Here is a 123,465-nt window from a genome sequence, read left to right on the forward strand (position 1 = left end):
GAGTACTGGCGTGGGTTGCTGTTTCCTTCTCCAGGGGATCTTCCCAACCCAGGGACTGAACCCAGGTCTCCCGCATTGCAGGCAGACGCTTTACCGCCTGAGCCATCAGCGAAGCCCTAGCCCTAAAAGCAAATCTCCACAAATACTTAACATTCAACGACATAAAGATCACACACTCTGCTTGTGGTGTGTTACGTGTGTGTGCGCACGTGCTCAGTCATGTCTGAGTCTTTGTGACCCCAGGGACTGCGGCCCACCAGGATCCCTGGGATTTCCCAGCAAGAATACTGGAGTGGGTTGCCATTTCCTTCTCCAGGGGATCCTCCCAACCCAGGGATACACCCCTCCTCTCCTACACTGGCAGGCGATTCTTCACCACTGAGCCACCATATAGGATGTCGCTAAAGGAGTACTGTAAGAGATGATTATGTCCCCTGATGTTGAGTCTGTAGAGACAGGAAGTTAATCAGCAAGGGGCCCTTCCATGGGAAGAGACACAGGTAAAGGCAGGTCTCCAGTCCTGACGTTTTCTCCCCTGGCGTGAATCCTCTTGTGCACGCTGAGTGAAGAGCTGTGTCGGAAGGCTTTGTCACACTGAGTGCATTCGTAGGGTCTCCCTGTGGTGTGGGTTCTCACGTGGACGATGAGGTGCGAGGACTGGCCGAAGGCTCGCCCGCACTGCGGGCAGACGTAGGGCTTCTTGCCGGTGTGGGTCCTCGCGTGTTTCCTGAGGGAGGAGGGCTCCCCGAAGGCTCGCCCGCACTCCGGGCACGGGTAGGGCTTCTCCCCGGTGTGGATCCGCATGTGACTCTTGAGGGTGGAGAGCCGACTCAGGACCTGCCCGCAGGTGGCGCACTCGTACAGCTTCTCACCAGTGTGGATCCTCTTGTGCACGTTCAGGTTGGTGCTCGTGCGGAAGGGCTTGCCGCAGTGGTTGCACTGGTAGGGCTTCTCTCTGGTGTGGGTCCGCACGTGCGTCTTCAGCGACGAATGCTCCCGGAAGGTCTTCCCACAGTGGCAGCATTCGAAGGGCTTCTCTCCGGTGTGGGTCCTCATGTGGCTCCGCAGGGAGGATGGCTGGGTGAAAGCCTTCCCACAGTCCTTGCATGAGTAGGGCTTCTCGCCCATGTGGTTCCTCTGGTGCAGGATCAGGTTGAAGTTCCTCGTGAAGGTCTTCCCGCACTGGCTGCACTCGAAGGGCTTCTCGCCGCCGTGGGTCTTCAGGTGGCGCCGCAAGTTGGAGAAGTACTTGAAGGCCTGGCGGCACTCCTGACACTCGAAGCACTTCTCCGCCGTGTGCGTCTTCTCGTGACGGATGAGCTCAGAGCTGTACCTGAAGGATCTTGCACATTTGTCGCACGTGTAGGTTTTATCCCCGCTCGGGACTTTCTCAGGCACGATGAGGCGGGTGGTCCGGAGGAAGGATTTTCGGCTCTCTCGACCTTCAAATGGGTTTCCCTCAGTAGGAAATTCCGGGTACTGAAAAAGCGGTTTGATGCTGTCAAAGGGCTTCCCAAGCTCATCATATTTATAGAGGTTTTCTCCGACCTGAGGTGGCTCCTGTCAATTGAGGAAAATGGGAAGAACAGAGGCTTTACTTCAGTCACAGGTATTCTCCCACAAGCAAACTGTGTGTAGGAGAGAGGTGGTCCTATAGCTCAAACTTTTACGGCCTAGTGTATCTCTGCCATTGCTACCCTGAGTTCCTTCAAGAGGATACTCTGCCACAAAGAGCTACCATTTTCATTACCTTCATGGGACTTCTTAGAAAAAGATTTTTTTTTTAATTGTTAAAGGCTAAATTAAGTCTTGAATGTTCTACATCTATGTCAGATTTACAAAAATGGTAAACTTTGCACTGTTTACAACAGCCAAGACATGGAAGCAACCTAAATGTCCATCGATAGAGGGGTGGATAAAGAAGATAAAGTAATGGTCTACTATTCAGCCATTAAAACGAATGAAATAATGCCATTTGCAGCAACACAGATGGACCTAGAGATTGTCACATGGAGTGAAGTAAGTCAGAGAAGAACTATCCTATGACGTCCCTTATACAAGGAATCTAAAAAGAAATGATATAAATGACCTCACTTGCAAAACAGAAACAGACTCATAGACTTAACAGTGCAAACTTATGGCTGCTGGCTGGCAGGGGGGTGGGGGGGACATGAAGGGACAATTAGGGAGTTTGGGTTGGGATGGACATGTACACACTGCTATATCTAAAATGGATAACAACAAGGACCTGCTGTATAGCACAGGAAACTCTGCTCAGGGTTATGTGGCAGCCTGGATGGGAGGGAGTGTGGGAGAGAATGCAGACATGTCTCTGTATGGCTGAGTCCCTTCACTGTTCACCTGAAACTGAACATTCACCTGAAACACAGCACTGTTAATCAGCTATACCCCAATACAACATACAAACGTTTTAAAAACGGCTAGCTTTGGGGACTCTGTGAAGATACATCTTGATCTACATTTAGAGTTTTTTTCCCCCAATTCATGACATTCACAGACTCTCTCCCAACAAACTGCTTTCTCCTAGGTGAGTGCCACTTGCCTTGAATCTCTCTCTGAGCTTCTTGAGTTTCTAGCCTACAGCAATCCCAGGCTTTTCCTACTGCAGAGGACCAAGAATAATCCCTTTATGTCTTACCCTTTTCATGCCAATGGATGGAATTGCCGCCAAAATATCTTGATTAGGAATTGAGTCTTGGTATTGAAGGTGAGGACCTGGAATGAATTAAGGGGGAGGAAATATCAAGTGCACAGGGAAGGAAACTCTGGGATCAAAAGGACCAGTAAGCTAGCTACATGTAGATTTTTTTTAATATTGATCCTAAATATGTGAAGAAACTGAATAAGAGGAACATATCAGGACTTCCCTGGTCCAGTGGTTAAGAAACCACACTTCCAATGCAGGGGGTCAAGGTTCGATCTCTGGTTGGGGAACTAAGATCTCACATGCCACATGATGTAGCCAAAAAATAAAATTTTTTTTAAAAAAAGGAACATATTAAGGAGCAAAAAAAATTTTTAAGGTGTTTGGCTATGTGAAGAGTTAAGTAATCACAGAAATAAGGAGTGGAAATAGTAGATAATTTTCTAAGAAAAGATTCCATGAAGACTGAGCCTGATGTTGAGAGAAAGTATTATTTAAAAACAGAGTGGGGAGGAACTGGATGAAATATACACATGAAAGTGCTAAATGTAAAAAGGAGGTAGGATAATTTAGTCTATGCTCTATGAAGCCAGAGTAAAGTATTAGAGGTAAAAAGGCAAGGGAAAGAGGAACGAAAGTGAAATTTACTGAGGAAGCTCAACCCAACAGCCTTCCCCATCAAGGATACTGAAAGTGCTTCTAAATCTAACACACTCATCTTAGCGACCAGAGCTGGTGCTCCCCTCGCCTGCCTGGTGCTCACCTAAGTGGGCTCCTGGGAAGATCCCTCTCTCGGTGACGCACAGCTCTTCTCTTTGCTCCAAACGGGAAGACATCCTGGTTTTGCAGAGTTGATCACCTGCTCATGGGAAAAGATTCAGGGTGTGAGCAGACTGTGCCTGCCACGGAACAGGGGCTGATACTCTGAAGTCTTCAGGGTCATTGGAGATGGGAACAGCAAAAAGGGCATGCCTACATTCTGATGTAGGCTTCCTTCACAAAGAATCTAAAGTACAAGCTCCCTCAATGGATCCCGAAGAACAGTAGGACTCTCTAACGCCCGCAATCCAGGGCCTGGCTCAAGAAGGCACTTAAGAAGCCCAGGAAGGGCAGACAGGCCTTTCATTTCCATGAGGAAGCCACAAGACTATAACAAGCACCATGAGGGCAGGACCTGTCTGTCTCTTCACCTCTGAATTCTGGGAACCCACAGTGGCTGCAAGAATGTGTGCATGAAGCAGCAAGGCTGGCCTTACCCACAGAGGCCACGTTCCTGTAGTTCTCCAGCATCACATCTCTGTAGAGGCTTTTCTGGGAAGAGTCTAGAAACAGCCATTCTTCCGGTGTGAACAGCACGGCCACATCTGCGAAGGTGACTGGCTCCTAAAATGCACATCCAGGGGCTCAGCCAGAGGCCAGCTCCCCCTCAGGACTTGAGAGGACAGTGAGGAGTTTGCAGGCCTGGGGAAGGGAGACTCCTGTGCACAGGATGTTCAGATATGGTTCTAAGGTCCCTCAGCTCAGGCCTCAGAACTGGAACTTTTCTCCATCTATTCTTCCCTCCAAAAATGAAAGCATCCCGAAGTGTGGCAGCCAAGGACCTCAACTTCATGACAGGACTTAGCTATTAACAACTAGCCAGGACTTCCCCGGTGGCATCTGCCTGCCAATGCAGGAGACACAGGTTCGATTCCTGATCCAGGAAGATCCCACATGCCACAGGGTGACTAAGCCCACGTACCACAACTACTGAACTCAAGTGCCACAACTACTGAAGCCCTTGCACCCAGAGCCCATGCGCCACAAGAAGAGACGCCACTGCAATGAGAAGCCCGTGCACTGCAACGAACAGTGGCCCTTGCTCGCTGCAGCTAGAGAAAGCCTGAGCGCAGCTACAATGACCCAGTGCAGCCAGAAGAAAATAAATGATTTAAAATAAAACAACTACTAGCCTGGAAATCCTTGCCCCTAACCCCAGGGTCCAGCAAGTGAGGTCACTGCTCACCCACCACTAGAGGCCCAGTGCCTGGAAGCCTGGACACCAGCCCTGTGGGGTTGAGAAGCTCCCAGACAGGGGGAGGGGACAAGGAGGCAAAGCAGGAAGAAGAGCAAGGAGTTCTTGCTTACCTGTGGACAGGTGGTCAGTCCCCCAGGAGTCATGGCTTCTTCTTCTGTGCTCCGCTTCTGGAGCCAGGCAGGGCCCTGAGCGGACAGAGCTGCAGGAGAATAGGAGAGCCATGAGGGTCTCAGCAGCAGGGCTGAGGCTGCACACCTTGACTGTGAGTGACCACAGGTGTACACACTCCCTTGGACAAACACACACACACACACACACACATACTGCACACTGAGACGTGCATGCACATATGCTTGCACACACCCACAGCTACTTGGGCACGTGGGCACACTCACTCACACCAGTACACACACATGCATACACTACGTGCAGAGACACATACACAAGAGATGCACCACACATACACAAGCACACACACAAACACACAGAAATATACAAAAACACACACAGCTCTTTCGTCTCAGCAGCCAGTATGCCATCCAGACTAAGGAAGACACGAAAACTTAGGGGCCACATGAGCCACGGCCACATCATGGGAAACACCCAGGAAGCTGAGCTAACACTGCTGGCCTGTTTCACCACAGGATCAACTTGAACGAATATCATGCAGGAGACTTTGGGAAAGTCAGTACAAGGCATTACCACTTAAAGAGGAACTAGAGCCTCTGTCCAACTGTCAAACTTGATAAACAGTTAACCTTGGTCAGTGAGAAGATCCAGATAAGAGCTGTTGAGAACAAGACTGAAGCTGTCCCTATCACTGATGTGATGTGATCAGAAAGATCTGGGGAACAAAAAGCTCCCAAAGCAGCCTGTCATCATGAAGGCCAAATTCTACAGAAGAGTTGAGAAGAAGACTAAGGGTGTGGGAAGGGCTTGCAGAGAAGGTAATGGCAACCCACTTCAGTATTCTTGCCTGGGAAATCCCAGGGACAGAGGAGCCTGGCAGGCTACAGTCCATGAGGGCAAGAGGGGTTGGACACGACTTAGCAACTGAACAGCACCACACCAGCTTGAAGCCACATGGTGGGAAATTCATTAAATGGCATCAAGTACTTCCGCATGGAACTCTGTTCAATGTTATGTGGCAGCACGGATGGGAGGGGAGTTTGGAGGAGAATGGATACATGTATACATACAGCTGAGTCCTATATATATATGACTCAGCTTCACTGTTCACCTGAAACTATCATTAACTGTCTATACCCCAATAAAAACTAAAACGTTTTTATTTTTAACATTAACAAGTGCTTTAAAAAAAAAAGAAAAGAAACACACACACATTTCCTCCATTCCAAATCTCTGGAGCCACAGTCTTGATTCACCAACAGACTCTGAGGTTTCTACAGTGCTCCTTTCTCCCTCTTGACTCAGCCCTGGGTCAGTTGTTCCTCCCTGATTGCAGGGCCCCTTCCTCTGCCCTGACTCTGTAGGGTTGGTACCACCCAGGACTTACCACAAGCCAAGCACAGAGAAACCACCACTTCCCTGGGAGCCTGCCTGAGAAGGAAGTGTCCTTCCTTTTCTGTCTTCAGATTGATAACATTCCTCCCCCACACCAGGCTCCTCACTCTGGCCTGTTACAGAAGAGAAGTGATGCCCCGCCATCCCATCTCTCTATACCCCCACTTCCTCTCTCAGTGGGACATTTCCCTCGGTCATTAAATCTGAACCATGTCCAATCCTGATCCCATGTTATTAGTTTCCCAGGGCAGCTATTAAAAAAATAATAATAATACCACAATTGGGTGGCTTAAAACAACAGAATTGTATTCTCTCAGAGTTCTGGCAGCCAGAAGTCCAGGATCAAGCCATCAGCGGAGCCACACTCCCTCTGAAACTCCAGCTGAGTCATTCCTTGCCTTTTCTTGGCTTATGGTTGTTGTTGTGATTCAGTCCTTAAGTCGTATCTGACTCTTTGCAACCCCATGGACTGCAGCACACCAAGTTCCCCTGTCCTTCACTACCTCCCGGAGTTTGCTCAGATTCATGTCCATTGAGTCGGTGATGCCATCCAACCATCTCATCCTCTGTCATCCCCTTCTCCTCCTGCCCTCAATCTTTCCCAGCATCAGGGTCTTTTCCAGTGAGTCAGCTCTTCACATCAGGTGGCCAAAGTATTGGAGCATCAGCTTCAGCATCAGTCCTTCCAATGAATATTCAAGACTGATTTCCTTTAGGGTTGACTGGTTTGATCTCCGTGCAGTTGAAGGGACTCTCAAGAGTCTCCTCCAGCACAATTCAAAAGCATCAATTCTTTGGCACTCAACTTTCTTTATGGTCCAACTCTCACATCCATACATGACTACTGGAAAAACTTTGGCTTCTGATGATGAAGGTCAATCCTGGGCTTGTAACTGCGTCCCTCAAATCGCTGCCTCTGTTGTCATATGACCTTCGCCCCCACGTGTCCCTGTCTTCACAAGGCATCTTCCCCTTCTTAAAATGGCACAATTCATATGGGATTAGGGTCCACTGTCATGACCTCATCTTAACCTGATGTCATCTGCGAAGACCCTATTTCCAAACAAGGTCACGTTCACAGGTACCAAGGGTTAGAACTTCAATATAGATAGTCTGGTGGGAGGGGGGCTCACAATACAGCTCTAATACTCCACCTTTCCCTCTGGCTACTGTTTTATCTCTTTGTTCCCCATCATGGGCAATCTCTGTATTCATTCCCTCACCTTGTATTCAGTTCCAAAACACTACCATTCAACAACCAGCACCTCACTAGGGTCCCCTGTGACCTCCATCTACAGGGAGGATCTAGTAGAAATGTTCAGTTATCCAATCCCTCTATCTTAAAACCCACCGCCCCAGGCTTCGGAGGGCTTCCTTGGTGGCTCAGTTGGTAAAGAATATGCCTGCAATGCGGGAGACCTGGGTCAGGAAGATCTCCCTAGAGAAGAGAATGGCAACCCACTCTAGTATTCTTGCCTGAAAAATCCCATGGACAGAGGAGCCTGGCAGGCTACACTCCTTGGGGTCACAAAGAGTCGGACATGAATGAGTAACTAAACACTTCCACTTTGCTGGGCTTCGGCACCCACCCCCCAGCCTCCTCCTCCACTCCTGTTCAAGTTCTGGCCCCGTCACTTGCTGGTGTCCCATAGGGATGCCAGCATGCTTCTCCTGCATTGGCAGGTGGGTTCTTTAATGTTGAGCCACCAGGGAAGCCCCCAGTCCCCCTCCCATAAGTGCCCCCAATTTTCTGGTAAATGAATGTGTACATGACCCACCAAACTATCTCAACTTGACCTCCTGAATACATTTTACATAGTTCCATGCTTCCCTCCTGTGCAGACAAAAGTTAACATAGCCCTCCTGACTGCTCTCCTTAGCAAGGCCAGCTGGCAAGGCTGGCCCTTAGCTGGCCACACAGCATGTGGGATCTTAGTTCCCCAACCAGGGATTGAACCCATGCCCCCTCCATTGGAAGCATGGGGTCTCAACCACTTGATCGCCAGGGAAGTCCCAGAACTTGGATTTCGAGACAGCTCCCTTGACCCTAACTGATAAGAGGGGCTCACTCTGCTTAAACTGTCTGTTCAAACAATGCGGTCCATGTTGGATGGCTGCTTTCTTTCCAGAAGCCTGGAGTTTAGGTATGTGCTGGGCAGATGGTGCCTACATGACCAGCCACCAGGGAAAACCCTGGGCTCTGAGTCTATAATGAACCTCCCTGTAAATTTCACTGTGCACGTGTTGTCACAGCTTGCTGCTGAAGGAATGAAGCATGTCCTGTGTGACTCCACTGGGAGAGGACTCCGAAAGCTTGTGCCTGGGTTCCTCCAGGCATCACCCCAAAAGCCTTTTCCCTTGGCTGGTTTTGCTTTGCATTCCTTTTCTGGACGAAATCAGAGCCATGAGTACAACTGTAAGCTGAGTTTGGGGTGTGGCTTTAGGGACCCCTGACACGCCTACTCCATACACATTCCCCAGTCAGACTGCGAGCCCCCAGTGGGAGGGTGTCAGGGGTTTGTCTGCAATTGCTTCCCAGTGCCCTTCTCACCACAAGATGACAGTCTAGAGCGCTTCCAGGGTACTTTAAGAGCCAAGAGTACTCCAAGTACTCCATGAGTACTTTATAGCACAGATGGCCAAAAAGCACTTGAAAAGATGCTCAACATCGCTAGTCATTAGAGACGGACAGATCAAAACTGCAGTGAAGTATCACCTCGCCCCTGCCAGAATGGCCATCATCGAAAAATCTACAAACAAGAAATGCTGGAGAAGGTGTGGGGAAAAGGGGACCCTCCTTCACGGTTGGTGGGAACGCAAATTGGTACAGTCACTATGGAGAACAGTATGGAGGTGCCTTAAGAAACTAAAAATAGAACTACCATATGACTCAGCAGTCCCTCTCCTGGACATATACATGCAGAAAATCATAACTGAAAAAGATACATGCACTCCAGTGTTCACTGCAGCACTATTTACAACAGCCAGGATACCGAACCAACCTAAATGTCCACTGAGAGAGAAATGGACAAAGAAGACATGGTACATATATACGATGGAATACTGTATGTGCTACATCTTCAGTTGTGTCCAACTTTTGCGACTCCACAGCCTGTGGCATGCCAGGCTCCTCTGTCCATGGGATTCTCCAGGCAAGAATACTGGAGTGGGTCGCCATGCCCTCCTCCAGGGGATCGTCCCGACCCAGGGATCAAACCCACATCTCTTTTGTCTCCTGCACTGGCAGGCAGGCTCTTTACCACGAGCACCACCTGAGGAGCCCACAAAACATAAGATGACGTTATATATTCTCTCCCTAAGACAACGACTGCAGTCAGAAGGAAGGAAGCTGGATCCAAGTTCCCAGACACAACAGAACACATCACAGCAGGGCCCTCAGGCTGTAATCCCACCGGGCGCTCACTCACCAGCACCCCCAGCCCTCCACAGTCTGGGGAGGCCCAGCGCAGGCGCCGGCGCGGCCACCCTCTGCATCTGCACAGCCACCTTCAGCCCCTGGACAGAGTGACAGGCACAGATTATAGAGTCACAGCGTGGGTGGGATCCGCTCACACCTGCTCACCCAGACTGAACTGGTGTGACTGGCCCTGCTTTGGGAAACATGCTAAGAGGAGGGACAAGGCTCATTCACCATGTCCAGGTTTACAACTCCTCAACACAAAGCTACTCAGTGTCATGGAATTTCAAGTCCAAGACGGGACAGAGAGAGGGGGCCTGGGTAAGGAAGGGCTCATATAAGCAGCCTCTGGGAGGGGGGCATATCCTGGGGCACAGAGGAGCAGTGGATGGCCGGTAGACTGAGGAGTGAGGCAGGAGGCATGGGTGGAGCCCTGCAAATGAGAGGGTGTTAGTAAACTATTCCCAAGGGGACAATCCCTGCTGTGGGAGAAGGGACGGGAACCCTCCTACACCAACGGCCACTCCCTCAGGAAAGGTGTTTAAACCAACTTGTGTATTTTTTTTTTTAATTTCTATTTACGTTTGGCTGTGCTGGGTCTTCATTGCTGCGCCTGGGCTTTCTCTAGTTCTGGTGTGCAGCACTCTCTAGTTGTGGGGAGGGGATCCTCACTACAGTGGCTTCTCTTTTTGCAGAAAACAGGCTCAATAGCTGTGGCTCTTAGGCTCTAGAGCTCGGGCTCAGTAGTTGTGGTGCACGGTCTTAGTGGCCCCGTGGCACATGGAATCTTCCTGGACCACGGATCGAACCCGTGTGCCCTGCATTGGCAGGTGGATTCTTAAACCACTGGACCACCAGGAAAGCCCCTGACTTGCTTACTACAGGATGTCTCTGGCCTCCATGCCCAGCAGGAGGCTGGGTCCAGGAGAACTAACAGTGGCTCTGGGCAAGGTGCTGGCACTAGGGCCAGGAGGAGCAGGCAGAGGCAGGTTTATATTTTGGAGGAAAAGATGGCAGGACTTGGTGGAGGATGGGAAGCTAATGTGGCTGGTCCCTCAGGGCCGGTGATGGGTGGGAGACAGGGGAGAATAGGCCCCTTCTCCTCAGGGCAGGGCTCCAAGCACACCTTAAAGTGTCCTTCTCTGTAACTCTCTCCACCTCAGAACCAAAACACAAGGCCCCAAGCCCAGAGCATGGTTACCACCCTGGACACTCTCCACACAGCCCTTGGGTCACAGGACCTGCTCATTCCTGCAGGTTTCCGGCCGTGGAAAGGATGGAAGGACTGAAGAAGGAAATCTGGACCCAGAGAGGCAAGACCTGGACCCTGGGTGCAACCCCCTCCCCTAGGACTGCCCTGGGCCTGACACCACACTGGGGATAATTACACTCAATGCAGAAACACCAAGGCCTGGTCAGTAGTTCTCACCAGGAGCTAAGCCTGGGCCTCCAGCATGTTCCCCATTTCCAATCTAGTTGGTCTTCCATTCCTCCCTCCCTCCTGCCTCCCCACTTACAGACATATCCTGAACCGTGGGCCTTCTTGGCAGGGGCTGGGGCCCTCCTAGCAGACCACCTCCCAGACTTACTGCATATTCAGAAGACTGCTGGAGAGCTGACCAGTCCTCTGGAGCCGGAGGCATCACCTCCTCTTCCATCTCAGACTTGATCTCTATCTTCAGGTCCAGCTCTGGCCCCTGGGAAAAGGAATGGAGGGTGCTAAGCAGGAAGAGGTGGTATGGAGGCCATCCTCACCGTAAGAGACCCAAAGTTTGGGGGTAGTGCCATCAGAATTTGGGGTCCGTGGGACTTCCCTGGTGGTCCAGTGGCTAAGACTCTGCACTCCCAATGCAGTAGGCCTGGATTCTATCCCTGGTCAGGGAACTAGATCCCACTTGTCACAACTAAAGTGTTAATTGCTCAGTCATGTCTGACTCTTTGCGACCCCACGGACTGTACTCGCCAGGTTCCTCTACCCATGATTCTCTAGGCAAGAATACTGGAGTAGGGTGCCATTCTCTGCTCCAAGGGGATCTTCCCGACCCAGGGATTGAACCTAGGTCAGTCCCACATTGCAGGCAGATTCTTTACTGTCTGAGCCACCAGGGAAGCGCATGTTGCAACTAAGACCCAGCCAAATTAATTAATTAAGAAAAGAATTTGGGCAACGTGGGTCTGGCAGTTTCAGACCTGGCAACTCCCCTACTTCACTGTGGGCACCAGCCAACGAGGGTCTCTGAGGACCAATTGCACCAAGGACTTGGACGCACACACCTGACCCTTTTCTGGTTTTGGGGGACCCGTGGCTGGAGGGTAGACCACCAACCCTCAGAGGCACTGTGAGATATTTTACTAGAAAGGTTTTTGCTTTGTTCCGGGCAGCACTGCACAGCTTGTGAGATCTTTGTTCACCAACCAGGGATTAAACTTGAGACCCTGGCAGTAAAACTGCAGAGTCCTAACCACTAGACTGCCAGGGGAGTCCCTAAAAAGGCTTTTACAGAAAAGTTGGGAGCACTTCGTTCTGAATATGAACACTGTTCTGTGTTTTCCTAGGTTCTGTATCTGCCTACCTGGCATCTGTCAATCACAGGGCCACAGTCAGTTATCCACATCTCCCGTGACCCACAGCCCACACTCTGAACCAGCTCCTTTATGCAGTTCTCACACACCCAGCCAATATTCCCTCCACCCTAAATCACCCAAGACGGGCGCTCCCTCCAGATACTTCATGTCCTGGAGGAAACACCTTGGCTCAAGTGTCTGCCTGGCCCTGGTGTGCACATCCAACTCAGCTACTCCTCACCTTCTCCTATGACAGGGAATGAAGAATCGTCCCCCATGAATCTTACCATTTGGAAATCATAGGATGAGTTTTCCTCTGAAATATCCTGCAGAGGAGTAGGCTCTTTGGGTGTAAATTGAGATTCCCAGTCTAAAATGAATGGGGAAAAAAAAAAAAAACTACCTTATTTCAGAAAGAAGTCATGGTATGAAACTGACACACACCTTTTTTTTTTTTTAATATTGACCCTAAACTTGGGACAATACTGAAAGGTAGAAGGTATCAGTGAGCAAGCTTGTGTTGAGCTGTGTGCTCAGTCATGTCCAACTCTTTGTGACCCCATGGACTGTAGCCCGCCAAGCTTCCCTGTCCATGGGATTCTTCAGGCAAGAATACTGGAGGGGGTTGCCATTTCCTCCTCCAGGGGACCTTCCCGATCCTGGGGATAGTCTCTTGTGTCTCCTGCATTGGCAGGTGGATTCTTTACTGCTGCAGTGAGCAAAGGGAGATTCTAAAGAGTAGGGCTGTGCGTAGAGCTGGGCAGTGACGGGATGAGGTGGAAACCAGAGGCTTTTCCTGGTAAAAGAATTCATGGAGACTTTTTTAATATTTATTTATTTTTGGCTGTGCTGGGTCTTCACTGTGGCCCGTGGGATCTTCACTGCAGCATGCAGGATCTTTCGCTGCCGTGCGTGCACCTCTCTAGTTGTGGTCCACAGGCACATGGGCTCTGCAGCTCAAGGGCTCTCCAGTTGTGGCACTGGGGCTTAGTTGCCCCTCGCTATGTGGGATCTCAGTTCCCTGACCATGTATGGAGCCCATGTCCCATACACTGGAACGTGGATTCTTAACCACTGGACTACCAAGGAAGTCCCCACCATGGAGATTTAGACTGATATTGCCAGAAAGTGTGTTATCAGAGAAACAAGATGTAATCAAACAAGAAGTATATATAGAAATGTTCAATATAAAGATGAACCTGGTATACCCCAATACAAAATAAAAAGTTTGAAGAAGAAAAAGATATTTTTTTTAAAAAGACAAACTTGTGACTTCCCTGGTGGTCCATTGGTTAAGGCTCCACAATCCCAATGCAGGGGACCTGGGTTCAATCCCAGGTCAGAGAACTAAGATCCCATATGCCACTGCAAGTAAAGACCCTTTGTGCTGCAACTAAGACCTGCCACCATAATAAATAAATAAATAAATATTTTCAAATTTAAAAAAAGAACTAAACAAAAAGTGTGTGTATGACATGCAGAAATCAGAATCCTCACCCACCACTGGGGGAAAGGTAAATTAGTGTCCTTAATCTCAAAAGAGGGCAACAAAGGATCAGAGGTTGGATGGCATCACCAAAACAATAGACATGGACTTAGGCAAACTCAGGAATATCGTGAATGACAGGGAAGCCTGGCGTGCTACAGTCCATTGGGTCACAAAGAGTTGGACATGACTTGGCGACTGAACAAGAACAACAAATCTCAAAAGCAGTTTGACTGAATTGAAGCTGTGATCAAAAATCTCCCAAGAAACAAAAGCCCATGACCAGATGGTTTCACAGGAGAATTCTATCAAACATTTAGAGATGAGATAATGCTTGTCCTTCTAGAACTCTTTCAAAAAACTGCAGAGGAAGGAACATTTCCAAACTCATTCTACGAGGCGACCATCACTCTGATACCAAAACCAGACAAAAACAACACACAAAAAAAGAAAACTACAGGCCAATGTCACCGATGAACATAGATGCAAAAACCCTCAACAAAATTTTAGCAAACGGAATTCAGCAACACATCATAAAGACAAACTTGTGACTTCCCTGGTCAAGTTGGGTTTATTCCAGGAATGCAAGGATTCTTCAATATACACAAATCAATCAATGTGATATACCATATTAACAAATTGAAAGATAAAACCATATTATCATCTCAATAGATGCAAAAAAAGCCTTTGACAAAATTCAGCACCAGTTTATGATTAAAACTCTTCAAAAAATGGGCATAGAAGGAACTTACCTCAACATAGTAAAGGTCATATATGATAAGCCTACAGCAAACATTATTCTCAATGGTGAAAAACTGAAAGCATTCCCCCTAAGATCAGGAACAAGAAAAGGGTGTCCACTTTCATCACTATTATTCAACACAGTTCTGGAAGTCCTAGCTACAGCAATCAGAAAAGAAAAAGAAATGAGGAATCCAGATCAGAAAAGAAGAAGTAAAGCTCTCACTGTTTGCAGATGACATGATACTGTACATGGAAAACCCTAAAGATAGTGTCAGAAAATTACTAGAGCTAGTCAGTGAATTTAGCAAAGTTGGAAGATATAAAATCAATATACAGAAATCACTTGCATTTCTATATACTAACAATGAAAAATCAGAAAGAGAAATTAAGGAATCAATCTCATTCACCATTGCAACAAAAAGAATTTAAAATCTAGGAATAAACTTACCTAAGGAAACAAAAGAACTGTACAAAGAAAATTATAAGACACTAATGAAAGAAATCAAAGACAACATAAACAGATGGAGAGATAGTCTATGTTCCTGGGTAGGAAGAATCAATATTGTAAAAATGACTAGACTACCACATGCAATCTACAGATTCAATGTGATCCCTATCAAACTACCAATGGCCTTTTTCACAGAACTAGAACAAAAAAATTTCACAATTCATATGGAAACACAAAAGACCCCAAGCAGCCAAAGCAGTCTTGAGAAAGAAGAATGGAGCTGGAGAAATCAACCTTCCTGGCTTCAGATTATACTACAAAGCTACAGTCATCAAGACAGTATGGTATTGGCACAAAAACAGAAATATAGACCAATGGAACAAGATGGAAAGCCCAGAAATAAACCCACTTATGGGTACCTTATTTTTGACAAAGGAGGCAAGAATATACAATGGGGAAAAGACAGACTCTTCAATAAATGGTTCTCGGAAAACTGGACAGCTACATGTAAAAGAATGAAATTAGAACACTTCCTAACACTATACACAAAGATTAAACTCAAAATGGACTAAAGACCTAAGTAAGACCAGAAATTATAAAACTCTTAGAGGAAAACATAGACAGAACACTCTCTGACATAAAGCAAGATCTTCTATGACCCACCTCCGAGAGTAACGGAAATAAAAACAAGAGTAAACAAGTGGGACTTGATTAAACGTAAAAGCTTTTGCACAGCAAAGGAAACTATAAGCAAGGTGAAAAGACAACCCTCAGAATGGGGAAAATAATAGCAAATGGAAGAACTGACAAAGAGTTAATTTCCAAAATATATAAGCAGCTCATACAACTCAATGCCAGAAAAACAAACAATCCAATCAAAAAGTGGGAAAAAGACCTAAACAGACATTTCTCCGAAGAAGACATACAGATGGCTAACAAACACATGAAAAGATGCTCAACACTGCTCATTATTAGAGAAATGCAAACCAAACCACAATGAGATATCACCTCACACCAGGCAGAATGGCCATCAAAAAGTCTACAAACAATAAATGCTGGAGAGGGGGTAGAGAAAAGGGAACACCCTTGCACTGTTGGTGGGAATGTAAATTGATACAGACACTATGAAAGACAATATGGAGAGTCCTTAAAAACTAAGAATAAAACCACCATATGACACAGTAATCCCACTCCTAGGCATATACCCTGAGGAAACCAAAATCGAAAAAGACACATGCATCCCACTGTTTGTTGCAGCACTATTTACAATAGCTAGAACATAAAGCAACCTAGATGCCCATTGACAGATGAACGGATAAAGAAATTGTGGTACATATACACAATGGAATATTAGCCATAAAAAGGAACTCATTTGAGTCAGTTCTGATGAGGTGGATGGACCTAGAATCTATTATACAGAGTGAAGTAGGTCAGAAAGAGAAAGAGAAATATCGTATTCTAACGCACATATACAGAATCTAGAAAAACAGTACTGAAGAATTTATTTACAGGGCAGCAATGGAGAAACAGACATAGAGAACAGACTTATGGAGATGGGGAGAGGGGAGGAGAGGGTGAGATGCATGGAAAGAGTAACATGGAAACTTACACTACCACCTGTAAAATAGATAGCCAACAGGAATTTGCTGTATGGCTCAGGAGACTCAAACAGGGGCTCTGCATCAACCTGGAGCGATGGGTTGGGGAGGGAGACGGGAGGGAGGTTCAAAAGGGAGGGGATATACGTATACCTACGGCTGATTCATGTTGAGGTTTGACAGAAAACAGCAAAATTCTGTAAAGCAATTATCCTTCAATAAAAAAATAAATTAAAAAGAAAAAAAAAGTTTTAAAAACGATTTGGCAGTTCTTCAGAAAGTTTAACAAAATGACCCAGCAATTCCACACCTAAGTGGAATTCTCACACTCAAGGGAAACGAAAACACATCCACAAAACTTCTTGCTCACAAATGTTCAGAGTAGCACTACTCACAATCACCAAAAGTGAAAACAAACCTCCACCACCTGATGAATGGATCAACAGAATGTGGTCCTTCCACAAGGAGGACTGCCATTTGGCCTTAAAAAGCAATGAAGCCTCTCATGCTATGACATGAAGGAGCCTCAAAAAACACAATGCTGCGTGAAAGACAGATACGGATGTATGAGTCCATCTGTGTGAAATGTCCAGGACAGGCAAATCCACAGAGACAGAAGGTGGATTAGCAGTTGCTGGGGGCTGCGGGAGGAGGGATGGGAAGTGACCGCTAATCAGTACAGGGTTTCTTTTTGAGGTGATGGAAGTGTTCCAGAGCTGGATAGTGGTGATGGTTGCACAACTTTGTGAATATACTAAAAACCTGTGAACTGTACACTTTAAAAGGGTGAAGTTTACAGTGTGTGAATATCTCAATTTTAAAAAAAAAAGACAAGTTGATTTGCAGGGCAGGAATAGAGACACAGACATAGAGAACAGACTTGTGTACACAGCGGGGGAAGGAGAGGGTGGGACGAATTGAGAGAGGAGCACTGAAACATATACATCACGTATGCAAAACAGATAGCAAGTGGGAAGCTGCTGTGTAACACACGGAGCTCAACCAGTGCTCTGACAACCTAGAGTGGTAGCATGGGGTCGGGGGGGTGGGAGGGAGCTTCAAGAGAGAGCGGATGTGTGTCTACTTGTGGCTGATTTGCATTGTGGAATAGCAGAAGCCAACACAACACTAAAGCAATTATCCTCCGATTTTAAAAACAGTATACACTTAAAAAAAAAAAAAACCTTAAAAAATAGAAATTGAAACAGATCTTTTTTTCAACTCTTTTATTTATTTTTAATTGGAGGATAACGGCTTTACAACGTTGTGCTGGTTTTTGCCATACATCAACATGAATCTGAAACCAACAATTAGAGGAGAGTTAGAAAGCGAAAAAAGGAAGAGTTAGAGGAACTCACCCCAAACAGTCTTATTTCCCCTCAGAATAAAGAATCTTACAAATACTCTCAAACTGACACTTCCCAGCAGCACCCACCCCTCAACCCCAGTCTGGGTGGGTCACGACACCCTATGCCCCCGGGGAACTTACCCACACCCGTGGCATACAGAACACCGTGCTCTGCTGCTTTCAGCTCTTCTCTTGGCTCCACCTGGGAGACGAGACTGGCTTTGCATGGTGGAGTCCCTGCTGCTGGAGAAGGACATATGGGCCAAGGGAGGAAGGGCTTGCAGAGGAAAATAAATGCTTCCCCAGCCTGCCCACTCTCCACCTGGGCCTTAGCTCCTGAAGCCAAGCAAGTAGGCGGGGACCTAAGCAATCACATTCAATTTTTTTTTTTTAATGAATTCAATGAGGTTCCTTTACAAGGGCCCAAACCACAAACACTCTCCTCTCCGCCCTTCCGAACTGAGGTTCTCTAAGTTCCAAGGCCAAACTCAAGGAGACCTATGCAGGTCCTGACCCCATGGAGAAAGTATTAGTCGCTCAGTCATGTCCAACTCGTTGCAACCGCTATGAACTGTAGCCCGCTAGTATCCTCTGTAGTTCCTCTGTCCATGGAATTCTCCAGGCAAGAATACTTGAGTGGGTAGCCATTCCCTCCTCCAGAGGATCTTCCTGACCCAGTGACTGACCCTGAGTCTCCCGCAATGCAGGCAGATTTTTTACCATCTGAGCTCCAGGGAAGCCCTAACTATAGAGAGAATGAAGTCCACTCGGTGCATGCAGCTGTTATCCTGTGAAAGCCCATGAATGACGAACCTTATGAAATCCACATCGCATCACTGTGGCCATATGGCAGGCACTTAAAGGGCATTTGCAGGGCTTCCCCGCCTACCAATGCAGGGGACGTGGTGGGTTCAGTGTCCGGTCCAGGAAGACCGCTCATGCTGTGGGGCCACTAACCCCATGCACCACAACTACTGAGCCAGTGCTCTGGAGCCAGGGAGCCACAACTACTGAAGCCTGCGCGTCCCAGAGCTTGTACTCCACAATAAGAGAAGTCGCTGCAGTGAGAAACCCACGCACCACAACCAGAGTAGGTCCCCCTCGCCCCAAGTAAAGAAAGACCTAGCACAGCCATAAATAATAAATAATTTTTAAAAACAAAAAGAGCCTCTGCATACAGGAAGAACCAGAGTAGCGAAAGCCTTACCCCTGGCCGCCGGGGTCCTGCAGTTGTCCTGCAGCACGTGTCTGCACAGGTTCCTCCCAGCATCGTCCAGCAACGTCCACTCCTGGATCAGCTCCATCGCCACATCCTCTAAGGTGACTGATTCCTAAGGCAGCGCATGTATTGTGGCTCAGCAAGGACCACCCCCACCATTCTACAGAATGAGGGTTTATCCCTTGGGGAAGGCAGACCCAGTGCGAGAATATTCAGTGTTCTCTGCAAAGCTGGGCTCAGCAAACCTGGCCTGCCTCCTGTTTGTCTAAATAAAGTTTTATTGGCACATGGCCACGCCCATCTGTTCATCTCTGTGGTTGTCACTGTGCTACTAGGGCAAAACTGAAGAGTTGCTGGGACAGAGCTCATATGGCGTACCCAACCAAAAATAATTACTTTCTTTTAACATTTGGACAAATCTGAAAGTATAAGCGTTGGCTCTCTGCTGCTGCACTATCCAGCGATGACAGAGCCTGTTCTTCTCAGCTTTACTGAGGTTTTCCTGAACTCCTTATTCAAGGCATCAGAAGTTTGAGCTTGCTCTTTTCATTTTCATGAAGTCCCTAGGATGAGTCATTGTTTTATCCCTGTTAAAACCGGACTTCCATTGCATCTGGGAAACGTGATGGCCTTTTAATCTCGGAATTCTCTAGAACAGCACTGACTGGTAAAGCTCTCTGTCATGAATGGAATGTTCTATGCCTGCACTTTCCAAAAAAAGGCAGCCACCAGCACGTGTGGCTCCTGAGCACTTGAGAAATGTGGTTTGGTAACTGAGAAGCTAAGGTTTAAATTTTGTTGGATTTTAATTAACCTTAATTTTTAGAGCCATGTGTGTTTTCGGTAGGTCTCACAAGCGATGGCAGGGATGGCCATGGAGGAGTTCTGTGGCTGCCGGCTCAATCTGAGCCCCCTCACTGCCATTAGACTCCAGAATTAGGTACCAAACCCCAGGATTGCTTTGGGAACCCTCCATCCAAGCCAGTTCCCTCTGGAACTGCAGGTCATGCACTGAAAGAGGCTAAAACATCCCGGGGATGGGGCTAAAGATGCTCCACACTTCCCTCCCCTTAACGAGAGAGCAGACAGGGCCCCCAGTACAAGATTATCCCACCCCCACAACTATCCAGACTCAATCTTCCCCCTCACCATGATACCAGCGCCAGGGTATAAAGTTTCAGTGTGTGTCCTTCCTGCAATAAGAAACATGGAGGTAAGAGGAGAAACGAGAGGAAGCAGAACACCAAGCAGGGGTTTGGCCCGGGTGATTAATTCCCTTTCTGTGGACCACGAGCAGGGCGCCAAGCCAAACAGCCAAATTACTCAGAAATTTACTTCAATACGCAACATATTGGGCCCCTCATCATCTTTCACACCACAGGCCCTGACCATTTCTACTGACTCCTCTCACGTAATAAAAGGACCACCTCTCCTCTTTGTTGTTGTTGTGCGGTCACTAAGTTGTGTCCGACTCTTTGCAGCACCATGGACTGTAGCCCACCAGGCTGCTCTTGTCCATGCGATTTCCCAAGCAAGAATACTGGAGTGCGTTACCATTTCCTTTGAACTTGAGTCTCCTGCATTAGCAGGCAGATTCTTTACCACTGAGCCACCTGGGAAGCTCCCTTAAAACACCTCAAGGGACTCCCCTGACAGTCTGGTAATTAAGACTTCGCCTTTCAATGCAGGGGGTTCGAGTTCTATCCCTGGTCAGGCAGCTAAGATCCCACACGCCTCATGGCCAAGAAACCAAAACAAAACAGAAACATCATTTTAACAGATTAAATGATTATAAAAAGTCCACATCAACAACAACAAAAGAATTTTTTTTAACAAAAAAACCTCTAACACCTTCTTCTTTTCCTCCACTACCCTTATCAAGTTGGGATTTTTATATGTATTTGTTTAGGTGAGTTTGCCTCTCTCTCCAACAATAACGTAAATCCTCCAAGTACAGAACTGTGTCCTTAAAATTAAAAGACGCTTGCTCCTTGAAAGAAAAGCTGTTACAAACCTAGACAGTGACCTAAAAAGCACAGAAATCACTTTGCTGACAAAGGTCCGTGCAGTCAAAGCTACAGTTTTTCCAGTAGTCATGTACAGATGTGAGAGTGGGACCATAAAGAAGGCTGAGTGCCAAAGAATGGATGCTTTTGAGCTGTGGTGTTGTAGAAGACTCTTGAGAATCCCTTGGACAGCAGAGAGATCAAACCAGTCAATCCTAAAAAAATTCAACTCTGAATAATCATTCGAAGGACTGATACTGAAGCTGATGCTCTAATACTTTGGCCACCTGATGTGAAGAGCTGAGTCACTGGAAAAGACCCTGATCCTGGGGAAGATTGAGGGCAGGAGGAGAAGGGGGTGACAGAGAATGAGATGATGCATGGCATCACTGACTCAATGGACATGAGTTTGAACTAACTCCGGGATATGGTGAAGGACAGGGACGCCTGGGGTGCTGCAGTGCACGGGGTCACAAAGAGTCGGTCACAACTTAGTGACTAAACAACAACAACCAGTTTCTTCAGGACTCCAAATCCTGCCACCAGCACAGCACTTGATGCGTACTTTACATATTAGAGGTTGGCAAACTTTTTCTATAGATGGCTAGATAGTAAATAGCTTAGGATTTGTGGGCCACAGGACTTCCCTGGTGGTCCAGTGGCTAAGACTCTGCACTCCCAATGCAGGGGGCCCAGGTTTGATCCCTGGACAGGGAACTATATCCTACATGCCACAACTAAGAGTTCACATGGTGGGCTTCCCTGGGGGCTCATGGTAAAGAATACACCTGCCAATGCAGGAGACACGGGTTCGATCCATGATCAGGGAAGATCCCACTTGGCTCACAGCAACTAAGCCTGTGCACCACAGCTACTGAGCCTATGCTCTGGAGCCTGGGAACTGCAACTACTAAGCCCACGTGCTACAACTCTGAAGCTCACATGCCTAGAGCCTGTGCTCCGCAACAAGAGAAGCCACCACAATGAGAAGCCCGTGCACCACAACTAGAGAATAGCCCCTACTTGCCACAACTAGAGGAAAGTCTGTGCAGCAACAAAGACCCAGCACAGTTAAAAATAATAAATAAATAATGAAATTAGGAAATTGAGGAAAAAAAGTCTGTGAGCCACATGTATGGCAACTATTTAATTGTGACTGTAGCACAGAAACAGCCATAGGGAGCATGTAAACATATGTGTTCCAGTGAGTGAATGAGTGAGTCACTCAGTCGTGTCCAATTCTTTGTGACCCCATGGACTGTAGCTTGCCAGGCTCCTCTGTCCATGGAATTCTCCAGGCAAGAATATTGTGTTTTATCGTGTTCAAATGAAACTTTATTAATAGAAACTAGCACTGGAGCAGTTTTGGCCCACAGGTCACAGTTTGCCAACCCCTACTCTGTATCATGGGCTTCCCTGGTGGTTCAGATGGTAAAGAATCTGCCTGCAATGCGGGAGACCCGGGTTCAAAACCTGAGTTGGCAAGATCCCCTGGAGAAGGGAATGGCAACCCACTCCAGTATTCTTGCCTGAAGAATTCCATGGACAGAGGAGCCTGGCGGGCCCCAGTCCATGGGGTCACAAACAGTCAGACACGACTGAGCGACTAACTTATACACTTACTCTATATCATGTGGTAGAGAGAAAACATCAAACACCAAATACTCTAATTCTACCTCCTACACATCTTAAACATGCCAGCTTTTCCAATTTCACCATCATCACCAAACCCCAACTTTTTCAGCTCCAAAATCATCTGAGTTCTGAACTTACAAAAGCTTCTATACATGTGGACTCTGCATTTATTCTTATCCATCCTAAACTCCATGCTGAATCCAGAAGCTAGTGTTTTGTTTAAATCATCAACAAAATCATATTACTCCGTATTTAAAACTCTGATTCAATGGCTTCCAAATGGCCTTAGAACAAGGTCCAAAGCTTACCATCATCTTCCATGCCCTCCCTCCTCTCCACTCAACACTTTCACTCCACACTTGGCTTTCTGTCTTAACTTTCTCCATCTTTTCTCAGCTCCTGGAACACACCAGGCTTAGTACTGCCTGAGAGATTATGCTTCTGTGGTTCTTTCAAATCTCCTCCCTACTCTGATTCCACAGCCTCTTTGTCTAGCTATATACAACGCATCTTTCAGGTTCAAACGTTTGTCCATTTTAAGATACTTTTCCTGACTTTCTTAAGTTCTCCTGATTTGTGTTTTCTATTGGTTTGGCCAAAAAGTTCAAATGGAATTTTGTGTAACATCTTACGGGTGTGTCAACTACAACTGGCACTTGTCAAGGGCATCAGCCATCTGCCTCTCCTGGGACTGTATCCTGTGATGCTGCTGGGGCTGCCACTGACTTTTGACATGCCCTGAAGAGAGTTCAGGGTGGAGAATACATGAGGTAATATGCCTCAGGAAAACTGGTGGGACAGGTCTTCAGATAGATATTTTTAGGAACTGGTTTTATGAACCCAATCTTTTCATCTCCTCATATCTAGTAAAGCACTAACTCCCTTCATGGTGACATCAGCGCCTCATGACTAGCAGAAAACTTTCTGTAAAGTAAGTACCTGGTTGCACTGAACTCTCCCTTCACCAAAATCTTATATATTGACCTTCCTCCCCTACCTCTTGGGAACAGTTTCTCAGAACTATCTGAGGTGCTATCTCCTGGGCTGCAGTCCTCAATTTTCCCCCAAATAAAACAACACACAACTCTCAAGTTGTGCAATTTTTCACATTATGCAATATTTTTAAGTCGCCACACACATCACCCTTATTGTTAATTTAAAATCTCCGCAGGGGCAAGTGCTAAATCTATTTGGGTCACATTGTTTCCCCTGTTCAGGGTCCAGTTCATCAGCCCCCCTCCAATGAAAATGTGCCCAAAAAATCAACTCAAGAATAAATCAGTATAGCTAAATTAAAAAGGCACGTGCCTACATACACACACACACAAACCCACCACCACCACCACCACCACAAAAATAAAAATAATTTTAAATGCCTGATACAAAATCACACCACCAAATTTCAGGTATCTTTAAGAAACATTGATTCTTTCTAAAAAGACACAGTGGGACATGAATTCTCTGAAAAGAAATACCTCACTCATTAAATCAAAATCTGACATTTAATTTTCCTCCAGAATTAATTTCTTCCTCATTTCTTATTAGAAGTGAGTCTTAAATGCAAATCAAAACCACAATGAGGTACCATCTCATGCAGGTCAGAACGACTGCCATCTACAAACAGAAGTCTACAAATAATAAATGCTGGAGAGGGTGTGGAGAAAAACAGAACCCTGTTACACTGTTGGTGGGAATGCAAACTAGTACAGCCAGTATGGAGAACAGTGTGGATTCTCTAAAAAACTGAAAATAGAACTGCCATACAACCCAGCAACCCCACTGCTGGGCACACACACCAAGGAAACTAGAATTGAAAGAGACACGTGTACTCCAATGTTCATCGCAGCACTGTTTACAATAGCCAGGACATGGAAGCAACCTAGATGTCCATCAGCAGATGAATGGATAAGAAAGCTGTGGTACATATACAAAATGGATTATCCATTTAAAAAACGCACTTGAGTCAGTTCTAATGAGGTGGATGAAACTGGAGCCTATTATACAGAGTGAAGTAAGTCAGAAAGAAAAACACCAATACAGTATATTAAAACATATATATGGAATTTAGAAAGATGGTAACGATGATCCTATGTGTAAGACATCAAAAGAGACATGGACATAAAGAACAGACTTTAGGACTTTGTGGGAGAAGACGAGGGTGGGATGATTTGAGAGAATGGCATTGAAACATATATATTACCATATGTGAAACAGATGACCAGTCCAAGTTCAATGCATGAAACAGGGCACTCAAAACTGGTGCACTGGGACAACCCAGAGGGATGGAATGGGGAGGGAAGTGGGGGGGGGGGTGGTTTGGGACAGGGGACACGTGTACACCTGTGGCTGATTCATGTCAATGTAGGGCAGTATTGTAAAGTGATTAGCCTCCATTTAAAATAAATTAATTTAAAAAAAGAAGTGAGTCTTAACCTATTATTTAAAAAAGACATTCAATTTACTGCCAACTCAACTTCAGTTCACAGTACTAACAAACCTTATGTTCTTTTTCCTGGCATCGCAAGTTTTGAAGCCTTCTGCTGATTTACAGGCTGGAGCCAACTTGAAAAGAACTAAATAACCTTACTTTTCATTGATGTTAGTAAGATTTGTGACATAAGTGAAAATTGCTTTTATTAAGACTCGCTTCCTTTGCAGTAAGTAAAACTGCTACAAAGTAAAAGTCACAAATTTAAAGCGCTTTTGAAGGAAAGAAAGGAAAGAAGGAAGGAGAAAGAAAACCAAAGGGAAAGGAAAATTAACAGGTCCTAAGCTAAAGAACTGCAAATTGTCAGTCGCAAAAAAAAAAAAAAAAATCATCTAATTCATCCTTCGATAGAAAGTATATTCCATTTTTCAAATCCACATGCCAAGTCACTCAAACGAATTTGCACAGGTAGACTCAGCCCTAAATTTCCTTGGGCAGAGCTGGATAATCTGAAACGCAATATGCAACAAAACGTGATTTATTAATAAAAAAATTCTCCTGCATAAAAGAGATACAGTAGGCCTACAAATCCGGAAGGACAAGTGAATGCTGGAGCCAGCTGGTGCACCACTCCTTCGCTGCGGGACCTGGACTATACTTCGTGATTTCCCGCGCAATAAGTGGATGACAGTCCTGTCTCCCCAAACAAGGAGTACCTGAGCGCGACAGACGGGAGAGGGGAAGCTCAGCTGCACAGCCAAGCTATGCGGTAGCCGCCCCAGCCCCAGGCGGACCGCGGGGAGGAAGTCCCTTGGCCAGCTAGTCCGTTCTAGACTCTGAGACCCCTCCCCGCTCCCGCCGAGCATTCCCGAGGGGATGGGCCGCACCTGCAGACTGGCCGGAGACACTCCCACCGCAAGGCGCCGCGCGGTCCAGCACAGCCACCTCCGTCCGCGGCCGCAGTGCACTTCCGCTTCCGGTGTCAGGGCCCCCAGCAGCGGAAGTGGCCGAGGCACTGGCTCTCAGGGCCAAAGGAGCTGCGGACTGTGGCGGGGAGCTTAACTCCTCTTTTATGACCTTGGAGGAGAAATTCTAGTTTCTTTCCCCCGGTTGGGGGCAAGGTTAAGCTCTGGGGTGGGGTCTGACCGGACCTAGAGGGTGGAGTTAGGGGCGGGGCGTATGCCACATGGTCCGGGCTAATTGTTATTGTTGTTTGTTCAGTTGCTAAGTCGTGTCCGACTCTGTGACCCCATGGACTGCAGCGTGCCAGGCTTCTCTGTCCTTCACTGTTTTCCAGAGTTTGCACAAATCCATGTCCCAGTCGGTGATGCTATCTAACCATTTCATCCTCTGCCGGCCCTCCTGCTTCTTTTGCCCTCAGTCTTTTCCAGCATCGGGGTCTTTTTCCAGTGAGTCGGCTCTTCGCATCCGGTGGCCAAAGTATTGACGTTTCAGCAACAGTCCTTCCAATGACTATTCTGGGATGAGCTTAAGCCTGTGGAGTGGGGATTGGGGCGGGACCTAGGCTTGGTGGGTGGGGCGGCGCTTCGCTGGCACTTTGGGATGCTCAGTGTTTGACTTTCCTCTCCCCCTTCCTTCCGCCCCCCTCCCCTCGCCTGCCCCGCCCTGCCTTTCTCCTTTGTGTTTGGTTTGGTTTGGGGGTTTGGAGGGTTTTGTTTTCTTTTTGGCTTTCTTAGAAGAGAATAGAGTTTTTTAGAGCGGGAGAGGATGTAAGAAGGGAGAGCCGATCTTTTTCGCTGAATAGTAGCCAGTTGTTTGGAAGTGGGTTTTTTTATGTTTTGATGCTTTATACACAGGAATGATATATTTACAAACTAGTAAGTTGCAACATTAGCCTGTAAAATCAAAAACATTTCTTAATAGGTCTCAAAGGGAAAGGGAACTTTATAATGACACGCTTTCACATTAACCACTATGACAAATCATAAGAAACTTAACACCATGTTCAAAGTAAGATATACAGAACAAGCATTTTGAAGTCAGCTATTGTGTTTAACACAGTTAATATTATGTGTACACGTCTCATTATTTCCTCCAAGATTATCAACCAATGAAGAAAATATTCCTTTGATGCAGAAGCACAAACAGATATTTGTTTTTTAGTTGAGCAAGTTTTATTAAGTCTCATCACTAGAATTTGGTATCTAAATGAAACATATATTTGCCTTTTTTTCCCTCCACATTACAAAAGAAAAACAGACTGAAAAAAACCCAAACTATGTATTACAATCACTTAATACCTGTTTTGAATTGTATCATTTCTTCCAAAGCAATTTTGGCTTACTAGCAAAAATCATTTATTGGTTTTTTTAACTTTTTTATTGATCTGTAACATACATGTAGAAAATTGCTTTGCAGTGTAACTACAGAAACATACAGGAATATACAGAAATCGACATAGCTCAAAGAATTTTCACAAAGTGAACACACTCAGAATGTTCCCTCATGTCTGTTTCATTTACTGTCTTCTTCCTCAAAGGAAAATCACTATCCTGATTTCTACTACTATAGGTTGGTTTTGTCTATTTTATTATTTTATATAAATAAACACACTGTATAAATTCTTTTTTCTTTGATTTCTTTGGCTCAACATCATATTTGTAAACTTTGTTCATGTTATTGCACGTTGAATAAATAATTCCATACAGTGCAATGTGGTGAAGTCATTAAAGTTTAAGTGGTATATAGGTTACAATAGCTAATCAAAATATGTCAGTGTTATGAGTTAACTACACAACAACATCTTTATTTTAATCCCCTGGTGTTTATCTATTCCCAAATTTAATCTGCACCATCTGATTTTATTGCCTAGAATTATTTGCATGAAAAAAATATTTTTTAACAAAATCAAATTTTGTTAGTGCCATAAACATATTTCTTTCCCCTAACAAGTAAATGATTTGGCAAGATTAACCTCACTTGAAATGTGATAAAACTGAGAGTGAATAAAATCAATCACCTTGACATAAAATCACTGAGCACAGAGAAGGTATTTCTTAACCATTTGTTGGATGGATGAGAAGATGATGGGTGAATGGATGGGTGGGTGGGTAAATGATGCATGGACAGATAGGTGGGTGGGTTACAGTTGGGTGGATGATGCATGGATAGATGGATGGATGGATGATGATAGGTGGAGGGATAAATTAATGTGATGACCAGGTTCCTAAATTCCATTTTAATGCACTTGTTACAAAAATTAGTATCCTTAGACATGGATTTTCAAGGACAATAAGAATATATTATCAGATTTTAAATGATGTGAAAGTCGCTCAGTCGTGTCTGACTCTTTACGGCCCCAAGGACTGTGGCCCACCAGGCTCCTCCGTCCTTGGGATTTTCCAGGCCAGAATACTGGAGTTGGTAACCATTTCCTTCTCCAAGGGATCTTCCCAATCCAAGGATTGAACCCAGGTCTCCCGCATTGCAGGAGGATTCTTTACCATCTGCGCTACCAGGGAAACCCAAAGGAACTAGTTAATATATCTGTAGGATTTTCTTCAGTTCCTTATACCCCAAGATTTAGACCTTTCATACCTCAGTCCTGCTTCATAAACCCAGCTGCTCTGAATTTCTTATTCCTTAGTTTCCCCAGAAGATGGCAGTAGGGTGTAAAGACTAAGTGGGCTTCTCTGGTGGCTCAGCCGATAAAGAATCTTAAGTATTAACGTCCAAATAGGATTCAACCATCATTATTATCAATAAAATAATATTAATAACAAGGGAGGGTTTTCCCAGGTGGCTCAGTGGTAAATAATCTGTCTGCCAATGCAAGACACATGGGTTCAACCACTGGGTTGGGAAGATTCCTTAGAGGAGGAAATGGCAACCCACTCCAGTATTCTTGCCTGGAAAACCCCACGGACAGAGGAATCTGGCAGACTGTAGTCCATGGTGGTGGCAAAGAGTCTGATATGACTTAGCGACTGAGCACTTACACAGATAACAAGGGATCTTATTTGCACCCTGCCATAATCCAAGTACCGTATTTCTTTTTTCCAGGCATAAATGTATATTAAAATTTTTACAGTAAATAAACTGACTTCCTTTTTTGGAAGGCAGTCAAATTCTATTTTTTTAGTTCCCTGACCCCTCAGTTGGTAAAGAATCCACCTGCAATGCAGGAGACTCCAGTTCAATTCCTGGGTCGGGAAGATCCTCTGCAGAAGGGATGGGCTACCCACTCCAGTATTCTTGGGCTTCCCTTGTGGCTCAGCTGGTAAATAAACCGCCTGAGATGTGGGAGACCTGGGTTCAATCCCAGGGTTGGAAATATTCCCTGGAGAAGGGAAAGGCTACACCCTCCAGTATTCTGGCCTGGAGAATTCCATGGATTGTATAGTCCATGGAAAGTTATGACCAACCTAGATAGCATATTCAAAAACAGAGACATTACTTTGCCAACAAAGGTCCGTCTAGTCAAGGCTATGGTTTTTCCAGTAGTCATGTATGGATGTGAGAGTTGGACTGTGAAGAACGCTGAGCGCCGAAGAATTGATGCTTTTGAACTGTGGTGTTGGAGAAGATTCTTGAGAGTCCCTTGGACTGCAAGGAGATCCAGCCAGTCCATTCTGAAGGAGATCAGCCCTGGGTGTTCTTTGGAAGGAATGATGCTAAAGCTGAAACTCCAGTACTTTGGCCACCTCATGTGAAGAGTTGACTCATTGGAAAAGACTCTGGGAGGGATTGAGGGCAGGAGGAGAAGGAGATGACAGAGGATGAGATGGCTGGATGGCATCACCGACTCGATGGACGTGAGTCTGAGTGAACTCCGGGAGTTGGTGATGGACAGGAAGGCCTGGCGTGCTGCGATTCATGGGGTCGCAAAGAGTCGGACACTACTGAGCGACTGAACTGAACTGAACTGAACTGATAGTCCATGGGGTCACAAAGAGTGGGACACAACTGAGTGACTTTCACTAAATTCTATTTTATTACATTTGATCTTTTTTTCTTTTCTCTCTCTCTTTTTTTTTTTTTTTTTTTTTTTGGCCATGCTGCATGGCATGTGGGATCTCAGTTCCCCAACCAAGGATCTAACTTGCACCACCTGCACTGGAAGCATGGAGTCTTCACTGGTCCACCAAGGAAGTCCCCTGTTGGGACTTCTAAGTGAAGTCACATACTTCTTAGTGAAGTTTCCCCCATACTTCCAAAATAAGATAATGTTGAAGATACCTTATAATGAATTTCACATCTGACCTTATTTTTTTTGTAACAACAGTTGTGAAAATTGAGTTACAATCTTTTTAAAAAAAATTCCTCCTTTAACATGCATCTTTTCTGAAACTTGTCAAGACAAGTAGACACAACAGCAATATTCAGAAAGATAACCTTTTTTTCCTTGACTTTGAAATTTTAATGTCAAAATAAGTTCTTAAAATAACACTTTCACAAAAATAAGGTAGCTTTATGCTGTAAAAACATTAGTTCTTTTGTCAAAGGTTATGTTCATCTGTTTACTTGTATGTTCTGCTGTCACCACCTGTCAGGATCATCTTTAATTTTTACGTATTTATTTATTTATTTGATCACCCAGGTCTTAGTTCCAGCACATAGGGTTTGGGGTTTGTTTCTTTTTTCCCACATGTGAACTCTTGGTTGCAGCATGTGGGATCTAGTTCCCCTACCAGCGATCAAAGCCAGGCCCCCAGCACAGGAAATCTTAGCCACTGAACCACAGGGAAGTCCCTAGCATCTTCTTTAAAGATCTTTTTTTCTTTTGTATGGAGAGCTACATGGTGGCTCGTTGGCTATCCAGGTATGCTTTGCAGCCTAAATGTATAATACTGGCAGTGAAGAGGTCAACTGTGGTTTCATGAACATGCTGAGTTGGTCCCAGTGTTGTCTGCACATCTCAACAGATCTTGAAGGAACAGTACTGGTACTCCTCATCACAGTCCTTTTTAATTTTGCCACAAATCCCATAGCACATACCACATTGGTTGCAGCACTTTGTCAGGGAAGGAGAGCTAATATTGGACACAAAACAGTGAAGAGCCATACCCATTTGGTGGGGAGGATTTATCATCATAACATGGGAAAGGCTTAGATCCATCCCCTCATTTATACTTGCAAAGCTGGTGCTCACCTCCCAGGAAGTCCAAGATAGCATTCAGGCGTTTGTCTGTCTTGTGAATTCCCTTCTGGTTAATCTGCAAGGTAGCCCTCCAGTCAGTAGCCTGGGCCTGCTCCTGCCACCTGAAAGCTGTGGTCAGGAGAGGGATGAGGAGGGTGGGAGGCAAAGGTCATCAGTGCAGTGCGGAACCCCATGGGTCTCCAGCGCCCGCAAGGTGGGTGCCCCTCCCCAGAGCCCCCAGGCCACCCTCAGTAGCAGCCCCAAACCGGGTTCGATGACCTTGTGCATGCGTGCCAAGCCACTTCAGTTGTTTCTGACTCTTTGAGACCCTACAGATCATAGCCCGCCAGTTTCCTTTGTACATGAGATTCTCCAGGCATGAATGCTGGAGTGGGTTGCCATGCCCTTCTCCAGGAGATCTTCTGAACCAGGGATCAAACCCAGATCTCTTATGTCTCCTGCAGTGGCATACGGGTTCTTTGATCCATATCCATGTATCCTTCCTGGCTGGAGGCTGGTCCTCACAGCCTCCACTGGGCTTCCACCAGGGAGGCGATCTCACTGTACAGTATTTCTAAATCTTGTTTCAGAATAAAACCAGAAAGAGCTGGAAACTGAATTATGTTTTCCTGTGTTGATGACATAACCAAATAAGGGAGAGATTGTGTTAGGTCAGGTTCCTGTAGTGGGGGGCTGAGTGGTTGGGATTTGTTGGGAATGCTACCAGGAGAGGGAAAGAAGGAAAACAGGATGATGGAATGGAACAAAGATGCAGTTTCAGCCGGAGTCAAAATCACCTTGTGGCTTCCCTGGTGGCTCGGTGGTAAAGAATCCGCCTGCAAGTGCAGGAGACACAGATTTGATCCCTCTTCTTGGAAGACACCACATGCTGTGAAGCAACTAAGCTGGAGCACCCACAACTATTGAGCCTGTGCTCTGCAACAAGAGAAGTCACTGCAGTGAGAAGCCTGCGCATCACAGTTAGAGAAAGCCCATGCACAGCAATGGAGACTGAGCACAGCTAAAAATAAATAAATGAATAAATAGACCAATTTAAAAAAATAATAAAAATTTAAATGTAATGAAAGAGGAAATGGCATTCATATTCTGTGTAGCAACTTTTGAGGCAGTGGGCAAACATAACCAGACAAAGGTTTGATAAGAGTAGTGGACACCCCTGATGCTCTGCCCAGATCCCATCCATCACTTTACCTGTCAGGTTATGTCCCCACCCCACTCCAGGGGCAGCCCACGGTCAATGACTGGCACAGGGGGATAAAAGACCTCACCTCAAGACAGATCATCTCCATGATGACATACTGGAGTATGACAGTACATACTCCAGAGCTCCCCCACAGAATTAGCTGTGGTGACCCCTAGCCTCCCTAAAAAAAAAAAATGTACATCCCAACCCCTCCTCCCCCAAACAAACCATATACATCCCAAGATACCCTCAACAAATTATTTGCATGCTAACTATTACTCCCCTCAACATAGCATGTGCATTCTAATCCTTACTCAAAAACAACAAAGGAAAAGATCATTTGTATGCCAACACTTAACCGTCCAACAAATTATGTCATCCTAACCCTTACTACCTCAACAAGTCATGTGATCACAACCCTAGCACCTCTGACAAATTATGTACATCCAAGCTCTTAACCTCCCTCCCCCAACGAAGCATAGGCATCTTAATTCCTGTATCAAGATCTGCTGAAAGGCAACTGGCCAAAGATGGCCACCTTATGAAAAGATCTCTATCAATTAGCAGAGGCTACTTTGGGAGCTATTCCAAAGGCTTCGTGAGAGGAAATATTTTTCCTGGGTCTGAGAGTTGGAAGGTGAGCTGGAAGAGAGAGAAAGGGAATTTCAGATAGTGGGAATATCATGTGCAAAAAGACTCCATGAGAATGGGAGACTTTTGTCTGTTCAGTTTTATCCCTTGGGCCTGAGAATGGAGAGTGTCCTCTAGGGTGAGGCTGGAGGTTGAGCCTGGACTCTACGATGTGTAGATCCCCAGAGATCTGCATTGTTGGGAGTTACTGGCCCCTACCACCAGGAGACATCTCAGGAGCTAGACTTCTCTGAAGCAGCTGATAACTACTTTCTGCAAATCTTTATGTTCATGCATTCATTTAAATAAATATTTATTGAACACCTACTGTGTGCTAGACCCAATGGGAAGTGCAAAGATTATAGCAATGCATAAGCTAGACAAAAACCCTTGCATATAAATATCTCAATAGATGCAGAGAAAACCTTTGACAAAATTCAACATCCATTTATGATAAAAACTCTCCAGAAAGCAGGAATAGAAGGAACATACCTCAACATAATAAAAGCTATATATGACAAACCCACAGCAAACATTATCCTCAATGGTGAAAAATTGAAAGCATTTCCCCTAAAGTCAGGAAGAAGACAGGGGTGCCCACTTTCACTGCTACTATTCAACATAGTTCTGGAAGTTTTGGCCACAGCAATCAGAGCAGAAAAAGAAAGAAAAGGAATCCAAATTGGAAAAGAAGAAGTAAAATTCTCACTGTTTGCAGATGACATGATCCTCTACATAGAAAACCCTAAAGACTCCACCAGAAAATTACTAGAGCTAATCGATGAATATAGTAAAGTTGCAGGATATAAAATCAACACACAGAAATCCCCTGCATTCCTATACACTAATAATGAGAAAGTAGAAAAAGGAATTAAGGAAACAGTTCCATTCACCATTGCAATGAAAAGAATAAAATACTTAGGAATATATCTGCCTAAAGAAACTAAAGACCTATATATGCTGCTGCTGTGTCGCTTCAGTCATGTCTGACTGTGCGACCCCATAGATGGCAGCCCACCAGGCTCCCCCGTCCCTGGAATTCTCCAGGCAAGAACACTGGATTGGGTTGCCATTATATAGAAAACTATAAAACACTGGTGAAAGAAATCAAAGAGGACACTGATAGATGGAGAAATATGCCATGTTCATGGATCAAAAGAATCAGTATAGTGAAAATGAGTATACTACCCAAAGCAATCTACAGATTCAATGCAATCCCTATCAAGCTAACAACGGTATTTTTCACAGAGCTAAAACAAATAATTTCACAATTTGTATGGAAATACAAAAAAAAACCTCGAATAGCCAAAGCAATCTTGAGAAAGAAGAATGGAACTAGAGGAATCAACCTGCCTGGCTTCAGGCTCTACTACAAAGCCACAGTCATCAACACAGTATGGTACTGGCACAAAGACAGAAATATAGATCAGTAGAACAGAATAGAAAGCCCAGAGATAAATCCACACACCTATGGACACCTTATATTTAACAAAGGAGGCAAGAATATACAATGGAGTAAAGACAATCTCTTTAACATGTGGTGCTGGGGAAACTGGTCAACCACTTGTAAAAGAATGAAACTAGAACACTTTCTAACACCATACACAAAGATAAACTCAAAATGGATTAAAGATCTAAATGTAAGACCAGAAACTAGAAAACTCCTAGAGGAGAACATAGGCAAAACACTCTCTGACATAAATCACAGCAGGATCCTCTATGACCCACCTCCCAGAATACTGGAAATAAAAGCCAAAATAAACAAATGAGATCTAATTAAAATTAAAAGCTTCTGCACAACAAAGGAAACTATAAGCAAGGTGAACAGACAGCTTTCGGAATGGGAGAAAATAACAGCAAATGAAGCAACTGACAAACAACTAATCTCAAAAATATACAAGCAACTCCTGCAGCTCAATTCCAGAAAAATAAACGACCCAATCAAAAAATGGGCCAAAGAATTAAATAGACATTTCTCCAAAGAAGACATATGGATGGCTAACAAACACATGATAAGATGCTCAACATCACTCATTATCAGAGAAATGTAAATCAAAACCACAATTAGGTACCATTTCGCGCCAGTCAGAATGGCTGTGATCCAAAAATCTGCAAGCAATAAATGCTGGAGAGGGTGTGGAGAAAAGGGAACCCTCTTACACTGTTGGTGGGAATGCAAACTAGTACAGCCACTATGGAGAAAAGTGTGGAGATTCCTTTAAAAACTGGAAATAGAACTGCTTTATGACTCAGCAATCCCACTGCGGGGCATACACACCGAGGAAACCAGAATTGAAAGAGACACATGTACCCCAATGTTCATCACAGCACTGTTTATAATAGCCAGGACATGGAAGCAACCTAGATGTCCATCAGCAGATGAATGGATAAGAAAGCTGTGGTACATATACACAATGGAGTATTACTCAGCCATTGAAAAGAATACATTTGAGTCAGTTCTAATGAAGTGGATGAAACTGGAGCCGATTATACAGAGTGAAGTAAGCCAGAAAGAAAAACACCAATACAGTATACTAATGCATATATATGGAATTTAGAAAGATGGCAATGATAACCCTGTACGTGAGACAGCATAAGAGACACAGATGTATAGAACAGTCTTTTGGACTCTATGGGAGAGGGAGAGGGTGGGATGATTTGGGAGAATGGCATTGAAACATGTACAATATCATACAAGAAACGAATCGCCAGTCTAGGTTCGATACAGGATACAAGATGCTTAGGGTGGTGCACTGGCATGACCCAGAGAAATGGTATGGGGAGGAAAGTGGGAGGGGGTTTCAGGATTGGGAACACGTGTACACCCATGACGGATTCATGTTGCTGTATGGCAAAACCAATACAGTATTGTAAAGTAAAATAAAGTAAAATTTAAAAAAAAAAAAAAAACCTTGCACTGTGGAATTGGCATTCCAGTAGAGACAATAAACAAAATAAATCAAGTAAGAAACTTCCCTTGTGGTCCAGTGGCTAAGACTCTGCATTCCCAATGAAGGGAGCACTGGTTTGATTCCTGGTCAGGGAACTATATCCCACAGGCAGCAATTAAGAGTTTGCATGCTGCAACTAAAGATCGCACATGCCAGAACTTAAGACCTGGCACAGCCAAATAAATATTTACTTATTCATTCATAAATAAATAAAGTAAATAAGCAGATTGCTCTGTATATTAGGCTTTCCTGATAGCTCAGTCAGTAACAAATCCACCTGCAATGCAGGTGACCCCAGTTCAATTCCTGGGTCAGGAAGATCTGCTGGAGAAGGGATAGGCTACTCATTTTAGTATTGTTGGGCTTCCCTTGTGGCTCAGCTGGTAAAGAATCCACCTGTAAAGTGGGAGACTTAGGTTCCTTTGCATATATGCAAAAGTGATATATTATAAAACCTTATTTTCAAATAAATCTATAATAGCTTGTTCAATAAGAATAAAATGAAAACTATAAAGAATGAAAAAAACATCATGTCATAGTTTAAATATTACATTTGGTGGTATGTAAAATAATGGTGGCTTCCCTGGTGGTTCAGATGGTAAAGAATACACCTGCAATGCTAGAAACCTGGGTTCGATCCCTGGGTCAGGAAGATCCCCTGGAGAAGGGAATGGCAACCCACTCCAGTATTCTTGCCTGGAGAATTCTATGAACAGAGGAGGCTGGTGGGCTACAGTCCATGGGGTCACAAAGAGTCTGACATGACTTAGTGACCAAACAACAAAATAATGGTGCCCCTTAAAGTTGATAATGCTTTGGGTTTGCTTACATATAGAATGCATAGAGAGGGGAATTGTTAACTCTACCTTGGAGTAGAGAAGAAGGCAGAGTAGAGCTCCAGGGGATCTACTTTGGGAGTCAAGGAAGGATGTATTTTTAAAAATGCACACATGGAAGTTGTGGCCAAGGGCAGAGCAGTGGAGGGAAAAGGGAAATTCCAGGTGGAGGTGACCACATGGAGGCTGGACCACAAAAGTGTGTGCAGGGGTGCCTAAGCAAAGTTGCTCAGGAAAGGTGGACAGCCTGAGGGAGAAGAGTGGGAAATGAGGCTGGAGAGGTGAACTGGGGCCAGATTGAGTGGGACTTATATACCTATGATGCACATTTAGCCTGCAAAGTATCTGTGGGGCTGTAAGGCAGAGTTGTGATGGGCTCAGATTCATGTTTCTGAAAGCTCTCTCAGCTGCAGGACAAAGAATGGGATGAAAGAACAACCATTCTGAAGACTGTTAAAGTTATTCCAGAACAGAGATGTCTGAGGGACAGAAAAGTGGAATAATTTTCCCCAAGTCACATAGCTAGTAACTGGCCAAGCCAAGATTTGAAACTAGACCGTCTGGCTCTAGAACTACCACTCTGCAAAAACATTGGCCTGACAATTAGGTGGCACTGTCTGTCCTTCTTGATCAACTCTTGCCTCCGACTCTCACTCCACCTCCAGAGGGCCACTTGGAGAAAGAACAAGAAGGCCCACCTCATGGCTGCTGGGCCAGTGAAACGTTGAGAACCCAACAGTCTTACTGTGCAAGATTCACGGCCTTGTCGACCCCAAGTGAAAAAGTGAAAGTGTTAGTCACTCAGTCGTGTCTGACTCTTTATCACTCTAGGGACTGCCACCAGCAAGGCTCCTCCATCCATGGGATTCTTCAGGCAAGAATACTGGAGTCAATAGCCCTTCCCTTCTCCAGGGGATCTTCCTGACCCAGGGATCGGACCTAGGTCTCCTGCTTTGCAGGCAGGTTCTTTATTATCCAAGCCACCAGGGAAATCAACCCCAAGAGCTGGCTAATTCCACCAAGCTCCAACCATCCAAGGAAGCCCCCCTTCATCTTCTCTCATTCACACTCTAGTCTCCAACTCTGTCTAGTGTTGATGTTGACTGTACTTGGTGTCTTCACTTCTTCACCTCCCATTTTTTCCTCAATCTACTCCATTCTGGCCTCCATCATCACCTCCACCACCATGATCTCTGCCACAAACCTCCACTGTTATCAGTACCATCACCATCACAACCACCACCTTTATTGAAATGAAGCAGGACCCCATGGTCCTTGCCCCCCTACCAATATGTCCTCTCCCTGCCTTTTGTCTATGATAAACTTTACTCAAAGAATAAGTTTACTTAGAGAAGTGAGAAATGTGGAAACCATGGAAAACAGTCAAAGGAGACTAAATAATAATAATGTAGTCATTAAGCAGAGTCAATGACCTTTCGTTCTTTCTCAAGGGCTGTAGATAATATTCTGAGCAATATCCTGTGAGCTGTCTTATAGATACTGAAACACCAGATGGAGAAGTTAACTACATGATGACCAGACTGTACCCAGGACTTGAGCTGCCCCAATTCTGAGAACCGACTGCAAAGAAATGGGAACAAGTGTACCCTGGAACTGAAGATAACTGTATCTAAAACAACCAAGATGATGCTGGTCAGAAAAACTGATGACCAATTTAAAGATAACTGTTAGAGATGACTATGCTGTTTCTGCATGGAGCCCCGGCCACCACCCCCCACCACCCCGGACGCTATAATGTTCTCACTCCCTGCTTCTCAGCACGGGTGGGACAGGCCTTTGGAGAGATGTCGGCCATCCTCCCCCCGGCCCCAGTGGCCAGCATCTGAAATAAAGCAAACTTCCCTTTCCGCCAACCTGGCCTGTTTATTGGCTTTTGAGCAGCAAGCAGCTGGGCCCACATACTCCTTTCAGTAACATTATCACCACCAGCACCACCAATACAATTGTCCCCACTGCCACCATCGTGTCCGCCACCACCTGTACTATCTTTCTCCACCAGTATCCTCGTCACCACTATCATCCTCACCACTGGGGCTGCTCTTCCCAAGAACAGAACAGCCTCCTTACTGCTCTGTCCTGTGAATGCTTTCAGTCAATTCACTTTGGTCTCTTTCCTTGGTCCTCCATGAAACTGTACTCTACTCGTCTCTCCCCATCTATCTGGCCATGCTTGCCCTGTTTTCTCTATTAGCAGCTCCTTCACGCCCTGATTTTTGGGGGAAGGGGAGCTGTGGCTGAGCTGGATCTTCATTGCTTCTTGTAGACTTTCTCTAGTTGCAGACAGCGGTGGCTATTCTTCATTTCAGCACCCAGGATTCTCACTGCGGTGGCTTTTCTTGTTAAGGAGCACAGCCTCCAGAGCACAAGGGCTTCAGTACTTAAAACACATTGCCTTAGTTGCTCCACAGCATGTGGGATCCTCCCCAGCCAGATACTGAACCTGGGTCCCCTGCTTTGGCAGGCAGATTCTTAACCACTGGACCACCTGGGAAGTCCCTTCACTCCTTGATTTTTAAACACTTACTCAGGACTCTATTCCCAGTCTACAGTCACTGTCTCAATGATTTACTCTATTATCATGGCTATGATTGGGCTTCCCTGGTGGCTCAGTCGATAAAGAATCTGCCTGCAATGTGGGAGACCTGGGTTCAATCCCTGGATTGGGAAGATCCCCTGGAGGAGAGCCTGGCAAACCACTCCAGTATTCTTGCCTGGAGAATCCATGGACGGAGGAGCCTGGAGGGCTACAGTTCATGAGGTGGCAAAGAGTCCGATACAACTGAGCAACTAACACTTTCACCTTCATGGTTATAATTACCATCTATTGGCCAGGAGTGGAAGGGGGAAACCCTCCATTTTGTGATCTAGATTACATATACAATGTATATTGAAATCACAACACTTCAAAATCAACTTATCCAAAACTCAATTCTACCTCTCCCCCCAAAACTGCTTTTCCTCAAATGTATCCTTTCTCTATAGTTCTATATAGAAAACATTGTGCTAATTTTGTTCACTGCTATATCCCTAGAAAGTAGCACAGATCCTGTCATTCAATATATTCATCTTAGGCATTTCCTTGGTGGTCCGCTGGCTAAAACTCCACTCTCCCCCTGCAGGGAGCCAGAGTTCAATATCTCATCAGGGAACTAGATTCTCCATGCCCCAACTAAAGATCCAAGACCCGGTGCAGACAAACAAATATAAAATAATAAAAAATTTCATCTTAATAAATATTTGCTGAGAGAGGGAATGATTCCCAAATCCTACATTGGTCTAAACAGCCCCAAAAGACCAAATAATTCATCACCTTCTACTATACTTTGAGATTCCAGTCAGATTTGATGAGTGCTGTCTTCTGAGGGAAAAGAGGAATCCCCAGATTTGTTTTAAAAAAAAAGACTCTTCCACCAGATTTCCCTCTGGCACAATTTTACTTCTGTCTAAGAAACTTTCCTTCTTTAATTTTTCTTCGTGGATCTCTGTGATCAATTAATTTTCTTAGTTTTTCTTTATAAGGATACATCTTTGTTTAACCTTCATTCCTCAATGATGTTTTCACCAGATGCAAAATCTGAGTTGACAGTCTCTTCTTTCATCACTTAAAAACACTGTTCTACTCCGTTCAGTGTTATGTAGCAGCCTGGATGGGAGGGGAGGCTGGGGGGAAATGGATACATGTATATGTATCGCTGAGCCCATTTGCTGTCCACATGAAAGTATCACAACATTGTTAATCAGCTATACTCCAATATAAAGGTTTTTTAAATAATTAAAAATTTAAAAATGACTCTTGCAAATCAGTATTATGCAAATGACTACACTACCCAATCTACAGATTCAATCAATTTCTATAAAATTACCAAAGACATTTTTCACAGAACTAGAACAAAAATTTTTACAATTTGTATTGAAATCCAAAATATGCCAAATAGCTAAAGTAATCTTGAGAAAGAAGAACGTAGCTGGAAGAATCAACCTTCCTGACTTAAGACTATAGTGCAAAGCTGCAGTAATCAAGACAGTACAATACTGGCACAAAACCAGAAATATAATGGATATTTATATAATGGAATATCAATGGAACAAGACAGAAAGCACAGAGAGAAATCCACACACCTTTGGGCACTTTATCTTTGACGAAGGAGAAAAGACTATACAATGGAGAAAAGACAGCCTCTTCAATAAGTGGTGCTGGGAAATCTGGACAGCTACATGTAAAAGAATGAAATTAGAACACTTCTTAACATCATGTATAACGATAAGTTCAAATGGATTAAACACCTAAATATAAGACCGGAAACTATAAAACTCTTAGATGAAAACATAGGTAGAACATTCTTGGACGAATCACAGCAAGATCCTCTTTGACCTACTTCCTGGGTCATTTGTTTTAATGGAAGTAAAAACAAAAATAGACAAATGGGACCTAATTAAGCTTAAAAGCTTTCACACTGCAAAAAAAGAAAAAAAAAAACTGTAACAAGATGAAAAGACAACCCTCAGAATGGAAGAAAGCAACTGCAAATTAAGTAACTGACAAAAGATTCATCTGCAAAATATACAAGCAGTTCATGCAGCTCAATATCAGAAAAACAAAGAATCCAATCAAAAAAATGGGAAGAACACCTAAACAGACATTTCTCCAAAGAAAACCTACAGATGGCTAGTGAATATAAGAAAAGATGCTAAACATCAGTAATTGTTAGAGAAATGCAAATTAAAACTACAATGAAGTAACGTGACTCATCAGTCAGAACAGCCACCATCAAAAAATCTGCAAACGGAACCGACAATGACTAGTGGTGTGTCTAGGCTTCCTGGGGCCATGTTGACCACAGCAAGGAAAGCACCACAGGGACCACCAGAAATCTACAGTGATACAGCATTCCCCTCCCTGCAGTCCACTGCCAAGCACATAGAACGCAGGAAATACTGAGACTTCATAAGGGTTGACTACCTCAGATTTGCTGCACTCATTGTCGGTTTCATGTGGATCACAACTTCTGGATAAAAAGATTGCAGATATTAAGTGTCGATGTAAAACTAGAAATCAGCTCTACTGAATTCCTATCAGAAATCTTGCAGAAAGTAGGCCATTTGGGTTCTGATCTGCTATAAAAGATGAAGATTTAAATGACCTTACTTAACCTGTCCTGCGCCCCATCCATAAGAAATTCTCTGTAGTAGGTTGTGGCTGGATTAGACTTCCTGGAACATTCCACTCTCAAAAGAACTGATGTCTTTGGATAATCTGTGGAGGGTTCCGACTTATAATTTAAACATTGAGTTGTATCCTGAGGTAACCACAAATTGAATTCAACCAAACTTGGGTCACCAAGTGGCGAAAGGGGTAGGAGGGAATAATCTTATTTCTTTTAGTAATTTTTTATTTGGGTAGTGCTTTTTCTGTCTTCCATATTAAGGTGTTTTTTTGCTTTTTTGTTTGTTTGTTTTTTTGGCTATCACTTGGAATAGTTCTTTGACAGAGCATATCGCTTAGCTAAATAACCTGAAGTATGCATTGGAATTATGAAATGTCTCATGAATTTGCAGATCCCTAGAGAGGAACCAAATGGCTTTAACATAAAGGGCAGTAAATGAAGGGGGCTCTAGTTCAGGTGCTGCTAAAGCCTCCCCTAATCAGGTCTAAACTGCATAGTGAGCTGGTGGAAGGAGTTTGTATAGCTTCTGCTCAGGCCAAAGGAGTCACTGACGTGCATTCAAATTCAAAGCAGTGAGGGCAGAACCTCAACTTAAAACACCCTTAAGTTTCACAGATCTTGAATGATCTTTGACAAGAATTCCAGATGCATTTATACCCAAACATTTAAGGCATTAGGTATTCTGTAGATGCAGTGGTTGTCCCAGCCTAGCTTTGTTATCAACCTTCTGGGGTGTCTTTACATAGTTCAGTCAGAGAATCAGGGGTGAAAGACAGGTGATGTAGCACTTCTGTCTTTAATAATTACAGCTTCAACTATCCAGTAACTTTTAGTCCTGAAAAGGGACACCAGGACGCTGCCCAGGATTACTGAAAAGTCTTTCCATCTGGTAATTTCCTAGTTTTGTATAGTTTGGTAATTTCCTAGTTTTGTATCTTCAGTTCAGTAGAAACATTTCAAAGTGGCATGTGACCACTTGATGCAGAGTCTGGGTTTCTCTATAATAGAAACCCTTTGCTAAATGTAGGAGTTGCCAACTGGCTACTGGCAAGCATGAAGCAGATGGGTGAGTAAAACTATCCTGATGTGGGAGTATCTCCCTCTAGGAGTTGAGTCTTGATAAAAGTGTCAATGCAGGAATCCTACTCCTAGGAGGCTTATGGAATCCCTGATGGGACCTGCAAACTCTATCTGAGCAACAATGTTGGGGTTATTTGAGGTGGTGGGCAGATGTCTACATTCTGATGTGCTTGGGCGAGTAGAGCGTGTCAAGCCAAGGAGAAGTCGGATTATTGAGAAACAGAGGATTCTTGGTTAATCTAAAGACTTCATGTGGGAACCAGAAATCTTTTAACATATAATCTCTTGGACCTTGAGCCACATATTTCTCCTGAAAAGTGCATTTTTTTGACAGCAAAATTGTGTCAGGGATTATTTCATTTAGGAACTGAGATGAATATGTTATTTAATGGCATAAAAATCTGAAGACCTGCAGGAGACTTAAAAATTCCAACCCTTGTTATAACTTTTTTAAAGACTGTAGAATTATCAAAATGCATAAGAATCAAGTTTCAAGGTGCTGTATGATGGGTGGATGAGGCTGTTCATTGTACTATTTCTTTGAATTCTTAGGCATGGTTTGGCAGTGCAAATACTCTCTGTCATTAACAAATTCAATAAAAAGTAAATATATGGAAAAATCTGCAAACAATAAGTGCTGGAGAGGATGTAGAAAAAAAGAAAACCCTCTTGCACCATTGGTGGGATTGCATATTTATACAGCCACTATCAAGAACATGGTGATGTTCTTGGAGATTCCTTAAAAATCTAGGAATAAGGCAAGGTGAAAAGACAGCCTTCTGAATGGGAGAAAATAATAGCAAATAAAGCAACTGACAAACAACTAATCTCAAAAATATACAAGCAACACCTGCAGCTCAATTCCAGAAAAATAAACGACCCAATCAAAAAATGGGCCAAAGAACTAAATAGACATTTCTCCAAAGAAGACATACGGATGGCTAACAAACACATGAAAAGATGCTCAACATCACTCATTATTAGAGAAATGCAAATCAAAACCACAATGAGGTACCACTTCACACCAGTCAGAATGTCTGAGACCCAAAAGTCTACAAGCAATAAATGCTGGAGAGGGTGTGGAGAAAAGGGAACCCTCCTACACTGTTGGTGGGAATGCAAACTAGTACAGCCACTATGGAGAACAGTGTGGAGATTCCTTAAAAAATTGCAAATAGAACTGCCTTATGACCCAGCAATCCCCCTGCTGGGCATACACACCAAGGAAACCAGAATTGAAAGAGACATGTGTACCCCAATGTTCAGAGCAGCACTGTTTATAATAGCCAGGACATGGAAACAACCTAGATGTCCATCAGCAGGTGAATGGATAAGAAAGCTGTGGTACATATACACAATGGAATATTACTCAGCCATTAAAAAGAATACATTTGAATCAGTTCTGATGAGATGGATGAAACTGGAGCCAATTATACAGAGTGAAGTAAGCCAGAAAGAAAAACACCAATACAGTATACTAACACATATATATGGAATTTAGAAAGATGGCATTGATGACCCTGTATGCAAGACAGCAAAAGAGACACAGATGTGTATACCAGACTTTTGGACTCAGAGGGAGAGGGAGAGGGTGGGATGATTTGGGAGAATGGCATTGAAACATGTACACTATCATGTAAGAAACGACTCGCCAGTCTATGTCCGATGCAGGATACAGAATGCTTGGGGCTGGTGCATGGGGATGACCCAGAGAGATGTTATGGTGAGGGAGGTGGAAGGGGGGTTCATGTTTGGGATCACATGTACACCCGTGGTGGATTCATGTCAATGTATGGCAAAACCAATACAGTATTGTCAAGTAAAATAAAGTAAAAATTAAAATTTTTTTAAAAATCTAGGAATAAAAATACCATATGACCCAGCAATCCCGCTATTGGGTATATACCCTGAGTTAACCATAATTCAAAAAGACACATCTACCTCAGTGTTCATCGCAGCACTACTTACAATAGCAACCTAGTTGTCCATCAACAGATGAGTGGACAAAGAATTTGTGATACATATATACAATGAAATATTACTCAACCATAAAAGGAACAAATCTGAGACAGTTTAACTGAAGTAGATGAACCTAGAGCCTATTATACAGAATGAAGTAAGTCCGAAATAGAACAACAAATATGGTATATTAATGCATATACATATATATATATGAAATCTAGAAAAATGGTACTGATGAACATATTTGCAGGGCAGGAATAAAGATACAGAGAGAGAACAGAGTTGTGGACACAACGGGGGAAGAAGAGGGTGGGACAAACTGAGAGAGTAGTGTGCAAACATACTACCATATGTAAAATAGATGGCCAGTGGGAAGTTACTATATAATACAGGGAGCTCAACCTGCTGCTTTGTGATGACCTAGATGGGTGGGATCACTCCAGTACTCTTGCCTGGAAAATCCCATGGACGGAGGAGCCTGGTAGACTGCAGTCCTTGGGGTCACTTGTTGGGAGCCTGCGTGAGGAACTCCGCCCATGGCAAAGGTCATGAGGAAGGAGGCTTGGCATACGCAAAGGTGTGATCAAGCCTCAGGAAACCCCCTGTTCCTGAGCATCTACCCCCAAAACCAGAGTACTTTACAGGGGGCTCTCCCCCATAACCATTTCTCTTGGAGAAGGAGTTAACTTGCAGCTCCAAGTTAATAAAAATTCCTGGGTGTGACAGGAGTGTTTCAACTTACAAACTCTGAAGGTTCTCTGGCCTGCCTGATCAGGCTCGTCCAGCCGCATGTGATTGTTTACAGCCTCCCAACTGGGAGAGGCAAAGGATGTTTTAAAACTTTCTAAATACAGACTCTTTTGAGAAGTTAGAAGATCATTAGCATAGTATTAGGGGGTTGATTAGGAATTATATTGGTGAAGGGTTTTTTCTTCATTTGTCGTGCCAATAATTACTGCTAATTCCCTGCCCTGGGTGTGACAAGCATGTCTCAGGTCAAACCTCTCTGCTGACAGACTAGCTTGTGTGACAACCTCTCAACCATAAATAGCACAGAGAGTCTGGAGTATTAGCATAGGGCTTTTTCATTGATGAGTCAATGATTGCCATCAGGCCTCCATATCCTTAGGCACCTGGGAATATATTAATCAATGTATTTGGAATATAGAAAAGGAAATATAGTAGTTTTTTGATGTTAGCAATACTAGACTTTTTGAGTTAATGAATTTTCTCTTTTGTTATAGATCACTGAACTTTGTTATAAATCACTGTGTCCTTGCTATGCAAAAATGTAACTTTATCACTATCTTAAGACTAAATAGATCATAAAGGGAACATTGGTGAAGGGTTTACATTTGTTGAGCCAATATTTGCTGCTAAACCTCCATATTCCTGCCCTTATAATGAATATAACTAGCATATAAGAGAAATAAGTATTAACCTTTAAGATTAATCATGTTAAACCTTAGGTTAAGTAAATTCCTTTCTTGATTGTAACTCACTACACCCTCACCCTATAGGAATGCAACTTTATTTGGAGGGTGGCACCTGATATAAGAAAAAAATAACCCCTGGAAAAATAAGTTTTCTGGTTAACTGACGGGTATCAGAAAGGGCCATAAAATGTCAGCAGACCTCATGGCCAGAAGATGATGAAACTCACAAGACCTTTGTATAATTTTATATGAAGCACCTGATTGTGACAAGGGTCAGGTCTGCTGACCCCCACATGACTCTGTATTCATCCCTATGTATAACAAAAAGGTATATAAACAAACCTGAAAAATAAATAAATCGGATCAGTTTCTGGAAAGACTGATTCCCCCATGTCGTTTCTTTCTCACTCCCCATTTTCCTGGCTGAATTCCCATCTGGTACGAGGGTACGCACCAAGCCTACCGATTTTGCTGGGGCTTCTAAGATCGGACTGGGGAGGCCTCAGTTCCTCCTCTCCCTCAGGAGAACGGAAAGACGCCTGTGGCCTACGTAGGTGGTGATTAGTATTCCATGTAAACCAGTTATTCAGCCTCTTTTGTCCATTAATTCTCCTACTACACTATCTGTTTCTAATCTCCCTCTATATCTGTAATTAAATAAGTTTTTTCCAGGACGCCGATTCCGTCCCCACCTTCGAATCACCCTGGATCCACCGGGGCTGGACCCCGGCAGTCACTAAGAGTCATACATGACTGAGCAGCTTCACTTTCACTTTTCATTTTCATGCATTGGAGAAGGAAATGGCAACACTCCAGTGTTCTTGCCTGGAGAATCCCAGGGACGGGGGAGCCTGATGGCCTGCTGTCTATGGGGTCGCGCAGAGTAGGACACGACTGAAGCGACTTAGCAGCAGCAGCAGCAGCAGAAGGGTGGGATCGGGGCATGGGAGGGAATTTCAACAGGGAGGAGATATATGTATACTTTTGGCTAATTTCACATTGTTATACAGCAGAAACCAAGACAACATCGTAAAACAATTATCCTCCAACTTAAAATAAATAAATAAATAAATAAATAAAAAGAAATACACTTTAGCTGCATTAAGCTAGGAAAAAATGACTCAGAAAGTTCAGGTAACAATAGAGACACTCTAAATTCTGGTCTATCCAGCTCAAAACCACAGGGTTAAAGTTTATTTTGACACCAAAGTCACTTCCTGCTCCTCAGATGATGCTCTGTAACTAAAGGGCATTCCTTTCCTAGGATCAGTTGATTCTGTAATCCCAAAGATGATTAACAATATCTAGGAGAGTCTACCACACAGAGAGCATATGAAAATGTATATAAAGGTGAAGAAAAGGTATATAAAATAAACAGATGAAAAGCAGAACCATGAGTCTGATGGTGAAAGACAGAAGTTCACTTTTCTGATAGTGGTTTCCTAAGTCAGCTGACGTAAGATATGTGTCAGACTCATGAAATTTCCTTGAAATAGGAAAAGTGTCGAGAGCCCAATAGGGAGCTTTGAGAGCAGTGGTGAGCGTTACCTGCACACAGAAATGCGAGGGCCATCACTTCTTCCAGGTAAGTGTAACCTTGACAATGACCGTACCTTAACCTGCCCTGTCTCAGGGGCTACTTCGTTGAATAATTAGTTGTCTTTCCTTCTCCTTTCTCTTCTGTTCCCTTTGAACACTCTTCTTTCCCCCTTAGATTATGGTTTTCTTCTTCACCACCCTATTCAAACTGTACACTCAAATATCCCTAAAATTTTCCTTATGGTCCAGTCCAATGAATTGCTCATCTTCATTTTCATGGGTCTTATTTTCTAATTGATATCCTCTACTCCTTGATAAGTTAAATAAACAGGGTGACAATATACAGCCTTGACATACTGCTTTCCTAATTTGGAACCAGTCCCTTGTTCCATGTTCAGTTCTAACTGTTGCTTCTTGACCTGCATAGAGGTTTCTCAGGAGGCAGGTAAGGCGGTCTGGTATTCCCATCTCTAAGAATTTTCCACAGTTTATTGTGATCCATACAGTCAAAGGCTTTAGTATAGTCAATGATGCAGAAGTAGATGCTTTTCTGGAATTCTCTTGCTTTCTCTATGATCCAGTGAATTTTTGCAATTTGATCCTTGGTTCTGCTGCTTTTTCTAAATTCAGCTTGTACATCTGGAAGTCCTCTGTTCTTATACTATTGAAATCTAGCTTGAAGGATTTTTAACATGACCTTACTAGCATGTGAAATGAGTGCAACTGTGCGGTAGTTTGAGCATTCTTTGGCATTGCCTTTCTTTGGAATTGAAAGAAAACTGGCATTTTCCAGTCCTGTGGCCATTGCTGAGTTTTCCAAATTTGCTGGCATGTTGAGTGCAGCACTTTAACAGCATCATCTTTTAGGAGTTGAAATAGCTCAACTGGAATTCCATCACCTCCACTAGCTTTGTTCATAGTGGTGCATTCTAAGGTCCACTTGACTTCACACTCTAGGGTGTCTGGCTCTAGGTGAGTGATCACACCATTGTGGTTATCCTGGTCATTTAGAATCTTTTTTTGTGTAGTTCTTTTGTGTATTCTTGCTGCCTCTTCTTAATATCTTCTGCTTCTGTTAGGTCCATACCATTTCTGTCCTTTATTGTGCCCATCTTTGCATGAAATGTTCCATTGGTATCTCTAATTTTCTTGAAGAGATCTCTAGTCTTTCCCATTCTATTGTTTTCCTCTATTTCTTTGCACTGACCACTGAGGAAGGCTTTCTTATTTCTCCCTGCTATTCTTTGGACCTCTGTATTCAAATGGGTATATCTTTCCTTTCCTCCTTTGCCTTTTGCTTCTCTTCTTTTCTCAGCTATTTGTAATGCCTTCCCAGACAGCCATTTTGCCTTTTTGCATTTTTTTCTTGGGGATGGTTTTGATCACCACCCCCTGTACAATGTCACAAACCTCCATCCATAGTTCTTCAGGCACTCTATCAGATCTAATACCGTGAATCTATTTGTCACTTGCACTGTATAATTGTAAGGGATTTGATTTAGGTCATATCTGAAAGGCCTAGTAGTTTTCCTTACTTTCTTCAATTTGAGTCTGAATTTGGCAACAAGTTCATGACCTGAGCCACAGTCAGCTCCTGGTCTTGTTTTTGCTGACTGTATAGAGCTTCTCCACCTTCAGCTGCAAGGAATATAATCAATCTGATTTCGGTATTGACCATCTGGTGATGTTCATGTGTAGAGTTATCTCTTGTGTTGCTGGAAAACAGTGTTTCCTATGACCGGTGTGTTCGCTTGGCAAAACTCTATTAGCCTTTGCCCTGCTTCATTTTGTACTCCAAGGTCAAACTTGTCTGTTACTCAAGGTATCTCTTGACTTCCTACTTTTGGAGAACTCTGGAAGATGGTGAAGGACAAGGAAGCCTGGCATGCTGCAGTCCATGGGGTCACAAAGAGCTGGACACAACTGAGCAACTGAACAATAGCCTCCTTGATAGGGCATTCCAGGTGGTTCATTGAAAAGAATCCTCCTGCCAATGCAGGAGACCCAAGTTCAATCCCTGGGTCAAGAAGATCCCCTGGAGCAGGAAATGACAACCCACTCCAGTATTCTTGTCAGGGAAATCCCATGGACAGAGGAGCCTGGCAGGCTATAGTCCATGGGGTTGCAAAAGTGTTGGACATGACCGAGCAACTAAACAACAACAACCACCACCACCTCCGTGATAATTTCTGTGACCCAGCACTGCCCTGACTTTTCCTCTGCCTCTCCTGGTATTCTTTTTCCCTCCTCCTTTTCCCTTTTCCTGAATATTAACAATAATAACCAACATAGTCAAGTACTCACTATGCACCTTGTATGTTAACCCATTCACCCCCCTAATGGGCTCATTAGGTGAATACTAATATTATTTCCATCTAGTGGATAAGAAAACTGGAGCAGAGAGGTTATGGTAATTGTCCAAGGTTACACAGCTTGTAAATGGCAGAACTAGGATTTGGACCCAAGCCACCTCACTCCAGATTTTTGTCAATATGCCTTTGGTTGTTTCTCTCTCTTTCTCTCTCTCTCTCTCTCTCTCTTTTTCTACTCTTTCTCTCTAGAAGTATCTCAAGACTCCTTGACTTCACGTCTTCAGATGGTTCTCCAACTTCAAATAACAATAGCAATAGCTGCAATATCAGCCCAAACTAACATATATTTTAGCACCCACTTTAGGCTGGTATCAGGCTAAGATTGTTCTATATACATTATCACATAGTTCCTCCATATTATAGATACAAAATGACACCACAGGGAGGTTGCTGAAAATCTCACAGTTATTTAGTTGCAGAGGCAGGTAACAGACCATAAAGTCTATCAAAATAGAATAATATTAATATAAGCTACTTGAAGGAAAATGCCAGGTGCCCTTACCCTTGCAGCCCCTTCTGCACCATCTTCCATGTAAGAGGTATCTGGTATATATCTGTGGAGTCAAATTTAAGTGAAAGAGTGTACAGTTTTTTATATATCAATTATGCCTGCATGCATGCTTTCTAAGTTGTTTCAGTCACGTCCGACTCTTGCCGGCCCCATGGACTGTAGCCCGCGAGTCTCCTCTGTTCATGGCCTTCTCCAGACAAGAATACTAGAGTGGGTTGCCATTTCCTCCTCCAGGGCTCTTCCCAAACCACATATCAAACTCAAGTCTCCTAAGGCTCTTGTATTTCAGAAGGATCCTTTACCACTAGCACCACCTGGGAAGCCCATCAATTATGCCTAGAAATGTTTAAAAGTTATTTTAAAGAGAGAAATTCAAACAAGGTGTTTCCTGCTTTGCAGCAACTGCAGGCAGAGTTCTGGAAACTCCTGAGATGGATCATTTGTGAATGTCAATTATCCATGAATTCTCTGCCCTCATCCCTAGATGAAACAGGCAGGATAATAGAATGAGCAGCAAGTGAAGAATTAAAATAGAATTCTACACTTACAGTTACCAGGGGGAAGGATGGGGGGAACTGGGTAGTTAGGGAGTTTGGAATGGACATGTACACACTGTTATATTTAAAATAGACAACCAATAGGGTCCTACTGTATAGCTCAGGGAACTTTGCTCAGTGTTATGTGGCAGCCTGGATGGGAGCAGAGTTTGGGGGAGAATGGATACATGTATATGTTTGGCTGAGTCCCTTTGCTGTCCACCTGAAGCTGTCACAATGTTGTTAATCAACTCTGCTCCTATATAAAATAAAAAGTTAAGAAATAGAAATCTATTGCAAATAAAATGGTAATAGAGGCAGCTAGCCTTTATGGAGTGATTTCAGCCAAACATTGTGCTTTACACATTCCCTCGTTTATGTCATCACCCCAAACCCAGGAGACAGGCAACACTGTCACCCTGTCCCATATATGGAATCTTAGAGAAGTTAAACAACTTGCTCAAATTTGCACAACTGGTGTCAGAAGTACTTGACCCCTAGGCGACCTGTTTCTTCATGAACAGAAAGAGTCAGCTGAAGATTTCTAAAGTCTCCTAGAATTCTGGTATTCTGACATGCTAATGACTCTTTGAGAACTCTTTTTTTTTAAATATAAATTTATTTAAATTTTAATTGGAGGCTAATTACAATTCTGTAGTTAAGTCTCATGTGCATATTATTGAGCACAGGATTGCGAGCTGGGCTGAAAGGAGACCCTTGAAGACTAGCCTTGAGGAACTCGATGGTGCCCAGACTGCCTGCATTTTAGGAACCAGGAAATACTGTCCAGCCATGTGTTTGACTAGCTGCCTCTGCAAGTTATAGTCGCCACTGGGGCAGATGTGACATTAGTGTTGTTGTTGTTATTGCTGTAGCTGTGAATGGGAGCTGCTCTCTAGTTACAGCGCACAGGCTTCTCACTGCGGGGGCTTCTCTTGTGGCAGAGCACAGGCTCTAGGCACGCGGGCTTCAGAAGCTGTGGCTCACAGGCTCCAGAGCATGAGTTCCTAGTTGTGGTGCACGGGCTTCATTGCTCTGCGACATGTAGGATCTTCCCAGACCAGGGATCGAACCTGTGTCCCCAGCATTGGCAGGCGAATTCCTAACCACTGAACCACCAGGGAAGCCCTAAAACGTTCATTGTGTTCTTTGGTGGAAATGTTTTTCTTTTCTTCTTTTTTTTAAGAATGATTAACATGAGATCTATCTTTTTAGCATATTTTAAATATGTTATTCTGTGTACAACACCGAATTTTAAAGTCTACAAAACTGGGAATGTTACATTTTACAACATATCTCTAGAACGTATTTATCCTGTATAGCAAAAGCAGTATACCTATAGAAAAACAATTCCCTGAAAACCACCTTTATATTCTCTGCTTCTGTGAGTTTGACTACTTCAGATACTTCATATATGTGAAATCACACAGTATGCATTAGGCTTAATTTCACTTAGCATGATATCCTCTAAGTTCATCTATGTTGCCGCAAATGACAGGATCACCTTATCTTTAAGGTTGAATAACATTCTTGTGTGTGCATATCATGTATATATGTGTGTGTGTGTATACACACACACACAGACACATATCTTTTGTCCATTAATCTTCAGGACCCACTTTCTTAGGGGATAACCAAAGTTGCCAATAAAGTTACTAGTTACTGGACCTGAATTTTTAAATTATTATTATTTAAATTTTTTTAAGTGAACCATTTTTGAAGTCTTTATTGAATTTGTTACAATATTGCTGCTGCTTTTTTTTTTTTTTCTTGGTCACAAGGTGTATGGGATCTTAGTTCCATGACCAGGGATCAAACCTACACCTCCTACATCAGAAGGTGAAGTCTTAACTATTTAGACCACCAGGGAAGTTCTGAGACTTGAATTTCAACAAGTGCACACTAGAAGAGCCACACTGGTTGTTCACATTGAAATGTCTCCACATCATTTATAAATAATCATGTCCCCAGACTAATTCCCAGGACACTCTTATCAGTCCAAAACATGCCATGGGAACCCATCAAATGCCTCATAGTTCAGCAGCTGAAAGACTGACACCTGCTGTCTCAGAGAGGGTCTCTAATGTCCATTCTGCTTGGTTGGTTTCTGAACCATTGTTGTTTTTGTTTAGTCACTAAGTCTTTGTGACCCCATGGACTGCAGCACATCAGGCTTCCCTGTCCATCACTATCTCCCAGAGTTTGCTCAAACTCATGTCCATTGCTTCAGTAATACCACCCAGCCATCTCATCCTCTGTTGCCCCCTTCTCCTCCTTCCCTCAATCTTTCTCAACATGAGGGTCTTTTCCAGTGAATCACCTCTTCCCATCAGGTAGCCAAGCTATATGGGAGCTTCAGCTTCAGCATCGGTCCTTGCAATTCAGGGTTGATTTCTTTTAGGGCTGACTGGTTTGATCTCCTTGCATTTCAAGGGACTCTCAAGAGTCTTCTCCAACACCACACTTCAAAAGCATCAACTCTTCGGTACTCAGCCTTCTTTATGATCCAGTTCTCACATCCATACATGACTATGGGGAAAATCATAGCTTTGATTATATGGACCTTTGTCAGCAAATTGATGTATCTGCTTTTTAATATGCTGTCTAGGTTTGCCACAGCTTTTCTTCCAAGGAGCAAGCGTTTTTTAATTTCAGGGCTGCAGTCACCGTCCACAGTGATTTTGGAGACTAAGAAAATAAAATCTGTCACTGTTTCCACTTTTCCCCCTACTATTTGCCACTAAGTGATGGGACTGGATGCCATGATCTTAGTTTTTTGAATGTTGAGTTTTAAGCCAGTTTTTTCACTCTCCTCTTTCACCTTTATCAAAAGGGTTTTTAGTTCTTTAATTTCTGCCATTAGAGTGGTATCATCTGCAGATCTGAGGTTGTTGATATTTCTCCTGGAAATCTTGATTCCAACCTGTGATTCATCCAGCCTGGCATTTTGCATGATGTACTCTGCATATAAGTTAAATAAGCAGGGTGACAATATAAAACCTTGATGTATTCCCTTCCCAGTTTTGAACCAGTAAGTTTTCTTTTTCCATGTCCATTTCTAAATGCTGCTTCTTGACCTGCACACAGGTTTCTCAGGAGACAGGTAAGGTGGTCTGGTATTCCTATCTCTTTAAGAATTTTTCACAGTTCTTTGTGATCCACAGAGTCCAGGGTTTTTGCATAGTCAATGAAGCAGTAGATGCTTTTCTGGAATTCCTTTGCTTTTTCTATGATCTAACAAATGTCGACAATTTGATCTCTGGTACCTCTACCTTTTCTATATCCAGCTTGTACATCTGGAAGCTCTTGGTTCACATACTGCTGAAGCCTAGCTTGAAGGATTTTGAGTATTGCTTTGTTAGCATATGAAATGAGGGCAACTGAATGGTAATTTGAACATTCTTTGGCATTGCCTTTGTTTGCTATTGGAATGAAAACTTACCTTTTCCAGTCATATCAGTTGTTAAATATATTGTACTCGCAAATGGAGAATTATTCTAGACATTAGTACATGATAAGAGAATGAAAAGAAGGTAAGGGGAGAACCAGTGACAAGAATGGTGTAAGATTTATTAAGAAAGGAAGAAAAAACCCACCTAGCCATCCAGTACCTTCAGGTCTTTGCAGAAGCAGGAACATGGCTGATGATACCACCCGATGTTGGGAAGGTTTGGGGAAGAAAAACAGCACTTTAGCAGCCGCAGCAGAAGCAGACTTCACATAGAGGCAGCCTTTATTTTCCAAACAGGCAGAAACAACACTTCCCTTCCAAGATACATTTCTGGAATCTTGCCAATCCTCCATCGAGAGAAAGACTCTGGTCCTGGTCCACAGGAATCTGGGTGGGCATATGACTTGCTTGTAACCAAGAGAATATGGTGGAATGGAGCTGCATGACTTTCTGGACTAGATCTTGAGAGGATATACAGCCTGGTTGGCCTGAAAACTCATGCTTAGAGCGCTGAGGCACCATGGGAGCTACCCAACCAATGCTGCCATGCTGGGAGGAAGCCCAACTATCCCAGGCCCCGAAGTTACATGAAGGGACAGCAATGCTCTGTCAGTTCCCAGCTGCTTCAACCCATTCACAGTGTAGCAGCAACTGCCTAGAAAACCTCAAGCCACAAACGCTCAGCTGAGTCTTTCCCAGATTCCCAAATCACAGAAATCATGAGAGATAATAGAATAAATGTTGCTTTTTATATACATTCTTTGCTTAATATTCTTTGCCATTATGGTTTATCATAGGATATTTTTTTTAATTGGAGGACAGCTGCTGTACAGTTTTATGTTAGTTTCTGCCATACAATAATGTGACTCAACTATGCAAGCACGCTAAGTTGCTTCAGTCATGTCCGACTCTTTGCAACCCTTTGGACTATAGCCCACCAGGTTCCTATGTCCATGAGATTCTCCAGGCAAGAATACTGGAGGAGGTTGCAATGCCCTCAGGGGATCTTCCTGAGCCAGAGATAGAACTCATGGCTCCTGCACTGCGGGCAGATTCTTTACCACTAAGCCATTGGGAAAGTCCTGGATCAGCTATATGTATACATATATCCCTTCCCTCTTGAGCCTCCCTCTCACGCCTTTCATTTGACCCCTCTAGGTCATCACAGAGCACCAGCTGAGCTCTCTGTGCTACACAGCATCTTCCCACAAGCTATCTATTTTACACAAGGCAGTGTATATATATCAATGCTACTTTCTCAGTTTATCCCCCCTTCTCTTTCCCCTGCTGTGTCCACAAGTCCATTCTGCATGTCAGCGCCTCTATTCCTGTCTTGCAGATAGGTTGGTCAGTACCACTTTTTAAGATTCCATATATATGTGTTAATATACAATATTTTTCTCTTTTTGTCTTACTTCACTCCATATGAAAGACTCTAGGTTCATCCACATCACTACAAAAGACCCAATTTCATTCCTTTTTATGGATAAGTAATATTCCATTGTATATATGTACCACAACTTCTTTATCCATTCATTTGTTGATGGACATCTAGGTTACTTCCATGCCCTGGCTTTTGTAAACACTGCTGCAATGAACATTGATGTGCATGTGACTTTTTGAATTATGGTTTTTCTCAGGGTGAGATTTCTGGGTCATACAGTAGATTTATTCCTAGTTTTTTAAGGAATCTCCCTACTGTTCTCCATACTGACTATATCCATTTACATTCCCACCAACAGTGCAAAAGTGTTCCCTTTCTTCACATCCTCTCCATCATTTAATGTTCGTAGTTTTTTGATGATGGGAATGTTGTTTTTTAAAGCGATAATTATCATTATTCAGCAATCGATAACTGATACCCAGCCCTTGGGGAATATCCTGGAATCTTTCCTCAACCATTTCACGTGTCTCCCTTATGTTTTGCTGTTCCAGGACTCTGCTTTCTGCTGAGCCTTTCAGGAGTCGTGGCTCAGAAAACCAAAGGTGAGTGCTCGAAGCCTTACTTTTCCATAGCCAGAGACCAGTGAATGTGTAGACCAACAATGCACCTGAAGCCACTCACATCTTTCATCAGGACAGAGAAAGGAGGCTGCTTCTGGGAACAGAACTGGGAGCCTCACTCCTGTAACTCTTTTTAATTCAACATTTCATCAAATTTAGGTATCTTTTTTTGGCTGCACTGCGTCTTCATTGCTGCCCGAGAACTTTCTGAAGTTGTGGTGAGCAGGAGCTCCTCTCTAACTGTGATGCGTGGGCTTCTCATTGTAGTGGCTTCTCTTGTTGCAGAGCATGAGCTTCAGCAGATGTGGTCCCTGGGCTCTAGAGCACAGGCTCAGTAGTTGTAGTGCATGGACTTAGTTGCTCTGTATCATGTGGAATCTTCCCAGACCAGGGATCAAACCCGTGTCCCCTATGTTGACAAGTGGATTCTTAACCACTAAACCACCAGGGAAGTCCTCAGTTATATTTTTTATTTTACTATGTCGCCAAGGTAGAAGTAGAGCAGTGAATCACACAAGTCTCATGAAATGAACATTCTGGTGGGGAGAGACAGAGCATGATAGTAATCATTTCATCCCATTCATAAGCAAGTCAACAAAAAATGAGCAAGGTCATTTCGGGTTAACTTTAACCCCTAGGCCAACTCACTAGACTCTGAGTCACCAAGTCTAGGGTGGGGCCTGAGATTCTGCATTTCTAGCCAAAAGCCAGAAGGTGCATTCTGAGTAAAGGCTCTGCATGTCGTCCTCCGTCATTTCCCAGCCTCCATTCCCCATGAACCCTGGCAAGCTCCCAGATTTCTCCACTAGACTAAAGCTTGAGATACTTTCTCAGCTCCATTATTCCCATTCATTTTCTAAGATCTTTTTATTTTTAAAAAATAATTATTGTATTCATTTTTGGCTGTGCTGGGTCTTTGTTGCTGCACACGCTTTTCTCTAGTTACGGCCAGTGGGGACTACTGTCTAGTTGTAGGTACGCGGGCTTCTCGTTGCAGTGGCTTCTCTTGTTGCAGAGCATGGGCTCTAAGTCCTTCAGTAGTTGTGGCTCACAGGCTCTAGGGCCCAGCCTCAGTAGTTGTGTCACAGGGCTTAGTTGCTCCTCAGCATATGGGATCTGCCCAGACCAGGGATTGAACCCATATCTCCTGCATTGACAGGTGGATTCTTTACCAATGAGCCACTAGGAAAGCCCCCTCCACTCATTTTCAATGGGCCACAAATAAGATCCTTAGCAATCTCCATCTAAATGAAGTTATACATAGGGTTACAAATATAACATGCACACTTATCAGAATACACCTTCTGTGGTTCCCTACAAATTCAAATTTTTGTAATCACAGCTGACATTGGTCATGTGCCAGGCACTGCCCAAAACATTTTGTATGGATTAATCCATTTATTCCTCACAATAACCCATTTTACAGATGAAACTGAGGCACAGAGAGGTTAGGACACTTGTGCAAAGACACACAGGTAGGAAGAGGTGGAGCCAGAATCAAATCCATTGTCCAAGCTCTTAACCAGCTCATCCCCCTTTTCTATATTCTGCAATGATCTTGAGAATAGCATAGTTATATTGCACTGAAACGTTTGTGTCAAAAATTAACTGGTTTAATGCCAACCCCAGTCCTTTATCATGCACAAGAATCACATGTGCATAGCTTGGGTTTGATGTCTTTCATTCTTTAATGTACTAGCATTTCACAAAAGGAAAAGGGTGCAGCTTCCTCACACTTGAGAGGCCCTGGCTCAAAGACAAACCCAAATAATAACAGGAGAGTTTTTGACTCAAATGTAGTTCACTTGCTCAGTCGTGTCTAACTCTTTTGCAACCCCATGGACTGTAGCACTCCAGGCCTCCCTGTCCATCACCAACTTCCAGAGCTTGCTCAAACTCATGTCCATCAAGTTGGTGATGCCATCCAACCATCTCATCCTCTGTTTTCTCCTCCTCCTCCTGCCTTCAATCTTTCCCAGCATCAGGTTTGACTCAAATGGTATCTGACCTAACTCTCTTCTCCTTGCAGGGACCTGTACCCATTGCCCCCAAAATGCTTTCTGTGTCAATGCTACTCACTGTACCTGCAACCATGGATACAATTCTGAATCCAGGGAGAAATACTTCACCTACCGCTTCGAGACATGTGAAGGTAAAGGGGTAATTTTCTTTGCTTTGCTTTTTTTTTTTTTTTTTTTTGGCTGTGCTGGGCCTTAGTTGCAACAGGCAGAACTTTTTAGTTGCAGAATGTAAACTCTTAGTTCCCTGACCAGGGGTCGAACCCAGGCCTCCTGCATTGGGAGCTCAGAGTCTTAGTCACTGGACTACCAGGGAATCCCAGGGGTAATTTTCAAATCACTCACAGGTGGATGTGGAAGGAAGGCAGCATAAAGGCTGTGAGGAAGTAACCATAATATGCAATGCTGAAAACTCTGCCAACTCAACCTTCACCAACAAAAATGCTTTCATGGTGTCAGAAAAGTGGTCTTTTCCAGAACTTGCATGTGTCCAACTCTTTGTGACCCCAAGGACTATAGCCTGCCAGGCTCCTCTGTCCATGGGATTTTCCAGCAAGAATACTGGAGTGAGTTGCCATTTCTTCCTCCAGGGAACATTCTTAACCCAGGGATCAAACCTGAATCTCCTGTAGCTCCTGCATTGCAGGCAGATTCTTTACCGCTGAGCCACCAGAAAAGCCCCCTTCCACAATTTAACTAGGTCTCACTTTTTTCCTCCATATTGTGGAGATAATAATGCTGACCTCATGAGGGTGGAAGGGGAATTGAACAAGGTACCTAATGTGACCATACTTCATGAATTACAAAGCACAGTGCAATTTTTTGTGCAATTTTTAAAACATTTTCTTGGCTGCACAGCACAGCATGTGGGATATTAGTTTCCCAACCAGAGATCAAACCTGCACCCAGCTTTTTTACCACTGAGCCATCAGGAAAGCCCTTGTTTTCTATTTTATTGATTTCAGCTCTAATATCTCCCTGATTTCTTTTTTCCAAGTTCTTAAAATAAATACCTAGGTGCTTTACTTTTCATCTTTCTTCAAAATAAAGATATTTAAGGCCATAACTTTTCCTGTGGTACAGGTTCAGATATATTCTACAGGAAGAAATATTATTTTTATTAGCCTGTGAATGGTTTGTAATTTCCTTTTGATGTTTTGTCACTCCAAGAATTATATGGGAGGTGCTTTCTAATTTCTAAATAGTTAAGACTCTTTGTACATGTTTTAATTATATATTCTTAATTTTAAAATTTTTATTTTTATTGACTTACAATGTTGTGTCACAAAAAGATACAATGTTGTGTTACTTTCTGTTGTACAGCGAAGTGAATGAGTCTCGCATATACATATAGCCACTCTTTTTGGATTCTTTTCCCATATTGGTCATTACAGAGTACTGAGTAGAGGTCCCTGTGCTACACAGCAGGTTTTTATTAGTTATCTGCTTTATATCTAGTAATGCCTGGAGAATCCCAGGGACGGCGGAGCCTCATGGGCTGCCGTCTATGGGGTCGCACAGAGTCGGACACGACTGAAGCGACTTAGCAGCAGCAGCAACAGCAGCAATGCGTACATATCAATCCCAGTCTCCCAGTTTACCCCTCCTCTCCCTTCCTCTGGTAACCATAAGCTTGTTTTCTACGTTCATGACTCTACTTCTGTTTTGTAGATAAGAATACATTTTTTTTAGATTTTAAATACCTTTTTTTAGATACCACATATAAGCAATATCATATGGTACTTGTCTTCCTGTGTCTGATTTACTTCAACTCAGTGTGACAATCTCTAGGTCCATCCATGTTTCTGTAAGTGGCATTATTTTGTTCTTTTTTATGACTAATATTCCATGGTATGTATGTACCACATTTTTTTATCCCTTCCTCTGTGTTTCCATGTCCTCCCAAGAGGCCCCATGTCCAAATACAGCCACAACTGGAGTTAGGGCTTCAACATATGAACTGGCCAGGGCAGCTTGGTGGGTGGTGCAAACATAGTCAGTATCCCATTTAATGTCCTTGGCATTTTCCATTCCTTTGTACACGAAGTCTGAAGCTTTCTCTGGCTCCTGGAGACCACTCAGTCCACACTCAGGACAAAAAGAAGTAATGGGGAGTTTATACCACCTGTAAACATTCCTCCACCAATAAGTGATAAGATTTAGTGGATAAATACCCCTGTTCCCTCACCTCTCAGTGTCACTTGAAGTGCCTGCTCTACACTGCCTCCCAGAGGTTCCCAGAGGAATTGACCCTCAGTTGTCCACAGTAGAAATTTGCTAGATAATCAGTTCAGTTCAGTCACTCAGTCGTGTCCAACTCTTTGTGACCCCATGAATCGCAGCATGCCAGGCCTCCCTGTCCATCACCAACTCCCGGAGTTCACTCAGACTCACGTCCATCGAGTCAGTGATGCCATCCAGCCATCTCATCCTCTGTCATCCCCATCTCCTCTTGCCCCCAGTCCCTCCCAGCATCAAAGTCTTTTCCAATGAGTCAACTCTTCACATGAGGTGGCCAAAGTACTGGAGTTTCAGCTTCAGCATCATTCTCTCCAAAGAAATCCCAGGGCTGATCTCCTTCAGAATGGATTGGTTGGATCTCCTTGCAGTCCAAGGGACTCTCAAGAGTCTTCTCCAACACCACAGTTCAAAATCATCAATTCTTCGGTGCTCAGCTTTCTTCACAGTCCAACTCTCACATCCATACATGACCACTGGAAAAACCATAGCCTGACTAGATGGACTTTTGTTGGTAAAGTAATGTCTCTGCTTTTCAATATGCTATCTAGGTTGGTCATAACTTTTCTTCTAAGAAGTAAGCATCTTTTAATTTCATGGCTGCAGTCAGCATCTGCAGTGATTTTGGGGCCCAGAAAAATAAAGTCAGCCACTGTTTCCACTGTTCCCCATCTATTTCCCATGAAGTGATGGGACTAGATGCCATGATCTTCGTTTTCTGAATGTTGAGCTTTAGGCCAACTTTTTCACTCTCCACTTTCACTTTCATCAAGAGGCTTTTTAGTTCCTCTTCACTTTCTGCCATAAGGGTGGTGTCATCTGCATATCTGAAGTTATTGATATTTCTCCCGGCAATCTTGATTCCAGCTTGTGCTTCTTCCAGCCCAGCGTTTCTCATGATGTACTCTGCATAGAAGTTAAATAAGCAGGGTGACAATACTTGACGTACTCCTTTTCCTATTTGGAACCAGTCTGTTGTTCCATGTCCAGTTCTAACTGTTGCTTCCTGACCTGCATACAGGTTTCTCAATAGGCAGGTCAGGTGGTCTGGTATTCCCATCTCTTTCAGAATTTTCCACAGTTCATTGTGATCCACACAAAGGCTTTGGCATAGTCAATAAAGCAGAAATAGATGTTTTTCTGGAACTCTCTTGCTTTTTTGATAATCCAGCAGATGTTGGCAATTTGATCTCTGGTTCCTCTGCCTTTTCTAAAACCAGCTTGAACATCAGGAAGTTCACAGTTCACATATTGCTGAAGCCTGGCTTGGAGAATTTTGAGCATTACTTTACTAGCATGTGAGATGAGTGCAATTGTGTGGTAGTTTGAGCATTCTTTGGCATTGCCTTTCTTTGGAATTGGAAAGAAAATTTACCTTTTCCAGTCCTGTGGCCACTGCTGAGTTTTCCAAACTTGCTAGCGTATTGAGTGCAGCATTTTCACAGCATCATCTTTCAGGATTTGAAATAGCTCCACTGGAATTCCATCACCTCCACTAGCTTTGTTCGTAGTGATGCTTTTTAAGGCCCACTTGACTTCACATTCCAGGATGTCTGGCTCTAGGTGAGTGATCACACCATCATGATTATCTTGGTCGTGAAGATCTTTTTTGTACAGTTCTGCTTCTGTTAGATCCATACCATTTCTGTCTTTATTGAGCCCATGAAATGAAATGTTCCTTTGGTGTCTCTAATTTTCTTGAAGAGATCTCTAGTCTTTCCCATTGTGTTGTTTTCCTCTATTTCTTTGCATTGACCATTGAGGAAGGCTTTCTTATCTCTTCTTGCTATCCTTTGGAACTCTGCATTCAGATACTAGATAATACCCCCTTTATTTTCTGCCTTCCCCTCTCTGTTTCATTTCACCATTTCCCTTCCAGTGATTTCTAGGATTATTTCCTAAATAAAATACTTGCACTAGAATCCTTGTCTCAAAGCCCACTTCTTGGAGAACCCAACTAAAGTGAGCAAAGAAAGGAAAGAACAAAGACAACCATTACCTTAACCAAGTTGCTTTGAAAACCCAGGATAGACTGATGGAAAGGATACAGTTTCTGACACATATTAGATGCTCAATAAATCTTTGTCAAACAAATGACCAATTTTCTCCTATGTGTTCCAGATATTGATGAATGTAAACCACCCATTAGCATATATTGTGGAGTGAATGCTGAGTGTCAGAACACCATTGGAAGTTTCTACTGTCACTGTATTGCTGGATATAAACTCCTCTCTGGGAAAGCACAATTCAGCAATTCCAATGAGAACACTTGTCAAAGTAAGAAAATTTTTTGTTTTCTTATCTCCCCTCCTAATTTTTAAGTGAGTCTAACACCAGCATGTGTGTGCTCAGTCATTTCCAATTTTTTGTGACCCCCATGGATTATAGCCCACCAGGCTCCTCTGTTCATGGAATTTTCCAGGCGAGAATACTAGAGTGAGTTGCCATTTCCTCCTCCAGAGGATCTTCCCAACCAAAAGATCGAACCTGGGTCTGTTGCAGCCGGAATTTTTTTACCACTGTAACATCTGGGAAGTCAGAAAATATATATTTGTGGTGGGGCCAGTGAATATCTATTCTCTGGAAGGAAATGGATGATGTAAAGAGGAGGTAAAAAGAAAAGAAGGAAATTTAGATAAATGATAGGGTTAAGAATGCAAGTGAACTTTGGAGGTGATATCACAGGTCACAGGATGATGGTTGAGACAGGATTCTTTGAATTGCAAAGTAGAGAAACCCACTCAGGTTAACTTAAGGGAAAATATGAGTTTATGATAAGATTCAGGGGATTTCCTGGTAGCTCAGTGGTAAAGAATCCATCTGCCAATGCAAGAGACATGGGTTCAATCCTTGGGTCAGGAAGATCATCTGGAGGAGGAAATGGCAACCCATTCCAGTATTCTTGCCTGGAGAATTCCATGGACAGAGGAGCATGGCAGACTACAGTCCATGGGAGTCACAAAAAGTTCGACATGACAGACCACTGAGCACACACACACGCATGTGATGAGATGCATGGATGTGTCTTGGGTAAGAATACAGCTGGGTACTGGAATGAACTGAAGTTGGGGACCCAACACTGTCACAGCACCCCAGTCTCTCATACTCTGAATCCGCTTCTTCTCTTCCCCTTGCAAACTGGTTTCTCTGCTTCCTAGGCCACAGGATAGGAAATGTGGCCACCAACAGCTCCAAACCTTACCATTGCTACTGATCCAACCACCAAAAGAATGGTAACTGATTCTCTCTCTTGAATATAATTGCATATTCTTTGGATATGTAAAAATTGACCCAGTTTGAATCATATGCCCACTCTTGGATCTGTGATCTTGGATAAGCATGGTAACTGTGATAGAAATCATATAGATAGAGAAAGTCTAAACATAAGAAATACAGAACAAAAAAAAAAGAAAGAAAGAAAGACAGGACTTGGCAGACTATCCATGAGGTTCAGTTCCGTTCAGTCACTTAGTCGTGTCCGACTCTTTGCGACCCCATGAATCGCAGCACGCCAGGCTTCCCTGTCCATCACCAACTCCCAGAATTCACCCAAACTCACATCCATCGAGTCAGTGATGCCATCCAGCCATCTCATCCTCTGTCGTCCCCTTCTCCTCCTGACCCCAATCCTTCCCAGGATCAGAGTCTTTTCCAATGAGTCAACTCTTCGCATGAGGTGGCCAAAGTACTGGAGTTTCAGCTTTAGCATCATTCCTTCCAAAGAAATCCCAGGGTTGATCTTCAGAATGGACTGGTTGAATCTCATTGCAGTCCAAGGAACTCTCAAGAGTCTTCTCCAACACTACAGTTCAAAAACATCAATTCTTTGGCGCTCAGCCTTCTTCACAGTCCAACTCTCACATCCATACATGACCACTGGAAAAACCATAGCCTTGACTAGATGGACCTTAGTCGGCAAAGTAATATCTCTGCTTTTGAATATACTATCTAGGTTGGTCATAACTTTTCTTCTAAGAAGTAAGTGTCTTTTAATTTCATGGCTGCAATCACCATCTGCAGTGATTTTGGAGCCCAAAAATATAAAGTCAGCCACTGTTTCCACTGTTCCCCATCTATTTCCCATGAAGTGATGGGACCAGATGCCATGATCTTCGTTTTCTGAATATTCAGCTTTAGGCCAACTTTTTCACTCTCCACTTCCACTTTCATCAAGAGGCTTTTTAGTTCCTCTTCACCCTCTGCCATAAGGGTGGTGTCATCTGCATATCTGAGGTTATTGATATTTCTCCCGGCAATCTTGATTCCAGCTTGTGTTTCTTCCAGTCCAGCGTTTCTCATGATGTACTCTGCATAGAAGTTAAATAAGCAGGGTGACAATATACAGCCTTGACGTACTCCTTTTCCTATTTGGAACCAGTCTGTTGTTCGATGTCCAGTTCTAACTGTTGCTTCCTGACCTGCATACAGGTTTCTCAATAGGCAGGTCAGGTGGTCTGGTATTCCCATCTCTTTCAGAATTTTCCACAGTTTATTGTGATCCACACAGTCAAAGGCTTTGGCATAGTCAATAAAGCAGAAATAGATGTTTTTCTGGAACTCTCTTGCTTTTTTGATAATCCAGCAGATGTTGGCAATTTGATCTCTGGTTCCTCTGCCTTTTCTAAAACCAGCTTGAACATCAGGAAATTCATGGTTCACATATTGCTAAAGCCTGGCTTGGAGAATTTTGAGCATTACTTTACTAGCATGTGAGATGAGTGCAATTGTGTGGTAGTTTGAGCATTCTTTTGCATTGCCTTTCTTTGGGATTGGAATGAAAACTGACCTTTTCGAGTCCTGTGGCCACTGCTGAGTTTTCCCAATTTGCTGGTATATTGAGTGCAGCACTTTCACAGAATTATCTTTTAGGATTTGAAATTACTCAACTGGAATTCCATCACCTCCACTAGCTTTGTTCGTAGCGATGCTTTCCAAGGCCCACTTGACTGGCTACAACTGAAGTCATAATAGAGTCTCTAAATCTGAATGCTAGGAAACTGATTCATGGAGAAACAGTAATGCTGATTGACATGTATATACATACATATACATATACACACACACACACACACACACACACACTCTTACCTGAGTGCTCCGGCGTGTCTGACTCTTTGCAATCCCATAGACTGTAGCCCACCATGCTCCTCTGTACATGGAATTTTCTAGCCAATAATACTGGAGTGGGTTGCCATTTCCTACTCCAGGGGATCTTTCTGACCCAAGGATCTAACCCACCTCTCTTGTGCTTCCTGCATTGCAGGCAGATTCTTTACCACTGAGCCACCAAGCAATAATATTGATAGACAATATGTATTTCAATTGTACGATGTGCCAGAACAGAAGAACCTGACGGGCTACAGTCCATGGGGTCACAAAGGGTCAGACACAACTGAGCACAAACACACACATACCAGGTACTGCACTAAGTACTTTACATTCTTTGTTCCATTTACAATAATTGCATGAGGTAAGCACTGTTATTACAGATAAAGAAACCGAAGCACCCAAGATTTAAGTAACTTGTGCTCCTGCCCATCCAGCATTAAAGCCATGAAGTTGGCGACTCCACAGTAGAAAGAGCTTAGAGGAAGACTAACAAGGGTCATTGTATCCCACTCACCCCGCCAAGATCCCCTAAGGGCCTTGGGGTCATGAGCAGCATAAGCTTCAGCTTTGATATCAGGAAATCTCATATCAGAATTATCAGGCCATCTTTATAGCAATAGGATTCATACCAGGTCAGTTCTGAGAATCCTTCCATTGGGAGGGTCCAGGACCCCACGATCCTTCCACAAAACTGAGTCTCAGAACAAAGAGCAACAATTATGCCAAAGGGAAGCGAGCCACAACTACTGAAGCCCACCCACCCTAGAGCCTGTGCTCCGCAACAGGAGAAGCACCACGAGAAGCCTGTGCACTGCTGTAACTAGAGCAAGCCCCTGTGCAACAATAAAGACCCAGCGCAGACAAACACTAATACATAAATAATTTTTTTAAAAGGGAAGCAGGACTATTCAGGGACCGAAGACCCAAACTCCCTTTAAAAAGATTAAAACAGGATTCCAAGATCAAACTGGAAAAGAACAGTGGTACAAAGGCCCCCACAGGTACAAAGATGCCTTTTTCAGAGACCTGCATTGAATTGCAGAGGCTTGGCTATTTCACATCAGGGTTCTTAGGTAGCAAAGGGGCCACAGGCAGTCTTCATCAAGGGTGCCTGTGAATGACTGAGCTTGCTTACACCTCCTTCTGATTTTTGCATGTGCACATGTGAAGCGGTACGAGATTTGCTTCCCCCGTGCCTCAGCAGTAAAACTCCACCTGCAATGAAAGAAACGCAAATTTGATCCCTGGGTCGGGAAGATCCCCTGGAGAAGGAAAAGGCAATGCACTCCATATTCTTGCCTGGAGAATTCCATGGACAGAGGAACCTGGCAGACTCTAGTCCATGGGGCCGCAAATAGTTGGACACAACTTAGCAACTAAAAAACAACCACCACAATGAGCTTTGCACTTAGACAAGTATGAATTTAAATCTGGGCTCTACTGCTTACCCTCGCATGACTACAGACAATTCCTTAACAACCTGTGCCTATTTCCTCATCTGCTTAAATAGCAGAACCTGACTCATGAAATTATTTCAAGGATTAAATGAAATGATGCATGTGAGGAGGCATTCAGCAAGTGGTAGCTGTGATTTTTGTGCATGGTGCATTTTTCTGCCAGATGCAGCCACATCTTCAAGAGACAATAGAGCAGAATGGTTAAGAATACTTTCCAGGTGGACTTCCGTGGTATTCCAGTGGTTAAGAACCTTCCTGCCAATGAAGGGGACATGGGTTCAATCCCGGGTTGGGGAACTAAGATCCCACATGCAACAACCACAAGTTCTCATGCTGCAACTAAAAAGATCCCACATGCTGCAAGGAATTTCGAAGATCTTGCATGCCGCAACTAAGACCTCAGTTCAGTTCAGTTCAGTTCAGTTCATTTCAGTCGCTCAGTCATGTCCGACTCTTTGCAACCCCATTAACTGCAGCATGCCAGGCCTCCCCGTCCATCACTAACTCCCGGAGTTCACTCACATTCACAACCACAGAGTCAGTGATGCCATCCAGCCATCTCATCCTCTGTTGTCCCCTTCTCCTCCTGCCCCCAATCCCTCCCAGCATCAGAGTCTTTTCCAATGAGTCAACTCTTCGCATGAGGTGGCCAAAGTACTGGAGTTTCAGCTTTAGCATCATTCCTTCCAAAGAACACCCAGGAGTGATCTCCTTTAGAATGGACTGGTTGGATCTCCTTGCAGTCCAAGGGACTCTCAAGAGTCTTCTCCAACACCACAGTTCAAAAGCATCAGTTCTTCGTCGCTCAGCCTTCTTCACAGTCCAACTCTCACATCCATACATGACCACAGGAAAAACCATAGCCTTGACTAGACGGACCTTTGTTGGCAAAGTAATGTCTCTGCTTTTCAATATGCTATCTAGGTTAGTGCAGCCAAATAAATAAATAAATACTTATTTTTAAAAACAGCTGATGGTTATAAACTGACATTCCTGTCTCAGTTATAATTCCCAGGTAGACTGAATTTTAAAACGTAAAGCATCTAGTCTTCTGTTTGCTCAGCCATTTCAGTTACAATGGTCAGCCAGAGCCAGATCTAAATGAAAGAGCTTGGGGCTTACAATTTTCTTCTTCCTCTATGCCATGGTATCTATATCACAGCAATGTTGACACTTGGGGTCCCAAAATTATTCGTGGTCCTCTGCGTTAAAAGGTATTGAGCAGCATCCACCCACTAGATGCCAGTAACATCCCTACTCAGGGTCCTCCAAAAATGTCTCTAGCCAATGTCACCAGGAGGCAAAATCACCCTAAGTTGATAAACACTGCTGTCCATGACAACAAGGAATTTGGACTCTGATCCCCCTAAAGAGCAAATAAACTCATCAGAGAACATGAAGTGTATGATTTCAGACCTCCTAGATGCAAAGTTACCCACCTTACCTGCCGACTTCTCTACACTTTGATTCTTGGTTCCAATAGTAACTTCTCTTGATGTCTTTTTCAGAAATCACTCCCTCAAAGACAACCAACAGCACAAAAGAGGTGAGTGGAAGCTGAGTCCTGGAACCTGTGTAACAAATATTTACAAATCTCAAAGTTAGCAAATAGAGGTGAATACTATGTATGTGATATATGTCATATATCATATGCATGATAATATAAAATACATGATATAATTATAACAAATATTGTAATATATGCTAATTATAATATGTTTCTTAAAATATTATATTTTGATATAATATGTATGTATAACTGTGATATATACATATATATATCATTATCTTTATCACTATTATCTCACTATAGAGATAGATGATAGATCAATACAGTGTGTAGGTATATATGGGTGTGTGTGTATGAGTGTGGGTGTGCGTGTGGGTGTGTGTGTGTGTACTACCCCCTGAAGAGAGGATCTATCCCAGATCAAGAAAGAGACTAAGTAAGACTGTATTAAGATTTTCTGAGCTGTTGCAACAAAGAGACCCAAATATCCAATGGCTTTAAAAACATGGATCTTTATTACTTTCTGAGTTATTAGTCCAGAGGTGAACAGTCCAGGCTGGTGAAGGAATTCTGCTCTATGAGGTCATTCAGGTACCCACATTCTTTCCATACTGCTGCTCCACCATCCCCTGGCATCTTGTCCTCAACTGCATAGTCAAAGCTGGGTTGCTGCAATGTTGCACTCATACTGGTGGGTAGAAGGGAGGGGAAATCCAAGGCAAGCTGTCTGTTGTACAAGATGAAAGAGGAGAGTGAAGAGAGGGCCTCTCTCCTCATCTACTCACTAAAGTGCTAATAAGGTCAGGAGAACTTCTTTGGAGACACGTCTTAAGGTGACAATCCAGAAGTTGCATATATCACAGTGAAACCTAGCTGCAAAGGAAGCTGGGACAATACTATCTATGATTGGGTGGCACAACCCAGATAAAATTTGAGAAATTTATCCTATTATTAAAAATAGGAGGATAGAACTTCCCTGGTAGTCCAGTGGTTAAGAGTCCACCTGCCAATGTAGGAAACATGGGTTCTATCCCTGGTCTGGGACGATTCCACATGCTGTGGGACAACTAAGCTTGCATGCCTTAGAGCCCCTTCTCTGCAGCAAGAGAAGTGACCCCAATGAGAAGCCCACACACTGAAACTAGAGTGTAGCCCCCCACTTGCTACAAATAGAGAAAGCCCAGGTCAGCAATGAAGACCTAGTACAGCAAACACACACACACACACACACACACACACACACACACACACAGGAAGGGGAAATGGATACTGTAGGATAATTAAGAGAGACCAAGAAAATGATTATAGGTAGTAATCATTAGTGTCTGTAAATTGACTCTGAACTTTAGCAAAGAGAATGATACATGTCTCTGAGCATCTATTATCTAACAGAATGAGCTCATTCCTCCCTCTCACCACTCCCCAACTTCACCCTTCTCTACTCCCAAGGAACTCTTCACGCCTTGCCCTCCCAAGCTCCAGGTCTCAGATACACACCATTCTCTCTACCTGAAACTCCTTTTTCCAGTTCCTCACCTGGCTGCTTCCTTCCACTCTTCTTTACTCAAGACCCAATTCACCTCCTTCTGGATGGCCTCCATCACTCCCTCCATCTGAGTTAATATCCCCCCAGTGTGTTCTTATTTATTTATTTATTTGGCTGCACTGGCAGGAAATGGCAACCCACTCCAGTATTCTTGCCTGGAAAATTCCACGGACAGAGGAGGCCAATGGGCCACAGTTCATGGGGTCACAAAGAGTCAGACACAACTGAGCAGCTGAGCACACACACACTGGGTCTTAGTTGCGGCCACTGGGATCTTTAGTGGTGGTGTGTGAAGTCTTAGTTGAGAGAACTCTTGGTTGCAGCGTGTGCGATCTAGTTCCCTAATCAAGGATCAAACCCAGGCCCCCTGCACTGGGTGAGCAGTCTTAGCCACTAGACTACCAGGGAAGTCCCCACCAGACTATGCTCTTACGGTAGGGATTGCAAATCCTAATAGTGACTTGGGCAAGATGATGACCTCACAGCATTAGGGTTCTCCAGAGAAACAGAACCAATAAGAGATAAGCTATAAAGAGAGCTATTATAAGGAACTGGCTGACAGGTCCCAAAATCTGCAGTCAACAAGCTGGAGACCCAGAAGAATTGATGATGTAGTTCCAGTTTGAATCCAGAGATCTGAGACCAACTCAGGAAGAGCTGATGTTTCAGTGTGAGTTTGAAGGAAAACAACAATGTCCCAAAATTGAGTCGTTTGTAGAGATGTAGATGGGCTTAAAGAGTCTGTCACACAGAGTGAAGTAAGTCAGGAAGACCAAAACAAATATTCATGTATTATATGTGGAATCTTAAAAAAAAAAAAATGGTACTGATGAATCTATTTGCAGGGCAGGAATAGAGACACAAATGTAGAGAACCAGCATTCGGACATAGTGGAGTAAGGGGTGGGTGGGATGAATTGGGAGATTAGGTTTGGCATAAATACACTGCCGTGTGTGAAATAGAGAGCTAGTGGGAAGTTGCTATAAAGCACAGGGAGCTCAGCTTGGTGCTCTGAGATAACCTACAGGGGGGTGGGTGGGTGGAGGGAGGTTCAAGAGGAAAAGGATGGAGGATGTATGTTAGAAATAGCTGATTCACTTCATTGTACAGCAGCAACTAACAACATTGTAAAGCAATCACACGCCAATAAAGTTTAAAAACAATGTCCAATTAAATAAATAATTTTTTAAAAAAATAAAGCTAAAAAGCAATGTCCCAGCTCAAGGCTGGCACAGGCAGTCAGACAGGAGGAAATTCCCTCTTACTCAGACTTCTTGTTCTAATCAGACCCCCAGACTGACTGGATGAGCCCCAACCACATCAGGAAGGGCAATCAGCTTTACTTCCTCCATCCATGCAGATGTTAATTTCATGTCAGACCCAGAATGATGGTTGGCCAGACATCGAGGTAATCCATGAGTCAGTCTAGCTGACACATAAAATTAATCATCACACTTTTTGAGAAGAATTTACTCATCTTTAAGATGAGGGTGGTGATGGCGCCCTTGGATAATGATGAGCAGGTTAAATGAGATAATACATGTATAGTATTCAGCACAGTGCTGGGTCCAGAGTACACATTCCATCCATGTTATCTATTGTTATCTCCTCCAGACCGATGACATTTAAGTGGTGCGCTGTCACTCACTCACTAGACTAGTGAGCTTCTTGAGGAGGGGAATCAGACCAAGCCAGCCTTGGGAGTTCAACATCTGTTCACTGCAGTAATGAACAAATAATCGTGTTATCAAAGGGAACATTTCATTATAAAAGTCACTGTCAGGTTTCTCAAAAAATTAAACATAAAATTATCAGGTGACTACAATTATCTGAGCTTCCCTGGTGGCTCAGATGGTAAAGTGTCTGTCTGCAATGCAGGAGACCCAGATTCGATCCCTGGGTCAGGAAGATCCTCTGGAGAAGGAAACGGCAGCCCACTCCAGTAGTCTTGCCGGGAAAATCCCACGGACGGAGGAGCCTGGTGGGCTACAGTCCATGGGGTCGCATAGAGTCGGACACGACTGGGCGACTTCACTTTCTTTCACTTTCTACAATTCTACTTCTATGAATATACCCAAGAGAATTGAAAGCTGGGACCCAAACATATACCTGGACAAAAGTAGAATTCAAAAAGATGCATGCATCCCCATATTCACAGCAGAACTGTTCACAATAGCCAAGACATCGTAACAACCTAAATGTCCATCAACAGATGAATAGATAAAGCAGATGTGGTACATGCATATGATGGAATATTACTAAGTCACTTTAGTCGTGTCCGACTCTGTGTGACTCAGTGGATTGTAGCCCGCCAGGCTCCTCTGTGCATGGGATTCTCCAGGCAAGAATACTGGAGTGGGTTGCCATGCCCTTCCTCCAGGGGATCTTCACAACTCAGGGACTGAACCCACGTCTTTTATGTCTCCTGCATTAGTAAGCAGGTTCTTTACCACTAGCACCACCTGGGAAGCCCAGTGGGATATTATTCAGGCATAAAAAAGGTTGAACTAATGTCATTTGCAGCAACATGGAGGAACCTCGAGATTATCATACTAAGTGAAGTAAGTCAGAAAGTGAAAGACAAATACCATATGATGTTGTGTATGTGAAATCTAAAATGTGACACAAATGACCTTACTTACAAAAGAGAAACAGGCTCACAGACACAGAGAACAGACTTGTACTGCCAAGGAGGGAGGGGGTCAGAGAGGATTGGATTGGGAGTTTGGGATTAGCAGATGTGAACTATTATATATATAATAGATAAACAACAAGGTCCTACTTATAGCTCAGGGAGTGACATTCAATGTCTTGTGGTTAAACCATGATGAAAAAAATATGAAAACGTGTATATAAAACTGAAGCACTTTGCTGTACAGCAGAAACTAATACAACACTGTAAATCAACTCTACTTCAATAAAATAATTTAAAAAAAAAAGAGGGAGAGCAGGGACCCAAATATGTACTTGCACAACTATGCTGTTGGCAGTCCTATTCACAATAGCCAAAAGACAGAAACAGCCCAAATGTCCACAAATTGATGACAGGATGAGTGAACTGTGGTATACCTATACAGTGGAATATTATTCAGCCATAAAAAATGAAGTTCTGATTCCCAGTACAATATGGATGAACCTCAAAAACATTATGCTCTGTGAAAGAAGTCAGACACAAAAGATTACACAGTATATGATTCCACTTACATAAAACGTGCAGAATAGACAAATCCAGGGAAACAGAAGGCAGATTTGTACTTTCCAGAGGCTGGGAGAGGGGAGAATGGGAAGCAATTGTTTAATGGGTTTCATTTGGAAATGATGGAAATGTTTTAGAACTACATAGAGGTGATGGTTATACAACATCATGGACATTCTAAATTATTACTGACTTGTTATTGCCAAATTCAGACTTAAATTGAAGACAGTAGGGAAAACCACTAGACCATTCAGGTATGACCTAAATCAAATTCCTTATGATTATACAGTGGAAGTGAGAAATAGATTTAAGGGACTAGATCTGAAAGATAGAGAGCCTGATGAACTATGGACAGAAGTTCGTGACATTGTACAGGAGACAGGGATCAAGACCATCCCCATGGAAAAGAAATGCAAAAAAGGAAAATGGCTGTCTGGGGAGGCCTTACAAATAGCTGTGAAAAGAAAAGAACTGAAAAGCCAAGGAGAAAAGGAAAGATATAAGCATCTGAATGCAGAGTTCCGAAGACTAGCAAGGAGAGATAAGAAAGCCTTCCTCAATGATCAATGCAAAGAAATAGAGGAAAACAATAGAATGGGAAAGACTAGAAATCTCTTCAAGAAAATTAGAGATACCAAGGGAACATTTCATGCAAAGTTGGGCACAATAAAGGACAGAAGTGGTAGGGACCTAACAGAAGCAGAAGATACTAAGAAGAGGTGGCAAGAATACACAGAGGAACTATACAAAAAAGATCTTCATGACCCAGATAATCACGATGGTGTGATCACTCACCTAGAGCCAGACATCCTGGAATGTGAACTCAAGTGGGCCTTAGAAAGCATCACTATGAACAAAGCTAGTGGAGGTGATGGAATTCAAGTGGAGCTATTTCAAATTCTGAAAGATGATGCTGTGAAAGTGCTGCACTCAATATGCCAGCAAATTTGGAAAACTCAGCAGTGGAAAAAGTCAGTTTTCATTACAATCCCAAAGAAAGGCAATGCAAAAGAATGCTCAAACTACCGCACAATTGCACTCATCTCACACGCTAGTAAAGGAATGCTCAAAATTCTCCAGGCCAGGCTTCAGCAATACATGAACCGTGAACTTCCTGATGTTCAAGCTGGTTTTAGAAAAGGCAGAGGAACCAGAGATTAAATTGCCAACATCTGCTGGATCATGGAAAAAGCAAGAGAGCTCCAGAAAAACATCTATTTCTGCTTTATTGACTATGCCAAAGCATTTGACTGTGTGGATCACAATGAACTGTGGAAAATTCTGAAAGAGATGGGAATACCAGACCACCTGACCTGCCTCTTGAGAAACCTGTATGCAGGTCAGGAAGCAACAGTTAGAACTGGACATCGAACAACAGACTGGTTCCAAATAGGAAAAGGAGTATGTCAGGGCTGTATATTGTCACCCTACTTATTTAACTTCTATGCAGAGTACATCATGAGAAACGCTGGGCTGGAAGAAGCACAAGCTGGAATCAAGATTGCCGGGAGAAATATCAATAAGCTCAGATATGCAGATGACACCAGCTTTATGGCAGAAAGTGGAGAGGAACTAAAAAGTCTCTTGATGAAAGTGAAAGAGGAGAGTAAAAAAGTTGGCTTAAAGCTCAACATTCAGAAAACAAAGATCATGGGATCTGGTCCCATCACTTCATGGGAAATAGATGGGGAAACAGTGGAAACAGTGTCAGGCTTTATTTTTTGGGGCTCCAAAATCACTGCAGATGGTGATTGCAGCCATGAAATTAAAATATGCTTACTTCTTGGAAGACAAGTTAGATAGCAACCTAGATAGCAACCAAGACCAACCTAGACAGCATATTGAAAAGCAGAGACATTACTTTGCCAACAAAGGTCCGTCTAGTCAAGGCTATGGTTTTTCCAGTAATCATATACAGATGTGAGAGTTGGACTGTGAAGAAGGCTGAGCGCCAAAGAATTGATGCTTTTGAACTGTAGTGTTGGAGAAGACTCTAGAGAGTCCCTTGGACTGCAAGGAGATCCAACCAGTCCATTCTAAAGGAGATCAGTCCTTGGTGTTCTTTGGAAGGACTGATGCTGAAGCTGAAACTCCAGTACTTTGGCCACCTCATGTGAAGAGTTGACTCTTTGGAAAAGACTCTGATGCTGGGAAGGATTGAGGGCAGGAGAAGGGGACGACAGAGGATGAGATGGCTGGATGGCATCACCGACTTGATGGACGTGAGTTTGGGTGAACTCTGGGAGTTGGTGATGGACAGGGAGGCCTGATGTGCTGCAGTTAATGGGGTCACAAAGAGTCGGACACGACTGAGCAACTGAACTGAACTAATACTTTAAAAGGGTGAGGAACTTCCCTGGTGGTCCAGTGGTTAGGACTCCATGCTTCCAACTGCAGGGGATGTGGCTTTGATGCCTGGTTGGAGAACTAAGATTCCACATGTTATGCGGCAAAAAAAAAAAAAGAACCTACTTTAAAAAGGATGTATTTTATGTTACGTGAATTTCACTTCGAAAAAACAAAATGCTTTGCCAAAAAAAGACAGGTACAAAGTCATCATGTTAGATCAGACACTAAAACAGCAATTCTGATGACCCAATACTTTGGCACCTACTCTGTACAAATGAGTTTAAACCAAGAAGACTTCTGCTGCCATTTAGAAGAGAGAGAGGCATTTTACATCAGGTGTGGCTGAGGAGGGGGGCTGCCCTTTCACTAGAAAACTCAGCTCAGAATTTCCACCAACACTGGTTAGACTGAAAGAGTAGACCATAAGAAAGGCTTATTTGAACCTGATTCTGAAAGTCCCTGCAACCCTTACATATTACTCTGCTTATAACTCTTTGGCATGATAGTTTCCTATTAAAAATATCCATTTAACCCATGAACACTTACTGAGCCCCTGCTATTCACCAAAGGGGCTTCCCAGGTGGCACAGTGGTAAAGAATCTGCCTGCAGTGCAGGAGAGACAGGAGATGCTGGTTCAATCCCTGGGTCAGGAAAATCCCCTGGAGGAGGGCATGGCAACCCACTGTAATATTCTTGCCTGGAGAATCCCACGGACAGAGGAGCCTGGTGGGCTATAGTCCATAGGGTCGCAAAGAGTCAGAAACGACTGAAGCCACATAGCACTATTCATCAAGGACTGTTCTAGGTGCGAGGAAATAGCCATGAAGACAAAATTCCATTGGGATATGGGACTTACTGTCCAGTACTTTGTGTGCTGTGTTCAGTCATTCAGCCGTGTCTGACTCTTTGCAACCCCATGGACTGTAGCCTGCCAGGCTCCTCTGTCCATGGGGATTCTCCAGGCAAGAATACTGGAGTGGGTTGCCGTTCCCTCCTCCAGGGGATCTTCCCAACCCAGGGATCGAACCCAGGTCTCCCACATTACAGGCAGATTGTTTACCGGCTGAACCACTAGGGAAGCCTATGAATACAGGAGAGGGTAGTCAATCTTCTCAAGGGGCTCTTCCCCACCCAGGAATCAAATCGGGGTCTCCCGCATTGCAGGCAGATTCTTTACCACCTGAGCTACCAGGAAAGCCCCCTAGTACCTTAACATCCCACAAATCCTTTAGAAGCTTGTTACAGAGCAGGTTTGGATTCAGAATATGTGGACTGGGACCTAAGAGTCTGAATTCCTAATAAGCTCCCATCTGATGCTGATACTGCTTGTCTGAGGACTATACTTTGAGTAAAAGCATGTAGAGATCAACATAAAAATAATTTTTCAAATCACATATGCTACAATTTCTATTGAAGTACAGTTTTTTTTTTAATTAGAGTGTAATTGCTTTACTACGTTGTGTTAGCTTCTGCTGTCCAACAGCGTGAATCAGCTATGAGCATACGTATACCTCCCCACTCTTGAGCTTCCCTCATTCCGCCCCCATCCAACCCCTCTAGGTCATCAGAGGGCACCAAGCTGAGCTCCCTGTGCTACACAGCAGCTTCCCACTAGCCATCTATTTCACACAGGGTAGTGTACATATGTCAGTGATACTCTCTCAATTTGACGTATTATTGTTCTACTGTTTCAGGTGTACAGCAAAGTGATTCAGTTACGCATAAGCTTTTTCAGATTTTTTTCCATTATAAATTATTACAAGATATGGGAATAGACATTCCTGCGCTATACCATAGGTCTCTGTTGTTTATCTATTTTATATATAGTAATGTGTATCTGTTAATCCCAAATTCCTAATTAATCCCTCCCTGCCCTTTCTCTCTATGGTAACCATGAATTTGTTTTCTATAACAACAGTTTTAAAATTTCACCTTGACCCTTCAGTCTTCTTCAGCCACTGGCCCATCTTTTTTGCTATTCTTCATAGAACCACTATATTGTATGGTTGAAACTAATATAATATTGTAAATCAACTATATTTCAGTCAATCAGTAAGATAAATAGATAGATTAAATGAGTTTAATATAGCTTTTAAAAAACAATACATTTCTAGATACAAAAAGGCCAGTTAGAGTTCCTTCTGAGCTATGATACTACTAAATGATTTCTCAACTTTGGCCCTATTGACATTTGAGACTGGGTCGTTCTTTGCTGTAGGGTTGTCACATCCATTATAGGATGCTGAGTAACATCTCTGGCCTAATTATCAGTAGAAATAGCACTCCGCAGTGGTGACAATCCAAACGTCTTCCCATCTGGGGAATGAAAATTGCCCCCAGTTGAGAACCACTGGTCTATTTCTAAAAATTTTATCACTTCCCTGTTGGTAAAAGATGCTCTTAATAACTAACACTTATATGATGTTTGAGCTTCCCTGGTGGCTCAGTTGTAAAGAATCTGCCTGCAATGCAAGAGACCCAGGTCCAATCCCTGGGTCAGGAAGATCCCCTGGAGAGGAAATGGCAACCCACTCCAGTATTCTTGCTTGGAGAATCCCATGGACAGAGGATCCTTATGCGCTACAGTTCATGGGTCACAAAGAGTCAGACACAAATGAGCGACTAACACTTCTACGGTGTTTACCAGGCTAACACTGTCCTAAAAATAAAGTCTCTTCATTAATTTAATCTTCCCCCAAACTTTATGGGGTCTTAGTACCATCCTCATCCTAAATGGAGAACCTGAAGCACAGAGTGACTGAGTGACTTTCCCAAGGTTGCACAGCCAGTGAGAGGTGGAGTCAGTATGTGAACCAGTCGTCTGACCCCACCGCCTTCTTTCTTGGGTTTTCTTCTGACCCTTGGGATGTGGGACCTATCGTTTGGATTGTTTTTTTAATTCTTTCTCTCTTCAAAGATGCAACAGATTATTGAGAATATCGAGTCTCTTCTCACCAATAAGACTGCATTGGAAGATAAGAGAAACACCACATCCACGGTCACAGCCATTCTCCAGAGAGTGGAATTAAAAGTTCTAGAAACTGCCTTGAAAACACCAGACCAGGAAATCCAGAAAGTCCAAAAGAGCACTGTGGGTAAGAAGACAGTAAGACCTGAGACACACGGTGGGTGGTTACTAACTGGGGTCCACATTAAGCAATGAGAGAAGTAAATGAAGACTGTGTTTGTCCATTTATACGGCTTCCCAGATGGCGCTAGTGGTAAAGAACCAGCCTGCCAACGCAGGAGACATAGAGACATGGGTTCAATCCCTGAGTCGAGAAGATCCCCTGGAGGGGCGTATGGCAACCCACTCCAATATTCTTGCGTAGAGAAACCCCATGGGTAGAGGAGCCTGGGGGGCTACAGCCCTTAGGGTCACCAAGAGTCGGACATAACCAAAATGACTGAACACACACGAACACATCCATTTATATAAAATTCTAGAAAATGCAAACTAATCTCCAGTGACACAGAGGGTAGAGCCAGTGAAGGGATGGAAAAGGGATGTGAGAAAATCTGGATAAATTGTTGGTGGTGACAGAAATGTTGTCTACCTTGACTGTGATGGTGGTTTGACAGAGGTACACACTCGATGAAACCCATCCAATTGTACACGTTAATATGTGAGATTTGCTGTACATCAGTTACCCCTGCATAGAGCTGCTTTTAAAAATTGCCAGTGGGGGAATTCCCTGGCGGTCCAGTGGTTAGGACTTGGCACTTTCACTGCTGAGGTCTGAGCAGGTCCAGGAACTAATATTCCACAGGCCTCCTGGTGTGACCAAAAAAAATTTTTAATAAAAATAATGTTTTGTTGTTGTTCAGTCACTCAGTCATGTCCCACTCTTTGCAACCCCATGGACACCAGCATGTCAGGCTTCCCTGTCCTTCACCGTCTCCCAGAGCTTGCTCAAACTCATATCCATTGAGTCGGTAATGAAATCCGTTGAACCATCTCATCCTCTGTCGACCCCTTCTCCTGCCTTCAAATCTTTCCCAGCCTCTGGGTCTTTTCTTATGAGTCAGCTCTTTGAATCAGGTGACCAATATATTTGAGCTTCAGCTTTAGCATCAGTCCTTCCAATGAATATTCAGGATTGATTTCCTTTAGGACTGACTGGTTTGATCTCCTTGCAGTCTAAGGGACTCTTGAGAGTCTTCTCCAGCACCACAGTCCAAAAGCATCAATTCTTTGGCAATCAACTTTCTTTAAGGTCCACGCTCACATCTATACATGACTACTAGAAAAGCCGCAGCTTTGACTAGGTGGACCTTTGTTGGTAAAATAATGTCTCTGCTTTTTAATATGCTGTCTGGATTTGTCATAGCTTTTTTTCCAAGGAGCAAGTGTCTTCTAATTTCATGGCTGCAGTCACCATCTGCAGTGATTTTGGAGCCCAAGAAAATTAAGTCTGTCACTGTTTCTATTATTTCCCCATCTATTTGCCATGAAGGGATGGAACTGGCATGCTGCAATCCATGGGGTCGCAAAGAGTCAGACACAATTGAGCAACTGAACTGAACTGAACTGAACTGAACTGATGGGACCGGATGCCATGATCTTTGTTTTTTGAATGCTGAGTTTTAAGCCAGTGTTTTCACTCTCCTCTTTCACTTTCATCAAGAGGCTTTTTAGTTCCTCTTCACTTTCTGCCATAAGGGTGGTGTCATCTGCATATCTGAAGTTATTGATATTTCTCCCAGCAATCATGATTCCAGTCTGTGCTTCTTCCAGCCCAGCATTTCTCATGAGGTACTCTGCATATAAGTTAAATAAGCAGGGTGACAATATACAGCCTTGACGTACTCCTTTCCCGATTTGGAACCAGTCAGTTTTTCCATGTCCAGTTCTAACCGTTGCTTCTTGACCTGCATACAGGTTTCTCAGGGGACAGGTCAGGTGGTCTGATATTCCCATACCTGTCTTACATATTCATTATATATCCATGTGCTGCAGATATGTCAGTTAGCTTGACTGCAGTAATCATTTAACTATATATATATGTGTGTGTGTGTGTGTCAGACACAACTGAGCGACTGAGCACACACACATGCACACATGTGTCAAGTCTTCATATTGTACACCTTAAATATATTTAACTTTTGTTTTTGAAAATAAAAAATAAAATACCATAGCAAAGCCAAGTATTAAATTTTTAATTAGGAAAAAACACATACACAAAACTAAACTGAGACCAGCCAAATCTGCCCACAATTCAGTGCTCCAATCCAATACCCATGCAGGCACATGTCTGATGAAGAGACACATATTTGTTATGTATGTTAAACTTACATTGCTTGCCAAACTTGCTTTCTCACTCATTACGTGACTAACATCTTTCCATGTACGTCATATATACCATTAGCTATGTTATTGTCTTCAATGGTTTATATAGTTGCATTTACATATAATTTATTTACATAATAATTTATTTCCCTATTCTGAGAAATGTGGGTAGTTACAAAACAACCCCGTGACAAAGACCATTAAAGGTTCATCTGTATCTATTCATTAAATGTTTTCTTAGGATAAATTCATAGAAGAGGAATTGTTAGATCAAAAGGAAGAAAGCATTCTATGAACTTTTGATACATATCACTATATTGGCCTCCAGAAATGCTGTTTACTGTGCTTTTTATTAACATTCAGCTCAGAGCTGCTAATGTGTTTGTGTATGCCTAACTAGTCATTTCGTTTTACCAACTTTCATGATAAAATACTTCATAAAAATAATCAATTTTTATAGTTTTTAATAAGATAAAATCCAGTGCCTAAACTTCTCAGGAAACCGGAATCTGGACACTTTTATTTAAAGTTAAACCACATTCCAAGTAATTCTTATATTTTCTGATTTGGCCAATTCCTAATTGATTTTTTGGTTTAGTTTTGTTTTTGGCCAAGCCAGGAGTCGTGTGGGATGTTAGTTCCCTGACCAGGGGTCAAACCTGCAGCCCCTGCATCGGAAGGGCACAGTCTTAACCACTGGACTACCGGGGAAGTCCCCTTCATTGTTTAATCAGTGATATAAAGTACCCTTTCCTCAGCGAGCTTTCATCACCTCGCCTATAAAACGAGATAGTAATGCTGCACTCAGCACACTTAGAACCAAGGCTGGTCATTGCCGTAACTTCCTGCTCTCTATAATTGCTTCCTTTAACTTTTTTAACACACTCAAAAGGAGACATAATAAGACCACTGCACACCTCATCTACCTTCAGTAATTTCCAACTCACGACCAGTCTCATATCTTCTGATTTTTAAGATAAATATTTTCATGAACTTATTGTTTGTTATTCTGTGACTTCATTTTTATTGGAAGCATGGTTCCCCATTATAAAGAGAAACCATAAGTTATTTAACCAATTTCTTCTGAAACTTTAGGTCATTTCTCATTTTCACCTTTATCATCTTTACTGCCATGGACTTTCTCGTAGCTAATTCTGCCCTCTTAGTCATTATTGTTTTTCAAGAACAAATTCCTAGAAACAGAATCATTGCTTCAAAGACAATGTGCTAAGGAATGTTAGTTAAGAATATGGTTTCAGGGGACATTCTTGATAGTCCAGTGGTTAAGACTTCACCTTCCAATGCAGGGGGTGTGCGTTCAATCCCTGGTCAGGAGACTAATATACCACATGACTCTCAGCCAAAAAAAACAAAAACATAAAAAACAGAATCAATATTGTAATCAATATTCAATAAAGAATTTTAAAATGGTCCACAGTAAAAAAGAAGTCTTTAAAAAAAAGAACACAGGACTCAGTCAGTTCCTACTCTTCGCCACCCCCATGGAGCCTGCCAGGCTCCTCTGTCATGAGATATTTTCTCAGCAAGTATACAGGAGTTAGAGTCCTACTTAAATCCTGAATTTCAGTTTGCTCTTCTGAAAGGTCCTTCATTGTGTTACATGAGGCTGCTATAAGATGGCAATGTATCAATGTAAGGCTCTTAGCCCAGTGCCTGGCACATTCTAGACACTCAGTAAGGTTAAGCTATTCGTGTAACTATGCACATTTTTAAAGCTTATAATAATGGTAAGCTTGCCCTTTGTTTTTCTTACCAGCTGTTGAAACTCGAGTTGTTACAGACAACTGCTCCGAGGGAGTCACCTTCAGCTTGAATGCCCAAGTGAACTCCATGAAAATCCATTGCAATGATGTCATCCAGGGAAACATACAAGGTACGTGGGGTGGCTGCTTTCAGAATCCCTAAGACATGCAGAGCAGCATCACTGTGTAAGTAGTGAGGAAAATGTCCCCAGTAGGCTCCTCTCTAATGGGTCTGTTACCCCGATGTTACTGAACCCAAGTCCGGCTACTCTCTGCTCAAAAGTCATTAAAGAGGCTAGGTTAGTGGAAAGGAAAGTTTGCTTTATTTTGGATGCTAGTGACCAGGGAGAAGGGTCACTAGCATCCAAACCTGTCCAAAGGCCAACAGCCCCCACCCCAACAACCAGGGGACTAGAGCTTTTATAGACAGAGAGAGGGGGTTACGTGCAGAAACAGCAGAGTAGCTCAGATAGTCATCTCGAAATTGGTCACTGGTGGTCAGTTCTAAGCACAGTTAGTCTTGGTTCCAGGGTTGGTTTGTCCCCATTTCCTGGAGGCCAGTTCTTGGAAATGCGACAGTTTATGTCGTGGCTACAGTCTGGTAATCATGTAGTTAATTTCTCCACATGGTGGAGGTCTCTACCTATAAGACAGCTCAAAGAATATGGCTCAGAATATTACCTATAGCCCTTGAGAAGGAACTAAAAGTCCTTGACTTTTCTTACTGACTAAACTATTATCATTTGATCTCCTTTAACTATTTTCTTTTGTTTCTTTATGTTCTCACTTCTCTGATTAAATTAACTTTTGGCTAGTTTATCCACAGACAAAAGGTGGGCTGAGGGCTTGGAGAACAAGGACTATAGGATAGGGTTCTGCTCCGTTTCACTAAGACTGTGCCATTTGAGTCTTTCCTTAAAAAAAATTTTTTTTAATTACAAAAAAGACATCTTCCTACCTAAAATGGAGGGTTTTTGTTCTTCAGCATGAAAGAGAGACTTCTTTGTAATTTAGGGGCTTTTCCATCTGGTTCTCAGTTTGGGTTCCTTAGAAGCAGTGCATGGATAAGTGTAAGGGGAACAAGTGTGATGGTTTTATATGGGAGATGATCTCAGAAAGAATCAGTAAGTGTATTAATCAGGATTCTCCAGAGAAACAGAACTAATAGGCTGTATATATGTAGAGAAAGAGAAACAGAGATAGAGAGACATGGGCAGGGACAGAGAGAGATTTAAGAATTTAACTCATGCGATTGTGGAGGGCAACAAATCTAAAATCTAGCCAGCAGGCTGAAAGACCCAGGAAAAAGCTGTTGCTGCCTGAGTCCTAAGGCAGTCTCTTCCTAGGGGGAGGTCAGTTTTTTTCTTAACACCTTCCACTGATTGGATGAGGCCCACCAACATTAGGAACTGCAATCTGCTTTATTCAAAATCTACTGATTGAAGTGTTAATCTCATCTAAAAATACCCTCACAGCAATATCTAGACTGGTCTTTGACCAAATATCTGGGTCCTAAGGCCTATCCAAGTTGACACACAAAATTAATCATCCCAACAGGGAAAACAGGAAGTGAGACAAGGAAGAGAGGGCAGCCCATACAGGGATTATTACATTAGCGAGCAGGTTACTGCTGGTGGTGACTGGGGTTCAATCCCACTGAGTTACCCAATTCAAAGAGAGGTAGCTAGAGGACTTCCCTGGCGGTCCAGTGGTTAAGATTCTGTGCTTCCAGGGCAGGGGGCAGGGGTTCAGTCCCTAGTCAGGGAACTAAGATCCCACATGCCACTCAACATGGTAAAAAAAAAAATTTTTTTTAATAATAAAGGGGACTTCCCTTGTGGCCCAGTGGCTAAGACTCTGCACTCCTAATGCAGGGGATCTGGGTTCGATACCTAGTCAGGGAACTAGATCTCACATGCTGCAGTGAAAATCCCAAATTCCAAAACTAAAATAATAATAACAGTTAGGGAGTGGGAGCTGAGCTGAGCTCTCTATCCACTTGCTCTGATCCATCACTGGTTAAGAGCCCTCCTGGAGGTTGCAGGCACAAGTGAACTTCAAGGCTCTTCCAGCCTGCCCTGTGTACAGATCAAACATGTTCACTCCAGGGAAAGCTCCCAGACAGAGTCGCAGCTGCTTGCAGTAGAATCCATCAGCATGTTAAAAAAAAAAAAAAACAGAAGTGCCAAAGGAATAAAGCTCGGGTGCCTACAGCATCTGCTACAGCCTGTGTAGAGAGAGAAATTGTTACTATTAACTGTCCCAGCATTGCCAGACTGTCTGATTTTTCAAGAGAAACCAAAATTTGGGTTGTCTGCATGAACACCTCCAATATTTTTTTTCATTTGGCAGGAGGACTTCTGTTATAACTGCCATATGTTACAATTGCTGTAGCACAATAAATGAGGGTCTTAAAATCCAATTACATGAATGTGGGGTCTGCACAGACAGCTGGTCTGTGCTATCGCCCAAAGTTCCAAAGAAAAGATGATAAAACGCAGACAACTAAGCACATGCTGAACTGAGAAAGTCTCATGCGGCAATTAGTTTCTCACTTCCTCTCCTCCCCCAAGATAAGAACTTGAATCTGCCTTCATTGGAGGATGGGCCAGAAGGAGGATGGAAGCCAAATTCCAACCATGTGATTTCATGCTTGCATGCTCACCAGGTTCCCCCATTACAGTGTGGTGAGGGAGCCTGAAAGCTTCCAAACATATCTGCAATCCAGTTTGTTCCTTGGTCACATTCTGGGGTACTAGGAATTAGGAAGTCAACAATTTTTTTTTTTAATCAGGATATAATTGCTTTACAATATTGGGTTAATCTCTGCTGTCCAACATCATGAACCAGCTGTATCCACACACCCCCTCCCTCTGGAGCCTCCCTCCTGCCACCCCGCATCCCAGCCCTCTCGGTCATCACAGAGCATCGAGCTAAGCTCCCTGAACTGTACAGCAGCTTTCCACTAGTTTATACATATGGTGATGTATATGCTTCGATGCTATTCTCTCAATTTGTCCCATCCTCTCCTTCACTCTGTGTCCACACGTCTATTCTCTATGTCTGTGCCTCTATTCCTGTCCTGCAAAACGGTTCATCTGTACCATTTTTCTAGACTTCATATATATGCTTTAATATGCAATATCTGTGTTTCTCTTTCTGACTTACCTCATTCTGTATGGCAGGCTCTAGTTTCATCTACAAAGAGGTACGACCTCACACGGGTCAGAATGGCCATAATCAAAAAATCTACAAACAACAGATACTGGAGAGGGTGTGGAGAAAAGGGAAGTCTCTTACAGTGTTGGTGGGAATGTAAATTGGTACAGACACTCTGGACAACAGTACGGAAGTGCCTTTAAAAAACTAAGAATTAAAGATTTTTTTTTAAATTTTTATTTATTTATTTATTTTTTTAATTTTAAAATCTTTAATTCTTACATGCGTTCCCAAAAAAAATAAAAATAAAATTGCATGTTTAAGGAATGAAAAAAAAAAAAAAAACTAAACATAGAACTGCCATATGACCCAGCAATTCCATGACTGGACATACACACTGAGAAAACCATAACTGAATATATGAATTTGAGGAGAACAGAGCTAGGTCCATAACAACTGTCTAGGCTGAATTGTTTACATGAACTGCAGACCTCATAATGTGAAGGCACGTGCCTCGGGGAGCACTTGCATAGACATGCCCATGCATTCATGCATGCTCAGTGATGCCTGACTCTGTGACCCTATAGACTGCAGCCCACAAGTCTCCTCTGTCCATGGAAATTCCTAGGCAAGAATACTGGAGTGGGTTGCCATTTCCTCCTCCAGGGGATCTTCCCGGCCCAGGGTTAAAATCTGCGTCTCCTGCATTGGCAGGCAGATTATTTACCATTGAGCCACCAGGGAAGCACCATTTACATGCGCAGTAGCAGACTATTTATTTTTCCCTAATGACCCTTGCAGTCTCATCTTGAAGCATTGCCCTGGCTGTCCCTATGCCAGTTAACCAACACTCCACAGGGTGGACTTTTATTCTTTCAACCCAGCTCAACTTTTTCCTCCTCCATGAAGCCTCCCGGGACTGCCTGCTTCCATCACAGCACTAGAGTCAGGCTTTCCCTCGCCTGTGCTCCGCCAGCACTTTGAACCTACCTTATCCCGGCATCTAACGTGTTAACATCTGTTCATCAACATGTCTCCTCCCCCACCTCGCCCCTCCCCTCCACCACCACCATAGCTTCAGGGTGAAAACCGTGAATTCTTTCTCTGGGCAGTCCTTTACCAGCAGAGAATCTGAGAACAGAAATGGTCATCGAATTAAATCCACATCTAGGTTGAGGACTGAACATTCCTAAAGAGAGAAAAGAACACATTGATGGGTTCATGACGAACTCACAAAGGGACATTTTTCTGTCCCTCAGGTTCTGTCTTGGACTGGATCATTCTTCATTGTAGGGAGTCATCCTGTGCCCTGCAGGATGTTGAACACCATCCCTGGCCTTAGACTACACGTCTACAGCAGTTCCCCAGTTGTGACAACCAAAAATTCCTCCAGACACCACCCAGTGTCAGCCGAGGTGAGAGGGCAGGATAGCCTGCAGTTGAGAACCTCCGGTCTAAAGCAACCTTGTAATTTATCTCCAAAAGGTGGATAATTTTAATACCGGAAGGGATCCTATTAAGTTACACCGTGACACCAAGTATGAACTGGGACTGTCACAGGTAACCCAGGACATAGAATCACATGATTCCTCTCCCTATAAACTATCTCAGAGAGCAAACCCTGGCAACAGAGGTCAACCTTGGAAACCTCATTAGCCATTCTTTTCTTTTCTACATGTGATTTGCTCTTACACCAGAATATTTCAGCTCAAAAACAAGCAATTTCCGAGCATCGGATCAGGTAGACTGATCACCTGCTGATGCCTTCCAACCACCCACCGCTGTTTCTTTCTGATGAACAGAAACTGCCATCAACTCAGAGAAGCAGAAGTGAATCTCCTACTTCTCATCCCTCGAGAGAAGCCAGAAAAATCTGGTTAGAGACACCTGCTAGGGCATTTATCCCAGTAGGATGAACCACACAGCTTGTTTCTTATTGTTGTTCAGTCGCTAAATTGTGCTCTTTGTAACTCCCATGGACTGTAGCCCGCCAGCCTCCTCTGTCCATGGGATTTCCCAGGCACGTATACTGGAGTGGGTTGTCATCTCCTCCTCCAGAAGATCTTCCTGGACCAGGGATCAAACCCGCGTCTCCTGCATTGGCAGGTGAATTCTCTGAGCCACCTGGGAACCACACAGCTAGTATGTGGCAAAGATGGAGTTTGAATCCAGAAACATGGTTCTTATCTCTAGGTCCTTAACCACTCATTAGATATGACCTCTTTGTCATGTGGACTTCTCAGCAGCTACAATAGTGAATTCTTATTGATGTGGGAATACTGACATCTTGTTAACATCTTATCACCTATGTGCATATACATATACATATAATTGATATATAGTATATGTGTGTATATACATTCTATATCTTATGTGTGTGTGTACATATGCTATGCTGTGCGCTTAGTTGCTCAGTCATGTCTGACTCTGCGACCCCATGGGCTGTAGCCCTCCAGACTCTTCTGTCCACGGGGATTTTCCAGGCAAGAATACTGGAGTGGGTTGCCATGCCCTCCTCCAGGGAATCTTCCCAACCCAGGGATCGAACCCAGGTCTCCTGCATTGCAGGGGGATTCTTTACCAGCTAAGCTACCAGAGAAGCCCATGTTATATGCTAGGCTGTCATAAAATACCAGACTGGTGGCTTAAACAACAGAATTTTATTTTCCCCCAGTTGTAGAGGCTAGGGATAAAAGATGAAGGTGTTGGCAAGGTTGGTCTCTCCAGAGGCCTCTCTCCTTGGCCATCTTCACACGATGTCCTCATATGGCCTTTCCTCTGGGGGCATGTGTCCCTAGTCTGTCTTCATGTGTCCAAATTTCCTTTTATACGGACACCAGGCAGACTGGATAAGGCCCACCCTAACAGTCGCATTTTAATTTCATCACCTCTTTGAAAGCCTTATCTTCGAATACAGTCACATTAGGAAGTACCATTAAGACTTCAACACATGAATTTTGGGGAGGAACACAACTTGGCCCATAACACTATTGATATACAAAATGTCCACTACATATAAGTCTTCAAGGTGGGAACCTGCATTCCATCAACATCAGGCCTGAGTGCAACTGCAGCTTGCCCTCCAACTCCTATTGCTGAAGATCCTTCAGCTCCATCATCTCACTTCCTCTCCCTCCTCCAGTCAGTAACTCGTCTCGCCTGTTCACTAGATGCCAGGCCCTGCATGTCAGCTATTGTACTGTTCTACTCTACTTTTCAAGGTACTGTACTGTAAGATTTCAAATGTTTCTTTTATTTTCTTTGTTTGTTTTTTATGTATTGTTCATGTGAAAAGTATTAGAAACTTATTACAGTATGATGCAGCTGATCATGTTAGTTGGGTATCTTGGCTAATCTTGTTGGACTTAGGAACAAATTGGACTTGCAAACATGCTCTCCAAACAGAACTCGTTTATATGTAGGGGACTTACTGTAAGTTATGTGTATGCCTTAATATGTAATAAAATTATAAATGTATAATATAAACATATCATGTGCATATATATTTTTAGCCTATCACACTGTGTTAAATTATGCTATTCCCTTGCTTAAAACCCTCCAGTAGTTTTCCCACTGGCTTAAAATAAAAGCAAAATTCTCCCCAAGGCCCTACAAGCTCAACCCCCACCATGCCCTCACTTCCTCCCACTGTCCGCCTCACTCATTCACAGCCATACTGGCCTCCTTGCTGATCCCTGAGCAGGTGGGCACAGTCATGCCTCTGGGGGGTTTTCCTCTGCTGCTTTCTCCTCCTAGAGCACTCTCCTCTCAGATATCCTCCTTCCTTCCACCCTGCTGTCTGAAAACTGTCTAAAACAGCATCCTCCACCTCTTGCTGTCCCCTGGCATAAGTGCTAAGTCGCTTCAATCGTGTCTGACTCTTTGCAACCCCATAGACTGTAGCCCACCAGGCTCCTCTGTCCATGGGATTTTCCAGGCAAGAATAATGCAGTGGATTGCCATGTCCTCCTCCAGGGCATCTTCCTGACCCAGGGATCAAACCCACATCTCCTGCACTGGCAGGAATCTTCTTTACCACTAGGGCCACCTGAGAAGCTCCACTGTCCCCTACTTCACTTAAATTTCTCCATAGAATTGAGCACTAATCCTATATCAGAGCAAGGTGTCTTTGATATATACTTTTGTTGAGTGGGCTCCCAACACTTGGAAATGAGTTGTCCAAGGAGACCTGTGCCTGGACAGCAAGAGACTCTATTGGAAAGTGGTCCCCGGGCAGAAAGCAGCAGGAAAACTGCTTTGCCACATGGCTCATAGTCTCAAGGTTTATAGTAATGCGATTAGTTTCTAGGTTGTCTCCGGTCAGTCATCATCCTTGGCCCATAGTCTGAGTCAGGGTCCTTCCTGGTGGCTCGAGCATCTCAGCCAAGATGGATTCCAGTGCAAAGGATTCTGGGATGATGGTTGTCTCCTCCCTCTTTTGGCCCCTCCCAAATTCTCCCAGTTAGTTTTTGGGTGGCAGTACCAAGTTCCTCATTGGGACCTCCTGTTGTGAGACAACTCACCCAAGTGGTTATCATCACGCATGGCCAAGGTGGGCGGCTTTAGGCAATGATTATCTAACACCTTTATTTGCTTGTTTATGTTTGTTTCCTGTACCAGAAAGTAAGATCAATAGGAAGAGAAATTCAGGCTATTTTGTCCCCCACTGTATCCCCAGAAAAATGTCTGGACACAGTAGGCACTAAAAAAAAAAAAAAAAGTGGATAAATAGATAGATAGAGGGCTTCCCTGATGGCTCAGCAGGTAAAGAATCTGCCTGCAATGCAGGGGACACAGGTTCAATCCCAGGGTGGGGAAGAGCCCCTGGAGGAGGAAATGGCAACCCACTCCAATATTCTTGCCTGGGAAATCCCACGGACAGAGCAGCCTGGCGGGTTACAGTCCATAGGGTTGCAAAGAGTTGGATACAACAGAGCAAGTAAGCACATAGGTAATGATTTCCGTATGTTATCTATATCTGGTTTACACTATATAATATGTACCAGTTCAGTTCAGTCGCTCGGTCATATCCAACTCTTTGAAACCCCATGGACTGCACAGCACACCAGGCTTCCCCGTCCATCACTAACTCCCAGAGCTTGCTCAAATTCATGTTCATTGAGTCAGTGATGCCATCCAACCATCTCATTCTCTGTCATCCCCTTCTCCTCCTATAACTTTATTTATATATATATATAATATATATGGAAAAGAAATAATTAGATTTCTATCTAAAGAGATAGAAATACTTGTACCAACTACAAATGGATTTCCTTGGGTCCAGCCTCAACATTTTGTTTCATACAAAAGAAACACAAAACCAGTTCTAAAGGTCTTGCAAAACAAGTTAGTCATTACTGAAGTCTTCAAGAGACAACAGGGGAAGTGGAATGATATCACACAAGTCTTACCCAATTTCCTTTTATAGCTGTCCTTTAGTCTCCAAGAGGGATTGGTTCCTGGACCCTTCAGACATGAAAATCCACGAATGCTCATGTCCCTATATAAAATGATTTATCAATAGTATTTGACATAGATGTGCATATAACCTTATGCACGTGCTCCCTTATATTTTAAATCATCTCTAGATTACTTATAATACCTAATACAATGCAAAAGCTAAGAAAACAGCTGCAAATGCAAAGCAAATTCAAGTGTTGCCTTCTGAGACTTTCTCGATTTTTTTAATGTTTATTTATTTATTTGGCTGCACCAGATCTTAGTCACAGCATGTGGGATCTAGTTCCCTGACCAGGGATTGAACCTGGGCCCCCTGCCTTGGGAGTGCAGAGTCTTAGCACCTGAACCACCAAGGAAGTCCCTGGGATTTTTAAAAATATTTTCAATCCAAGGTTCATAGAATCTGTGGATACAGAACCTGCAGATATAGAGGGTTAATTTTACTTTCCTTTTCCTCTCTATGACTGACCCAGTCTCTTTCCTCTCTTCCTCCTGCAAAATTCCACCTGCCTCTTCTCTACTCCTCCCTCCCAATTTTTATACTGTTCATGGAGTTCTCTGGGCAAGAATACTGGAGCGGATTGCCATTTCCTCCTCCATATAATGGAGATAGTGGAGGACAGAGGAGCCTGGCATGCTGCAGTCCATAGGGTCACAAAGAGTCAGGCAGCACTTAGCGACTGAAAAACAACAATAACACAACTTTTTTTTAATTGAAATAAAATTGCTTTACAGTATTGCATTGGTTTCTACCAAATAGCAACAGGAATCAGCCATCAGTTCAGTTCAGTCGCTCAGTCATGTCCAACTCTTTGCCACCCCATTAACTGCAGCGTGCCAGGCCTCCCTGTCCATCACCAACTCCTGGAGTTCACTCAGATTCACGTCCATCGAGTCAGTGATGCCATCCAGCCATCTCATCCTCTGTCGTCCCCTTCTCCTCCTGACCCCAATCCCTCTCAGCATCAGAGTCTTTTCCAATGAGTCAACTCTTCACATGAGGGGGCCAGAGTACTGGAGTTTCAGCTTCAGCATCATTCCTTCCAAAGAAATCCCAGGGTTGATCTCCTTTAGAATGGACTGGTTGGATCTCCTTGCAGTCCAAGGGACTCTCAAGAGCCTTCTCCAACACCACAGTTCAAAAGCATCAATTCTTTGGTGCTCAGCTTTCTTCACAGTCCAACTCTCACATCCATACATGACCACAGGAAAAACCATAGCCTTGACTAGATGGACCTTAGTCGGCAAAGTAATGTCTCTGCTTTTCAATATGCTATCTAGATTGGTCATAACTTTTCTTCCAAGGAGTAAGTGTCTTTTAATTTCATGGCCGCAGTCACCATCTGCAGTGATTTTGGAGCCAAAAAAATAAAGTCTGACACTGTTTCCACTGTTTCCCCATCTATTTCCCATGAAGTGATGGGACCGGATGCCATGATCTTCGTTTTCTGAATGTTGAACTTTAAGCCAACTCTTTCAATCTCCTCTTTCACTTTCATCAAGAGGCTTTTTAGTTCCTCTTCACTTTCTGCCATAAGGGTGGTGTCATTTGCATATCTGCGGTTATTGATATTTCTCCTGGCAATCTTGGACAGCCCAGCTTTTTTGTCCTTTTCTCCTAAGGGTAGATTCATGTCCTTTCTCATGTAAATCAGCTTAGCCTCTCTTAGTTTTTCTAGTTTCTCTTGTCCCTCCAGTCTTACCCTATTCAATACAACAAAGGATTCAGGTCCAGAAATACTTTGTATGCCTCAGAATATGAGAAGAGACACTGAAGATCTTTTTATTTTGACCCTCATATGTGTGAGTAAGTGTGCCTATGTGCGTGTATATAAGTTTGTGTTTTTGTGTGTGTATGTGTATACATCTATATACCATTTTCAAAGAGATAAATAATGAAAAGGTAAATACCATTTTCAAATAAAAACAAAGGTACATCAAAGATCATATGAACTCATGGGAAGTCCATGGTGGTCCAGTGGTTAAGACTTCGCCTTCCAATGCAGGGGGTGCAGATTCCATACCTGGTCTGTGACCTGAGATCCCACGTGCCTTGGGATGGCTAAAAGACCAAAACATAAAATACAGAAGCTATATTGTAACAAATTCAATAAAGGCTTTTTCAAAATCATGAAAAAGATTACATCAGCTCATTAATCGATGAGGGAATCTATGAAATGTTAAGACATGCTCAGAGGCAATTCAAAGAGCAGATACATATGTACACAAACATATTTCTATATAAATCAGTCACAAATTCTGAAATGATAAGCTAACTGATGCAAAAGCTGGGTAGTACTCTATAGGGCGATACTATAATGCAATGTTCAGAATTATATTCTCTATAACAGAAAACTACACATCTACCAGACAAAATGCATCTTTGTCTAGGGAAAGAACCATTTCCACTACTGTCAAGTTTCTACATGTTATCTTCTATGGCTACAGAGTTGTGAAATTGCTTGGCAATAGAAAGTCCATAAAAGGTGAATCGCAACGCCCCATAGAATCAGATAATCCTTGATACTCAGCTCTCCATAGAAGGAAACTCGGTCACATTGTTACTGAATCCAGGCTCGCTCTGCTTACCACACAACCAGCCAATAAATTTGAGAGACGAGGTGTTGAGGCAAGGAAAATGACTTTATTTGAAAGCTGGTTTATTGAGAAAATGGCACACTAATGTCTCAAAATAACTATCAGGGGTCTAGGTTCCAGGTTCTTTTATAGAATAGAGATGTGGGGTGGGGGGTAAGGAAGCAAAGTAGAAAGCCCATTGCGTGCGTGTGTGTGTGTGTGTGTGTGTGCACACGCGCTCAGTGCAGGCTCCTCTCTCCATGGGATTTCCCAGGCAAGAACACCAGAGTGGGTTGCCATTTCCTCCTTCAGGGAATCTTCGCAACTCAAAGTAACATCTCCAGCATTGCAGGCAGAGTCTTTTACCACTGAGCCATCAGGGAAGCCCTAAAAAGTCCCTTAATCTTGCAAATATCTCCTGGAGGATGTGTTAATTTCTTCCTTCCTGTAGCCATCCACAGGTGGACAGGGTCTTGAACAAAGACACTTTAATATTCAGGCAGTAGGGCAGGGTTCCCTGAGGCACCCATTATGCACAAGCAGTGAACTGAAGCAACAGGAAGCAAAGGTTAAAGTAACAGATCCAACCTGGAGTCAGAATTGGCTCTTCTTTGCAACATTATCTTTTGTCCATTAACAAATCTTGGACATGAGGTGTATTTGGATGCAGATATTTATACCTAGAAAAAAACATCCAGAACTTAAACAGCAGTTATCTCTAGGTGTGTATTTTTATAAAATTTTCACTTTCTTTTTTGTCCTTTTCTCGTCAAAATTGCATCATTTACGTGTACAAGAAATAAATTGTGGCATTGTTGCAGAAACCAGTGCTCGAAAAACCAAGCACCACACTCAGAGAGCTGGAAAGCTAAGGTTTATTAGGCTGGCGGGCCCAGAGGAGTTAACACTCCAAGCTCTGAGCCCCGAACAAAGGGATTACAAAGTGTTTATAGACAGACTATAGTGGGCAACACTAGCTGTTAATAGGCTGGTTTAAACCAAGGGGTTTCGTGCGCTCAGAACAGTGGTCACAATGGGGAGGGGGATGCCTGACCTGGACAGGCATGATTAAGCAGGTTTTCAGGGGCTGGGTGACTGCAAAGAGCAGGTCAAGGGTGAGTGAGATAAACTCCAGTTCCTAGTATTGCCTGTCCCCACTTTCTGAGACTATGTGACCTATGTGACCTACGTGCCCTAGACTTTGCAAGAGGCAAGCTGAGTTACAGAGGCAGAAGGAGCAGGAGGTTATGTAAAAATTTAACTATTCCTCTTCAGCATAACATATAATGTGATGCTCGACATCACATTAATTGACTTCAACAAACTAAATATATATGTATTAATATGACTAAGAGCTTTCCTGGTGGCTCAGTGGTAAAGAACCCACCTATAATACACGAGACACAGGTTCAATCCCTGGGTCAGGAAGATCCCCTGGAGAAGGAAATGGCAACCCACTGCAGTATTCTTGCCTGGGAAATCCCATGGACAGAGGAGCCTGGTGGGCTACAGTCCATGGGGTCACAAAAAGTCAGACACAAATGAGCAACTGAGCCTGTACCACGAGTGTATATCTGTCGATTCCAATCTCCATGATTCTGTCTCCTCAGGTGCTAGTGCAGTTGCCTTTATTTCATACTCTTCTCTTGGAAACATCATAAATGCAACCTTTTTTGAAGAGATGAATGAGAAAGATCAAGTTTACCTGAAGTCACAGGTAGTGAGTGCTGCTATTGGACCCAAAAAGAACACATCTCTCTCCCAGCCTGTGATTCTAAGTTTTCAGCACATGAAGGTGGGTCAAAGCTGCAATTTGTACTTGCTTGGGTTTCATGGATGTTAGACCAAACAATTTGCATTTACTCCCTGTCAGTGGTTCTGGACCTGCACTGTCCAGTATCATAACCAGGAGCCAGCTAGTTATTAAGCATTTGAAGTATGTGAGTCTGAATTGAGATTTTTGAAGGGTTAGCATTTCCAGATTTAGAATTAGTATTTCCAGACTTGGAAGACTTTGTAAGAAAAACAATGTGTTAAGCATCTCAATAATTTTATAGTGATTATATATATTGATTTATATTGACACATTAAATGACATCATTTTGAATATGCATGCATGCATGCTAAGTCACTTCAGTCATGTCTCACTGTTTGTGACACTATGGACTATAGCCCTCCAAGCTCCTCTGTCGATGGGACTCTCCAGACAAGAATACTGGAGCGGGTTGCCATGCCCTCCAGGGGATCTTCCCGACCCAGGCATCGAATCTGCTTCTCGTTTGCCTCCTGCCTTGGCAGGCAGGTTCTTTATCACTGGTGACACCTGGGAAGCCCTATTTTGAATATAGAGAGCTAAATAAAATAGGTTCCTAAAATTGATTTGATCTGTTTCTTTTCCTTTTTTAATGTGGTAGAAAATTTCAAATTGTTAAGACATAAGTGATTTACATGATATTTCTCTTCGGCAGCGTCATTTTAGTACATGGAATTATTTTAGTTGTAGGTACCTCCTACATCTGTGAAATCTGAATTGAGACATAGTATTTATTCTTGCATAGACATGTGGAATTAATTACTAAGACTGCATAATTCAATTAGAAGGAAAATTTTTATATAATCCATTGCCTTCTCGCATTCTCTGCCCAAACTCTTAAAGGCAGGTTTCCAACTCTGTTTAGAAAGTAAGAGTTGAAAGAAATGCTGCCATTGTTTCACAACATAGATGAACCTTGAGGGCACTATGGCCAAGTGGTGTAAGTCAGACAGAGAAAGACAAATACCAAATGATCTCATCTATACGTGAAATCTGAGAAAACCAAGCTCACAGAAACAAAGGACAGATTGGTGGTTGCCAGGGATGACAGGTGGGGAAAACAGGTAACCATGATCAAAGGTTACAAGCTTCCAGTTTTGGATGAAATGAGTTCTGGGGATGTGATGGAGAGAATGATGACTCCAGTTTAACAATACTGTATTGTATATTTGAAAGTTGCTGAGAGAGTAGCTTTTAAAAGTTCTCACCACAAAATGCAAATTGTAATTATGTGAAGTGATGGACATTAACTACCTTATTGCAATAACCATTTTGCAATAGATATATATATCAATCATTACATTGTATACCTTAAACTTACACAATGCTATATACCAAATCTCAATAAAACTAGAAAAATTAATATTTTTTACATTTTAAGAAAACAAGAATGAAGTGAGGGAAGATGAAGAAACATAGATTTTCTCCATCTGATGCATGAAATCTAGGTATGAAATTTTTGATGTAGGGCACGGGACAGCAGGAATGGAGTGAGATATCTAGGGATGGTCCAGTGGATTATCAAAGGAGATATAGCCCCCAAATAGGAGAGCATCCAACTCATCTCCTTGGCCCAATCAAATGATGCTCTCGACATCCTTGAGACCAGAAAACAAAAAAAAGAGGGAGAGAGAAACTGAAGGCTGACTCTCTTCTCTCTCCTGGTGATGTCTCTTCCCTATGCTAGCCCTGTCATCACAAGAGCAATTATTGCGCTGTAAGAGGTCAAGGCAGAATTGATGTAGAAATCAGGGAAATTTCACTTAGAGAGTACTTGGAAGAAAACTTTAGGTGGGTCTTATACTCTTTTTCTATCTGACTCCCATGGTGGAGGACAAAGTCCTGAAACCAGTAACATCTTGTAAAGTTCTGACTCCCAGAGAGAGAGATCAGCTTGTTTTCTGTTATGTGGAATCCCAGTAGAACTGGAACTCTGGGGGCAGGTATACTGGTGGTCATCCTCTTCACTTAAAATAGAAGTCACCTGATCCTTCTTAACCCATGGTGTCACCAGCCAAGGCTGACACTCAGAGTTGTCCCTCCCAAGGAATGACATGATGAGCCTGTTGTATTTTCAGGTGAAGCCCGGGGTCGAGAACTTCTGCGTCTACTGGAAAGGCACAAAGGAGGGCGGCCGCTGGTCCAAGGATGGCTGTGCTCTGACACAAGTGAACGAGACTCACACGATATGCAGCTCCACTCACTTGTCCAGTTTCGCTGTTCTCATGGCCTTGCGTGGCCAGGTAGGATGTAACTGTTGAATTCCTCCAGCTAACCCCTTTGGAGGCCCTGCTAGGTGGCCCTAGTGGTAAAGAACCTGCCTGCCAGTGCAGAAGATGTAACAGACGTGGGTTCAATCCCTGGGTTGGGAAGATCCCCTAGAGGAGGAAATGGCAATCCACTCCAATCCTTCCCTGGAAAATCCTATGGACAGAGGAGCCTGGCAGGCTACAGTCCACAGGATTGCAAAGAGTCAGACACAACTGAGCGACTCACACTATTATACTACTGGGTGGCCATAACTGCTATAAAGAAAAGTTTAACAGACCAAGTCTGGAGTGATAGGAAAAGCGTACTGCTTTGGATAGAGTGATTATAGGAGAATGAGCTATTCAAGCTGAAATCTGAATATTAAGTCAGCAGTGTTACAATGTGGATGAATCTCAAAAATATCACGCTGAGTGAAAGACGTTAGACACAAAGGACCATATACTGTAGGATTCCACTTACATGAAATGTCTAGGATAGGCAAATCTGGCCTTCCCTGGTGGTCAGTGGTTAAGGATCTGCCTTATACAAGGGACACCATTGGGCATAAGACACTCTTATACAGGGTTTGATCCCTGGTCTGGGAGGATCCCACATGCTGAGGAGCAACTGAGCTTGTGCACCACAACAAATGAGCCTGTGCTCTGGAGCCTACGTGCTGCAACTACTGAGCCCACGTGCCACAAGTACTAAAGCCGACTCGCCCTAGAGCCCGTGCTCTGCAACAAGGGAAGCCACCACAGTATGAAGCCCTCACCCAGCAACAAGAGAGTCGCCCCCACCCGCCACAACTAGACAAACCCCACAAGCAGCAGTGAAAACCCAGCACAGCCAAATATAAGCTTTAAAAATAAATATTTGGAATAGGCAAATCCATGAGACAGAGCACACAAACCCAGGGGGTTCTAGAAAGAATAGAATGAACGAGAGGAAAGTGGGAAAACTCAGGTTTGGAGAGAAGGAAGCAGAAGAAAAGTGTCAGACCACAAATGCCAGTCAGGAGTTTAGATTTCATTCAAATTGCAATGGAAAAAATTTTAAAAAAGATTGCAATGGAGAGACAACAGAGGATGTGCATCAGGGATGCTACAGATTTATGTTATTAGAAAGTATCTCTGGCCCCTGAATCAAGAATGGTCAGTGGTGCAGCAGAAGTAGCCCAGCAGAGAGATGATGGTGGTCAGGCTTTGGATGGCAGCTGCAGAGTTGGTGGGAAAAGCTCAGATTGACACATATCCTAAAGGTGGATTCACAGGACTTATTGATGACATAGGCTGGCTGACAGCACACGGGAAGTCTGCACCCCTCCCCTCATTGCAGAGATGCAGGTGGTCTGCCTATGTGGGGATGCCACATTCCAAGGGGTGGGAGAATAAAATCCCAGGGCAGGAAAGCGTGACTGTGGTCTCCTCTCTGCTGGGTCCCAGGAGGAGGATCCCGCACTGACTATGATCACCTACGTGGGGCTGAGCCTCTCTCTGCTGTGCCTCCTCCTGGCGGCCCTCACCTTCCTGCTGTGCAAAGCCATCCAGAACACCAGCACCTCGCTCCACCTGCAGCTCTCACTCTGCCTCTTCCTGGCCCACCTGCTCTTCCTGACAGCCATCGACAGAACTGAGAACAAGGTACTTATACTGTCCCAGAATGTGCCTGCCTCAGGGTGTGCTGAATTCATGGGGCCATGCTGCCTCGGTCCCCTCAATAAAATAGCCTAGGGTCCTAGATCGAGGATGCATGGTGAGGTGAGCAGTGCTGGCATTATCAACCACATTTACTTTCAACAACCATGATCTAATAGCAGTGCTTCTGAACTCAATGCCAGTATAAAGGAGAGGTCCCGGGGCTGTGCTCCACCCTGACAGTCCCTCCTGGTGACACCTTCCTCCTCCTCGCAGGTGCTGTGTGCCATCATCGCAGGTGCCTTACACTATCTCTACCTGGCCTCCTTCACCTGGATGCTGCTGGAGGGTCTGCACCTCTTCCTCACTGCACGCAACCTGGCAGTGGTCAACTACTCCAGTGTCAACAAGCTCATAAAGTGGCTTATGTTCCCAGTGGGCTATGGAGTCCCGGCTGTGATCGTGGCCATTTCTGCAGCCTCCAGGCCTCATCTTTATGGAACACGTGATCGGTATGATTGACTCTCACCCTGTGCCATGGACAGATTTGAGGGCAGTGTTATTGGCAATGATTCGGATAAACACAACAAATGCACTCTACTTTCCCTTTGAGTGTAAGGGCTCTAACTTCTTTGCCAGTGAGGCAGGGAAAGATGATGTGGAAATTCTGGAAGGAGGAAATTTTGCAGTTAGGTCCCAGCTTTATCCTTCCCATAATTTGTGACCTCAAGTCCTCAAGTCTCATGCTCAGTTGCTAAGTCATGTCCAACTCTGTGATCCCATGAACTGTAGCCTGCCAAGTCTCCTCTGTCCATGGGATTTCCCAAGCAACAATGTTGGAGTGGGTTGTCATTTCCTCCTTCAGGGTATCTTCCCAACCCAGGGATCAAATCCATGGCTACTGCACTGCAGGCCAATTCTTTACCACTGGGCCACCTGGAACACCCCCTAAGTCTCAGTGCCCTCGTTAGTGAAATGGGGATAATAGTCATCTCCATGGTTCCCACCCTCGAAATACTGGTATGAAAATTCAACAGGTCTGTGCTTGTAAACTGTTTCATGTACCAGTAACACATGGAAGCAGCGAACAATCAAAGCCTGCATTGTCATCAGCTGACATTTTCAAGAAACATTGGAAAAGTTCTCTGTTAGAAAAAGATGTCATTTCATGTCCATTTCATGTGCTTTCTTTGATCTCCCTTCGTGTCCCTTTTCCCATTGTTCCCAGATGCTGGCTTCACCTGGACCAGAAATTCATCTGGGCTTTCCTTGGACCTGTCTGTGCCATTATCTGTGTGAGTGAATACGTGGCTCCAGCGTTCCTGACCTAAGCAGAAGCACCAGACATGCTGGGTGCAGGATAGAACAAGGGACACACAGTTTCTCAATTATGTAGTTTGATTTTTCCACCTGCTACCAATTCAAACCCACGTGCAGGGCGGTAGGGGTTGTGTGCAATTTACAGCAGACATGACATTTTGTTTAATGGCTTTTCCATTTTTTTTCAGTATAGTTGCTTTACAATGTTTTGTTAACTTCTACTGCCAGCAAAATGAATCAGCCATATACATATATATATATATATATATATATATATATGTCCCTTCCATTTTGGGTTTCCTTCCCATGTAGAAAACCACATTGTGCTCTACAGTATGTTACCATAAACTGAATAGACACAATACATTTTAACTTGTATTCTCCATGGTCTGTGTCACTCTTGCAGGTGAATTTTGTATTTTTTCTCATGGTTTTTTGGATTTTGAAAAGAAAACTTTCCTCTCTCAACAGTGAAGTGTCTACCATCCGGAACATAAAGTAAGTTATGGTATTTTCTAAGTAAAATGGTATTTTCTAACCCTTTTTTCTTCTACTCACCTCTTCCTGGTCCCCCCTACATATCCACAGAGACATATATGCACAGTCAGCCTCTAGGAACTAGCAAGGTCACTGCCGCCTTCCACTGCCACAATGAGAAGCTGTATTCAATTGCTGGGACTCTAAAAAAGAAAGTGAGATAGAAGTTTATTTCATTCTCACACCACAGAACAGAGCTCCACAGAGTGATCCAGGACTCAAGCTCTATTTTGTTGCCCCACCAGCCCATAGGATGTTGTATCCCATCCATGGGAAGGAAGTAATGCGGAATTTGCAAGTTCCATATTTACTCATATCCCATTGGTTAGACTTTGGTCATGTGATGACACCTAGCTGCAAAGGAGGCTGGGAAGTGTAGTTTCTAACTGAGTAGGCATGTGTCCTTGATGAATCTCAGAAAGGAAAGAGATCTAACTCTAAAAAGAAGAGGAGCTGCAATGCAGGAGACCCAGGGTTGAACCCACTTCAGTGGTCTTATTAAAATATAAAGAACTACAAAAAAAAATTTTTTAATAAAAAAAAATAAAAAGAAGAGGAGGAACTTACCTGCTGCAAAACACAAGAGGCAATAGTACAGGAAGGATTTAGGTTAAAATATATTTTATATAATACTGTTTTAAAAAACTGGGATCGAACCCAGGTCTCCCACATTGTAGACAGATGCTTTACCATCTGAGCCACCAGGGAAGTCCTAAAAAAACTGGGGACTATGAGTATTTTTTTTTATTTTGCAGCATCCATCGTTTTTTAATTTATTTTTAAGTGGAGACAATTGCTCTACAGTGTTGTGTTGCTTTCTTCTGTACAACAATAAGAATCAGCCATGAGTATACATATATCCCCTCCCTCTTGAACTTCCGTCAATCCCCCCATCCCACCCCTCTAGGTCATCACATTGAGCTGAGCTCCCTGCGCTATACAACAGCTTCCCGTTAACAGATGTGTAATATGTTACACATGGTAATATGTATGTTTCAATGCTACTCTCTCATTTGTCCCACCTTCTCCTTCCCCTGCTGTGTCCACAAATCTGTTCTCTATGTTTCTGTCTCTATTCTTGCCCAGCAAATAGGTTCATCAGCACCATTTTTCTAGAGTCTATATGTATGCGTTAATATACAATATTTGTTTTTCCCTTTCTGACTCACTTCACTCTGTATAACAGGCTCTAGGTTCATCCGCTTCAGTTCAGCTGACTCTCATTTGTTCTTTTTTCTTGCTGAGTAATATTTCATTGTACCTTTGTTATGCATGTACCACAAATTCTTTATCTATTCATCCGTCAACAGGTTGCTTCCATGTCCTGGCTATTGTAAATAGTGTGCACCAATTTGAACTTGTAGTTTGCTGAGGTTTTCATTGTAATCACAAAAATAGCACATTGGTTACTTTTTTTATTATTTGTCAAAAGTTTTCAAAATATATAAGATTAAAAATGACAGCCACTTGCTCCCAATTTTCCTACTACTTTACCAACCAGGAAATCCAGAGATAAGAAACTGTATGATATGATGTGTCTGATATTTTCCCAGGCCTTTTTCTGTGCATTTCCTATAGGACAGACAGGCATACATACAATAGCAATCACACTACACAAATTTTTCCTCAACTAGCTTTTCTCAGTTACATATTATATTTTAAAATTAGAGATATATAGATATATAAATAAGGTGACCTTACAGTTTTCCTGGAATGGTCCCAGTTTATGTTTGCTGATGCATTATGTTTATTAATAACATCCCTTTTTTATTGAAGCATAGTTAATTTAAAACATTCTGTTAGTTTCATGTGTACCACAAAGTGATTTGGTTACACACACATATATATATATTCTTTTTCAGATTATTTTCTATTATAGATTATTACAAGATAATGAATATAGTTCCCCTGAATTGCACCCCTTTTGATCTCAAAAGCCTTCCTGTTTGAATAACAAATTACAAGACCTCCCCTATCTGTAAGTGATATAGACAGAATGAGACAAAGAACTTTATAGTTTTAGAATGCTCTGCATGTGTATGGTACTAATTTGGGGCTTCTCAGGTGGCACTAGTGGTAAAGAACCCACCTGCCAATGCAGGAGACACAGGTGATGCGGATTCGATCCCTGTGTCAGGAAGATCCCCTGGAATAGGAAATGGTAGCCCACTCCAATATTCTTGCCTAGAGAATCCCATGGACAGAGGAGCCTGATGGGCTGCAGTCCATGGGGTTACAAACAGTCGGACACAACTGAAGCAACTTTGCATGCACAATTTTGTTCTACGTACTGTCCTAAATATTTCCCATATGTTAAGTCTCAATATTTGCAGCAACCCTATGAAATAGGACTATTACAAATATTAGGGAACTGAGTTACAGGAAAGTAGGAAAATTCCCTGGCAGTGCAGGGGTTAGGACTCATAGCTTTCACTGCTATGGCCCAGCTTTGACCCTTGGTCAGAGAACTAAGATCTCCCAAGCTGCATGATATGGCCAAAAAAAAGGTGAGAGGGGTAGAAAGAAAGCCAGAAAGTAACTTGCCCAAGGTCACAAAGTTAGTGCTGGCTTGGATTTAAAACACAGGTATTCTAGCTCCAGAGTGCTCACCATTAACAACTATGCTGTAGGAATGGTCACGATCATTATCAGGTTTTTTTACATTATCGATTATTCCTACCCAGGATGCTGACACTCAAAGCCGCAGCTCAGCTCTTCATCTTGGGATGCACGTGGTTTCTGGGACTCCTGCAGGTGGGACCGGCTGCCCGCGTCATGGCCTACCTCTTCACCATCATCAACAGCCTGCAGGGCGTCTTCATCTTCCTGGTGTACTGCCTCCTCAGCCAGCAGGTAAACAGTGGCCTCTTTCTTTATGTATATATGAATTAGTTCTGTCTATTCATTTTTTTAAGTCTATTTATTTTTGGCTGCATTGGGTCTTCACCACTTTGTGTGTGTGTGTGTGTGTGTGTGTGTGTGCGTGTGTGCGTGTGTGTGCGTGTGTGCAGGCTTTCTCTAGTTGCAGAGAGCTGGGCCTGCTCTACACTGGAGGAGCTCCTCATCGCGGTGGCATCTCTCATTGTGGAGCACAGTCTCTAGTGTGCTCGGGCTTCAGTAGTTGCAGCACGTGGGCTCAGTCGCTCTGTGGCACGTGGGATCTTCCCAGACCAGGAACTGAACTGATGTCCCCTGTGTGGGCAGGTGGAGTCCCATCCACTGTACCACCAGGGAAGCCCAGCAGATGCTGCTGATGGCCCTCTCAGAGCCCTTTGGCACTCTACTCTACATGCCCACAGTTGTTTATTATAAACACCTGTGACTTTGTGCCAGTGGGCTTCTTACTGCCCACAAGACATGCCTGGTTCATGCGCAGGGCAAGCTGGTATTTTCAGAGAACAGTGACCCTTGAAAGCAGCCTCAACCAATGACTGATGGGTGCTAGTAGATGGATGCCCCAGCTCCCTTGTCTCTGAGGTGAATAACCCTGAAATATGTTCTATGCTCTCTCCAGAACCCCCAGTGACACTGAACCCCAGCTGTCCACAGTGGAAACACAGAATGAAGGATTATACATCTTTTATTAGCTGTCTTTCTTTTTCTGTCTCACTTTTGCAAGGATCTACTGGTGTTTCTTGGGCGTACCTGTATGCTCAGTTATTCAGATGTGTCTGACTCTTTGCAACCCCATGGACAGTAGCCCACCAAGTTTCTCTGTCCGTGGGATTATCCCACCAAGAATACTGGAGTGGGTTGCTATTTACTCCTCCAGCAGATCTCCCAACCCAGGTATCAAACCTGCATTGACAAGTGGATTCTTTACCACTCAGCCACCTGGGAAGCTCCTCTGGGTGTTTGTGTTCGTGTCCATGTTCAGTTGTTCAGTTCTGTCTGACTCCTTGGGACCCTATGGACAGTAGTCTACCAGGCTCTTCTGTCCATAGGATTTTCCAGGCAAGAATCCTAGAGCAGGTTGCCATTTCCTACTCCAGGGGATCGTCCCAGTCCAGGAATCAAACCCCTGACTCTACTGTCTCCTGCGTCGGCAGGTAGATTCTTTACCACTAACGCCATCTGGGAAGCCCTCAGAGCTAGACTGAGGAATTTTCTTCCTCAGTTTTCTTCTATCTTATTCCTTTGGATATGCACGTTTTGTTAATTTTCTGTGACAAATGTGTATCCTGTAATGTGAAAAAAATTATTGTGGTAAATTATACATAACAAAATTTGTCATTTTAACCTTGTTAATTGTACGGATCAGTAGCATTAGGTACTTTGACATTGTCATGCAACAATCACCACCATCCATTCTAGAACTTTTTGATCATCCCAAACTGAAACCCCGTGTCCCTTAAACAATAATGCTGTATTCTCCCCTGCCAAGCTCCTGGTAACCACTACTCTACTTTCTGTCCCAGTTAATTTGTGGAATCATACAGTAGTTGTTCTTTGGTTTCTGGCTTATATATTTCCTGATGGTTCAAATGTTAAGGAATCTGCCTTCAGTGCAGAAGACCCGGGTTCAACCTGTGAGTTGGGAAGATTCCCTGGGGAAGAAAATGGCTACCTACTCCAGTATTCTTGCCTGGAAAATCCCGTGGACAGAGGAGCCTGGCGAGCTGCAGTCCACGCGGTCTCAAAGAGTCAGACACAACTGAGTGACTAACAGTTTTTTTAACACGTTTATTTCACTCAGTGTAATGTCTCCAAGGTTTATCCATGTTGTAGCCTGTTTCAGAATTTTATTCCTTTTTAAGGCTAAATTACATTCCATTGTATGCATATACCACATTTTGTAGGAGAAGGTTTTTCATAATGTTCCCATCCTCTTCCTACCTCACTGACTTTTCTCTTCTCCAACGTTAACAAAAATAATCCTGGTATTTTCTTCGATGTTCCAGGTCCAAAAGTGGTTTGGCGAGATCATCAAATCTAAATCTGAGTCGGAGGCTTACACACTTTCCAGCAGGTTTGGTCCTGACTCAAAACCCAGTGAGGTAAGACTTGCGATTTATTCTAACGTGCCACGCCTTGACTTGCCAAACATCCCTTCCCTTGTCTTAGGACAAGCTCCCTTTCACGCCGAGTGTGGGGAGGAGTCCTTTTCCTGATGACTTGGTTTGCATTCCTCATTCCCATCATATTGTTTCTCACTGTTTCTTTCTTGCTCACTAATAGTGCCTAATCTGGCTGTTGTATTAATATATATTCTCATCATTCCAAGTATGGGATAGTTAGGGAATTTGAGATTGACATGTACACACTGCTATATTTAAAACGGATAACTAATAAGGATCTACTTATTATACCACAGGGAACTCTGATCAATGTTATATAATAACCTAAATGGGAAAATGATTTGAAAAAGAATAGATACATTCATATATATAACTGAATCACTTTGTTGTACACCTGAATCTAACACAACATTGCCAGTCAACTATGGTAGTGGTGGTGGTTTAGGGGCTAAGTCATGTCCAACTCTTTGTGATCCCTTGAACTCTAGACTTCCAGGCTCCCCTATCCATGGGATTTCCCAAGCAAGAATACTGGAGTGGGTTGCCCTTTCCTTCTCCAGTTGATCTTCCCAACCTAAGGATTGAACCCGTGTCTCCTGCTTGGCGAGTGACTTCTTTACCACTGAGCTACCTGGGAAGCCCCAATATAAAATTAAAAGCTTTTTAAAAAATAAATAAAATAGATAACTAATAAGAACCTGCTGTATAGTACAAGGAACTCTACTCAATACTCTGTAATGATTTATGGGAATAGAATCTAAAACAGTGGATACAGGGACTTCCCTGGTGGTCCAGTGGGTAAGACTCCACGTTTCCAATGCAGGGGCCACAGATTCAATCCCTGGTCAGAGAGCTAAGATCCTGCATGCCGTGTGGTGTGGCCAAATTTTTTTTAAGTGGATATATGTATAACTGATGCATTTTGCTGAACAGGAGAAATAAACACAACATTGTAAATGAACTATAGTCCAATAGAAATTAATTTTTTTTTAAGTATGGGTAAAACATATCACCAGCACCACTACCATCTAAAGTAGACTCCTTTAGGGGGAGACTTACAATCACAGACATAGCAGAGTGGTCATCGTCCCCCAAAATACAGCTGTTTCAAAGAGAGGTGGGCTTGAGCCCCATGGAGGTAGTGGATACTACAGAAAGGGATCCAGAAGAGGAAGCCCACCCCAGATGTTCTACATAATTATAGAGGAGGAGTGCATCTAATAATGGGACCTTCCTGGGAGAGGAAATGGTCCTGTTAGAAAGAGAACCTCTCTAGGTTGGTTTTGTTTGTTCTTCCATTGAGCTAACTCAGGATCGATGGCATCAAGGAATGCACTCCAAGTACTACCTGAGACTTCTCTCCACAGTTGTCCCCTAACTGATCTCTTATAGAAATGAGAAGACATACTTGTAAGAAGGTATGTCACTAGACAGGCTCCAAAGATTCTAATCCATAAAAATTCTGCCAATCTCATTTGGCTTTATGTCTTCCATGTACATGCCTACCACATCTGCTAACCAAAAAGCCTTAGAATGTGTTACTTTTAAGCTAACCAAAATTGAGAAATTTCTGAAACACTGTTTCTACATTTCTTGAGAAAATATGGAATTTTCTTCAGCAGTGGAAATATCGAGGTCACTGAAGAAACAGTGACCTCCAAATTCCTTCTTGGAGGAAGGGAAGGGGAATTCATTCTAAATCTTTCCAAAAGGACCAAGAAGAAAATGGAACCAGAAAAAAGTGTTAGGGCAGGCATGTCAAATGATCAGAAAATTTCTTTTTGGAAAAAATTTTTATAAATATTAAGCTTACAGAGAATAGAGCCAATCTAGTCATAAGAAAAAATATTAAGCTTAATATTCTCAATAAGAGTAAAATTGTTATAGGTGCTAACCACTGGCTGTGACCTTTGAAATGTTTCCCAGATAACCCAAAAGAATTCCCAAAGCTGCCAGCACTCCAACTACTAGTTTCCCACAGTGAATAAGGAAACATTGTTATTATTATTATTATTATTGCTTAACTATGTGGAAATTGAATGAGTGTATCTTTAAAAAGGAAAGAATACATGATATATTTATATATTATATATTTATGATATATTTAAGGAATACAATTGCTTTAATTAGAAGAATTTCTGAAGTTTTTCCTTTTTTATGCACAGAGTATGAGTAAAAAGCTAACAAAACCTTTGTCCTTTATGGACAAATTTGATCTTGGGTTAACTTTCTAGCTCTGCTCCCCACAAACTTGATAACATTGGAAGGTCGGTGTTATAACCAGGGAATACTGCTTATGCGAAAAGCCATGCTCTAGGACAAGAAATTCTGCAAATGAACAATAAATACCAGGAGGGAAGGCATAGCTTTGGACTTCCTGTAATAACTGAGTCAGGAACTCCTATCTTCGTGGGCAGCTGTAGGGAGAGATATTTGTTCCTCTGTGGAGCCTGAAACTTCTAAACCAAGCTACAACTTGTAGGGGACAAAGAGAATATTTATTGAGTTCTATAATATGTCCAACAGCATGGTAAGCAGGGAACATACAAAATGCAACAATACCAACACAGTAGCTGCCTTCAAGGCAAAGTCTAGCCTTTCTTTATGGACAAAAAAACCAACATCCCAGGGGCTGAAATTCTAGAGTGGGATACTATATCCACACTTTTTTCCAAAAAAAGAATTCTTCATCCTGTGAGGAGAATTTGGGGGAGAATGGATACATGTATGTGTGTGGCTGAGTCTCTTCACTGTTCTCTGGAAACTATCACATTTTTAATTGGCTATACCCCAATACAAAATGAAAAGTTAAAATTTAAAAAAAAAAAAAACAGTACGTGAATCTGGGTAAAAGATTTTTAAAAAGAATTCTTCACCCTGGGTTTTTGAGAAGTCCTCCCATTATAATCTAAAAAAGCACAAAATGCTAGGATTTCAAGCCATCCTTGCCTGCTGAATGGAGCTTTCTGGCTCTAACCCACTCCAACTGATCCTGTCTGTTTTGTTGCTCATTTCTTTGTTTTTTATCCTGACACCTAGCTTTAATCTAAACATCTTTGTGGTGGGATGTTTTCTAGGTCAAGTGAAAAGAAAATACTAAAACTAGAACATTCAGCTCTACGTGTCATGTATGTGGATCTGGTTGGCATCATGAAGAATGAAGGTGCAAACAAGGAGAATCATTATACATGTCATTCCTGGAGGGGAAACGTTTAACCTTTACTTCCTGAAGTGTTTGTTCTGCATAATGGGATCTCAATAAATGTGCATTCAATTGGATATCTCTTCACTATTGTGTTTTCAATCAATGCTTATTTCTGGATACCCAAATCATGACCATTGCAAATACTCCAAGGACTTTTTCTGAATGAGGGAGCCATTGTCAAGGCCTTTTTCTCAAGTTCTTTCTCTCATTCTAAACGTGCTTTTTAAACTCAAGCCATCAGCTTCTTCTGAACCATCACCTTCACCTCCTTTCTTATCCAGGCTAAATCTCATGATCACCCAAGTCGAATGATTCTCCCCCATACTTTCAACACCTTTGCTTCCTCATTCTGATTCCGTACTTAGTTTTGCTGTTCAGTCCCCAAGTGGTATCTGACTCTTTGCAACCCCATGGACTGCAGCACTCCAGGCTCCTCTGTCCTCCACTGTCTCCTGGAGTTTGCCCAAAGTCATGTCCATTGAGTTGGTGATGCTATTGAACCATCTCATTCTCTGTCACCCACTTCTCCATTTGTCTTCAATCTTTCCCAGCACCAGGGTCTTTTCCAACGAGTCAGCTCTTCACATCAAGCGGCCAAAGTATTTGAGCTTCATCATCAGTCCTTACAATGAATATCCAGGGTTGATTTCTTTTAGGATTGACTGGTTTGATCTCCATGTAGTCGAAGAGACTCCCATGAGTCTTCTCTAGCACCATAGTTCGAAAGCATCAATTTTTCAGTGCTCAGCTTTCTTTATGGTCCAACTCTCATATCCATACATGACTACTGGAAAAACCATAGCTTTGACTATATGTACCTTTGTCGGTAAAGTGAAGTCTCTGCTTTTTAACACACTGTCTAAAGAATGTTCAAACTACCAGACAATTGCATTCACTTCCCATGATAGTAAAGTTATGGTCAAAATCCTTCAAGCTGGGTTTCACCAGTAGATGAACCAAGAACTTTCAGATATACAAGCTGGGTTTAGAAAAGGCAGAGTAACCTAATTACCAACATTCACTGGATCATAGAGAAAGCAAGGGAATTCCAGAAAAACATCTACCTCTGTGTCATTGACTACACAAAAGCCTTTAACTGTGTGGATCATAACAAACTGTGGAAAACTGTTAAAGAGATGGGAATACCAGACCATCTTACCTGTCTCCTGAGAAACCTGTATGCTGGTCAAGAAGCAACAGTTAGAATCTTATATGGGACAACTGATTGGTTCAAAATTGAGAAAGGAGTATGACAAGGCTGTACACTGTCATCTTTTTATTTAAACTTATACAAGGAACACATCATGCAAAATGCTAGGCTGGATGAGCTACAAGCTGGAATCAAGATTGCCAGGAGAAATAGCAACAACCTTAGATATGCAGATGATACCATACTTACGGCAGAAAGCAAAGAGGAAGTAAAGAGCCTCTTGATGAGGATGAAAAAGGAGAGTGAGAAAGCCGACTTCAAACTCAATATTAAAAACTTAGATCAGGGCATCCTGTCCTATCACTTCATGGCAAATAGAAGGGGGAAATGTGGAAGCAGTGACAGATTTCCTCTTTTGGAGGCTCTAAAATCACTGCAGATAGTGACTGCAGCCTTTGAATTATAAAGCTATGACAAACCTAGACTGTGCTAAAAAGCAAAGACTTCACTTTACCGACAAAGGTCCACATAGTCAAGGCTATGGTCTTTCCAGTAGTCATGTATGGATGTGAGAGTTGGACCATAAAGAAGGCAGAGTACTAAATAATTGATGTTTTCAAACTGTGGTGCTGGAAAAAACTATTGAGAGCTCCTTGGACAGCAAGATCAAACCTGTCGATCTAAAAGGAAATCAACCCTGAATTCTTGTTGGAAGGACTGTTGCTGAAGCTGAAACTCTAATACTTTGGCCACCTGATGCGAACAGTCAACTCATTGTAAAAGACCCTGATGCTGGGAAAGATTGAAGGCAGAAGGAGAAGAGAGCAACAGAGGATGAGATGGCTGGATGGTATCACCGATTCAGTGGACATGAACTTGGACAAACTCTGGGAGATAGTGAGGGACAGGGAGGCCTGGTGTGCTGCAGTCCCTGGGGCCACAAAGAGTTGGATACGACTTGGCAACTAAACGACAACTAGTTTTGTCATAGCTTTCCTTCCAAGGAGCAAACATCTTTTAATTTCATGGGTGCAGTCACCATCTGCAGTGATTTTGGAGTCCAAGAAAACAAAATCTGTCACTTCTGCCACTTTTTCCCCTTCTATTTGCCATGAAGTAATGGGACCAGATGCTATGATCTTAGTTTTTTCAATGCTGAGTTTCAAGTCAGCTTTTTCACTCTCCTCTTTCACCCTCATCAAGAGACTATTTGCTCTTCACTTTCTGCCATAAGGATGGTGTCATCTGCATCCAGGACTGATCCAATCATAGGAGGCACTGTGGATTATCTACTCAGCAGTCATTGCCACCATTACATGTTCCTTTTTAACAGAACCTTGATTATTTTAATATTTAGGGCAGCAATATACCTGGTCCCAAGGGTCAGTACAGATTGATCTCAGCCCAGTGAGTCTCAACTGGGCATGATTTATCCCCACCACTAGTGACATATGGGAATGTCTGGAGACATTTTTGATTGCAGTAACTTGGGCAAGGGGGGATGCTACTGGCATCTAAGCAATAGATGTCAGGGATGCTGCTAAACAGCTGCTAGACAGCACTGACATACACAGCAGAGTCATCCATCCCTAAATATTAGTAGTGATGAGGTTGAGAAACCCTGGTATAAACCAGCCATAGTGATCTCCTTCCTGTTTGCTAGAAATTGGTTTTGGATAGATATTTGGACTAGTTCTAGCCACTGAAATGTAAGAGACACCTGCTGGAACATACTTTTTCTCCTTGATAAAAAACAAAGACAAATTCAAGGAGACCTTGCCAATTACTCCCTAGTTTTAGCTGCTATCATATAATAATATGATGCTTACAAAGGAGATAGCATGGAAATACTAAGGATGAAAGAGTGAAAAGTGAGAATTAAGCTGGGCTTTATGATGCTGCTAGGTTATGACTATAACCAACCCTTGAACTTTTCCATATGTAAGACAAATGAACTCCTTTTGTTAAGCCACTTTGGGTCAGGCAATCTGTTACTTGTAGCCTAAAGCATTTTTCCTTATGAACCAACCGTGTTTCTTCTCCACTCTCCGTCAAAGCAGTGAGATCCCAGAATCATTCATCTAGAAGCCATTACAAATGTGTGCTTTCTGATCTAAACAAGACCTCCCAGGCCACCTGGAACTCACTCTTCCTATCCCTAGCCAACTTCCCCATGTGGGGAGTTCCAGTTTCTCAGTTCTTTCTTCAATCTGCATCCCCTTTCTCTATATACGGTAGAAGACCTCATTTCCTACTTCTCAGAGAAAATAAACACCAGCTGATGAAAACACCCTCAGCCTTCTGACATCTCTTACAGATATACCTACATCCATACTCATCTTTGATTCCTTCCCTCATTGATGCTCATCGTCTCCTCTCTTCTTCCACAATGGCAGAGGGGTCCCTCCTCTTGTTTAAAACTAACCTCCCCCTCTGTGCTTTGGACCTTGTCCCCCTCATGCCTCTTTGGGAACCTTTCTCCACTGATTGTCTCCCCTCTCTCCTGAGTCTTTCACCTTTCTCACATCCTCACCTTCCTCGGGTGAGGAAAGATGCTCTTTGCTCATGCTAAAGATAGATGCGCAAACTTTTTCTAGATTTTTCAGGCTAGATCCAGTGACAGATAGATGATAGAATCGTGCTTGTGCTAAGTCACTTCAGTCGTGTCTGACTCTTTGCAAACCTATGCACTGTAGCCCGCCAGGCTCCTCTGTCTATGGGATTTTCTAGACAAGAATACCGGAGTGGGTTGCCATGCCCGCTTCCAGGGGATCTTCTCAACCCAGGGAAGAGACCCGTGTCTCTTACATCTCCTGCATTGCAGGTGGGCTCTTTACCACTGAGCCACTGGGGGAGCCCAGATGATAGCATAGACAGACGTGGATCCATTTGTGCGATGTACGTATAAAGGGTTATATGTGTACATCTCTTTAGAAACGCAAAGACTTTCTCTAGCTCACCGGCCATATAAAAACAGGTTGTGGGAAGGATTTGACAGCCCCATCCCAAGCTATGGGCTTCCCTAGTGGTTCAAACGGTAAAGAATCAGCCTGAAATGCAGGAGACCTGGGTTCAATCCCTGAGTCAGAAAGATCCCTGGAGAAGGGCTGCTGCAACTAAGTCGTTTTAGTCATGCCCAACTCTTAGTGACCCCATGGACTGCAGCCTATCAGGCTCCTCCATCCATGGGATTTTCCAGGCAAGAGTACTGGAGTGGGGTGCCATTGCCTTCTCCAATGCACGAAAGTAAAAAGTGAAAGTGAAGTCACTCAGTCATGCCCAACTCTTAGTGACCCAATGGACTGCAGCCTACCAGGCTCCTCAGTCCATGGCATTCTCCAGGCATGAGTACTGAAATTGGTTGCTATTCCCTTCTCCAGCGGAGAAGGCAATGCCACCCCACTCCAGTACTCTTGCCTGGAAAATCCCATGGACAGAGGCTACAGTCCATGAGGTCACAAAGAATCAGACATGACTGAGTGATTAATGTTTTCACTTTCACACTTTCCCAGGCTATAGCTTACTGGACCCCATGATAAAGAGAGAAAGACGGCAGATTGTAGGAAAATGGCCACCTGCACTTGTCTCAGTTCCCCTTCATGCTCTACCTTAATCTATCTGCCTCTTTGAACCCAAAATCTGCTGGGACCCATAGCAGATGGGTGGGCATGAGAGAGATACCTCGGGGGGAAGCCCCAAAGGGAAATCTGGGTTTGAAATGTCTCCCCCCATGCACCAGGTGGAAAGTTTCAAGATAAACTGAAGAGAACTCTAGGTGAAAATTAGACATAGTTCATCCTATGAAGAGTTTGACTCTCAGGCGCCATGAACCTCCTGGATAAGGTCAGCATCATTCATGTGTGTGTGTGTGTGTGTGTGTCTGTCTGTCTGTCTGATCATTCCATGTGTGTGTATCTCTGATCCATCTGGATCCCAAGAACTTCAAGAGGAGCTCTGCTCCTGAATCTAGAAGAAAGCAAGGAGACTGGGGAGCATGGGGGTGCCTCTGCACGCCTGCCTAGTACACACAGGAACCCCCTTGGGTAAAGAATCCATCTTCTTTCATCACTTGGGAAACTGTCACCACTCAGAGTTCTCAATTCCCAAATCTGAGTCCCTAAGAAAAATGACAGCCCTTGAAAAGACTCAACAGGTGGAAAGAGTATGGTCAACATAATAGTCACCCAGCAAAATTGAGCTGCTGGAGTAGACGGACAACAACATTAAAAAATAATAATAGGGCTTCCCTAGTAGTTCAGTGGTAAAGAATCCACCTGCTAATTAGGGAGACACAGGTTTGATCCCTGACCCAGGAGGCCCACGTGCCACAGAGCAACTAAGCCCGAGCACCACAACTCCTGAGCCTGTGCCCTAAAGCCTAGGCCCACACTCCACAGCAGGAGAAGCCTCTGCAATGGAAGCCAACGCACCACAACTAGAGAATAGTCTGAGCAGCACCAAAGACCCAGCACAGGCAAAAAATAAAATATGTAACTGAATCAAATTATTTTTTAAAAGAAGAATGATACAAAAGAAGAATGCAAAGAGATTCAAGTTCAGCACCAAATGTTCTATGGAAATAAATAGAATAAATAAAAAGAGTAATTTTACTGGATGAATCAAAGAAGATGATCATTGTTAAGAGACAAATTAATGAGTTAAAAGACCATGTGGAAGAAGCATCTCAAAAAAAAAAAAGCAGAACAAAATGCAAAAGATGAAAACCATGAGGGGAAAAAATCAGCCTTGAAGACCCAGGAGATCTGCTATGGGAATAATTGGGAGAAGGAGTTGGAAGAGTATGGGGCACCCATGTCAGGTCTCTTCTACCGCAGAAGTTCTCCCTGCTACAATCACATTCTAGTTCTCTTCATAGCCAAAATTCTAGAAAAACTGTTTACACACTGCTGTCCCCACTTCCTCCTACCCCCTCACTGCTCAGCCCACTGTAGTCGGATTTCTGTTTCCAACACATCCAAGAAATGGCTCAGTGTCCCAAATGATCCCTCAATACCAAGTCCACTGACTGCTTCTCAATTTTTCTAATTTGACCTTTGGGTCACATTTCACTCTGTTCATCCTCATTTCTACTTTTTTTTGACAACCAAAATTTTTAGGGGTTTTTTCCAGCTTTATTGAGATTTAATTAACAAATAAAATTTGTATATATTTAAGATGTACAATATGATGATTTATCTATATATGCCTTATCCCCTTTCCTTCTTTTTTTTGTTTTTGCTTCTGCTTGTGGCTGTGCCGGATCGTTGTTGCTGCCCACAGGCTTTCTCTAGTTGTGACGAGCGTGGGCTACTCTCTCGTTTTGGTGCACAGGCTTCTCATTTCAGTGGCTTCTCTTGGTGCAGAGCACAGGCTCTAGGAGCATGGGCTTCAGTAATTAGTTGTGCCTCTTGGGCTCTGTGAGTATGGTTTCAGTGTTTCTGCCCTCTGATGCCCTCTTGCAACACCTACCATCTTACTTGGGTTTCTCTTACCTTGGGCGTGGGGTATCTCTTCACGGCTGCTCCAGCAAAGCACAGCCGCTGCTCCTTACCTTGGATGAGGAGTATCTCCTCCCGCCACCCTTCCTGACCTCCAACGTGGGATGGCTCCTCTAGGCCCTCCTGCACCCGCACAGCCACCACTCCCTGGGCGTGGGGTTGCTCCTCCTGGCCACCGCCCTGGCCTTGGACATGGGGTAGCTCTCAGCCACGCTTAGTGCGCCAGGCCACCGCCGCTGCCTGTGCTTAGTGCACCGGCCCGCCGCTGCGGGGCAACCCAAGATGGGCGGGTCATGGTGGAGAGGTCTGACAGAATGTGGTCCACTGGAGAAGGGAGTGGCAAACCACTTCAGTATTCTTGCCTTGAGGACTCCATGAACAGTATGAAAAGGCAAAATGGTAGGATACTGAAAGAGGTACTCCCCAGGTCAATAGGTGCCCAATATGCTACTGGAGGTCAGTGGAGAAATAACTCCAGAAAGAATGAAGAGATGGAGCCAAAGCAAAAACAATACCCAGCTGTGGATGTGACTGGTGATAGAAACAAGGTCTGATGCTGTAAACAGCAATATTGCATACGAACCTGGAATGTCAGGTCCATGAATCAAGGCAAATTGGAAGTGGTCAAACAGGAGATGGCAAGAGTGAATATCGATATTCTAGGAATCAGCAAACTAAAATGGACTGGAATGGGTGAATTTAACTCAGATGACCATTATATCTACTACTGTGGGCAGGAATCCCTCAGAAGAAATGGAGTAGCCATCATGGTCAACAAAAGAGTCCGAAATGCAGTACTTGGATGCAGTCTCAGAAATGACAGAATGATCTCTGTTCGTTTCCAAGGCAAACCATTCAATATCACAGTAATCCAAGTCTATGCCCCAACCAGTAATGCTGAAGAAGCTGAAGGTGAACGGTTCTGTGAAGACCTACAAGACCTTTTAGAACTAACACCCCAAAAATACGTCCTTTTCATTATAGGGGACTGGAATGCAAAGGAAAGAAGTCAAGAAACACCTGGAGTAACAGACAAATTTTGCCTTGGAATGCGGAATGAAGCAAGGCAAAGACTAATAGAGTTTTGCCAAGAAAATGCACTGGTCATAGCAAACACCCTCTTAAAACAACACAAGAGAAGACTCTACACATGGACATCACCAGATGGTCAACACCGAAATCAGACTGATTGTATTCTCTGCAGCAAAAGATGGAGAAGCTCTATGCAGTCAACAAAAACAAGACCAGGAGCTGACTGTGGCTCAGATCATGAACTCCTTGTTACCAAATTCAGACTGAAATTGAAGAAAGCAGGAAAAACCGCTAGACCATTCAGGTATGACCTAAATCAAATCTCTTATGATTATACAGTAGAAGTGAGAAATAGATTTAAGGGCCTAGATCTGATAGATAGAGTGCCTGATGAACTATGGACGGAGGTTCATGACATTGTACAGGAGACAGGGATCAAGACCATCCCCATGGAAAAGAAATGCAAAAAAGCAAAATGGCTATCTGGGGAAGCCTTACAAATAGCTGTGAAAAGAAGAGAAGTGAAAAGCAAAGGAGAAAAGGAAAGGCATAAGCATCTGAATGCAGAGTTCCAGAGAATAGCAAGAAGAGATAAGAAAGCCTTCTTCAGCAATCAATGCAAAGAAATAGAGGAAAAGAACAGAATGGGAAAGACTAGAGATCTCTTCAAGAAAATTAGAGATACCAAGGGAACATTTCATGCAAAGATGGGCTTGATAAAGGATAGAAATGGTATGGATCTAAGAGAAGCAGAAGATATTAAGAAGAGATAGCAAGAATACACAGAACTGTACAAAAAAGATCTTCAGGACCTGGATAATCGCGATGGTGTGTTCACTCATCTAGAGCCAGACATCCTGGAATGTGAAGTCAAGTGGGCCTTAGAAAGCATCACTACGAACAAAGCTAGTGGAAGTGATGAAATTCCAGGAGAGCTATTTCAAATTCTGAAAGATGATGCTGTGAAAGTGCTGCACTCAATATACCAGCAAATTTGGAAAACTCAGCAGTGGCCACAGGACTGGAAAAGGTCAGTTTTCATTCCAATCCCAAAGAAAGGCAATGCCAAAGAATGCTCAAACTACTGCACAATTGCACTCATCTCACATGCTAGTAAAGAAATGCTCAAAATTCTCCAAGCCAGGCTTCAGCAATACATGAACCGTGAACTTCCTGATGTTCAAGCTGGTTTTAGAAAAGGCAGAGGAACCAGAGATCAAATTGCCAACATCCGCTGGATCATGGAAAAACCAAGAGAGTTCCAGAAAAACATCTATTTCTGCTTTATTGACTATGCCAAAGCCTTTGACTGTGTGGATCACAATAAACTGTGGAAAATTCTGAAAGAGATGGGAATACCAGACCACCTGACCTGCCTCTTGAGAAATCTGTATGCAGGTCAGGAAGCAACAGTTAGAACTGGACATGGAACAACAGATTTGTTCCAAATAGGAAAAGGAGTACATCAAGGCTGTATATTGTCACCCTGCTTATTTAACTTCTCTGCAGAGTACATCATGAGAAACGCTGGACTGGAAGAAACACAAGCTGGAATCAAGATTGCCAGGAGAAATATCAATCACCTCAGATATACAGATGACACCACCCTTATGGCAGAGAGTGAAGAGGAACTAAAAAGCCTCTTGATGAAAATGAAAGAGGAGAGTGAAAAAGTTGGCTTAAAGCTCAACATTCAGAAAACGAACATCATGGCATCTGGTCCCATCACTTCATGGGAAATAGATGGGGAAACAGTGGAAATAGTGTCAGGCTTTATTTTTTGGGGCTCCAAAATCACTGCAGATGGTGACTGCAGCCATGAAATTAAAAGACGCTTACTCCTTGGAAGAAAAGTTATGACCAAACTAGATAGTATATTGAAAAGCAGACATTGCTTTGCCGCCTAAGGTCCGTCTAGTCAAGGCTATGGTTTTTCCAGTGGTTATGTATGGATGTGAGAGTTGGACTGTGAAGAAGGCTGAGCACCAAAGAATTGATGCTTTTGAACTGTGGTGTTCGAGAAGAGTCTTGAGAGTCCCTTGGACTGCAAGGAGATCCAACCAGTCCATTCTGAAGGAGATCAACCATGGCATTTCTTTGGAAGGAATGATGCTTAAGCTGAAACTCCAGTACTTTGGCCACCTCATGCGAAGAGTTGACTCATTGGAAAAGACTTGGATGCTGGGAGGGATTGGGGGCAGGAGAAGAAGGGGACGACAGAGGATGAGATGGCTGGATAGCATCACTGACTCGATGGACGCGAGTCTGAGTGAACTCCGGGAGATGGTGATGGACAGGGAGGCCTGGCGTGCTCTATTCATGGGGTCACAAAGAGTCAGACACGACTGAGCAACTGAACTGAACTGAACTGAACTTGGGCTCTAGAGCTTGGGCTCAGTATTTGTGACACACCGATTTAGTTGCCCCTCAGCTTGTGGGATCCTAGTTCCCAGACCAGGGATCAAACCCATGTCCCCTGCATTGGCAGGCAGATTCCCGACCACTGGACCACCAGGAAAGTCCCCCTTTTCCTTCTGGAAGCACTCTCTTCTCTTGGCTTCCCGAACACGACACTATCTTCCTATAATAGTAGTCAACCTATCCCAGCTTGCCCAGGACTTTGCCACCTCTGGCACAGAAAATTCTGTATCCCACAAAGCACTCAGTTCCAGGAAAACCAGAATCATGTTGCAAACTCATCTTTCTCCTTTTCCATGGTGTCTTAGTTTGGGCTCCCCCAAGAGAAAACTCTGAGACAAGGATTTGAGTGCTAGTAGTTTATTTTGGAGGTGATCCTGGGAAATGCCAGCAGGGGTGCAAAGAAGTGGATCAGGGGGAAAAAAGACAGCAGGCACAAGGTGGGAGCTTAATCCCAGCAGGGACCGCTGGGCAATAACTGGGACAAGCATCTCAGAGTCATCTCACCTGAGAGGTGAGGGAGCTGGGACATGTGTACACCAAGTTCAAGGTTTTGGTTGAGGGTTGTTCCAGGAAGCATTTTCCCCCTGACACTTCTCATCTGCCATCTGCCAAATAAGGAGGACTGCAGTGGCAGCTGCTGGCCATCGGAAGTCACTGAAAATGTGAGGACGAAGGATATAAGCTGGGCGTGACCACATCTGCTACACACAGGATTCTATCCTTGGGGTTTCCCTGGTGGCTCAGTGGTAGAGAATCCCCCACTGATGTGGGAGATGCAGACTCCATCCCTGGTCCTCGAAGATCCCACAAGCCCTGGAGCAGCTAAGCCTGTGCTCTAGATCCAGGGAGCTGAAACTACTGCGCCCATGTGCCACAAATACTGAAGCCTGAGCCCCCTAAAATCCAGGCTCCACCACAAGAAAAGCACACGACAGTTAGAGTGACCCCCGCTCTCTGCAACTAGAGAAGAGCCCTCACAGCAACAAAGATCCAGCACAGCCAAATAAATAAATATCTAAATAAAAAAAATTTTAAGATTCTACCCTTGACCCAAGAGAAGTTCTTAGAATCTGGCAGGAGTTCACGAACCACCTAAATGTAAATGTGTTGCTTGCATGAGCGTTTTTTCTTCCCTATCTCTAGTAACAATAACTACTTCTTTTCCATGATTTGAGCGGAAATCCTTGGAGTCATTCTTCAGCCTGCTCTTTCTCTCACACCAAGCTTACAGTTCATCAGCCAATCCCACTAGCTGTATCTTCAGATGTAGAATTCTCCCTGCCTTTGCCATTAGCTCCCGGGGCCCCATCACCCCTCAACCACATTATTGCAACAGCCCCAGGAGAGCCACAGAGGACCATCAGCAGAGCCAGAGTCCAGTTCCTTTTCTCCTACCCCCAAAATGCAGGATTTCTGTTCTACCACATCACATTGTTCCTTTCTGAGAACTGCAGTCTGACGCAAGAGCTATAAGGTTAGAGTTTTCAGGGATAATTCAGGTTTGTAGATAGCCCTTTGAAAGGCAGCAGGTGCTATAGAAAAAAAATCAACCATGCAAGGAACTTCGCTTTGCCAACAAAGGTCTGTTTAGTCAAAGCTATGGTTTTTCCAGTGGTCATGTATGGATGTGAGAGTTGGACCATAAAGAAAGCTGAGCACTGAAAAATTGATGCTTTTGAACTATGGTGCTGGAGAAGACTCTTGAGAGTCTCTTCGACTACATGGAGATCAAATCAGTCAATCCTAAAAGAAATCAACCCTGGATATTCATTGGAAGGACTGACGCTGAAGCTGATGCTCCAATACTTTGGCCACCTGATTTGAAGATTGGCTCATTGGAAAAGACCCTGATGCTGGCAAAGATTGAAGGCAGGAGGAGAAGGGGACACAGAGGATGAGATTGTTAGATGACATCACAGACTCAATGAACATGAATTTGATCAAACTCTGGGAGATAGTTGAAGGACAGAAAGCCTGGCATGCTGCAGTATACGGGGTTGTAAAGAGTCGGACATGACTGAGTAACTGAACAATGACAAGAACCAAAGAGCCCTCTGCCCCTTATCCACTAAATGGCGAGTGACAAGCCATGAGCCCCCTCTGAGCCTCAGTTTTCCCAGCTATAAAATAGGGTTGGTGATTATTCCAAACTCAAAGAACCATCATGAAGATTAAATGAAAGCTACTCCATCTATCTAGTGCACAAAATATGCTTGATAAATCATGGCTTTTTTATGGCTGGTTTGCATTTTTGTGTGGCAGAAACCAACACAATACTATGAAGCAATTTGTCTCCAGTTAAAACCTATGGCTTATTCATGTTGATGTTTGACATAAAACAACGAAATTCTGTAAAGCAATTATCCTTCAATTTTAAAATAAACAATTTTTTTTAATTGTGGCTTTATTTTAACCACCAAGAATGCCCAACCTTTGGTCCCCTGGACCCAAAGTGTTAAAGACGACCTCCTTCATGTTTTCCGCACTACCTGAAATTGGACAATGGTGAGAGATGCAGAAGGGAGATAGTTCCACTGTGGACCACTCCCCCATAGTGTGACTCAGAAAAGTGACCACAGCCCCCTTGCTTCCCCATTTCTCAACACATGTATTGGAAGAAACTGGAGCTTCCTCTTCTGAGATGGGTGAACTTCCCCTGACCCCAGGTAAACAGTTGCTTGGGCCAATGGTCCCCTGGGTGGAGAGCTCAGAACAGGATGCCCACCCACTCTGAAGTCTATGGGCTGTTGTTGTTGTTCAGTTGCTAAGGTGTGTCTGACTCTTTACAACCCCATGGACTGCAGCACGCCAGGCTTCCCTGTCCTCCACTGTCTCCTGGAGTTCAAGTTCACGTCCACTGAGTTGGTGATGCTATCTAACCATCTCATCCTCTGCCGCCCTCTTCTCCTTCTGTCTTCAGTCTTTCCGCACGTTGGAGTTTTTTCCAATGAGTCACTTTTCGTATCAGATGGCCAAAGTATTGGAGCTTCAGCTTCAGCAACAGTCCTTCCA

At 43.4% G+C, this 123,465-nt stretch overlaps 2 protein-coding genes, 1 non-coding gene and 1 pseudogene across 8 annotated transcripts; 3 read left to right on the plus strand and 1 right to left on the minus strand.

Annotated features, from left to right (window-relative positions):
• Positions 289–26,377, minus strand: ZNF333 (zinc finger protein 333). Of its 6 annotated transcripts, XM_018051168.1 has the most exons (12): positions 25,989–26,377; positions 20,182–20,225; positions 19,021–19,144; positions 17,955–18,056; positions 12,477–12,559; positions 11,214–11,321; positions 9,635–9,722; positions 4,793–4,881; positions 3,922–4,048; positions 3,429–3,524; positions 2,660–2,736; positions 289–1,560 (listed from the first exon to the last, which is right to left on the minus strand). In XM_018051168.1, the coding sequence occupies exons 2-12, from the start codon at positions 20,182–20,184 to the stop codon at positions 463–465; spliced, it is 1,995 nt and encodes a 664-aa protein (XP_017906657.1). In that variant the 5' UTR covers positions 20,185–20,225; positions 25,989–26,377; the 3' UTR covers positions 289–462. The 6 variants fall into 6 exon arrangements, with proteins under 6 accessions (XP_017906657.1, XP_017906658.1, XP_017906656.1 ...); XM_018051169.1 differs by lacking the exon at positions 20,182–20,225; XM_018051167.1 differs by lacking the exon at positions 25,989–26,377 and having other exon boundaries at positions 17,955–18,053; positions 20,182–20,548.
• LOC102185454 lies at positions 4,889–5,846 on the plus strand (annotated as a pseudogene).
• TRNAG-CCC lies at positions 21,683–21,755 on the plus strand. The gene has a single exon. It is a non-coding gene; the product is annotated as a tRNA-Gly (tRNA).
• Positions 48,011–110,426, plus strand: ADGRE3 (adhesion G protein-coupled receptor E3). Its single transcript, XM_018051172.1, has 16 exons — positions 48,011–48,071; positions 56,831–56,881; positions 58,929–59,051; positions 63,277–63,432; positions 69,230–69,267; positions 79,241–79,418; positions 83,391–83,507; positions 96,183–96,367; positions 98,464–98,628; positions 100,081–100,278; positions 100,549–100,784; positions 101,501–101,567; positions 101,999–102,090; positions 104,814–104,982; positions 107,031–107,126; positions 110,225–110,426. Exons 1-16 carry the CDS (start codon positions 48,047–48,049, stop codon positions 110,231–110,233), a joined length of 1,905 nt encoding a protein of 634 aa, XP_017906661.1. The 5' UTR covers positions 48,011–48,046; the 3' UTR covers positions 110,234–110,426.

Source organism: Capra hircus, chromosome 7 (assembly GCF_001704415.2).
Source record: "Capra hircus breed San Clemente chromosome 7, ASM170441v1, whole genome shotgun sequence".
Lineage (NCBI taxonomy): Eukaryota > Metazoa > Chordata > Mammalia > Artiodactyla > Bovidae > Capra > Capra hircus.

What these genes read in the sequence shown, in the direction of transcription:
- ZNF333 (XM_013965071.2), bottom strand. Translation starts at nt 20,241, where the DNA reads ATGTTTCTTATTGCAGGAAGGACACACACTGAAACTTTATACCCTGGC. An exon ending in CAGGAACGTGGCCTCTGTGG is followed by an intron (nt 3,525 to 3,921) that starts GTAAGGCCAGCC and finishes TCCCATGAGCAG; the next exon opens with GTGATCAACTCTGCAAAACC. An exon ending in CTTCCCAGGAGCCCACTTAG is followed by an intron (nt 2,737 to 3,428) that starts GTGAGCACCAGG and finishes AATTCATTCCAG; the next exon opens with GTCCTCACCTTCAATACCAA.
- ADGRE3 (XM_018051172.1), top strand. Translation starts at nt 48,047, where the DNA reads ATGCGAGGGCCATCACTTCTTCCAG. An exon ending in CGTGGCTCAGAAAACCAAAG is followed by an intron (nt 56,882 to 58,928) that starts GTGAGTGCTCGA and finishes TTCTCCTTGCAG; the next exon opens with GGACCTGTACCCATTGCCCC. An exon ending in TCTACCATCCGGAACATAAA is followed by an intron (nt 102,091 to 104,813) that starts GTAAGTTATGGT and finishes ATTCCTACCCAG; the next exon opens with GATGCTGACACTCAAAGCCG.